Below are 140,043 nucleotides of genomic sequence, written 5' to 3' on the forward strand. Positions count from 1 at the left end.
TTTAGGGGTTGTGGTATTTCAGACCTATATATATATTTTTTTCCTTTGTTTTATGGGGGAGGGCGGGGTACAGGGACCAACCCAGGAGCAAGCTGCCCCGGTCTGCATGCGCGTGTGTGGCTGGTGGGGGGCGGGGGGCAGGGCCGGGGGTCTGTGCTCAGCTGACAACTGCCATGCACTGCACTGCACATGTCCCTAGGGCCTCCTGGGACCCTCGCTTTTCAGGGCATTTCCCCCTTCAGCCAGCCAGGGCCCATCTCACACCTACCTGGGCCAGTCTCTTTTTGGGAATGCCCGGGAGTTATGGGGGGACGGAAGGCAGGGAGTGTGGGGGTCTGGCTGAGCTCCCTACCCCTGCTCCTTGCCTAACCACCCCCATTCCTTTCCTTCCCTACCTGTAGCTGGGGTTGCTGCCCACCCCCCCAGAACGAACTGCGTGTGGGGCCGGCACATCCTAGCAGGTGGCCCCCCGGCACCTGCTGCCTCAGGGATGCTCCAACCACCCTCGTTCTCCCTGCAGCGGCCCTGGCTCTCTGTCCGCCCCCTCCCCCCCCAGCTCCCAGCCTGCCACGGGGCCTGGCAGCCTGGCCCCACCCCACGGAGAACCCAAAGTCTTAGTGTATATAACTCCAGGTGATGTTTCTATATTTATAGCAGTGTTTTACACAGACCACAGCCCCCCTCTGGCTCCCCTCCCTGACCCACCCCACCAAGAGGTTTTCCAAGCCCTTCCAGTTCCCGGGGCAAGTGGAGACAGGCTCATGGCTGGTGTGTGTGTGGTGTATGTGTGTGTGTGGTGTGTGTGTGAGTGTGTGTGTGTGTGTATGTGTCTCCACCTTGGGGACTCCAGTCAGCAACTGCTGGGAGAGGAGGGGGCAAGGGGTGGGAACAACATTTAAACAAACACAAAAAAGTCATTAAAAAACTATTTCTGAAACAATGATTTAGGATGTTTGTGATTTGCCAGCCTTGCTCTAGATGCCGTATTACCAATGATTTCCTGTGGTGGGGGCTTGTCACTGTTTACTGAGTCATTTACCAACTGCTGGCCTAGGCATGACCGCGGGCCCCCCCAGCCCCGGCTGGGCGCAGCGCCTGTGCTCCGTGTTAGAAAGGTTTCTATAATTACATATAGAGATATAAAGATATATGTAATTTGGGGGGGCCTTTTCCTTGCACATTTTACAGTTACCTCATTTTTCCCATGTATGTATTTGAGAAAATGCTAATATATAGAGAAAAAAAATGGTTCTTAAAGCTTAAACGTGTAGTTTTTTCCCATTCCATTGGAGTCACATTGGTTTGTAGCATTTAACATAACTAGTATGTTGTATTATATATATGTGTATACTGATTGAAATTTTTAACAGATTTGTACTTTTTTTAAAATGAAAGTTGCTAGTTCTGCTTGACCAAGTAGTGCAATCATTATTTTTTTTAATATTGTTGCTGATTTCAGAGGGATATTCACTAATAAATGTATGATGTATACCAAGTATGGCTCAAGCTGCCATTGGCTGCCTGTGTTTCTTCGGTGGGAAGCAGAGGGCAGGGAGAAGTGTCAGCTGTGGAGCCTGGGCTGGAGTCCCTGCAGCCTGTTGGCACGACAGGAACATCACTTACCAGAGTCCTGTGGGTTCTGGGGCCCAGTGCAATGGCTCAATGGCCAAATCTTCACCTTGCACGTGCCAGGATCCCATATGGGCGCCAGCTCATGTTCCAGCTGCTCCGCTTCCCATCCAGCTCCCTGCCTCTGGCCTTGGGGACGCAGTCAAGGACGGCCCAAAGCTTTGGGACCCTGCACCCATGTGGGAAACCCAGGAGAAGCTCCTGACTCCGGGCTTCGGATCAGTTCAGTTGTGGATGTTGTGGCCAGTTGGAGATTGAGTCAGCGAATGGGGGAATCTCTTTCAATGTAGGGTCTTTCCTGACTACATTGGGGATCAGGTCTGTCAAAAGGACTTGGGGGTTTGCTTTATCTTATGACTTAGTCCCGTTGCCACCCATTCCCACCGAATATTTGGAAGAAAAGGCAGAGAGAACTTGAAAATACTGGTTCAGTCTTCAGATGCTTGCACACAGCTGAGGTTGGGCCAGGAGTCTGGGTTCCCTACATGGGTGGTGACTGGGATCCATGTGTTTGAGCCATCCTGCACTGCCTTCCCAGTGCACCAGGAGGAGGCGGGACTGGAGGTGGAGCAGGGAGGACTTGAACTGGTGCACAGGAGCCAGTGTAACAGGTCGTGGCGTCAAATGCCATGCCACACTGCTGGGCCATGGCTCTGTGCAGGATGCTTCGTTTTCTTAACTCAGTGTCACCCTGGGGAAGACCATTTTTCCCAAGAATTCCATCAGTATTTCTGGGATTAAGCCTTGTTAAGGTAACTTTGGTTTGATGATCTGTCTGAATCATTTGCTACTCTTGGCAGTAGAATGGTGCCATTAGCAGGGCCCGTGTTACGTATCCCATCTCCCACCCGTGGACACCTCCAATACTTCATGGAGGTGACTCATACCCGGTGGGAGACAGGGTTGCAATCCTCTCGCCTTTCCGACTGCACCTGCGGGAACATTGGCATGAGGGCCCTGTGTCTGGTGCCACCAAACAGCCTTGATCGAACAATTTCAGTCTTGATATCTGCAAATGAGGGGACAAGATCAATCAGGTGGTCCCTTAAGTATGTTGCAGAAAGTATCCAGTGGTGTCTAATAGGGTTTGCACTCTTCGTTTTTAAAAGGTGGAAAGATCCCAGATACATAAAGGGCGTGTTTGAGAAAGTGAATCAAAGGCGAGAGTGGGAAGTGTTTCTGCCTTCCATCTGAAGCCCCGGGAAGAGGGACCGCCCCCTGCGTGTTGCCAGTCTTCATCTGCTGTTGGGAAGGGGCGTGGTTTCATGATCCTGCACCAGGTCCCTAGTGAGGGGAAGTACTTCCTGGGGAGGAGTCACTGGTTGATAGATAGGTGGGTGGGATTAACAAAGAGGATGGGGTTAACCAGCTTCCCACTGGTGATCCTAAGCTTCCAAACTACTTGTCCCACTGTAATTACCCCCTCATGGATTTATGACCCTTAATGTAAGGATTGCTGAAGGGTACAGACTTACATCTTCTGTAGTTACTTCCTGCTGGTTAGGGGCATAGGTTTGGAACTATTTCCTCTAATGGACCCTTCTCATGTGCTGGGCAATTTCTACTCAGTACAAATGATTATGTTTCCTGTATCTTCATCTTTACTCTGAGATGTTGTTGTGTTGACTGTTTAATTGGGCAATGTGTCGGGTTCTGGTGCCTGACATGAGACAAAAAGATGGGCTCCCTGGCAACACCCAAAGCCACTGTTGAGCCTTTCCTACCATGGGTGCTGAAACCCGGGCTGGCCCAGGAGCCCCAGCATGCCTGGACTCTCGGCCCCCTGACTGCCATGGTTCAGCCTCTCCCGCATGCTGGTAGGTGCAGCGACCTGACCCAGGGAAGCTCCTAATTACAGCTCTACCTGCCTCAAAAGCCCTAATTGACCCCAACAGCAAGAAAGTGAGGGCAATTTTCTCACCCCCCACCCCACCGTGTGTAGATCTATCACTAAGTAATAGCGAACCAGGTTCGGATCAGCTCAGCTCTGGCCATTGCAGCTGCTTGGGGAGTGAACCAACAGACAGAAAATCTTCCTCTGTGTCTCCTTCTCTTTGTATATTTGATGTTCCAATAAAAACAAAGCCTTAAAAAATAATAGGGAACTATGGATCCTGGCGCGATAGCCTACTAAAGTCTTCGCATTGCACTGTGATCCTATTGATGGCTACCACGGTGGCCGGAGAAGGGTGGAGTTTGCCTCCAATCAAACCCAGAACGGATGGCAGAATTCTCTGGGTCCCTCAGGCAGTGAGACCACCGCTGCACCAATGAGGGGCACAGACCCACATGCCCCCACCAATAAGGGCCAAGGCAAGCCCCGTTTCATCTTCCGTGTCAAGGAGAGTTTAAAAGAGCCCCTTCCCCGTCTCTTCCGCGCTCTTCTTCCTCTGCAGCTCACTCCTTCACGTCTGTCTTCCTGTTGCACGGGGAAGGGAAGCCATGACCGTGATTCCCTGAAATAAAGGCCATCTACATTCTTTTCATCTATTCGGCTGAGTTATTCTTTCCCTGATGGCCGGCAAATCTAACATTTGGCGAGCGGCAAAGCTAACACCTATATTAGTGCCAGTTCTAATCCCAGCTGCCTCACTCCCCATCCAGCTCCCTGCTTGTGGCCTGGGAAAGCAGTCGAGGACGGCCCAATGCATTGGGACCCTGCACCTGCGTGGGAGACCCAGAAGAATCTCCGGGCTCCTAGCTTTGAATTGGTGTAGCTCCGACTGTTGCGGTCACTTGGGGAGTGAATCATCAGAAGATCTTCCTGTCTCTCCTCCTCTTTGTATGTCTGACTTTCCAATAATAATATAAAACAGACAAAAGTATGATGGCACACTGGTACAGTTAACAAAGAGTTGGCATTAACCAGGCCCAGAATACCAGCCAGCTATTGGCTGCTTTTCTCCCTGAAGTGTAACACTTGCTTAGATACAAGGCAAAGCAGGCTATTGTCTACAGCTTGGGGGGGTTTGTATATTTACAGATTTATCTATTTTTATTAGAAAGATACACAGAGAGGAGGAGAGACAGAGGAAGATCTTCTGTCCGATGATTCACTACCTAAGTGGCAGCAATGGCTGGAGCTGAGCCGATCTGAAGCAAGAAGCCAGGAGCATCTTCCAGGTCTCCCACACGGGTGCAGGGTCCCAAGGCTTTGGGTCGTCCTTGACTGTTTCCCCAGGTCACAAGCAGGAAGCTGGATGGTAAGCAGAGCTGCTAAGATTAGAACTGGCACCCATATGGGATCCCAGCGCGTTCAGAGCGAGGACTTCAGCCGCCACGCTATTGTGCTGGGCACCGTTTTTGTTTTGTTTTGTTTCATCAGAAAGGCAGATTTACAGAGAGAAGGAGAGACAGATAGATCTTCCATCTGCTGGTTCATTCACCAAATGGCCACAATAGCCATAGCTGGAGCTGAGCTGATTTGAAGCCAGGAGCCTCTACTGCATCTCTCATGTGAGTTCAGGGTCCCAAATGTTTGGGCCGCCTTCCACTGCTTCCCAGGCCACAAGCAGGGAGCCAGATGGGAAGTGGAGCAGTCAGGAGAAGAACCGATGATCATATGGGATCCAAGTGCTTGAAGGGAAAGATGAGCTAACTGAGTCATTACGCTAGGCCCCTTATCCATTTAGCTTAAAAAAATAAAAATCAACTATGCTGGCATACCGGTATAGGTAACACAGAATTGGCATTAAGTAGGACCAGAATGTCTGACAAATGCTGGCTACTTTTAATCCAGCAATATGACGTTTGTCCAAGTAGAAGGCAAACTAGGCAGTTGCCTACAGCTAGAGTTCTAGGATTTAAAAAAAGAAGATCTTCCATCCACTGGTTCACTTCCCAAATGGCCGCAACAGCCGAAGCTGAGCCGATCCAAAGCCAGGACCCAGGAGTCTCTTCTGGGTCTCCCACGTGGGTGCAGGGACCCAAGGCTTTGGGCCATCCTCGACTGCTTTCCCAGGCCACAAGCAGGGAGCTGGATGGGAAGTGGAGCTGCTGAGATTAGAACCGGCACCCATATGGGATCCTGGCAGGTGCAAGGTGAGGACTTTATCCTCTAGACTACTGTGCCAGGCCCCAAAATAAACTAAATCTTAAAAAAATTGATAAATCTTGTAAGAAAAGATTTTTCTGTATCATCTCCTTCTCTGACTTTCCAATAAAAAATCAATTTTTTAAAAAGACTACATATATAAATTTAAATTTTTCTTTCATTTAGTTACATTCTATTTCTGATGCTGTTCACGTAGTTAAGACAGATGCGTGTCCATGTGGACCAGTGATTAGGGTGGGAAGGGTTGAGGAATAGAGCAAGGTGGATGAGACCATTGCTTACAATTCCTCTTTCTTCTTCCCGTATCTGGGGAGAGGATGGAGAGAAGGGGAGAGGGCTGCTCCCAGCATCCTAACACATCAGTACCCAGGAACAGGGGACAGCCACTCAGTGTCATCCCAGGGTCACCAATGTGCAGCATGCTCTGGGGGTTCTTAAGTGGTTTCAGTAGTTCTGACATGCTGGTGATTTTGTTGCTCCAAAGATGAGGAAATCCTTCCAAGGTCCATTGGCTGACAATAGTCCACCCTAGAGTCTCCACTTACCCAGATACTTACTGTCGAAGCTCGGCCAAGAGCTTTGTCCATTGTGTTCTGCCCTCCATCCTCTGCCCAGGTACTAGATGCCCTCTGCAGGCCTCAGTGAGCTGTCATGGCCCCCATATGCATCTGCGCATGCCATCTGCTGCACAGGCGCCAGCAACTGAGGAGGCCCATCCTCACACTAAACTCTGTGGTGAGACCACGAATCCTGTGATTTTCTCTGTGGTTGGATTTCTGAGTCTAGTGGTCTAGTTGGAAGAGTCCCCCAAGGAAACCTTGCCAGAGGTGACCCCAGACCTGACTCTGTTCTGTGCCAGCCAGTGTAGAGTCTGGCTCAGTCCATCACTCACATTGTAGTTGCCAGTTAGTTCTATCCCCAGCCCCATCTCATACTTGGACCAGTGGATGCTGTGGCCCAGCCCAGCAGTACCCAACGTGTACTTGGGCCTCGTGCACACCAGCATGAATTGCAGCCTAGTCAAGAAGCTACCATCAGGCCTACCCCCATGGCTCCAACACATCTCAGTATGTGCAGCAAACTGGTCCAGTCTGTCCTGTATCCTATTTGGCTTTTGTACACATCAATGGGTGTTGCAGCCTAGCTCAGCCCAACTGACCCCACTGTCCAGCCCACACCTGTGCTGGCAGGTGCTACTTCCTGTCTAGGCAGGCCCTCCCCCAGCCCTGGTTCTCAGGCTCACCAGTGGGAGCTGCAACCAATCAGAGGGGTGTCCACAGTGTGTCTACGAAGTCCACTCCTAGCCCCAGACCTTGCATTTTCCATGTGGTTCTGTGGTCTAGCTTGACAGGGCTTGCCCTGATTCCCGGCACTTGCCAGCGGATGCATGGTCAATCCAGACCAACCTGCACTTCACCTGGCTCGTGCCTGTGCCAGTGGATGTGGTTACTTAGTCCAGCCTGGATCTTGCCCTAACCCAGCTCACATGCAGGTGCAGGGCTTTGTAACCTTCCCCAGCCTGGTCTGCCCCAGTCCTGGCTCTCCAGATCAGCAGCAGGAGTACTGGTTCAGCAGCAGAGCTCCTGCAGCCCCCTACTGGGCTCACCTCCCTCCTTCCCTGGGGTCTTACACGTGCTAGTGGGTGCTGTGGCCCAGTCTGGCACAGCCTGCCTCATTTCAGCATTTACGGGCAGGTGTTGCAGCCTGGCTCAGCCTGGCCTGCCCTTAGTTTCAGTCCATGGTGATGGGTGCTGCTGCCTAACCCAGCCCAGCCAGGCCACAGTCCAGGCCCTAATGTGAACTGGCTGGTGTTACAGCCGCACTTGGCCTGTCCTGCGCTCCACCCTAGTTCTCATCTCTGCCAGGGGCTGTTATGAACTGGACAGGCCTGGCCCACCCCCAGAACTGACCCACAGGTACACCATGAGTACCGTACCCTGGCCTAGGCTGGGAGCAGCCCAGCCTCAGTTCTTGTGCTCACTTGCAGGGACTGTCTTGACAGGAGTTCCCCAAGCCTCTTTATCACATCACCTCCCACAGATCTTGTGTGCACGAGTGGGTTCTTGGCCTAGCCTGACTCAGCTCACTTCCCGTTCTGACAAGGTCAAGGACAATGAGAGACAGAGAAAGGTCTTCCATCTTCTGGTTCACTCCCCCAAATGGCCACAATGTCCAGAGCTGGGCAGATCTGAAGTAGAGAGCCAGGAGCTTCTTCCAGCCTACCTACCATGTGGGTGCAGGGGCTCAAAGAATTGGGTCATCCTCTGCTAGCTTCCCAAGGTCATAAGCTAGGAGCTGAATCAGAAGCAGAGCAGTCAGGACTGGTGCCCATTCGGGATGCCAATGTCACAAGCAGAGGATGCTATGTCACCACGCCAGCCCCTTCCTTGTTTCCTGGCCCAGCTTTCTGGGAAGGCAGTGTTTGGGTCTCTACCAACCCCTTAGGAGATGCAGGCAGAGTTCCTGGCTCCTGGCTTTGGAGCTAGCTGCTGTGGCCAGTTGGAAGATCTCTGTTTCATTATTTCCAAGTCAATAAATCTTGTGTTTCTAAACCTCTGCTTTCCCAGGTGTATTAGCAGAGAGTCACAAGCGGGGCAGCCCACTCCCATCCAGCTCCCTGCTTGTGGCAGCAGAGGACGGCCCAAAGCCATGGGACCCTGCACCCACACGGGAGATCAGGAAGAAGCCCCTGGTCCTGATCAGCTCAGCTCAAGTCTGGGGACTAAACCAGCACATGGAAGATCTTTCTCTCCTTCTCTCTGTAAACCTTTTTTTTTAATATTTATTTTTATTACAAAGTCAGATATACAGAGAAGAGGAGAGACACAGAGGAAGATCTTCCATCTGACGATTCACTCCCCAAGTGGCCACAGTGGCCGCAATGGCTGGTGCTGTGCCGATCCGAAGCCAAGAGCCAGGAACTTCTTCCAGGTCTCCCATGCAGGTGCAGGGTCCCAAGGCTTTGGGTCATCCTTGACTGCTTTCCCAGGCCACAGGGAGGGAGCTGGATGGGAAGTGGAGCTGCCGGGATTAGAACCGGCGCCCATATGGGATCTCAGTGTTTTCAAGGCGAGGACTTTAGCTGCTAGACCACTGCGCCGGGTCCTCTCTCTGTAAATCTTAAAACAAAACAAAACAAAACAAAACAAAAACTTACAAAAAAAAGTGCAGCAACTCAGACCCGACCTAGAGCATATGTGATGTTAGCATTGCAGGGCAGGGCAGCCTTTCACCCCCTAACTTATTCCCCAGAGAGCCGCAACAGCCAGGTACAGGCCAGGCCAAAGCCAGCCAGGAGCCAGGAACTCCATCTGGGTCTCCTAGGTGCGTGGCAGAAGCCAATGTGTTGGACCCCTATTCCACTGCTTTGCTGGATAAATGAGCAGGAAGCCGATCGGCAGAGCAGGCAGGAGTGGAACGTGCACCCTTGACAAGGGCTGGTGTAACTGGCTGAGCCAATGTCAGCCCCTTCAGTGGTTTCTTCCGACCTCAGGTGAGTAAGTTCTTGCACAGTTGCTAGACTGAGTGGCAGGGGGCTCAGCTTCCATTTTATGCGTACACTGAACACATGAAAGCCCCAGCTCTCTCAGTAAGCAACAGGACGGCCTGCAGATGACAAGAACCTGAGACAGCAAAGAGCTCTTCATACAAGAGCAAGTCAGTGGGGACCAAAAAGGTAGAGAACTAGGCACTATAATCTCCTCTTCCTTACAAATCAACATATGGGGCCCGGCGGTGTGGCCTAGCGGCTAAAGTCCTTGCCTTGAACGCCCAGGGATCCCATATGGGCACCGGTTCTAATCCCGGCAGCTCCACTTCCCATCCAGCTCCCTGTTTGTGGCCTGGGAAAGCAATCGAGGACGGCCCAAAGGTTTGGGACCCTGCACCCGCGTGGGAGATCAGGAAGAGGTTCCTGGTTCCCGGCTTCGGATCGGCGTGTACCAGCCGTTGCGCTCACTTGGGGAGTGACTCATCGATGGAAGGTCTTCCTCTCTGTCTCTCCTCCTCTCTGTATATCTGACTTTGTAATGAAAATAAACAAAAATCTTAAAAAAAAAAAATCAACATATGAACAAACCCCTAAGGGGGATATTCATACAGTGCAAAACCTGGTGCTTTTTTCCAGCCACTTCTTTGCAAGGACACGGTCTAATCTAATACAATTGATCAATACCTCAAAAAAACCAAGTCATTACTATAAGAAAATATTACTTCAAAGTGAGGGAGTCTTCATTAAGCCTCATGGAAAAAGTCATGAAATCATGCAAGCATCTCAAAATCTGGGGCACCAAAGTAAACTTACCTTTGAAATCCGCTGCCCTTGAATTCTCTGCCTCCTGGTACATTCCCGGAGAGAAGGGGAACATTTACTGGGTTTTCAGGCACTCACAGAATCAGGATGTAATCTACAAACCTAGCTCGAGACACACGGTGTTGTGTTTATGTACAGTTGGAGATGTTAAAGCCAAGTTAGAGTTTGCCTGAGGTCACTAGAACGTGCTAAGGTGGCACTTCTCACTTGTTTGACAACTCAACGCCTGGTTCTCTCCCTGCCCAAGGACGGTTTCTAGCCTTTCCTACACATACAGAAAACTCTCTACCACAACAGAAGGACTCACAGCTGCTTATCAAAGTTTTGTTATAAAACATTTAATGTTAACCTACAATACAATGTAAACTTTTATGAAAAAAATTTGAAGTACACTAGATTTTTTTTTTTTCAGTAAGTTATCACGGAACTATTCAGGTGCAGTACAAGCTGGGGCACCGCATCCTTTGTGGATGGATTTCCCATCGCTGCGTTTCTCACAAGTCCTAAGAAACCCAGGTGTCTGGTGTTCGGCGCAGCTCCTCGTTCAGGAACCAGGCACCAACACCCACGATTTTGCATTCTGGGTGTTAGCACACCTTACAGTCATTTTCTGGAACGCTTTCCTTGGCCTTGGCACCATGAGCGATTTTCATAATAACTGCTTGGTTGAAGAACTGAGGTTCCTTGGAAGTTTAGCTTTTGAGAGGGAAAAATATTCTCCTCATGGCCATCTCTTTTCCAAATCTCAAGGTGGTGGCAAGCAAAGAGTAATAAATATTTGTTGCAAGAAATGCTGCAGGAGTGGAGGAAACAAACCGCCAGGGTCCATCCACCAAGGCTGTGAAGATGCAAGCGACCCCGACAGTCTGTGCTTGGTCACCCCAGTGGCTACAGCCTCGGCCTCAGGAGCAGAGTAGCTAACCTGAACCGAATTCCCGTTTCGTTGATGACTTGCCATTTGGAAACAACAGCTCTAAGATCCCAGAAGCGAAGCAGAAAGAGCAAGGGCTTGCGGACAGATGGCTGGCTTCTCAGTACTTTCTCCCAGAGGTCCGTGGGAGCGACAGATTGTCACAAAGTGACAGAATGTGCAGCGCATGTTCTCCTCGGGAGGAAGGGAAATGACACCTAGGCGGCAGGAAGGGGCATGTGCTCCATTCAAGCGAAGCCTCTGCAAGTCCACAGCAAACAGGCAGGCTGACCCTGGAGGTGGACGAGAGCTCGCCCGGCATCCGGCCTCCGTCACTGAGCAAGTAATCAGAAGGCGAGAAGCATAAAGTGCACGTTACAGGACAGGATGACACTGAATTAAGGGGGGGGGGGCAGGGGAAGACCACAACTGTCCCAAAGACTGTGGTTAAGACAGTAACACGACAGACCTAGTCTACCAAGTGGCAGGTGACAGGGAGGCTCGGAGTGAAGCAAACTCCCCTGTGCACAGCTGCTGGCAGGAGGCAGATGTCACGTGAGGCTAGGAGGAGGCCATGGCTTACTGTAAGGTTTGCTTCAGGTTAAATTCTATCACCATGAGGTGGCAACTTCCCTCTCACTTGGCCTAGCACAGCACAGAACAAAGTAGCAGAGAGCTGTGGCAGCCAGCAACACAGCCGGATTCTCCTAGAGACGGAATCTGGACACCTGTGCCAAGGCCACTGGGGCACTCTCAGCTTTTCCAGGTAACACCCAGGAGGTGACACAACTTTCCCTCATGGTGTTTACCTGAGGACAGCAAGGAGAAAAGCGACCACACCTAAGCAGGCGATCCTTAGGTTTTATTGAAGCTGAGAGAGAGAACCTTTGGAGACTACCGTGTACCAAGTGAGGCTTTATTTGACTTGAGGCCCCTGTCCTCATTTTAACTTTAGCAGGTTGCAGTCTTGCGAGCCTACTCCAGTCTAACCTCGAAACACTTTGGAACACTTGTCAGTGCATACCAGCAGCCAACACACATGGCCTGACCCATTCGTTCATTAACCATGAACTCAACTACACACAAAACAAGGATAAGAAAAACAGCCCTATTCCTTCACTACAGCAGGAGAGGATAAAAGATGCTTCCAGCAGATGGCTCCATCACAAAGCAGAATGTGGTTTCCAACAGTTCACACAGCGAGGGGCTGTGTGCTGCATCCAAGGCCTCTGGGTTTTTGCTATCCTCAGAAACCACCAGGACCCTATTTCTACTGAGCCAGGGCACTCTTCGGTGGTTCTGCCAGCTCCTTTGCGACTCCTCTGGAAAGGCATCATGCTTAACTCGGGAAGGTTCTGGGCTAGGGGGGAGGGCGGCGGGAGGCGAGGAAAGCATGCGCAGGCCAGAAGAGGAATGGAGAGCTGCTGTCCTCTGGGTCAGACCCCATAACCACCACCTGGGCCACATGCCAAGGACACTCTGCAGTTGGGTGTGGCCTGTGTGCATAGACATTCACAGCATACACGCGTTTCTGTATGGATGCAGCCACTGTGAGGCTACAAACCAAGGTCTCCTCCCACTGCTCCAATTAGGGCACACTGGTGGCAAGAGGACACAAGAGTTGGACCAAAAAGAATGACCTCCCTGGGACCATGAGAGGGACAAGTGGCAGAAGCATAAACCAACCCAGGGCACCTTTATTACACTATGCATGGGCTTAAGAATTGGCTCTTATTAAATATTAAGGGGAAAAAAAATACACCTATGTTTGCCGTATTCCTTTGGTCATTACAAAGCAAAAGAACCAATGAAAGTTATTCATACATTGTGGGCAGTTCCACAAGACCCCTGCCATGCGCTTCCTCGTCCCCCTCTCCTCCGGATGTCAGAGACACGAGTCCTCAGGAGATGCTGCAGCAGCAGGCAGAGGGAGGCTTTTCACTTTTATTTTCCATAAAAGTAAGAATGAGTAAGAACGAGTGGGAACGTCCCTTCCTCGGGGTTGGAGGTGCACTCTCCGATGGCTGGCAGGTGCGCGGTGCAGAGGCCAGCGGGAAGGGTGGGCTTGTCGAGCAGGGCCGACCACTGCTCACCTCGTGCACACAGAGGTGTTGACTCTCGCAGGCAGCATGGTTTCTGATCCTTCCTTAGGATGCAGCAGTCTTTTAAAAAAAATATTGTATTATAATAATAATAATATGAATCTCTTTTTTGTGTATGTTTTCTGTTTTCGTTTTATCCATTTCTTTCAGGGATAGGGGTGTAAGGGGAGAGCAAGAAAGTGTCATTCGTCTGTCAGGTCCTGAACAAAGAGAACTTCTGTGTGGCTCAGTCCGGCTTCCTGCAGCGTAGGGGGGTTGGGCCACTCTGCTGAAGGGACACAAGGCAGCACCCGCCTGGGAAAATTAGCTTCAATCTGAAACTTTTCAGGGCTTTCCTTCAAGGAGAACAAGAAGTCGTGGATTACCTGCAGAGATCATAGAAACAGGACAATCAGATACACACACACGTACCAACACTCCGCGCCCTCCCCTGCCGTCCAGCTCAAAGCTGCTCATTTCTCCCCAGGTCGATTCTGAGGCAGGAAGTCATCACAGCAGATTCATTGAGATGTTGCTGCTTCCAGGGCAAACATGCAGGGTAATCCTTTGAAAAGAAATTTTTCAGGTGAATGCTATTCCTATTCGGAATGGATTCATGTTTCTTCTTTTGATAACCTGTTTGATATAAAGCTCGATACTTAGAAATAATCACAAAGTTTCAGAAAAGTTGCAAGCATCAAACAGAATTTTTTTCTTTGAATGAACTAAGCGAATTGTTAATCTGATGTCCCAGTAGTCCAGAATAGCTGATAATATTGTTCTGGAAAGTCTTTGTACATAATCTTAGCCCTCAGAATCAACAAAGTTTACTGATCATAAAACAATATTCTTGGGCCCGGTGGCATGGCCTAGCGGCTAAAGTCCTCGCCTTGAATGCCCCGGGATCCCATACAAACGCCGGTTCTAGTCCTGGCAGCTCCACTTCCCATCCAGCTCCCTGCTTGTGGCCTGGGAAAGCAGTTGAGGAGGGCCCAAAGCCTTGGGACCCTGCACCCGTGTGGGAGACCCGGAAGAGGTTCCTGGTTCCCGGCTTCGGATCAGCGCGCACCAGCTGTTGCGGCTCACTTGGGGAGTGAATCATCGGACTGAAGATCTTCCTCTCTGTCTCTCCTCCTCTCTGTATATCTGACTTTGTAATAAAATAAATAAATCTTTAAAACAAACAAACAAACAAAACAATATTCAGTAGTCCACTGGCATCCGGGAGGGATCAACTCGCCTGCCCATCATAGAAACATCTGATGAGGATGTGCGTGACCTACATAAAACGGGGTAGACACACCTATGCTTTCCTCTTGCTAACTTTACCACAGTCTAAAATGCTACCTAAATTAATGTTCCACTGTAGTATACACATTTTTTCATCTGCAAATGATCAGATCTAAGGATGCAGACCCCACGGTGCAGGTGGCTCTGAGTGGATTACACTGTTCAAGTTCTATCCACGTTCTGCCAGCTTTTTAACTTTTAAAAATTTTTATTTTTGCTGGTATTTACACAGTTCGGAAGGATGCATGCCCGTGTGGACCACTGATTAGGGTGGGAACGGTCAAGGAATAGGGGAAAGTGGATGAGATCATGTTTCCAAATTTTTCTTCCTGTATCGGGGGGAAGGGAGACGAGGAGGAGAGAAGCCGCACCCAGTCCCCGGGGATGGGGGATGGCCAGCAGATGTCATCGCAGGGTCCCCGGGTGGAGCATGCTCCAAGGGGACTTCTGCCAGTTATTTTTAGCAGAAGGATCCAGCTGAGACGCATGTGTCACATCTCCTGAGTTTCCTCTTTCGGCCTCACACAGATCGTCCGTGTTTCCATGGCTTGTATAACTTTGCCAGCGCCCAGGTTGTTGGTCACTCGTTTTGTGCAATGTCTGCTGATGTATTCTCTCAGGATTAGATTCACGTTGTGCGTTTCTGGCAGAAATGTTACAGAAAGCCTTCTGTGTGACGCTGTTTGCTACTCGGGCTGAGCACAAGTGCAGTGTAGGGCACCATCTTTGATATCTATCTCACTGAGGTGGTATCTGCCAGGCCTCCCCTCTATTCTGGGTTAACACTATGCAATTATGGACATTCTCTCTTCCTCAAACTTTCCATTTTTTTTTTTTTAATATCAAGGAAGATTCAAGATTTCTGATTAGTCATTACTTATACGAACGTTCCAGCTGTTCCACAGGGAGTCAAACTTGAATGGGCAGGCATCTGCGTCTGAGATGTCCCTATCATTCTCTGAAGAACTCCATTTCCTGACCAAGTTGACCTGGCCCTGGAGGAGCCATGTCTCCCAGGAGCCCTTGCTTTTTTAATAGAATGATGGTGACTACAAGCCAAAATGTAGGTGCTAGGTTTGCCTGCTGCCCCTGGGAGCTCTCCATGGACAGAGAACGTGTCCGTGGGTCCGGCATGGGGGCACAGCTTTGTTGGACTCCCTGCAAGGATGAGCAAGGCCTGTCTCAGCCATCCCGCCCTATTTCGGAGAATCTCATTTCTTTTCACTTGGTTTCTCCACACAATGAGCTCAGCTCAGTGCTGCCCTCCCTGGGATGAAGAAGCACTTCTTTCAGCTAGCTTACCCTGGGACCTTCAGAGAGAGGTTTTTATTTATGAAATTTTTATTTTTAAAAGAAAGATTTTTTGGAACGTTAGAGTTACAGAGAAAAGCAGACAAAGAGAGAGAAAGAGAGAGAGAGAGAGAGAGAGAGATCTCCTATCCTTCAGTTCATTGTCCAGATGGCTGTAATGGTTCTGGATGGGTCAGCCAGAAGGAAGGATTCAGGAGCTGCTTCTGGGTCTCCCACACCGGGAGCAGGAACCCAAATACTTGGCCAGAATCCCACTGCTTTCCTAGGCCATCAGCAGGGATCTGGGTTAGAAATGGAATACCTGGGGCTGCAACGGTAGCCAGGCGGCTAAACTCCTCGCCTTGAACATGCCAGGATCCCACGTGGGCACTGGTTTGGGTCTAAGAGGACCACTTCCCATCCAGCTCCCTGCTTGTAGCCTAGCAAAGCAGTAGAGGACGGCCCAAAGCCTTGGGACCCTGCATCTGCGTGGGAGAACCTGCACCCACGTGGCAGGCTTTGGGCTCCTGGCTTAGCTTTGGCCGCTGCGGTTGCTTGGGGAGTGAATCAATGGACAGAAGATCTTCCTCCCTATCTTTCCTTCTCTCTGTATATCTGCCTTTCCAATTAAAACAAACAAAAAACAAGGAACACCTGGGTTACTAACTGGCACCTATATTGGGGTGCCAACATGCCAGGAAGCAACTTTACCCGCTACATCATAGGACCAAGCTTAGTTCTCAAGTTTTAGTCCACCACTTGCCATTTTGAGATTTCCCCACCCTTTTTAATGACATTTATTTTTAGTGGAAAGGCAGATTCACAGAGAAGGAGAGACAGAGAGAAAGATCTTCCATCAGTGGTTCACCTCCCAAGTGACCACAATGGCCATAGCTGCGCTGATCTGAAGCCAGAAGCCAGGAACTTCGTCCAGGTCTCCCACACAGGTGCAGGCTCCCAAGGCCTTAGGCCGTTCTCGACTGCTTTCCCAGGCCACAAGCAGGGAGCTGGATGGGAAGTGGAGCTGCCGGGACTAGAACCGGCGCCCATAAGGGATACAGTGCATGGAAGGTGAGGATTTTAGCTGCAAGGCTACTGTCCCAGGCCCTCAGTTCCCTCTTCTAGTCTTCAAATGAGTAAAAGACAGACTTTATTTGAAGGTGAAATAATACTTTGTGCTAGTTTTTCATTGCTTAAGAATATGTAACACAGGAACAGAACTAGCATTTTGTGCTTATCAATGATGAAAGAACTGACATCATCAGGACATCGATTACTATCAAAGCTCCTTTGTGGTTAGCAATGGACAAAAAATTAATTATGCTGTAGATGTAGTGTGGATTTCTCACTGATGACTGTTTTTCGTCCTCTTCCTGTGAGCTGGTGGTTTTGATGCAGTTTACACACATTGTCCCCTGAGCCCCTCATCACTGCCCAGACCCAAGCCCTTTCTGCCAAGCAGCTCCTCCAAGAGGCCAGGTTCAAGGCACGTGACACGGCTCTAGAGCACTCCAGCCCGGCAGCCTCATAGCACCGGCTTTGTGAATGCTAACCCAGCACCGTCACACCAAGTTTCTGTGCTTGTCTCCCACTGTTTAATCCCATTTACACTAGCTTCTCCAGCTCACGTGATCATGGCACGTTTTCCCTAAAAATGGCTTTTCAAAGCCTCCAAGGAATAAAGAGTTAATCAATGGCTAGTTCTTTTCTGGTCGCGAAGAGGGACTTTTGTTCCAAATTTCCAACAGACTTTCCCTCCAACACTCTTGAGTCAATTTGTTGGATCTTTCACATTGAACTTTTTGTCTGCCACAATTTTGGGGCTATCCCTTGAAGTCCCACAGAGTTCAGGTGCACAACAAGGAAACTGCTCTGAACGTGTTCCCTAAAATACGCAACGGTCGGTGGGATAGCCTAGTGGCTAAATCCCCGCCTTGCAACTGCTGGAATCCCATGTGGGCACTGGTTCACATCCTGGCTGCTCCACTTCCATCCAGCTCCCTGCTTGTGGCCTGGGAAAGTAGTCAAGGACGGCCCAAAGCCTTGGGACCCTGCACCTGCGTTGGACACCTAGAGGAAGTTCCTGGCTTCAGATTGGCTCAGCTGCGGTCGTTGTGGTCACTTGGGAGGTGAACCAGCAGACAAAAGATCTCTCTCTGCCTCTCCTCTCTGTAAATCTGCCTTTCAAAAATAAATAAATAAATAAATCTTTAAATAATAAAAATGTATATGTAAGCAAACCCCAAGAAGTACAGAGGAGGCTGGGGGAAGGGAGTCAGCATCCAGTAACCACCGCACACATAGCAGCTACTGCATGAGGCACAGGCAGGCACTACAAAGTGAGACACACAACACTCTCCTCAAAGGAAACAAGCGCATTAGCGAAAAGCAAAGAAAAGTGGTACGATTTTTTTGTTTTGAGCATTTCCTTTTTCACCAAATACCTCTTAACTTTTCTTCTACGACAGTTCTTGAGTCTGACTTCCTTATTGGCCAGTAAGCCCAATGAGTCCCAGAAGCACAATCCAGCCATCTCTGAAATCTCCAGGACCTGGTCCGTTCTGTGACACACCAGCAGTCACTGCTGTGGTGGCCCGTAAGGCTGCTGCATGTGACGCCAGAGTCCTGTGTGGGCCCTGCTTAGTTAGCTGCTTTGCTTCAACTCACTGCTAATAGCCCAGAAAAAGCAGTGGAAGATGGCCCAAATAACTGGGCCCCTGCCATCCATTACAGGAGACTGGAGGAGCTCCTAGCTTTGGCTTAGCCCAGTGTTGGCTGTTGTACAGTGTTATTAAGCAGTGGTTTAAGTTCTCCCTGTAACTCCGTTTGAGAATAAATATATGGGTGTATATATACATATAAACACACACCTACAAAAAGATTATCTTACAAAAGAATTTAAAAATAAAGTTATGAGCCTGGCACAGTAGCCTAGTGGCTAAAGTCCTCGCCTTGAAGATGCTGTGGTCCCATGTGGTCACCGGTTCTAATCCCGGCAGCCTCACTTCCCACCCAGCTTTCTGCTTATGGTCTGGGAACGCAGCAGACGATAGCCCAAAGCCTTGGGACCCTGCACCCACGCGGTAGACCCGGAAGAAGCTCCTGGCTTTGGGATGACATAGCTCCAGCCATGGTGGCCGCCTGGGGAGTGAACCAGTGGACCAGGAGCGTCCCGTCTCCCCTCCTTTTTGCATTATCTGACTCTCTAATAAACAAAAACAAAACAAAACAAAAAAGACAAAAAACATTTAACACCCTTCAAAATCTGGCCCTCATTCTGTGAGATTCGGCGTCTACTTTCCTACAGAAATGGCAAACACTATTATACAGGTAACCACCGTATGAAACAGCCGTGAAAAGTGGAGCTTTGCTAATTATGGCTGAAGCCGCACCAAGTGCCAAAGAATGACATAAGAATGCATGTGCAGCTCCTGCAGATGTGCAGCTCCAGGGCTTCCCAGACACAGCCTTCTTTCCACTCTGAAGCTAATGCAAAGACAGCAGGGAAGAGCCTTCTATCTCTAAATGCGCAAGTCTTTTGTGCTACTTCTTTGTAAGACATCTATTTTACTTAGAAGCCAAAAACTTTGTCAAACTAAGAAATCTTAAAAGTTGCTGAGGTGGGGCCCGGCGGCGTGGCCTAGTGGCTAACGTCCTCGCCTTGAACACCCAGGGATCCCATATGAACACCGGTCCGTATTCCAGCTGCTCCACTTCCCATCCAGTTCCCTGCTTGTGCCCAGGGAAAACAGTCAAGGACGGCTCAAAACCTTGCGACCCTGAACCCGTGTGGGAGACCTGGAAGAAGTTCCTGGATCCTGGCTTCGGATCAGCACAGCACTGGCCGTTGCGGCCACTTTGGGGAGTGAATCATCGGACAGAAGATCTTCCTCTCTATCTCTCCTCCTCTCTGTATATCTGACTTTGCAATAAAAAATAAAATAGGGCTCGGGGGCATGGCCTAGCGGCTAAAGTCCTCGTCTTGAATGCCCCAGAATCCCATATGGGCGCCAGTTCTCATCCCGACAGCTCCACTCTGCATCCAGCTTCTGCCTGTGGCCTGGGAAAGCAGTTGAGGACGGCCCAAAGCCTTGGGACCCTGCACCCATGTGGGAGACCCGGAAGAGGTTCTTGGCTCCTGGCTTTGGATCGGCACAGCACCGGCCACTGTGCTCACTTGGGGAGTGAATCATCGGACAGAAGATCTTCCTCTCTGTCTCTCCTCCTCTCTGTATATCTGACTTTGTAATAAAAACAAATAAATCTTTATAAAAAAAAATAGAAATAAAATAAAATAAAACAAATCTTTAAAAAAAAAGTTGCCGAGGTGGCAACTGGAACTGAGGGGACCCATAGCTCACTGTATTCTTCCTGGTTTCCAGCACTTTGTCCCTCCTGCGCCTCCTCTCCAGTTCCTCTAAGCAGCACGTCACTAACAATGCTCTCAAGGACTCACCAACACTTCCCAAGCGCGAGCCCAGACCCTCCATACACATCACACAACTCAGGCAGTCCTTACTGTCAGAGACTGTGAAAAGTGGAATCGTCTCTCCACTCGAGAATCATTGGGTAACTTGAAAATGATCTTGACACTTTCAGGGTCATCTGGAGAAGGCTCCGGAGGGAGGCACTCCAACTTCCTTTCCTTTTCCTCTTGTAAGTTCTGTAGAAACAAAGCAGCGCTGAGACTTTGGCATCAGCAGAAAACTGGGCACAAACATCATGACCACGTGGGCTTGGTGTGCGGTCAAAACAAAAATGACTAACGACGACAGGAAAAACTATTTCCCAAGAGTCAGAAAAAAAACCTAAATCACCGTGCCATTGCATAACGCGTATGACTGAGACTACATTCACACATTTAACTGTTTGAGGAAAAAGAACGGCTCAAAGACGCTAGCTAGGGACACGTGGGGATGCGTGACGAAACAAGGCCATGAATGAAAGGCTACGTCAGCAAACACTGGCTCTGAAAACACACATGTGAATGGCAGGGAACATTCAGTGAGCCACGACCTCAGCGCCTTCCGCGCCTTCCAGTGTCCTACGTCTGCAGCTCTGCAACCCCCAGCTGGGGAGTCCGGGGGGGAGTACCTGCCGCCGCCTCTCCTCCGCCAGCTTCTGCTGCTGCACCTCTTCTTCCTTCTGCCGCTTGCGCTCCCGCTCCTCCTTCTTCTTCCTTTCCTTCTCTTGGTCGGCCCTGAGTGACGCCAAGTAGGCCTCATCCTGCTGCTGCCTCAGTACCTGGGTCTGGTTTCTTTCTTCCCTGTGGACAGATCAAAAACAAAACAGGAATTCCACAAAGCTGTTTCTGATACTGATCCTGGGGGAAATTGCTTGATTAATAATGTTGAGACTGGAAGAGGCTGACAGAATTGGAATGAATTTTCTCTTTTCAATTTAATTTGGGGGGGAAAAAAAGGGCAAATTTTCCTTTCTCTTTTTCCCCCTTTTAACTTGACAATATCCTATTTTAAGGTCAATCTCCTTCTGGGGATATGTTCCACTGTAAAATCCAAAACCATGTATTTATTCATGTTAGAAAATTTATAGGGCCTGGAGCAATGGATCAGTAGCTAAATCCTTGCCTTGCATCCATTGGGATTCCACATGGGTACCAGTTCATGTCTCAGAAGCTCCACTTCCCATCCAGCTCCCTGCTTGTTGCCTGGGAAAGCAGAGGAGGATGACCCAAAGCCTTGGGACCCTGCACTTATGTGGGATCCCAGAAGAAGCTGCTGGGCGTTGCGGTCACTTGGGGAGTGGAAGCAGACTGAAGAGCTTTCTCTCTGTCTCTCTTTCTCTTTGTAAATCTGACTTTCCAATAAAAATAAATAAATCATAAAAAAAGAAAATTAATGAGATGTAGGCCTGATGTGATCTTTCAATTGGCTAATCCTCTGCCTTGCAAGTCTGAGATCCCACATGGATGCTGGTTTGCGTCCCACCTGTTTCACTTCCCATCCAGTTTCCTGCTGATGTCTTAGGAAAGCAGTGGAGATGAGCAAGCCTTGGGACCCTGCACCCACGTGGGAGACCTGGAAGAAGCTCTAGGGTTCAGATCAGCCTAGCTCTGGCCAATGTGGCCATTTGGCAGTGAACCAGCACATGAAAGATCTTTCCCTCTGTCTCTCCTTCTCTCTATAAATCTGCCTTCCTAACAAAATAAGTAAATCTTAAAAAAAAAAAAGAGATGTGTATTTAGTCTAGAGGTGAGCCTCCTGCTCACCTCACGGGTTCTCTTAAGAATAAAAGTGTTGGCATAAAAAAAAAGAAGAAGAAGAAGAAGAAGAAAGAAAAAACAACTACGAGCACTTGGCTGGCTTAACCCGCTGCCCATCTCCTAGTGGTTCTGGCTGCCAACCCAAGCTCCTGCCAATGCACCAGCCGGGAGGCAGGTTAAGGTTCAAGTCACAGGGCCTCTGTCACACGACAGAGACCTACTGGAGCTCTGGTTCTGTCTTAAGCCCAGCCTGGGCCACTGCAGGCACCCAGGCAGTGAAACAGCACGTGGTCTTTTTCTCTTTCAAATAAATTACAAAACAACAACAACACAAAAACCTTTAAAAAGTTTTATCTATTATTAGGCTTGGTGTAATGGCTCAGCGGCTAAATCTTCGCCTTGCACGTGTCAGGATCCCAGACAGGCGCCTGCCTGGGTCCTGTCCATCCTACTTCCCATTCAGCTCCCTGCTTGTGGCCTGGGACAGCAGTCGAGGACGGCCCAAAGCCTTGGGACCCTGTACTCACTTGGGAGACCCGGAAGAAGCTCCTGGCTCCTGGCTTTGGATCGGCTCAGCTCTGGATGTTGCGGCCACTTGGGGAGTGAACCAGCGGATAGAAGAGGTTTCTATCTCTCCTCCTCTCTGTAACTCTGCCTTTCCAATAAAAATAAATAACGCCTTAAAAAATATTTATTTACTTATTTGAAAGGCAAAACAGCAGACAGATTCTTCCAGCTGCTGGTTTCCTCCCTAAAGGGCCTAAACAGCCAGGGCTGAGTAGGCTGAAGCTAGATGGACTGGCCCATCAATCTCCAACATGAGTGCAAGGCCCCAAGCACCTGTTTCTCCAGGTCACTGGCCTGGAAATGAAGTATGAAGTAGCTGGATTCCAACTGCCACTCCCATACGGGATGCTAGCACCACAATGGGTTAACTAGCTGCATAAATAAAGTTACCTTAAAAATTCAGATAAAACTTACATGAACTGAAACAAATAGATCTTAATGTACTATTAGGTTAATTATTAGAAATATAATGAGTAAAGAACATTTCCAACATTCCAGAAAGTCTCCTCTCCCACACAGTCTTACACAGTTAAAACCATACAGGATGTATGGCATTTTTAATAGTCATTTTGTAAAAGATATAACAGTATCTTCCCATGTTACTAAAAGTCCCTAATAAAACTTAAGTTTGTGTGAGTTTCTTGAGAATGTTTGGCATTATAAATCAAGAAACTGAATCACACACATATTGTCACACAAAAATTGCACTTCCGGGAATTTAACTTTTAATCTGAGGGACTCATCATAAATTGTAAAGAAATTATAATTGGGCCCGACGCAATAGCGTAGTAGTTAAAGTCCTCATCTTGTATGTGCTGGGATCCCAAATGGGGACTGGTTCTAATCCTGGCTGCTCCACTTCCCATCCAGCTCCCTGCTTGTGGCCTGGGAAAGCAGTCGAGGACGGCCCAAAGCTTTGGGACCCTGCACCCACAAGGGAGACCCGGAAGAAGCTCCTGGCTCCTGATCAGCACAGCACCATCCATTGCAGTCGCTTGGGGAACGAATCATCGGACGGAGAATCTTCCTCTCTGTCTCTCCTCCTCTCTGTACATCTGCCTTTCCAATAAAAATAAATAACTCTTTAAAAAATTATAATCATGTATGCCATTTATATCAGTTAAAAAAAAAACCAAAAACCAAAAACCAAACAAACAAAAAAACCCCAAAAACCTGAAAATTATCTAGAAATCCAACAACGGACCTGGTTCCATTATGGTGTATTTAGATATGGAGTGCCATGCAGTAATTTTCAGAATGTGGAAAAAAGTATTCTAAGTTCACATTTAAAATAGTTTCCATGTGCCATTTCGCTAATGTGTGTGTTTTCATCCAGGGTTCCTGGCTCATGGAGAGCCATTACACCTTTTCTTCCCCAAGGTAGGTTACATAAACTGTTGAGTTCCCTTACCGTACTATCTTGGGGCTGGTTGTTAGGACATTGTCTGACCACAACCCCCCAGTAGCAGAGACTGTCCCCAAGCCTGAGAGGAAGGCAAGCTGCAGAGAGGCCAGCAAGGGTCTGGATAGACAGGCTTTGCTGGGTTCCTCCACTCGGCCCAGGAACCGCAGCTCAGATCCCTTTTGTCCAATCACATTTCTGAATGGCTGGCTGTGCTTCGATCACGCTTCCCCAAGAGCCTCCATAAAAAGCCCCCTGGGGCTCGGCAGCGTGGCCTAGTGGCTAAGGTCCTCGCCTTGATCCCATATGGCCGTTGGTTCTAATCCCGGCAGCTCCACTTCCTCTCTATCTCTCCTCCTCTCAGTATATCTGACTTTGTAATAAAAATAAAATAAATCTTAGAAAAAAAAAAAAAAAAGAAAAGCCCCCATGGCCTGGCTTCTCAGCACCTTCAAAGTGCCACACACACACGGAGCATCCTCAAGGGTGGTGTGTCTGTGGTGCTAGGATTATGAGGGACTTCTACTACTCGTGTTTTCTGTCTTACAGATCTTCTAAGACTAATGTATTAACATAATGGGAGCGAAGACTTGAAATCCCGTGATTCACACTTGCTGACAGTCACAGATGTGATGTAGAGTAGATCAGGTCAAAGTACTGTTTGTAAACATTCTGACACTAAACAGATTTTAAAAAAGGAAAAAAACACTAAAGGATTTTTAAACTGTTTCAAACACAAGGAAAAAATACTTTCAGAGCCCCAGGTCATTCAACAAATTTATAACTGGCTTCTTCCTTTCAGAAAGAAACTCCCTTCTACCTTTCTAGACGTTCTGACACCAGGTAAGTCTGGTTCGCATCCATTATAAAAGTCAGTTGGTTAATCAGGTCATCGGGTTGAATGAGGCCTTCTAGGCGTCCCACCACCGTCATCCTCCGGTCCTTCAGCATAATCATGGCCAGGAACGGATAGGTGTTCTCTCGTAAAGCCTGTGAGACTGAGAGAAAGACCCAAGAGATCAAGGGCAGGACTTAGGAGAGAAACAGACTACACCTTAGACTTCCACAATGAGTACAAGAGAACTGCTTTCATCCTATTCGGTAAATAAACACAGCGTCCCATCGCCCCACTCCATCTTCCTCATCTTTTTTCTTTTTACTCTTGCTTTCCTACACCGAGATGTTTGATTAGGAAGACATGAGTGTGGGGCTCACTAACCCTTTCATATAGGTGCTGGTTTGTGTCTCAGCTGTTCTACTTCCCATCCAGTTCCCTGCTTGTGGCCTGGGGAAGCAGGATGGTCCATGTCCTTGGAACACTGCCCCCACGTGGAGGAGGAGGAAGGAGCCTCTGGGTCTGGATCATTTCAGCTCTTAACAGTCGTGGTCATTTGGGGGGTGTACCAGTAGATGAACGACCTCTCTCCCCCCCAAAAAAATTTGCCTCTCAAATAAAAATAAATAAAGCTTAAAAAAAGAAAAAGTAACTTTATTAGTGGGAAGCATGATTGTTATTGAAAATGCTAGAGAAGGCTGTCAAGTTCAAGGACGATGCCAACTTGACAACAGACATCTAGAAAACAACACGGAGACTGTTCAGTTTTTCCCACTTGCGTGGTCAAGGCTGCAACTTCAGGCTGATGCTACAGATGGTGATGGTCCTCACCGTTTTCTAACTTCCTTTCCTCTTGCCTAACATATGCCTTAACCCATATGTCTTTTATTGATCCATAAAAATGTTAGTTTTGCACCAAAAACCTTTTTTTTAAAAAAAAACGATTTATTTATTTTTTTTTATTGGAAAATCAGATTTACAGAGAGAAGATGAGACAGAGAGAAAGATTTTCCATCCACTGGTTCACTCCCCAAACAGGCACAATTGGCTGGAACTGTGCCTGGCTCACGTCAGGAACTTGGAGCTGCCTCTATCTCCCATTGGGGTGCAGGGGCACAAGTGCTTGGGCCATCTTCTGCTGGTTTCCCACTTATGGAAGTGGAGCTGGGCCTTGAACTGGTGCCCACGAGATGCTGGTGCCATAGGTCATGGTGTAACCTGCCACACTACAGTGTTTATCTTTAGAGCTCACTTCTATATCATCCACTAACTTCTAAAAATACTTCTCTTTTTCGTTGAGCTGTTATCAACAAAAAATTGAATATTCTGTATCTGTATTAGCACTCCAGGTGCTCAAACAGCTACCTCTCTGTGCAACAAGTACTACCACAGTTCATTGCTAATTGGAGTGGAACTGCAGCACCGTGGCTTAAGTGGCCCTTTGAGACGCCTACGTTCCGTATCTCAGTGCAGGCTCTAGTTCCAGCTGCTTGCTTACGACTCAGCTTCCTGTTGACGTGCATCCTAGGAGGCAGCAGATGGCAGGTCAAGTGCTTGGCCCCGACCTTGCACGTGGAACACCCAGATGGGAGTTTCGGGCTCTGGATTTCCCCCTGGCCCTGATGTAGCAGTGTGCGGGCATGTGGGGACTGAATCAGCAGATGAAACGCTCTGCCTTTAAGTAGATGGGGACAAATGTTTAGATTGCTTAAGAAGAGAATATTCTTTAGTTAAAAATGGGCAACAGCAATCAGATTAAAGAAGAGCTGCTGGGCACAGGACTGAATGTTTTTAAAAGTGAAACAGGCTCTGATACAGCTAAACGTCAAGAAAAAGATACTCCAACAATTTCAGTGAAGCAAAAGAAACCCGACTCACCCCTGTATCCCTCGGGTTTGTTTGTAGAGCATGCCCAGAAGAGCATCCTAGTATTTATTAGTGAAATAACTTCAGGTGCACAGAGTGTATTGCTGTGGAATGGGAGGAAAAGAACATGAGAAAAACGTATGTCCAAGAGGTCAGAAAAGAGACAAAGATCAGTTCACTCACCGACAGAACTCATCAGAGTCCTGGTGATCATCTCCATGAAGGTAAACCAGGAGAAAGCGAAGCTCCCGCTTGGCATCATTAAGGGCCTGTGAGAGACAAAGGACACTAGTTAGCCTGAAGCTCACGCTGTGAACAGTTAGCTAGCCTAAGGGTCCTCACGGACAGAAACACGTTAAGGAACAAAAAAGAAAAACAAGGAAAAAAGGCAATCAAGAAAGCAGAAATCTATAGGGCTCCTGCCTTCCACCCTTGATGTTTCTCTTCCTATGGAAAGTCCATGCTAGCAAGCTTTAACAAAAAGGTTTTAATGATGTTAGCAATCAAATTGTACCAGGCACATCAGACTGGATAGAATGAGAAATACAGGTTCCCAAAAGTGCAGGTTTCCAGTCTAAAGAATCCGACCATGTGAAAACCATGTGAGAATCCTGCACTTCACAGCTATAGTATCTTTGTACATAAAACCTTACTGTGAATATGAGCTCAAGTTTCAGCCATACTGAGAAGAGATGAGGGACTTCCCACGGCATTCTAAAGAGCACAGGATCTCAAAGATCTTCAGAGAGAAGGCTAGGTCTGAGACACCTGTGCATCCGTCTAGACACACTGCACGTTGACCCTCAGGACTGCAGCCGAGAGGGCAGAGGAGCGGTGCTCATGAACTCAGCATGATGACACTAGCACACAACAGGTGCTCCAGGTTTCTGGAGCGGTGTGCAGCAGCCAATTAGGGAACTGTTAGAAAAAAGCAGATGTGGGAAAAAAAATCAAAGCAGGAAACCAAGGTAAGCGTCCAGGGTAAGCCTGTCTCCTCACTATCCAGTCATGAATAGAACCACCTTTGCGGGCCTGGTGCCGTGGTCTAATGGCTAAAGTCCTCACCTTGAATGCCCCAAGATCCCATATGGGCGCCGGTTCTAATCTCAGCAGCTCCACTTCCCATCCAGCTCCTTGCTTGTGGCCTGGGAAAGCAGTCGAGGATGGCCCAAAGCCTTGGGACCCTGCACCCACATGGGACACCTGGCTTCAGGAGATTCCTGACTCCTGGCTTCAGATTGGCGCAGCACCGCATGTTGTGGTCACTTGGGGAATGACTCATCGGACGGAAGATCTTCCTCTCTGTCTCTCCTCCTCTCTGTCTATCTGACTTTGCAATAAAAAAAAATAAATCTTAAAAAAAAAAAAAAAAGAACCACCTTTGCCTACACTCACAATGAATTATCTGCTCTTCTCTAGCAAGTAAGAGATATGCCTACCACGCATACAGCTTTCAGTTTTGGTCCTTTTTCAAAAGGTGGCACTTGGGTCTGTATGATGGGGGCTGAATGCAACATGTCATACTGAATCCACAGTCTATGCCCTAGTTCTGTGAGGCACCAAAGAAGATTTAAGCTTTGTTTTTAAGGGGCTTAAAAGAGGTAAGACACCAAACAAATAACTGTGATGCAAAGTCCTTGAAATTGCTCTAAAGGAATAAATAAATAAAGCCATGAAGAACAAAAGGAATAATACTTTAGATTGCAAGGTAGGGCAGGAGAATGTGCAGAACCAGCAATGGCTCGAGAGGGGACTGACGGGAGTTGGCTGAAGGACAGGTAGGATTCCAATTAGTGAAAATGTGAGGAAGGCATTCCAGTGCAGAAGACAGCAACAGCCCAGGCACAGAGGGAGGCAGGCAGAGGACGTGGTCAGGGAATGTTCTAGGTGGAACCCAGGGGACGGGAAAACAAGTTGGGACAGAAAAGACCTCAAAAGGACGTTGGAACCAGCTGAAAGGTTTGGTCTTTTTTTTTTTTTTTTCCCTCTACAAAAGGTTTTTGAGTGAAAGAATGACACGATCAGTGCTGGGTTATGCTTTCCTTTGGGGACAGAATCATACTGGTAAGTTGCGGCACTGACCTGGCTGTACGTTCCCTGGTAGAAGACAGGGTGAGCCCTCCCATATTTCTCTTCAAATGAGTGCATAAATGAAACAATGTCCCCCACGGGGTCAGTGACCCGGCTGCGAGGGTCAGGCCGTATAAAACGAAGAGCAAACCTGGGGAGGAAGGAATAAATATCACATGAATCCAGCTTAACGAAGGGCATCTGGAGGGGGGGGCCGCTCTGCACTGACTGCTACAACAGAGCCAGAGGCACAGCGCAAGGGAGGCAGACGGTCTGAGGGTCACCATCAAATCTGAGAGCGGAGTGTGGCTCCAAAGCCGCCAGACACCAAGTGTTGTTCCACTGTCTATTTAAGAATGGAACCTACAAGGGTAATAAATTCCAGCACGGCCTCAACAAATTCCGAGTGCTTTTTGCAGAAAGAAAAAAAAAAATTCAGCCTAGAATGATTGAGAAAGAAACACGCAGTGTCTTAAAAGATCACAGGTCAAACTATACATCCAAATTCTCTACAAATAACTGGTACCATGGCCACTACCACATGTGGCTATTCTAAATTTAATTAATTTTTTAAAAAAACTCAGTTCCTTAGTCATACTAGCTACATTTCCAGTATGCAAAGCTGTGTGTGGTCAGGGGCTTCTAGTCTGAACAGTGTGCGTGCACAACACTCCCACCATCACAGACGCTGCTGCTCGGTTACAAGGATTCTTCTGGTTTTCTACTTGGCCTCTCCCTCTTAAGTTCGGGGATTTTAACTGTTTAGTTAATAGTTTCAAACTGTTCAATTTGCAGATCAGGACTACAAATCTGACCTTACGGTCATGGTTTATGACCTTCAAAGGAGCAAGTAAATTTTGCTTGCTGGTTTACTGTTGATGGCATCCATGAAGGAAGACATACACGTGGCCCAGAGCACACAGGCAGCTTTTGAACGTGAAGGCCTGCGCACCGCATGCCTGTCTCCACAGAGGGCTCCTCCTAGGGGGAGCCTCAGAAAGCTTGTGGAAAATGGAATTTAAGGATACGTTTATCCTGCTAAAATTCTGAAAATCCGTTTTCATAATATACATTTCCTAGAACTTTTGGAAGTACCCTTGTTATTTGTATTGCATTTTTAAATTTATCTTCTGGGTTTCTACAGAAGACAATGGGGTTGGGGCCGGCGTGCTGCAGTGCAACAGGTTGCTTGGAGGAAACAGCTGCATTAACATTAGTAACACATGCCATGCATATTTTCCCAAGGAGAGCAAACAATGTTCATTTACCTTAAGAGTTTTTTTTTTATCACAGAAAAGGCAACTAAACTATGACTTTTTCCTTACAAATCTTGAACCAGTTCTTTAGCCCTTCAACAAACTCCCCACATGCACACAATTCCACTTGGAATTTCTCTGGGGTAACCACATTTATTGACACAAACATTCCAGATCAAATCAGAAACAGAAAATGTGAAGTGTGTATGTGGGACAGTGACTGGAAATTCTTCCAAACACTGATGCTTTCACCACTTGCTCTGAAACTGCTTCAGGATTATCACTAATTTCTCAAATTCTGAAGAATGAATAAAGGCTTTTTCTGTTTCCCATTATATTCTACCCACACGTAATGTAAAATACACTTTTAACAAAATGTCTACATGTCAACTGAGTCATTATTATGATCCTGAAGGATTTAATCAGATTATTCTTTTTTTTTTTTTAAACTATTTTTTTTTAATTTTAACAATCTTTACATAGCTAATTAGGGCACAAAGGTTGAAGGGATCATTCTTAAATAAAACAGGGATAAAGAGACTATTTAGTGGGTATCTGGTGACCATTAATAACTTGGTTAAAAGCTAGCAAGTCCTTAAGTGGTCAGCTCCGTAAAATACCAAGAGGCCAAGGCCAAAAGGTATGATCTGACCGCACAGCTGGTGATTCCTGACCTCCAAACTCCTCCACAGAGCAGGACTAACGGACAGAAGTACACGCTACTTGGACGGAAGGCCCTAATCACGTAATTGTAATTACTCATATATACATCCATCCATACATCTCCATTTGCTGCCCTGTGTGGATGCCATAAAGCCTGGTTATGGCTCCAGCTCAAACAACCTGCTCTTGATATGCCAAGAAGCCAAGCTTCACACAACACTTCCCAGCCTTACACTGTGCAGCTTCCAATGCTGAGTTCTTTGAGTGGCGCATAAGGGAAAGTGGAATGGTGAGGGCATGAAGCAAGCGGGTAAATGCGCAAAAGGCTTCCCGTGACAGCAGCCAAGAGGTTGCCAGGCCTGAGTCAAACGCACACAAGGAATATCTGGAGAGGCGCAACGAGGGAAAAGTGGGTAAGTTCAGAATAAGAGAGTTTGTTGAGCTGGTGAGTAGTCACATACAGAGGTGGTTCGGGTAGGGGTGTGAAGCTAAGACACAACGATGGTTAGAAAGGAAAGGGCAGTAGAAATTAACCAGGGGACGCACAGGTGACAAACACGGTGGAGGAGCACAGAGGACACCAGTAAATGTAGGCAGGATGATTCTTGCAAACAACAGGCAAGACACATTTAAAACATTTTCATTTTCTAACACCTGCCACTAGGCTTGAATAATTTAAAATATTTCACACAATTTAAAACATATTGAAAGTTTAGGAAGAGTAGTTAATCTCATGACAAACTATCAGAGCACATAAAACCCCCTTCAGTTCCAAAGTCTATTTTATTTCTTCTAATACATAAATACAGAGGTACGTACCTAAATATATCAAGTATCGTGTAATACGTAAATCGGAATGGAAGCATTATCAAGTAATAACCCCATCCAAGCAGCCCCTGAAATTCAAAAAAACAAAGTCAGAGACCATTCACTTGCTCCTGAATGCTCTACAAAACGGCTATGTCAAGGGTAAGTGATATGGTACTGTGGGTTAAGTTGTCATTTGGGAGCCAAGCATCCCGTATCTCAGTGCTCAGGACTCCGCCCCACTTCCGCTCTCAACTGTGCTTCCGGCCGATGCTCCATGGAGACAGATAACTGGCTGGAAAGACAGACTGGATACTTCTAGGCTCCTGGCTCTGGTCTGGCCTAGCTGTGGATGTTGCAGGTGTGAGGAGACAAGCAGAGAAGATCCTCCTCTCTCATTCTGCCTTTCAAATACACAAGCCAATCTTCACTCTCACCCTTTCATAGGATTTCTTTCTCTGCACTATAGTTTTTGCTTGCTGGATACCTCAAGATCTTAATTCATTTAGTAGTATATTTTTGTTTTTCAAATAACTGCTGTATTAAATCTCCCTCTATACTTTTTCTACAGCTATTCTGTCAAATTCATTTTAAACGTCATCTCCTGGGCCTGGGATAATAGCTCAGTGGCTGAAGTCCTTGCCCTGAATATGCCGGGATCCCATGTGGGCATCAGTTCGAATCCCAGCAGCCCTGCTTCGCATCCAGCTCCCTGCTTGCAGCCTGGGAAAGCAGTCAAGGACAGCCCAAAGCCTTGGGACTCTGCACCCACATGGGAGACCCAGAGGAGCTTCCTGACCCTGGCTTCGGATCAGCTCAGTTCCAGCCATTGCCGCTTGGGGAGTGGATGAGTGGACAAAAGATCTTTCTATCTCTCCTCTCTGTATATCTGCCTTTCCAATCAAAATACATCAATCTTAAAAAAAAAATTGTCAAGTTAAAACAAAGTGTTCTGAACCTGTTAAGATCTATGACCAGAATAAAATGACTGTTCACTAGATTGTAAAGAAGGAAAAAGAAATATACTAATATGGCTACTGTGCTTCAAATTCCAAGTTACAGACATAATGCATGCAAGTGCTTAGTTACGATGGGAAAAGGCAGGGGCCATCACTATTGTGCGTTGGGTTAGACCAACACCTGCAAAGCCAGCATCCCACGTGAGAGTCCTGGTCCAGTTCCCTGCTAATCGTGCCTGGGAAAGCAGCAGAAGATGGTCTAGATGCTTGGGTCCCAGCCACCAGCACAGGAGACCTGCACGGAATCCTGGCTTAGTGCCTTCAGCCTGGCCCAGCCCTAGCTACTGTGGTCATTTGGGGAGTGAACCAGTGGATGGAAGATTTCTCTTTCTCTGCCTTATAAAAAAAGAGATGCAGCCTTTCCAACAAAAATAAATATAAATCTTAAAAAAAAAGAATAGAAAAGGTATTTTATTAGTTTCATAGAATCAGTGGTTTAAAGTATTTTTCAGTAGATGAGGGAACACTGATTCTGTTACTCCATTTCTGAAATATCAAGTATTCCCCAAAAAGTATCATGATAGAGTACATTTATAAATGTTGCAAGATTAAAAGGAGTGCTTTCCTAGGATTCAAAATACAAGCATAGAGGTGAGTTTACCTCTAAGAATAAGAGAATTCCCAAGAAATTTTTTCACAGTTCATTTTCAGTGTATATATATAACTGACTTCTGGAACTAGACTGTGAGAAATTAAACAAAAAGGGGCAAAATTCCCACAAGGAAACACCAGGTTACTGGAGCAAACTTTGTAATTAAGATTATTAATTTATTTTTAAGATTTATTTATTTATTTATTATTTATTATTTATTATTTAGTTACAGAGAGAGAGAGAGAAAGGAGAGACGGAGATGGTCCAAAGCTGGGAGTTGGATCCGAAGTTGAGCGGCTGGCATTTTAACTGACACCCATACATATGGGATACCGGTAGCACAGGTGGTGGAAGATCAGCCTACCAGCTTCCTAGGCCCCTGCACTGGACCCATGATTTATTTACTAACTAAAAAATCATGTATTTTATTTGGAAAGGCTGATTTAAGACAGAGAAAGAAAAGATCTTCAATTTGCTGGTTCACTCCCCAAATGGCCACATTGACCACAGATGAACCAATCAGAAGCCAGGCACCTTTTCCATGTCTCCCACACAGGTGTGTGGTCCTAACGCTTTGAGCTTTCTCCGTTGCTTTTCCAGGAAATAGGCAGGGAGTTGGACTGGAAGCCTCAGGAATCCAAACAGGTGCCCAAGTACCAGCGTCCTTGGAGGGGGAAGATTAGCTGGTTGAGCCATCACATCAACCTAGATTTATTATTACTATTTTTTTTAAGATTTATTTTAATTTTTTGAAAAGCAAAGTTGTAGAGAGAAGAGAAAGAGACTAAGAAAATATCCACCCACTGGTTCACTCCTCAAATGGCTGAGAGGGCGGGAGATGAGGCTGGGCCAAAGCCATGAGCCTAGAACTCTAACCAGACCTCCTACGTGAGTGTAGGGGCCTAAGGATTTGAGCTATCACTCACTGCTCTCTCAGCCACATTAGCCTGGGTCTGAATCAGAAGTGGAGGCACCAGGACTTGAACAGGTGCCCATACAGAATGCCAGCATCGCAGGCAGCAGATTATCCCATTATGTTACAAACTGATCCGTTGGAGTATTCTTAAAAGGCCTCCTGCACGTAAGGGAACCACCTTCTGATACTCAGTCCTTCAAAACTGGTTAGAGATATGGCCAAGACCCCCATAAAAAGCCCAAGCACTTCCTTAACAGCGGGTTTAAAATTAAGTAAACTAAAGGGGAAAAAATTAAGTAAACTGAAGCAACAAATAAGTTGGTGAACAGATCCTATCCTGAAAACAGAACTCTATTAAACACGTAGCAAACATTTTTAGAACTATGAATAGCACTAAAACCAAAACCAACAAAACGGAAAGCATCTTCCAAGTAACTGGGAATAAACAGAAAAAAAAATGATAGTTTCTATACTAACTTCTTAAGCATCCAAAGGAAAGCAATGTATGTACTAAGTCTACCAAGGGCCAAGGTCTAAGTAACATTTCCTTCATACCTACCATACAGAAATCGACAGAACCAAATAAATATACTTATAACATCGAAAAGGGGGAAATTCCAGCTGCAAAACAACTTGCCCTTGGTTGTGGTCTTGAGACAACATAGCTGTAAATCCTGTGGTCAGCTGTATTAACCTGCAGGGGTCGGGATGGAGGTGGGCTGAAGACACTTGGCACGCCCTCCTGTTCATTCAATCTGTCCTGTACGGCAGCCTGAGAAGGAAAACAGAGCAGCAAGGCTGTTAGCGATGCTCACATCAGACAGGAGGCAACAAACACTTGGTGTTTCCTAACAGCATAATCAGTAGCCACAGGACACCAGAGAAGTCCACGGTACGGGGACACAGTGACAAGGCAGGGAACTGGACTGAAAGCCACATTGAGGCAGCAAGCACACTGCACTTTTTTTTTTTAAATGAAAAGTCAGATTTACAGAGAGAAGGAGAGACAGAAAGATCCTCCATCCGCTGGTTTACTCCCCAGGTGGCTGCAATGGCAAGAGCTGAGCCAATCCAAAGCCAGGAGCCCAGAGTCTCTTCCAAGACTCCCATGCAGGTGCAGGGTCCCTAGGCCTTGGGCAATCCTCCATTGTGTTCCCAGGCCACAGGCAGGGAGTGGGATGGGAAATGGAGCAGCTGGGATAGGAAGTGGCGCTCACAGGGAATGCCGGAGTGTTCAAGGTGAGGACTTTGGCCACGAGGCCACCAGTCAGGCCCCAACACACTGCTTTTATTCACATTCAATCTATTATTTAGAAGGTAGAGCTTCACTCTACAAACTCAAGCTGTTTACAGAGAATACAACGTGCTCACTGGAACTCAGTGGATGGGATATTAGAGTAGAGAAAGGTCAGAATATTATTTCCATCACTCAGCTGTTCAACCTACAAACCTTAGGTTCTTGGAATATAAAATAAAGAAAAAATTATTTCTCAGTTACTTTTTTTTTTAAAGATTGATTTTATTTTTATTACAAAGTCAGATAAACTGAGAGGAGGAGAGACAGAGAGGAAGATCTTCCGTCCGATGATTCACTCCTTAAGAGGCCACAACAGCCAGAGCTGAGTTGACATGAAGCCAGGAGCCTGGAGTCTCCTCCGGGTCTCCCACCTGCATGCAGGGTCCCAAGGCTTTGGGCCATCCTTGACTGCTTTCCCAGGCCACAAGCAGGGAGCTGGATGGGAAGCAGGGCTGCCGGGATTAGAACCGGTGCCCATATGGGATCCCAGCACAAGCAAGGTGAGATTTTAACATTAGGCTACTGCACCAGGCCCTCTCTTTTTCTTTTTTAAGATTTATTTATTTTTTATTGGAAAGGCAATCAGATTTATGGAGAGGAGAGACAGAAAGTTTTTCTGTCTGCTAGTCCACTCCCCAAATGGCCACAATAACCGGAGCTGAGCAGATCTGAAGCCAAGAGCCAGGAGATCCCTCTGGGTCTCCCACATGGGTGCAGGGTCCCAAGGCTTTGGGTCGCTCTGCTGTTTTCCCAGGTCACAAGCAGGGAGCTGGATGGGAAGTGGAGCTGCCAGGCTGAGAATCAGGACATAACAATTTTGATTCTTGGCTTTTTTAATGATTATCAGCTCTCAGTAGCAGTGTAGAATAATCTAATTTTGCTGTGCTCCCAGAGGCTGAGCTTTAGAAGAGAACTCTGAGGCAAGGCTTGTAATGCTTCCAGAGCATTACAGGATACAGACGCCTCACACACAGACCACAGTGCATGCCAGCTTAGTGGAAGAGTCGCATATTCCAAGAAGCTGTTCTTTTACTTAAAGTAAATTGTTATTTTGCATAATGTTTATTTTATCTAAGGAGGAGGGTATGTTAGGACCACAGCATGCTTAATTTTGTTACACCTGATAATAATCAGTGAGTCCACGTAAGAGGCTAGGCCTTGACCTCAAACGCATGACAAGTGCAGCACCAGTGAAGGGTAAGGGGTTAAAAATTCCACCCATCCTAGTAGTTTTTTTTTATTGGAAAGTCATATTTACAGAAAGAAGCAGACACAGAAAGTTTTTTTGTCCGATGATTCACTCCCCAAGTGGCCGCAATGGCCAGAGCTAAGATGAGCCGAGGCCAGGAGCCTGGTGCCTCTTCCAGGTCTCCCATGTGGGTGCAGGGTCCCAAGGCTTTGGGCCGTCCTCGACTGCTTTCCCAGGCCACAAGCAGGGAGCTGGATGGGAAGTGTAACAGGAGGGATTACAACTGGCATCCATATGGGATCCTGGCACATGCAAGGCAAGGACTTTAGTCACTACGCTACCGCATCAGACTCTGATCTTAGTTTTAAGTTTTGATTGCTTGTGTTTTTGCTGTTTTAGTTTTGTGGAGCAGGGGCCCAGCGGCGTGGCCTAGTGGCTAAAAGTCCTCGCCCTGAACGCACCAGGAATCTATATGGGCATCGGTTCTAACCCTGGCAGCTCCACTTCCCATCCAGCTCCCTGCTTGTGACCTGGGAAGGCAGTCGAAGATGGCAAAAGGCCTTGGACCCTGCACCCACATGGGAGACCCGGAAAGAAGTTCCTGGTTCCTGGCTTCGGATTAGTGCAGCACCTGCCGTTGCAGCCACTTGGGGAGTGAATCATCAGACGAAGGATCTTCCTCTCTGTCTCTCCTCCTCTGTGTATACCTGACTTTGCAATTTAAAAAAAAAATAAAATAAAAAATAAATCTTTCGTTTTGTGGAGCAGAGATGGTTTCCAATAAGGAAGGTTCTTGCTCGCAGAGCTGGTTCCAGGGGTCTGGAGCCTCCAGATGAGGGGTGAGGTGCAGGGTGCTCCTTGGTTAACCCATCTTTACAAAGGAGCATGATGGGAGATGTGTCAGCGCTCGGTGGGATGGTGGTCTGCTCTCTCTGCTCTGCACGCCTCCATCCTATCCCCACCACATACTGCTGCTCACTCCTGGATCTGGCCTGGATGCCACCAGGTCTTGCTTGGTTCTCCCTTGTGGGTGATGAGCTGTACCTGCTTCTGCGAGTCTCAACGCAACGTATTAGGTGCTAATGGCCAGCGCTGCGGCACGGCGGGCACTGTCTGGGCCTCAGCTGCTCACTCGGCCAGGAAAGCAGCGGAAGATGGCCACGTGCTCGGCCCCTGTACCTCCAGGGAAGAGCCAGTTCCTGTTAATATGTCTAGGAAAGCACCAGAAAACAGTTTAAGTAGCTGCGCACCTGCCTCTCATGTAGGAGACTCATACGGAGTGCCTGGTTCCTGGCTTCGGCAAAGAATAGCCCTAGCTATTGCAGCCATTTGGGGAAGAAACCAGCACACGGAAAACATCTCTCCTGCCAAATAAATATGAATTACTACAAAAACAAGAAGGATAAACTCTGATCCACAACTTCACACTTATTTTAAAAAAAAAAAGTCTAAGCAACTGACCATGTTTTTAGGCAATCATTTTTGTCTAAATTTACTTACGCATCTGACAAGTCAGAGAGGAGAAATTAAATACACAGAGATGTTTTCCACTCATATAGGATCCTGGTGCATGCAAAGCAAGGACTTTACTCATTAGACTGCACAGGGCCCTGGGCGCCGGTTCTAATCCCGGCGTCTCTGCGTCCCAGCCAGCTCCCTGCTTGTGGCCTGGGAAAGCAATAGAGGACGGCCCAGAGCCTTGGGACCCTGCACCTGTGTGGGAGACCCGGAAGAAGCTCCTGGCTCCTGGCTTCAGATCTGCTCAGTTCTGAGCACTGCAGTCACTTGGGGAGTGAATCAGCAGATGGAAGATCCTCCTCTCTGTATATCTGCCTTTCCAATAAATATAAGTAAATCTTTAAAAAAGAAAAAAAGAAATCATTTATTCATTGATCTTCTCCTGCTGCAAACTTCAAAGTGCACCTACATAAACTAAAATGGCAACAATTTCATGAGGGGCAAAATATCTTTGAAAAAATCTTATTCCATTTTACTTATTTAAAAAAATTGCTTTTTAAAACTGGAAAGTCAGATATACAGAGAGGAGGAGAGACAGAGAGGAAGATCTTCTGTCCGGTGATTTACTCCCCAATCACCCACAATGGCTGGAGATGAGTTGACCTGAAGCCAGCAGCAATAGCCAGAGCTGAGCTGATCCAAAGTCAGGAGCCTTCTCTGGATCTCCCACACGGGTGCAGGGTCCCAAGGCTTTGGGCCATTCCCAACTGCTTTCCCAGGGCACAAGCAGGGAGCTGCATGGGAAGTGCAGCAACCAGGATATGAAACAGTGCCCATATGGGATCCCAGCACATGCAAAGGGAGAATTTTCACCATTAGGCTATTGCGTTGAGCCCTATTTTATTTCTGATGTTATTTATATAGATGACAAGAATGAACACCCAGGAGGACCACTGAATAGGGCGGGGTGGGTGGAACAAATCCTTTCCATCTTCCTTTACTTCCCTTTTCTCCTGCAGGAGGTGATGTGAGCTGAGGGAAGGGGTCTGCTCCCAACTGCTAAATCACAGCAGTACCAGGGATGCGGATATCCACTGCATATCCTGATCCGTGTATTTCAAGGTTGAACCAAAAATCGTACGATTCTCCCAACGGCCAGAGTTTTAAGTCTAGTGGTGTAGTTGGGGGATCCCACAAGAAACTTCACCTGGAGTGACCCCAGACCTGACTCTTGCATGAGCCAGCCAGTATCTGTCACCTGCATCAGCCCATGTACACACTGGTCATTCTAACTGCTTGGTCAGTTCCAACCCTAGTCCCATGTCTTATGCAAACCAGTGGGTGCTGCACCCCAACATGCCAGAGACATGGTCCAGGTGCAACTAGTGTGAACTGCAGCCTAGCTGGGGCAACCTCACTATACCCCACCAGGCCCACCCCATCCCAGCTCCTGTGCATGCCAGTAAGTGCAGCAGACTAGTCTGGTCTGTGCCACATCCCATTAGGGTTCTCTTACACACCTACAGGCATTGTGGCTTAGCTCAGCCTACCCCACCCCAAAAGATGAATGTTACCACCTTGTCTAGTTTGGCCTGTTCCCAGCCTTGGCTCTCATGTCCACCAGTGGGAGCTGTAGCCCAGCAGAACAGCACCCACAGTTTTCCCACTAGGCTCATTTCTAGTCCTGGGTTTTGTACTTTCCAGTGGATACTGAGGTCTAGTCTGAGATGACTTGTACCCTGCCCCAGTTTCTGCTAACAGATGCTACGGCAAAGCCCAGCCAGTCCGTACTTATCTTGATCCTTGCATGTGCCAGTAGACACAGTGGCTTCAACTAGCCTGGCCCTCCCCTAAACCCAGCTCACATGTAGGCCAATGGTTGCTGCAGCCCTGCTCAGTCCTGTCTGCACCTAAGTTCTAGCTCTCATACTCACCAGTGAAGAACAGTATCCCAAAAGAGACTCCCCACAGCCCCCAACCAGGTTTGCTCTTGGCCTAGGGTTCTGCGTGTGCTGGTGGGTGCTGTGGCCAAGTGTGGCATTGCGGGTCTCACCTTAGCATTCACTGGCAGGTGCTGCAGCCTCGCTCCAAACAGCGTGCCTCTAGTCCCAGCTTATACTGGGGGTTGCTGCAGCCTAGCCCAGTTTGGCCACTACCCAGTCCTGGCCCTAATGTGAACTGGCAGGTGTTACATCTCAACCCAGCCTGGCGTGTACTCAATCCTGACTACTGCACCTGTGAGCAAATACTGCAGATTGTTCAGCCCAGCCCATGCCTCAGAACTTACCCAAGTACTGTAGCCCGGCCTAGCATGGACTGCCCCCAGCCTTTGTTCCTGCTCTCACCAGCAGGGGCTGTGTCTTAACAAGGGAGTTCCTCAAGCTCTCTCATCAGACAAGTTTCCAGTAATGAGTCGATGGGTGCCTGGCTCAGCCTGACATGGCCCACCTACTCTGCCTCTCGCCAGCACCAGCAGTTGCTGGAGCCTAGTTGGACACACCCCACACCTACCCGACACACAAGCAGAGGGATGATGGAGCCATACTCAGGCCAGACTGCCCCCATTTCTGGCTCTCACATTCACCAGCAGGAACTGCAACCCAGCATGGGCATCCCCTTAGCTGCCCTACCATGCCTGGCCCAGCAACAGATCTTGGGCATGCTGGTGGCTGCTCTGAACCAGCCTGGCATGGACTCCTCCCCATCTTGGTCCTTGCATCAAATGCTGCAGCCTACCTCCACCCCTGGCTCTCACGCTAACCAGTGGGTATGACAGCCTAGCCCAGCATGGCTTGCACCCCATCCCGATTCCTGTGTATGCCAGTGTACCACGGTTTGGCACAGCCTTGCCTGGACCACTCCCCACCCCCTGCAGTCAGCCAACACACCTGCAGACAAGTGAAGAGGGCTTGTTTAGTCTGGCCTACTGGAAGCACAAACTGCTGTGCTCACCAGAGGGAGCTACAGTCCAGTACGAGAGTTCCCCAGGCTCTAGGTGATCAGTTCACTGTGCAAACAGGGAAAGATGGCCCAGTAGCTTGGGCCCTGCAGTGAGCACAAGGGAGACCTGGAAGAAGACTCTGGCTTTGGATGGGCCCAGTGCCAGCCACTGTAGCCACTGGAGGAGTGAACCAGCAGATGGTGAATCTCTGGTCTTGCCCTCTCTTATGTATTCCTTTCAAACAAACAAATCTTTTTTTTTTTAAAAGACATATCTATTTTTTTTTTTTTTAAGATTTTTATTATTATTGGAAAGCCGGATATACATAGAGGAGGAGAGACAGAGAGGAAGATCTTCTGTCCGTTCGATGATTCACTCCCCAAGTGAGCCGCAACGGGCCGGTGCGCGCCGATCCGAAGCCGGGAACCTGGAACCTCTTCCGGGTCTCCCATGCGAGTGCAGGGTCCCAAAGCTTTGGGCCGTCCTCAACTGCTTTCCCAGGCCACAAGCAGGGAGCTGGATGGGAAGTGGAGCTACCGGGATTAGAAGCGGCGCCCATATGGGATCCCGGGGCTTTCAAGGCGAGGACTTTCGCCGCTAGGCCATGCCGCCGGGGCCTACACATTAACATTTAACACTACCCATCCATGAAGTTACTTGTCGGGAGCACTGCACGTGTGCCCTAAGATGGCGCTGAGACCTCTCCTCCCCTCGGAGCTTAGCGATACACAGGTTTCAGGAAGTGTCTTCTGACTGGCCCGTAGCTGCATGCTTAGCGTGCCTGCCGCGTGCATCAGTGACCTTTAAGCTGATTGGACTAGGATTGTATTTAGCGGTGGGGGTTCCAGGAAGAAAGTGGACAGGACAGGAAGACAGAGACGGACGGACGGAATGAGATGGAGGACAGGGTACGACTGGGACGGATGGACGGACAGAAGAAGACTAGGGGCGACAAGGAGACTGGGGAATGAAGCAGAGACAAACGGGAGGAAAAGGGAGAAGTCGAGTTGACTGGCTGGGAAACGGGCTGGTTGGAAAAATAAAGTGCCTCAGGAAATAGAGCCTGGAGTGTCGGGTGAATTCATCTGCGGGACGGAAGACCCCCAACAACTACTTTTTAATAAGGCTAATTGTGAAGTCCCTTCCCTGTGTGGGGGTGCATCCATGATATCAGTGAAATAAAACAGAGCAGAAAAGTAAAAACTCAAACTAAAGTTCTAAGAAAAATTATAATATTAATAAAAGGTATTATAAGAAAGTTCTAACAGCCCGTTTCAAAGACAATAGTCAAGGGCCTGGCGGCGTGGCCTAGCAGCTAAAGTCCTCGCCTTGAATGCCCCGGGATCCCATATGGGTGCCGGTTCTAATCCCAGCAGCTCCACTTCCCATCCAGCTCCCTGCTTGTGGCCTGGGAAAGCAGTCGAGGACGGCCCAATGCTTTGGGACCTTGCACCTGCGTGGGAGACCCAGAAGAGGTTCCTGGTTCCCAGCTTCGGATCGGCGCAGAACCGGTTGTTGCGCTCACTAGGGGAGCGAATCATCGGACGGAAGATCTTCCTCTCTGTCTCTCCTCCTCTATGTATATCTGACTTTGTAATAAAAAATAAACAAATATTTTAAAATAATAATAATAAAATAAGTAAAATATGGGGCCTTCACTATGGCACGGTGTGCTAAGCTTCTGCTTGCGATGCTAGCAACCCATGAGACTACCAGCTGGAGTCCCACCTGTTCTACTTCCAATCCAGTTCCCTGCTAACTTGCCTGGAAAAGTGCCTGCCACCCACTTAGATCAGGACAGAGTTTTTGGCTTCAGACTTCAGGCAGGCCCAGACCTTGCTATTATAGCTATTTGGGAAATACAAACAAAAGAAAGAATGATCTCTCTCTGTTTTCTTTTTTCAAGATTTATTTTTATTGGGAAGGCAGATGTACAGAGAGAAGGAGAGACAGAGAAGGATCTTCCATTCACTGGTTCCCTCCCCAAGTAGCCGCAATCACTGGAGCTGAGCTGATCTGAAGCCAGGAGCCAGCAGCTTCTCCCAGGTCTCCCAGGTAGGTGCAGGGTCCCAAGGCTGTGGGTCATTCCATAGTTTTCCCAAGCCATTAGCAGGGAGCTGCACAGGAAGTGGAACAGCCGGGACACGAACCAATGCCTATTATGGGATCCAGCATGAGCAAGACAGAGATTTAGCCACTGAGCTACCCGGGCCGGGCCCGAAAGATCTCAGCTCTGCCTGCTTCACCCCACATCCCTGCCTGTTGCTCTGCCTTTCAAATTAAATAAATGTGTATTTTTAAATATAGATACAGAATCTGCAAGATTTCAGAGAACGGGCATAAATATGTTCAGGTACTCTCACATATTTACAGGGTAACTCCTATGCTATTTAGGAAGTACCTCAATTCATTTAATCTACCTAGTTACTTTAAAGCTAATAAATGACTGCAAAGAAAGTCTAACAAGGAAGCATAAACAAAAGAGATGGTACATTTATTCCCTCTGCTCAAAATGTATTTCCCCCAAAACGTTCATTCTACCTTGTACTTCAACTCAAATGGAATTTTTGGTATCACATCCTATGTAATTTCCGAGTCCTATTTTAGTATATGTGCTGCCGCAGCAAGCACTAATTTCAGAGTCCTTAACTTGATTATCCTATTTGGAGTAACTGCCCAAATCACTCTACATTTCTTATACTCATGCAACATTTGCTACAAACCGAAATTATTTAGAATCAAGCTCCATGGAAAGTATGGACTGGATTTTGGTTTCTCCTATAATAACATAGCCTAGAATTCCACTGTTCAAAAGCAAATGTTGAATAAGTTAGTACCATTTGCCTTCAGAAACCCAGCTCCCTACTCATACACACCAAAATCAAAGTAGTCATTCCAGAGATCAGAGGAAAATGATAAGATTTAATACTCTCCTTGATATACAATTACTGATATACTAAGAATGAAAAACAGCCAAGAGATTCTCTATTAAGAGTTCAGATGTATCAGGTGTGGTGTTATATGCTGGGAATATAGCAATTAAAAATACAGAAAGGGTACAGTGCTGTAGCCTAGTCGCTAAAGTCCTTGCCTTGCATTCACCAGGATCCCCTATAGGCACCGGTTCTAATCCCGGTGGCCCCACTTCCATCCAGCTCCCTGCTTGTGGCCTGGGAAAGCAGTCGAGGACGGACCAGAGCCCATTTCGGCCACTTGGGGAGTGAATCAGTGGACGGAAGATATTTCTTTCTCTCTCCTTCTGTCTGTAAATCTCACTTTCCAATAAACAAACAAATCTTAAAAACAACACACACACAAAAATAAATCCCTGCTCTCCTGTAACTTATATTCTGTCTCAAGCAATAATCAAAATCAAAGGAATTGTGCTATTATTATTAACTAACACTGTGATAAACTTCCACCTAACTAGTTCAAATGATCAAGTAAAAGAAGTAGAAGATGCAGGTGATGTAACTACCTAGAAGAATCAAAACACACTTTAAGACACATAGTAAGGAGGTTCACATCAAAGCATCGGGTTAAAAACTATACAAGGGCCCAGATGGCAGCCTAGTGGATAAAATCCTCACTCTGCTTGTGCTGGGATCCCATGTGGGAGCAGGTTCATGTCCCTGCTGCTCCACTTCTCTTCCAGCTCCCTGCATGTAGCCTGGGAAAGCAGTGGGCTTTTTTGGAGCCTTCTGATATTACAAATAATATTCTCTAAATTGCCTAGTTCCTACAACTTTCAAATACCCACATGTCTAATGGAAGGTCCTTTCTGCTTCCTCAAGATTTTTTTGAAATAAACTGTTTAATATGTATTGGAAAATTGGCATCGCTTGTGTATGCTAACCTTTTTATGGAAAACTGAATTCTAAAACGAAAACATATATATATATATATATCCCAAAAATAGCTTTTTGAGGAACCTCAAGGAAAAAAAAAGGAAGATGTATTGAAGGATTTGGTTACCATTTTTTTTTAATGATTTTATAAACTTCATACTATTTATCTCTTCTGCACACTCCTTAACTATTCAGGAGTAAGTCTGAAAAAAAAAAGTCTATTGAGGGAATAAGAAATATCCTGCTATGGCAAAACATGTTTTTGATGGTTTATCAGAACAGAGGAAAAAAAAAAAAAAAGAACAAGCCAACTGAGAATAAATCCTATTATACCTCTATGTTCCAGTTATGTTGTTCCAAGGTGTGGCGACACTGATCCATAGATTCTATACCAGTCAGATCCTGTAAAGAATAAACAATAAGTTATTCAGGCATAGACCAACATGAAGGGTGCTCTTCACCCTTCAGGAAATACTTGTAGTAGGAAAATACTCCAAAATGGGTTACTGGCAGATGCTGGAGTACAATGAAACTCCACTGATCCAGTACTTATCCAATTCTCTATTTCAGACTAGTAACAACAACGATAATAAAAATCAAAGATAACTTCTAAAACTTCAAGACTTTTCAATTCAGAGGACTACTAGTTAAAATTAGTATTGTCATAAAAGTCAATGTTGTCACAAATTGAAGTAAAAAATGGAACTGACTAAAGGGATATTCTTTAAGCCATTCTGTTTCTACTACGTAATGCTGCAATGGAGCTTTCCTACAAAACGCCATGCTTTTCATCGACTTAGCTAATTTCATCTGGTTTACAATGTAAACTGCACAACACTTCCACCACCTCCTCTGAGGACGTGAGGTGTCACCTGGACCCTAAGCTCCTTCAGTCCCTGGAAGCGCAGACATTCCCTGCAGAAGCATTCGTAGTTCTCTCCCATCTAACTCCCTGCTGATCCCATCCAATCCCCAGGCCCAACAACCTTCTGTTTTGATCACTGTATTTATTTCTTTGACAGGGAGAAGAGATTGGGGAGAAAGTAGGTGTGTAAACGGTGTCTCATCTGCTGGCTTACTCCCCAGATAACAACAGTTAGGGCTAAAAGCCAGGAGCCTGTAGAAGTCTCAGGAGGGAAAGAAATGAAAATTATTGACAGTTTACTCGGGCTGTTATGAAAACTTTCATTAAAGAGATTCTGGCTATGGGAAGAAAATATGGATAAATAGAAGATAAAATAGAAAAGAAATGGTCAGAACCTGATTACCCAGGAAGTGCCAAGTTTGAGAGATGAAATAGTCAAGGACGAAGGTGCCAGCTTGGATGAACTGGAGGGACCAGGGTCACTTTCAGGTGGACATGTGCTACTCAACCTTCAAGGATCTGGCGGCCCAGAGATGAACTCGAGTCGCCCATCTGGAGAGGGCGGTTGTGGGAAGGCCTGGGCCTGCTGTCTGCCTCTGGCTCCTGACTTCCCACCAATGCCCATCCTGAGAGGCAGCAGTGACAGCCCAGGAACTGCAGTCCCGGGTGGCATGCCTTCTTGTTGGCGTTCTCTGGCAGAGCTCAGCTGCTGCAGGCATTTGGGGAAAGAACCAGCAGCTGGAAGATCTGTTCCATCTCCCTTCCTGTTACTCGTTCAAATACATACATAAATTCTTTAGAGTTCGCTTAGTACACAAACTTGCTAATAAAAGTTTTCAACTTTAAAATCTGTAAAAATTTCAATGGTGAAACTGAAAAACTGTAAAGAATTCTAGCACACTGCAATGCATCACCAGCTGTGGGTGCTGTATGGTAGCCTAGTGGTTAATGTCCTCGTCTTACATGCCACAGGATCCCACGTGGGGGCCAGTTCCTGTTCTGGCAGCCCCACTTTCCATCCAGCTCCCTGCTTGTGGTCTGGGAAAGCAGTTGAGGACGGCCCAAAGCCTTGGGACCCTGTTTCCGGATCCTGGCTTCAGATTGGCTCAGCTCCAGCCATTGCCCCCACTTGGGGAGTGAACCAGCAGACAAATGATCTTCCTCTCTGTCTCCTCCTCTCTGTATATCTGCCTTTCCAATAAAAATGAATAAATCTTTAAAAAAAAAGGGGGAGGGCAGCGGCATGGCCTAGCAGCTTAAGTTCTCGCCTTGAAAGCCCCGGGATCCCATATGGGCATCAGTTCTAATCCCGGCAGCTCCACTTCCCATCCAGCTCCCTGCTTGTGGCTTGGGAAAGCAGTCAAGGACGGCCCAAAGCCTCGGGACCCTGCACCCACATGGGAGATCTGGAAGAGGTTCCAGGTTCCCAGCTTCGGATCAGTGCGCACTGGCCGTTGTGGCTCACTTGGGGAGTGAATCATCGGACGGAAGATCTTCCTCTCTGTCTCTCCTCCTCTCTGTATATCTAACTTTGTAATAAAATAATGTTTAAAAAAAAAAAGAAAGAAAAACAAAAAACCACCAGCTGTGAAAACACTAACAACCTGATGTTAGTCCCTGACCACGGAGGGGTCTCCTTCTGGCCACTGACTTAGTTTCTAACAGCCCCACACCCCTCCTCCCTAGCTTCCAATTCCTACATCACAGTCCACTAGACTTGGACATTCACACCTTCTCACTGCACATTTAAGAACCAGACTCGGGGTGCAGGGGGGAAGGAAAAAAGGTAAAGGGTGGGGACAATGTGAAAATTAGCTCCACTGGTTAATTTTCTATCTGGGTGCTTGCTCATGTCCTGGCTGCTCCACTTCTCATCCCGCTCTCTGCCTACTGCCTGGGAAAGCAATGGAGGACGGCCCAAAGCTTTGAGACCGTGCACCCATGTGGGAGATCGGGAAGATGCTCTCGGATCCCAAATTCAGAGCAGCTCAGCTTGGGCTCTTGTGGCCTTATCTTTCTAAATTTGCCTTTCAAATAAGAATAGATAAATTCTTAAAAAAAGAACTGGACTTGACTCAAACTTTCCTTTGTGGACAAGCAAACACTGTGGACTTTAATGCAAGGATTCTATGTGCTTGCTGGCTCCGGCCTTCTACTGTGACTATATTATTAGTATCCTGCTTTCTCAGAGGATGTGGGTTCCTGGAGAGCAATGTTTATGATTCATTGATAGTATTTCCTAGTTCCTAGGGACGCAGTAAAGAAATTTGTTAGTATAAGCTTCAATAATTATAGCCATAAGCTGAATTCCTGTAAACATTATCACAAGATCTGTGTATTATCACACTGATTTTTTTTTTAATTGGAAAGTCAGATATAGAGAGGAAGATCTCTGTCCGCTGATTCATTCCCCAAGTGGCTGCAATGGCCAGAGCTGTGACGATCCAAAGCCAGGAGCCAGGAGCTTCTCCCAGGTCTCCAAGGGCCAGGAACACATCAAATTTTTTTTTTAAAACTCCTACTGTTTTCATTAAATGTCAGGCTGGTTGTTAAAATAAAAACATGTTGGGACAGGCACAGTAGCCTAGTGGCTAAAGTCCTCGCCTTGTACGTGCCGGGATCCCATATGGGCACTGATTCTAATCCCAGCTGCTCCACTTCCCATCCAGCTCCCTGACTTTCCAATAAAAATAAATAAATCTTAAAAAAAAAAAAAAGGGGGTCAGGTCAATGCTATGGGGTAGTATGCTAAGCTTCCACCTGCGGTGCTGGCTCCCATATGGGCACTAACTCGTGTTCTGGCTACTCCACTTCAATCAGCTTCCTGCCTATACCCTGAGGAAGCAGCAATGGCTCGAGTCCGTGGGTCCCTGGAGGAAGCTCCTGGTTCTTGCCTTCGGTTCAGCGCAGCTCTGGCCAAACCAGTAGGTGAAATATCTCTGTCTGTCCTCTCTGTAACTATGCTTTTCAAATGAAAACAAATCTTCAAAAAAAAAAAATCAAACTTTCACAATTCTCCTGGAAATTAAGTTGGTGAAAGAGCCTAAGGAAGCAGTCTTTAAAAAAAAAATACTGCATTTATTAATTTTTTGACACTGTTTACTTGAAAGGCACACAGACGTCATCTCCTGGTGGACTTCTTTCTTAAAGTGCCTCAATAATTCTAATGTATATTAAGTGGCCTGGGAAACTCACTGCAGTAAAAAAAAAAAAAAATCCTAAATTGTAATGGAATTGAATTGAAAAAAACAAACAAGCAAACAAACAAATAAATTAATAAGGGCTAGCAGGAGAGCCAGCCTGACCTGTGGCCTGGCAAGTTAGGCAGCCTCTGGCAGCGGCAGCACCCCCTACGGTTAAGTGCCAGGTGCTCCACTTCCCATTCAGCTCCCTGCTGATGGCCTGGGAGCACAGTCTGAGGGCTCAGGACACAGCACTCACACAGGAGCCTGGAAGAAGCTTCTGGCTCCAGGCTTCGCTAAAGCTCCGGCCACTGTGGCCATTTTGGGAAGTGACCCAGCGGATAAAGGACCTGTCCCCCAACTCTAACATTGTCTTTCAAATAAAATTTTTTTTTTTAAAGGATATAAATATTGTAGAAGAAAAAACATCAGTAATTACACATCTCCAAGATAATGATACACTTAACTAATCCTTTTGTAAGCTGCGAAGCAGGGTAAACTGGAAGCCCAACTCAACAAACCTGTTTTATTGATCAGTAGCAAAACCACACACTGAAATTAGCATGCTGGTCATGCCCAGGACAGGATTATCCGTCCAAGCATCAACACGCAGTCACTAACGCAGTGTAGGACACACACAGTCCCCCCCTTTCATTGTTTCCTATCCTAGTAGAGGGAGACTGAGGAACAAATCACACAGCTCTAAGCCAGGTGGGTCACCCAAACCAGAGCTTTACACCAAATCAACTTTAATGTATGGAAATTGAAAAAAATAATTTAGGACATCAGAGGCTCTGAATTAAACACACACTGTGACAAAAGACAGAGGGGAAAGTGCTGACCTAAGCGACTTTAGAAATGAGTGACTCTTGGGCCCGGCGGCGTGGCCTAGCAGATAAAGGCCTCGTCTTGAACACGCCAGGATCCCATATGGGCGCCAGTTCTAATCCCAGCAGCTCCACTTCCCATCCAGCTCCCTGCTTGTGGCCTGGGAAAGCAGTTGAGGACGGCCCAATGCTTTGGGACCCTGTACCCATGTGGGAGACCTGGAGGAAGGTCCTGGCTCCTGGCTTTGGAACGGCACAGCACCGGCCGTTGCGCTCACTTGGGGAGTGAATCATGGGACGGAAGATCTTCCTCCCTGTCTCTCCTGTAATAAAAATAAATAAATCTTAAAAAAAAAAAAAAGAAAAGAAATGAGTGACTCTAAGACTGCAGGTAAAGGAACTGCACAGAAATACTTCTCATTGATCAAGTGGTTTTCTTTTTTTTTTTTTAAAGATTTATTTTATTTTTATTACAAAGTCAGATATACTCAGAGGAGGAGAGACAGAGAGGAAGTGGAGCCGCCGGGATTAGAACCAGCGGCCCTATGGGATCAAGGTGAGGACCTTAACCACTAGGCCACGCTGCCGAGCCCGATCAAATGGTTTTCCAAAGGAATGTGATTAATTCTGAAACCACCAAGTCTGTATATGTGTATAGAAACTAGGCAACAGAATAAATAGTTGGTGGGAGCCAATTTCTTCACTCTAAGAACAATTATTTTGGGCACAGCATGGTGGCTCAGCATGCTAAGCCTCTTGCCTTTGGAGCAGGCCTCCCATCTGGGCGCCAGTTTGAGTCCCAGCTGCCCCACTTTTCGATCCAGCTTCCTGTTTATGGCTGAGAGAGCAGCAGAGGGTGGCCCCAACCTCCTAGCTTTGAATTGGCCCAATTCCAGCAGTTGCAGCCATTTGGGGAGTGAACCAGTACATAGATCAGTCCCTCCTCTTTGTAACTCTGTCTTGCCAATAAAAATAAATTCCCAAAGAAAAAAAAAACAAGCAAGCATTATTTGGACAGCAGAATGAGTGAGAGGGAGGGCAAGAGAGCTGCAGAGGCTGATCAGCCATGCAGGACGGCTGCACGCGGGCACTGCAGCCACCCACCTGCTGCTGCCCAGGCACGTCGGCCAAGAGCTGGTCAGAAGCAGAGCACGGACAACCTGAACACGCGCTCCTGGAGGACGTGGTGTCCTAAGCAGAGGCTCAACCCGCTGCACACTTCTCACAAAAAAACACCAAAAAACCAAAAATGACCCTCTACTGAGTTTTATTTATCTGGAAGGCAGAGACAGAGATGGACAGAGCTCACCAAATGTCCACAACAGAAAGGAACGGACTGGGTCCCACTGAAGCCAGAAGCCAGAAGCCAGACATTCAACCCCAGTCTCCCACATGGGCAGAAGGGATCGGGACACTTGAGCCATGACCCTGTAGCCATCTACTATACCCACAGGACAGTAGCAGCAGGTTAAACATAAAAACCCCAGATCGGAGCTCAAAGTCAGTCTCTGCTTCCTATCCAGCTCCCTGCCAACACACCTGGAAAGGCAGCAAGATGACCTGGTCTGACCACTGCAGCCATTTTAAGAGTGAATTAGCAGAGAGAATTCTCCCCTGTAACGCTGCCTTTCAATAAAGAAATAAATAAAATTCTCTAAAAAAGGGAAGCAGAGCTGGGACTCGAGCCCAGGCAACCCCACATGGACGCAGGGCTCATGTAGAGACCCAACTGCCACAACAAATGCCTGCCTGGTTTTCTGGGCAAATGGGAAAGCTACAAACCACCAAGGACAGAAGCCACGACGACCCACAGCAATGGATTTTGAGCTGCAGACCTCAGGGTCGCTTAGCTTAGAATCCTCACAAGCATAGCCCGGATTTTTGAACAGAGGGCACCTCCAAGGGACATGCCACGAGCAAGCACATCTAATGCTCAAATCTTGCTTTCTAACACCATCCTGCAATAAAAGGAACCAGGCCCTGGCTCCTTGGAAAAATGCTTATTCTAGAATCGAGGCAGGAAATATACAAGATGAAGATAGGAAAAAACTGTAGTGCTAAGAAGTGCCCAAAAAACAAAACAAAACAAACCCCCCCCCAAATGACAGAGTATGTCAAAGGGAAAAAGGAACCAACTGAAAAAGATTCCAGTGGCTGAGGCTGAACAATTTTAGCAGAAGAATAATAGTAATGGATTTACAAGCACAAACTCAATATCCATGATATTAGTACATACTAAATAAAAGCTCACAAATGGCGAAGAGGCAAAGATGTGGCAGAGATGCCCCCCAAGGGACAGAACATAACTGCCCACTGCTTCCCACTGCGGGCTATGCTGAGTGACTTCTATCCAGAATACAGCAGAGCAGGGAAGCATGACTTACCTGAGCCAGGTGACTCACAGCCCCAGCCCAGTGCCAGGAAAAACAGACAGGACGTGAGATTCAACTGTGAGGCAGTCTACAAAACACCCTCTACTCTTGAAAACTGTCAAGGTTATTTTTTTTTAAAGATTTATTTATTTTATTACAGCCAGATATACACAGAGGAGGAGAGACAGAGAGGAAGATCTTCCGTCCAATGATTCACTCCCCAAGTGAGCCGCAACGGGCCGGTGCGCGCCGATCCGAAGCCGGGAACCTGGAACCTCTTCCAGGTCTCCCACGCGGGTGAAGGGTCCCAATGCATTGGGCCGTCCTCAACTGCATTCCCAGGCCACAAGCAGGGAGCTGGATGGGAACCAGCGCCGATATGGGATCCCGGGGCTTTCAAGGCAAGGCCTTTATCTGCTAGGCCACGCCGCCGGGCCCAACTGTCAAGGTTATTAAAAACTAGGGAAGTAACTGGAAATGCTAAAGGATCACTGAATAAGAGGTACATGGGAATTCTCTGTACTATTCTCAATCTTCTTTCTTTTTTTTAAAGAAAGGATTTATTTCTCTTCTATTGGAAAGGCAGATTTAGAGAGACAGAGAGACAGAAAGAACGATGTTCCATCCACTGGATCACTCTCCAAATGGCCACAATAGCTGGAGCTGAGCTGAGCTGATCTGAAGCCAGAAACTTCCTCTGGGTCTCCCACGCGGGTACAGGATCCCAACGCTTTGGGCTGTCCTCAACTGCCCTCCGCCTGAAGGGAAGCGGGGCTGCCAGGGCATGAATCGGTACCCATATGGGATCCTGGTGGTTGCAAGGCAAGGATTTAGCCATTAGGCCACCACATCAAGCCTTATTCTCTATTTTCTATAAACTCAAATCTATTCCAAAACAAAAAACTCATTCCAAAAGTAAAACAAGAATTGGCATTGTGAGGGCCCGGCACAATAGCGTAGTGGTTAAAGTCCTCGCCTTGCACGCCCGGAATTCCATATGGTCGCCAGTTCTAATCCTGGAGACCCTGTTTCCCATCCAGCTCCCTGCTTGTGGCCTGGGAAAGCAGTTGAAGATGGCCCAAATCCTTGGGACCCTGCACCCGCGTGGGAGACCCAGAAGAGGTTCTTGGCTCCTGGCTTCAGATTGGCTAAGCTCCAGCCATTGTGCTCACTTGGGGAGTGAACCATCGGACGGAAGATCTTCCTCTCTCTCTCTCTCTCTCTCTCTCTCTCTCTCTCTCTCTCTCTCTTCTCCTCCTCTCTGCATATCTGCCTTTCCAATAAAAATAAATAAATCTTAAAAAAAAAAAAAAAGAATTGGCATTGTGGCACAGCAGGCATCGCTGTACCCTGTGATGGCCGCATCCGTCCTACCTCAGCATCCTCCTCAGGTTCTCCGGGAGGTAAGGAATTGCTACTCACATGGGCGACCTGGAGGGAGGTAAGGAAGTGCCATCCACGGGGGAGACCTGGAAGGAGGGCCTGGCTTCCACCTGGCCCCAGTGGCCATTTGGGGGAATAAACCAGCAACAGAAATGCTTTCTCTTTCTCTGTGAAATAAATACTCTTAAAAAAAAAAAAAAGGAAAATGAAACAAGTCGGAGATTGTGGGTGCGGGGAGCAAAACATGATGTGGGCGAAGGGTGAAACCCGTGAGGCAGAGCATGGCAGCAAGCTGGCACACTGCAGGAAAAGCAAGCAGGGAGCCATGACCCACCTGGGCCACAAACACTGGAGGAGACTTTAACACGCCCCGCAGGTGGACAGGTGTTCAGGCAGGGGTCACAGCACCTGAGTCACCCACACCCCTCGTTGGAGTACCTGCGCTGAAGGATGGCTCCGCTCCTGATTCCAGGGTCCTGCTACTACTGTGTGTCCTGGGAGCAAGCAGCTAATGGCCCTGGATCTTAGGTGCCTGTCACATACATGGAGACTCTGAGGAAGTTTCTAGCCTCTGTTTTCAGCCCGGCCACACCCTAGCTGTGGCAGGCGTCGGAGAAGTGAACCAGCAGAACCAGGTGCCAGAACCCCCATCTCAGCGATCTAATCTGATTCTGTCAAGATAGAGTTTAGGCACACAGAGCAGGGGAACTCCCAGGTGATTTTTAGGTATGTCTACAGTTACCAATCACTAAATCCAGAGCCTTAATTTGAATTTCAGTAGGAGTAACGAGATCCAAGATACACTTAGTAAAAAGTCCCTCGCGTTGCACACGGAGGTTTGTAGGAGGGCATGAAAAAGAATAACACACTAGCAAGAAGACTGTATGAGATCCCAAGGGGGAAGCAGGGTGACAACAGCCAAGAGACCTGTGACCTGCTGACTTGCACAGCAATGGCTCTGGAAGCAGACTGATGCCTATGACTGGGCTGGTGTGGCAATCCCTCCACCTGCCTACTTTACTTCTCTTCCACAGCACCTGGCAAACGTCCCTGGCGAGGAAGGAACTGGTAGGAACGCTGACTGACTGTCTACAGCCCAAACTACACTACCTCCTCCTGAACACGGCACTGCAACACTCATTGGCACTGGAGCGGGAATGAGCGTTGGCTTCAGACATTCAGCTTCTGATTCACATGAAATCAGCCCTGTACATTTCAAAATTAGAATAATTCCTTCAAAACACATTTGACCAAAACCTCCAAAAGTATATGCATGTTTTTCACTCAGAATTTTACTGAAAAAATTCTAAAGAAAAAATCCTAAACCCAAACCGAAACTAATTGAAAATTGTGGTCAATGGTTATATTGTATAATCGTTAAAACAGCTGCAAAAAACAAGCATGGGGAGGCTGGTATGTTGGCTCAATTAGCGATTCCTCTGCCTATAAGCATTCACATTCCATAAGGATGATGGCTCCTATCCTGGCTGCTCCACTTCCCATCCAGCTCCCTGTTTGTGACCTGGGAAAGCAGTACAAGACAGCCCCAAGAACTGGGACCCTGCACCCGTGTGGGAGACCTGGAAGAGGCTCCTGGCTTCAGGTCAACTCAACTCCAGCCATTGTGGCCACTTGGGGAGTGAACCAGCAGATGAAAGATCTGTCTCTCCTCTGTAAATCTGCCTTCCCAATAAAAATAATTGAGTCAGAAAGGACGGAAGGAAGGAGGGTTGGAAGGGGCCAGGCTCAATAGCCTAGTGGCTAAAGTCTTCACCTTGCATGCACCAGGATCCCATATGAGCACCGATCCTAATCCTGGTTGCTCCACTTCCCATTTCCCATCCCGCTCCCTGCTTATGGCCTGGGAAAGCAGTCAAGGATAGCCCAAAGTCTTGGGACCCTGCACCCACATGGGAGACCTGGAAAAGACTCCAAGCTCCTGGCTTTGGATTGGCTCAGCTCTGGCCACTGCGGCTGCTCAGGCACTGAACCAGTAAATGGAAGATCTTTGTCTCTCCTTCTTTCTGAATATCTGACTTTCCAATAAAAATAAACAAATCTTTAAAACAAAGACAGAAAGAAAAACATTAGAAAATACTGACCTAATCAGTGTGTAAAACTGTGCCCATCTATCTGTGCAGGAGCAACCTTCCAGAGCAAACATGAAGGCTTCCCACACCTTGACTGTATGTGGTGACTCGAACGTACGGGTAGAAGAGTTGGTTCCCAAGACAGGGAGAAGAATGCCCCAAGAATTTTGGCAAAAATGCATGACTTTTCTTTTTTTTTTTTTAAGATTTATTATTATTGGAAAGCTGGATATACAGAGAGGAGGAGAGACAGAGAGGAAGATCTTCCATCCGCAACGGCCGATGCTATGCCGATCCGAAGCCGGGAACCAGGAACCTCTTCCAGGTCTCCCATGCGGGTGCAGGGTCCCAAGGCTTTGGGCCGTCCTCGACTGCTTTCCCAGGCCACAAGCAGGGAGCTGGATGGGAAGTGGAGCTGCCGGGATTAGAACCGGCGCCCATAAGGGATCCCGGGGTGTGTTCAAGGCGAGGACTTTAGCCGCTAGGCCACGCCGCCGGGCCCAAAGATGCATGACTTTTCAAGACACTTAAGAGTCTATGAGGAGAAGCAACAAATACCAACCCATTTAATGTTTACTTTCATCGACTTGAAAGGCAGAACAGAGATCCTCCACGGCTGCTGGTTCCCTCCCCACTTTCTGGTGCTGGCCTGGCTCCCCAGCTGCTGCAGGCCTTTGGGGAATGAGTCAGCACGAGGAGGATACCTGTCTCATGACAGAGCAGACCAGACGCTCACACAAGCTACATCCTCTCCTAACCACGTGCTCTTCAATCAGGCTTACTTTCAGACTTATGGACATCTGAGGTGACCTGAGCAGGACAAGTGCAATGAGTAAAGGTCAACTCCAGTGTCTCCTGCGACTCTCAGGACCAAGTGTGGAACGCCACCTGCTGCATGAGCCAACCAAGTCTGTCCTACTGAGAGACATCCCTTGCTCCCTGTCTCCCCCTCCTTCCTCATCACCCTGAGATCATTTTCCTTCCATGGATTATCTTTCAAGGATTTAGGAGTACTGAACTCACAGTAATTGACACAAATGTGAAAAACTGATAGCATTAGTACATAGAGGACAGTATTTACTTTTGGTCCAAAAAATCACTCTAAACCCCACCGGATTTCTAGTAAAATACAGAGATGACATGAGTTAGTGTCCCATACCCCTCATCTACCCCAGCCCTGGTCTAACTTCCTCCTCTCCCAACTCTATCACTTAACAATGGGTTTTTGAAATACACCATGATCTTTATTTATTTCTTGTAAAGCGAGGCTCAAGCAAAGTGCAACAAAATACAGTACAAAGCTTTCAGTTACTCATATAGGGATTGCCTAACTAGGGTATAATCACCTCACTTTCCTAAGAAATGTTTAGCTTTCCATGCTTCGGCTGAAAGGGGTTGGTGTGACATCTCAGGTGATTTTTAAGCACCCTCTAAATTCCAAAGGGCTTGTTGGCTCTAGGTTGTTGAGGATGCAAATGATAAGTTTTGTTACCAGTTATTCTCAAACAGAAACTCAGCCAAAGCTGGGGCATCACTGTTTGCCCCTAACTACCGCACAACCTGGCTTTGCAACAGGCAGTCTGTCCTCCCTGGGAGCAGCGAGACAAATGAATAATGAAGACCATTCAGAAAGTGATCACCAGTAGCTATGTTCTGGAACTCAATGTATACTCATTTAATTACTGACTTTTTAAATTAAGCACCAGCAGTGCCCCTCACTAACCACCTGTCATTATTCTGTAATAGGCACTGTGCTGTACTAAAACCCCTCTTGTAACCACTGAGAAAGCTCGCCTTGGGAGGTTACCCACATCTTGTCTAAGAGAATCTGGATAATGGTAGGTGATAAAGCTGAGACTGAAACCCAGAATAACTACTCCTTCTGAAGTCTAACTTCCCTCCTCTGCCACAACGTGGCTACCTTATCATTGTTAAAAAACAAGAGGTTTTCAATAAATTCTCAAATCTTAAAATTTCAACTTCTTTACTGTACCTACTGTATCAGGCCATAGACAAACATAAATATGACTGCTCTCCTATGTACCCCACGTCAGCGGCCGCACCGACGAGGCAGCGTGGACATACCCTGCGGTGGCCTTCGCCCAGCCACAGGCCCTCACCAGCACGGACATCGCTGACATCTTGTTGGTGTGCTACAATGACTGGCACTATACTGAACACAGAAAATGCAATTTTCTTTGTTGTCAGTTTTCCCGAACAATAAACTATTTACATAGCATTCATACTGTATTATCTAAAGATGATTTCAATAATATAACAGTATCTGCCTTTCAAATAAAAATAAATGAACAAATCTTTTTTAAAAAGGCGCCCCATGAGGGTACCTGTTCAAGTCCTGACTCAGCACCCTGCTCATACACCTGAGAAAGCAATGAACGACGGCCCGTCTTTGGGTCCTGCACCGTGTGGGAGACCTGGGAACTCCTGGCTCCAGATTCTGGCCTGGCCCAGCCCTATCCGTTGTACCCATGTGGAGAACGACCTCTTTGTCTCTAACTCTGCCTTTCAAAAAAAAAAAAAAGAAAGAAAGAAATCTTAAAAACAAATAAGCAATGTCACGTGGAGTGCTGGGTTCAAGTCTCAAATCCACTTGTAATTCTAACTACGCCAGGCCTGGCCTGGCAGGAGTGGATGGTGGCTTGACCTCTGCTGCCCGCACGAGGGGTCTAGACAGAGTTGCGGCTTTCATCTGGTCCAGTTTTAATGGCTGCGGGCAGCTGGGAAGTGAGCTAGCAGACGGAAGACATCTGCCAGGACCCGCCTCTCAGAAACAAAAAACTTACCAAGCCTCCTACTCCCCAAGGAGAAAACCCTGGCAATCATGATTATGTTGAGTAAGCAATGAGCTGGGGGCTGCTGCTGTGACTCAATAAGCCAATCTCCACCTGCTGGCACTGGCATCCCATCTGGGTGCAGTTTCTAGTCCGACACTGCACTTCCAGGGACAGATCAAGTCCTTGGGACCCTGTACCCATGTGGGAGACCTAGAAGAACCCCCCACCCCCGGCTCCTGGCTTCAGATTGGTTCAGCTCCGCTACTGCAGCCATTCTCTCTCTGTGTAAATTAGCCTTTCAAGTAAAAATAAGTAAAACTTAAAAAAAAATGAGTTCAAGTCATAGAGACTCAATTGGATAAAACAAATGCAAATCACTAAGTAAAACAAGCCAATCTAAACAGACTATGTACTGTACAATTTCAACTACATGATATTAAGAGTGGATAAATTACAGTACATCCCTGGGTCGGGGGGAGAGATGGACAGACAGGCAGAGCACTGAGCTTTCGCAACAGTACAAACGACTTTGTATTCACCCATACAACATCAATAGTGAACCCAATGCAAACTACGGACTTTCAGCGATAATGAGGCAACACTGGTTCCTTGACATAATAAACAACACTCCAGTACATGCAGCAAAGCTGTGACTGAGGGCCTGTGAAAATTCTGTACTTTCGGACCTGGCATGGTGACCTAGCGGCTAAAGTCCTCGCCTTGAACGCCCCGGGATCCCATATGGGCACTGCTTCTAATCCTGGCAGCTCCACTTCCCATCCAGCTCCCTGCTTGTGGCCTGGGAAAGCAGTCGAGGACGGCCCAATGCCTTGGGACCTTGCACCCGCATGGGAGACCCGGAAGAGGCTCCGGGCTCCTAGTTCAGATTGGTGCAGCTCCAGCCATTGTGGTCACTTGGGGAGTGACTCATTAGATGGAAGATCTCCCTCTCTGTCCTTCCTCCTCTCTCTATATAAATCTGACTTTGCAATAAAATAAATCTTTAAAATAAAAAAAGAAAATTCTGTACTTTCCTAACATTTTATATATCAAAAACTACCCTAAAAAATAAGTTTATTAATGGGGGCAAAGCTTGTCAAGCTAGACTGTAGAAGCACCTAGAAAGTACAAGATCCAGGGCTGGGAGCAGACCTAAGAGGGACTATGGGCACCTCTCTGATGGGCTGCAGCTCCCAGGAGTGAGCATGAGAACCAGGGCTGAGGGCGGGCCTGACTGGACAGGCGGTAGCACCTGCCAGGGTTAAGTGTGGGCTGGGTAGTAGGGTTGGCTGAACTGAGCTGGGCTGCAGCACCCACTGGTGTGTACAAAAGCTGAGTGGGATGTGGGACAGATCAGACCAGTCTGCAGGACAAACTGGCATGTGCATGAACCAAGGCTGCAGGCAGGCCTACTGGGGGTTATTGGGACTCTCCTCAACTAGGCTGCAGTTTTTTGCTGGTGTATGTGATAGGCAAGGCTGGGCTGAGCCATAGCATCCAATGATTTGTGTAAGAGATGGGGCTGGAGACAGAACTGACCAGCAACTGCAACCACCAGTGTGTATGTAGGCGGATATGGGTGATGGACTGGGCTGGACCCTCCACACACAGGCAGGTCTGGGGTCACCTCAGATGAGGTTTTTTTTTTTTTTTTAAGATTTATTTTTACTGGAAAGTAAGGAATACAGAGATGATGATGTTCCATTCACTGATTCAATCCCTAAGTGGCTGCCACCACTGGAACTGAACCGATCCGAACTGAGGAGCCTGGGGCCTCTTCCAGGTCTCCCTAGCAGGTGCAGGATCCCAAGGCTTTGGGCCATCCTCGACTGCTTTCCCAGGCCACAGGCAGGGAGCTGGATGGGATCAGAAATGGTGTCCATACGGGATCCCGGAGCGTGCAAGGTGAAGACTTTAGCCGCTAGCCTACCGTGCTGGGCCAGATGAGGTTTCTTGGGGATCCCCACCCTCAACTGAGCCACTGAACTAAGAACTCCAACCACGGGGAGAATGGCAGGATATATGATCTGACCATGGAGGGCACGTGTCAGACGGGGCCTCCTCAGCTGCTGAAGATGGTGCAGTGGACGGCATGTCCAGATCCACGCAGCAGATATGGCAGTTCATCAGGGCCTGCAGAGGACATCATGTACCATAGTACTTAAGCGTGGAAAGCAGAACAAATTGGACAATTCTCTCAGGCAAGCATTGACAGCAAGTATCTGGGTGAACAGAGGCTTTGAGATGGCTGTGTCAGCCAACGGACCTTGGAAAGATCTCCTCATCCTTGGAGCAATGAGATCAATAGCATTCCAGAACTAATGACTCCACCTAAGCAGAGCCCTCAGCGCATGCTCTGCAGAGGGGACCTTGGGATGACATCGGGTGGCTGCTCCCCATCCCCGGGTATCGAGGCAGTTGGGATGGTGGCTGCAGCTTCCCCCCTTCTCCTCCACCTTCCTCCAGAAACAGGAAGAAGAAAGTTAGAAACTATACTCTCATCTACTTTGCCCTAATTCTTAACCTTCCCACCCTAATCTGTGTCCACATGGGCATGCATCCTCCTCAACTATATAAGTATCATCAAAAACAAATCAAAAACATTTTAAAAAATAAATAAATTAAAGCAATATTCATCTGTATCTTCCAATATAAGAATACCAATTTAAGTTTTACTGAGAGGAGGTATTTGGGCACTCTATTAGCATCTGACAAAACACATATTTGGAGTGTAGTGTTTGGGACGCCCACATCCATCTGTAAGTGCCAGGGTTCAAGTCCCAGCTCCACTTCTGACTGCAGCACCCGGCTACTGTGAATCCTGGAAGGTAGCCAATCCTGGAAGGCAGCCGGTGCAAGCTCTTGGGTCCCCGCCACCCATGCCAGAGACCTCGACGGAGTTTCCTGCTTATTCTCTAACCTGGCCCAGCCGTGGTCGTCAGGGCTTACGAGCAGTGAACCAGTAGGTGGGCTATCTGTCTCTCTGCCTTTAAGGAAACAATTTCAAAGCAGTTTTGGGGCCCGGCAGCATGACCTAGCAGCTAAAGTCCTCGCCTTGAACGTGCTGAGATCCCATATGGGCGCCGGTTCTAACCCCAGCAGCTCCACTTCCCATCCAGCTCCCTGTTTGTGGCCTGGGAAAGCAGTCGAGGACAGCCCAAAGCTTTGGGACCCTGTACCCACGTGGGAGATCCGGAAGAGGTTCCTGGTTCCTGGCTTCAGATTGGCGCAGCACCGGCCGTTGCGGCCGCTTGGGGAGTGAATCATCGGACAGAAGATCTTCTTCTCTGTATATCTGACTTTGTAATAAAAATAAATAAATCTTAAAAAAAAAACAACCCAGTTTTGTTTGTTTTTGTTTTTTTCACAGAGGTGGCAGCAATCCCTATCAAGACTGCTAAGATCTGGAATCTACAACAATACTTCACACTCAGTAATTACAGAACTTGGAACAATCCGAGTAACTTGGAACTTAAAGCAACTTGAAACAACCTGAGTCTGGAGATGGTATTGTGGCACAGCATGTAAAGCTGCCTCCTGAGGCACTGGCATCCCACAGGCACTGGCACACCCACCTTCCCATGATGCACCTGAGGCTCACTTCTTCACTGTACACAAGAGTGTGGAGCCCCACGGAGATGACCACTGCACCAAAACTTTGCCCATTTGAATATTCAATTACAGCACCGCCTCACACACCATAAAGGGGTATCCCCAATTTCCATGGACTTAGCAACAAATGCCAAGCTTTCCTCAGGAACAGAGAGTGCTCATTCACTTCTAAATGTCTTTTAACAGTTTTGGATAAATGCTGCTGTCTTTGTCCCACTTTATCTTACATTCTACTTCTAACTCCTCTCTAACTCCCAGAAAAGAACTTGGGAGTAAATCGAGCTGGAAACACTATTTCCCACAACATCCTTACAAATGCCAGAGGCTGGCATGGTTGCGTAGCAAGCTAAGCCTCTGCCTGCAGTTGCTGGTGATCCCATATGAACACCGGTTCAAGTCCTGGTTTCTCCAGTTACAATCTAGCTCCCTGGGGTCCCTTCACCATCACCCACATACAGGGCAAAAGGGAAGAAAAGGAAAATGGAAACATCCGTCCAACTCACCTTCCCCAGGTCCCGACCCTCCCCACCCCAATCAGGGGTCCTTACGTGTCATCCCTGTCAAATTTGTAAACATTAAAGCTAAAACTAAATTCTTAAAAATCTAGTTCTCTTCTTATGGCCTGGGAAAGCAGCAGAGGATGGTCCAAGTCTTTGGGCCCCTATATCCATGTCAGAGACTTGAAAAAGGTTCCTGGCTCCCAGCTTTGGACTGGCCCAACCTGGTCTTTGCACCAACGGGGGAGTGTACTGACCGATGGAAAATACCTGTGTCTCTTCTAACTCTGCCTTTCCACTAAAATAAATTATAAAAGCAAGACTTCTCTCCCAAATCCAATTAGTTCATAAAGGGACAACATTTCTGCATGAATCTTCAATCCTACTCTATTATTCAGTATTTCCCAGAAATATAAAAATGAAGACACATGTGCAATTTAAAAATCTCAGAGCTGGTACCATGGTGCACTATGGTAGGCTTCTTACTGGGCCACTGTCAACCCATATGGCTGCCAGTTCATGTCCCAGCCACTCCAGATCCAGCTCCCTGTTTTTGGCCTGGGAAAGCAGCAAAAGATGGCTCAAGTGCTTGGGCCCCTGCAGGTACGTGGGAGATTCAGCCCCTGGCTTCGGATTGGCTCAACTCCGGTTACTGCGACCACTGGGGATGTAAGCCAGCAAATGAATGGGAGCCTCTCATCTTTGGCTGCTTCCCCAGCCACAAGCTGGGAGTTGGATAAGGAGAGGAGCTGGGACTAAAGTGGCACCTGTATGAGTGCTGCAGGCAGAGGATTAGTGTCCATTGAGCCACTGTGCTGGCCCTTGCAGATCTTCCGCTTCTGATGTCTGTGATTGTTAATTTTATTTTCAAATTATTCTGAGTGCACAGGGATATAACTGGTTTTGATACATTGGTCTGCACTTTGCAATCTTGCAGAACTTGTTTATTCTGGTAGATTTTGGGGGGAAGTTTACCAAGAAAGGGGCAGTCTTTGAGATTTTCTTTTTTTTTTAATTTGAAAGGCGGAATTGTAGAGAGAGAGAGAGAGACAATGGTCACAGCTGCCAGGGCTAGGCCAGACGACAGCCAAGAGCCAGAAGCTTCATCCACATCTCTCACGTAGGTGAGGGCCCAAAGCATTTGAGCCACATTCGGCTGCTTTCCTAGGCATATCAGCAGGGAGCTGGACTGGAAGTGGAGAAGCCAGGACTCCAAGAGGTGCCCATACAGGGCGCCAGGATTACAGGTGGCAGCTCAACAGGCTACACCACAATGATGGCCCTAAGGGTCAAGTGGTTTTCTAAAAGATCCTAAGTCATTTAATGGGTAAGAATAATTTTTTTTAAAAAACAAAATTGCTGGGAAAAACATATCCATAAGCAAAAGTCAGGGTCCTTCCGTCACATTCAATAACTGAAAATGGATCAGATACTGTATGAATAAAACTACAAGGGCCCCAGAGAGGTGGTGCGTCAGCATCCCATTGGGGTGCTGGTACGTGTGCCAGCTGCTCCATTCTGATCCAGCTCTCCACTGATGGCCTGGGAAAGCACCACAGAGTGGCCCAGTCCTTGGGCCCCTGCACCCGTGGGGAAGACTGGAAGAAGCTAATAGTTCTCAGCTTCAGATAAGCTCACCTCTGGCCATTGTGGGCATCTGGGGAGTGAATCAACAGTTGGAAGATCTGTCTTTCCTTGTCTTTGAAACTCTGTCTTTCAAATAAAAAAAATAAATCTTCTCTGCTCTAGATGTAAGAGCCCCGCGGGTAGGTATGCTGGGATAAGCGCCAGCATCTGACTGGGATGGTATGCAGTCTGACTGGTGCAGCCTCATTTTCTTGTCTCCCTACTCACCCTCACTGGCACCATTCTTTTCCTCCATCGGCAAAAACACTGTTGTTTCCACCTGGTTTCTAACCAGGGACCTTTCATGTGTGAGGTGAACATGATAACCACCACACTTCAGAAAATCTTAACAACAATTAAAAAAAACCTACAGGACCCAGCACTGATAAGCAGCCACCTGCAATGCCTCAAACAAGGACACTGGTTAGTTTTACTTCTTACTCAGCTTCCTGCTAATAACGGCCTAAGTGCTTGGGCCTCTACCATCACCAACTGCTTGGAGCTCCTGGCTCCTGGATTTGACCTCACCTAGCCCTGGCTGTGACCAGCATTCGGAAATGAACCAGTAGATAGAACATATCCCTATGAATTAGACTTTCAAATAAATAAATATAACTTGCATTTTAACTGCTGTTTAAGATGTTAGCTGGGGGGCCCAGCGGCACGGCCTAGTGGCTGAAGTTCTCGCCTTGAACCCGCCGGGATCCCATATGGGCACCAGTTTTAATCCCGGCAGCCCCACTTCCCATCCAGCTCCCTGCTTGTGGCCTGGGAAAGCAGTCGAGGACGGCCCTAAGCCTTGGGACCCCGCACCCATGTGGGAGACCTGGAAGAGGTTCCTGGCTCCTAGTTCAGATCGGCACAGCACCGGCCATTGCAGTCACTTGGAGAGTGACTCAACAGAGAGATCTTTATCTCTGTCTCCCCTCTTCTCTGTATATCTGTCTTGCAATAAAAATAAATAAATCTTAAAAAAAAAAAGATGTCAGTTGGGACACTGCTATCCCACACAGAGTGCCGAGTCCCACTGTTCCGCCTATGAACAGAAGCAGCAATGATGGTTCAGCTAACTGGGTCCCTCCCACCATGTTACCAACTTAAGTTTCTGCCTAGCCCAGCCCCAGCTGTTCTGGCCTTTGGGAATGAGAGCTCTCTCTGTGGTTTTAGCTCTGTCTCCTTGCCTCTCAAACAAGCAATTTTTTAAAAGACTGGGCAGGGGATTTGAATACGTATTTCTCCAAACATACAGACAGAAATAGTCACAAGCACATAAAAAAATGCTCAACATTTTTCTTTGGGGAAATACAAATCAACACCATGTGAGTCTCCACACTCACTAGGACAGCTACAATCAGAGACAGATAATAAGTGGTGAGCATGTGGAGAAACCCGATCCCTCCCACACTACTGGGGGAAATGAAAAATGCTGCAGCTGCTTTAGCAAATAATTCAGCAATCTCTCATAAAGTTAAACATAGAGCTATGGTGTGAATCAGCAATCTGATTCTCGGTATATATCCAAGAGAAATCAAAATACATCCACACAAAGAGTAGGGCACTACTACTACTACTATTTTTTCTTAAGATTTATTTTTATCGGAAAGGCAGATCAGATTTACAGAGAAAAGAGACAGAAAGATCTTTCATCCGCTGGTCCACTCCCCAAGTGGACACAGTGGAGAAAGCTGAGCCAATCTAAGGCCAAGGAATCTTCTGGGTCTCCGATGTATGTGGGTGCAGGGTCCCAAGGCTTTGGGACTTCCTCTGCTGCTTTCCCAGGCCAGAGGCAGGGAGTTGGATGGGAAGTGGAGCAGCAAGGACATGAACCAGCACCTATACAGGATCCCAGCACATGCACGGCAGGATTTAGCCACCAGGCTATCACAACAGGCCCCCCTGCACTAATAATCTTATCAGTATTGATTGTAGACACAGGAGCTGGCAAATCTGCTGTCCGCAGACGCTGACTCATGTCCTGGCTCCTCCACTTCTGATTCAGTTCCTTGCTTATGGCCTGGGAAAGCAGCCCAGGATGGCTCAAGTCCTGGGCCTCCTATAATCATGTGGGATACTTGGAAGTTGATCCTAGCTCCTGACTTCGGATCAGCTCAGCTCTGGCCATTGCAGCCATTGGAGAGTGAACCAGTGGATGGAAGATCTTTCTCTGTCTCTTATCTCTAAACCTGACTTTTCAATAAAGGGCAGAGGATTTAGCCACTGCGCCATCGCACCTGGCCCATGACGGAAAATCTCTGTCTCTTCTCCATAAATATGATCTGCCTTTCCAAGAAAAATCAGGCTGGATTACAACACCCATTGGCTCACGTGGAAGACAGGGCTGGAAACAGAACTGACCCAGCAATTGCAACCACCAGCATGTGCATAAGCTGATTGGGGTGATGGACTGTGCCGGTCCCTGTACTGGCAGGCACACACAAGAATCGGGTCTGGGATCACCTTAAATGAAGTTTCTTTGGCGATCCCTCCAACTGTACTGCTGATCTCAGAACCCCAACCATGAAGGGACTATGTCAGCCAGTGGATTCTGAATAGATTTCATCGCGCTTGCAGCAGCGAGACTGGAAGCAATTCAGAACTGTTGAGTTATCAAAACTGCTTGCGCAGGACCCTCAGAGCGTGCCTCGCATCGGGGACCTGGAATGGGTGGGAGGCTGGGTGGGGCTTTTTCCTTCATTTCCCCCCTGGTCTATACACAGCGGGAAAAAGTGATGATATTAGTGTGGAAACAATGGTCTTACCCACTTTCCTGTAGCCCTTGACCCTTTGTACCCTAAGTAATTAAGTAAGATTATAAAAAAAGTATATATAAAATAAAATGAAAAAAAAGGGAAGGAACATGTTCCTGAAGTCATTCAGTCTTAAATTTATGTGTGTGTCACTAATACAGCTCCAGTAACCTCACAACTACACAAAAGGGTTTTCAAAAGATTTCATTGATTTAAAAGGCAGAATGAGAGAGGGAGAGACGAGACAGATAGTCTTCTTGCGCCCTGTGGTCCACCACTCCAATGCCTCCAATGGCCAAGGCACTCCCATGGGCAGGTGGGCATCCCAAGCAGCGGCTTAATCCCCTGCACCACACTGCCTGCCCCACAATGCCACCTTTAAATACAAATGAAAAGACCTACAAAAACCATCAGTAATCTCACACGCATCATGAAAAAATCCTGTTTAACTGCCGAAACAAGGAAAAACAAAATTTGGAAGCAATGATCACACCTACTTTCCCCTAACCCTTGATCCATTCCACTCTGATCAACCATGTTCACATCATCTAAAATGGAAAAAAAAAAATCCCATTTTACCAATTATTACAATTCAGCATAAAATTCTTCCGTAATGATACCAACAGACAGGTTAGTGAAACAGAACAAAAGAGGGCTACTCAAGTAAATGGGGGAAAAACCAAAACTGGGATCTCATCACAGATCATACAATAAATAAAATACCATTGATTAAATCCATAGATTAAAGAGTTGATTCTTTTTTTTTTTAAAGATTTATTTTATTTTTATTACAAAGTCAGATATACTCAGAGGAGGAGAGATAGAGAGGAAGTGGAGCTGCCAGGATTAGAACCAGCGGCCATATGGGATCAAGGCAAGGACCTTAGCCACTAGGCCACGCTGCCAAGCCCTAAAGAGTTGATTCTTAAAAAGAAAAAGCAACCTATCTTACCTATCTTAAAGAGAACATTTTACAATTTCAGTAAGAGGGCACTCTTAAAAAAAAAATGGAAAAATCTATTGCCAGAAGGAAAAAAAAAAGTGCTAATTTTATACAATGTACAAATTACACACAAATTCAGGAGCAAAGATGACAAAGTATAAAAAACATCATGGCAGGGCCCGGCACAATAGCGTAGCAGCTAAAGTCCTCACCTTGCATGTGCCGGGATCCCATATGTGTTCATGTCCCAGCAAACCTGCTTTCCATCCAGCTCCCTGCTTGGGGCCTGGGAAAGCAGTAGAGGACGGCCCAAAGCCTTGGGATCCTGCACTGCATGGCAGACATGGAGGAGGCTCCTGGCTTTGGATCAGGTTGGCTCAGCTGCAGCGGTGGTAGCCACTTGGTGTGTGAACCAGTGAACAGAAGATCCTCTCTGTCTTCCCTTCTCTCTGTACATCTGACTTTCCAATAAAAAACAAACAATGGGCCCGGCGGCGTGGCCTAGCGGCTTAAGTGCTCGCCTTGAAAGCCCCGGGATCCCATATGGGCGCCGGTTCTAATCCCGGCAGCTCCACTTCCCATCCAGCTCCCTGCTTGTGGCCTGGGAAAGCAGTTGAGGACGGCCCAAAGCTTTGGGACCCTGCACCCGTGTGGGAGACCCGGAAGAGATTCCTGGTTCCCGGCTTCGGATCGGCACAGCACCGGCCGTTGCGGCTCACTTGAGGAGTGAATCATCGGACGGAAGATCTTCCTCTCTATATATCTGACTTTGTAATAAAAATAAATAAATAAATCTTTAAAACAAAATAAAAAAATAAAAGGCAGATTTACAGAAGTAGAGACACACAGAGAGTTCTTCCATCCTCCGTTGCTTCACTCTCCAGACAGCTGCAATGGCCAAAGCTGAGCCTACAAGGAACCAGGAGGAGCTGCTTCCGGGTCTCTCATGTGGGGTACAAGATCCAAGGACTTGGGGCACCTTCCCTGGTCATAAAAAGGGGGCTGGATCAAAAGTGGAGCAGCAAGGACACAAACTGGCACCCATACAGGATGAAGGATCAGCGTGGATCCCATTAACTGTTCTTGCTTCAATGCCCTTCTCTGCCTGCTGCGCACCTGTACCTCACAGATGAAAGGCTGACTGGTCTTTACTTAAATAAACTGACGGGCCGGTATCGTTCCGCAAACCTGGTGAACGTTCCTAAAACGCGCCGGACCTTCTCCAAAAAGTGTGGCAAGCACCAGCCCCACAAAGTAACACAGTATAAGAAGGGCAAAGACTCCCTCTATGCCCAGGGGAAACGGCGTCACGATAGGAAGCAGAGTGGCTATGGCGGGCAGACCAAGCCTATTTTCCAGAAAAAGGCTAAAACTACAAAGAAGATTGTGCTGAGGCTTGAGTGTGTGGAGCCCAACTGCAGATCCAAGAGAATGCTGGCTATTAAGAGATGTGAACATTCTGAACTGGGAGGAGATAAGAAGAGAAAGGGCCAAGTGATCCAGTTTCAATCTTCATTCTCAGCTTTGTTATGAATTGAATATAAAGTCTTGAGATTATTGTTCGCTTCAGTTGTTTTTTGGGGAAGAAATAAACTGCAGCCATCAATAAAATTCCTCTTGGAAATTTGAAAAAGCAATAATAAAATAAATTTACGACAGAGGCCACTGCCAATGGTGTCTCACGCTAAGCCTCTGCTTGCAGCATCAGCATCCCATACTGGCCCTGGTTTGAGTCCCAGTTATTCCAGTCCTGACCCAGCTCCCTATTAAATGGGTTTGGATCCCTGCTCCCACATATGAGACCCAAAACAAGCTCCTGACTTGCAGCTTTGGATCAGCCCAGCTCTGGGCACTGCAGCCAACAGGGGGTAAGACAGCAACAGAGTATATCTCTCTCTCTCTCTCTCTCTCTCTCCTCTCTCTCTCTCTCTCTCTCTCTCTCTCTCTCTCTCTCTCGCATTCTCGCTTTGTGTGACTCTTCCAAATTACACACACACACACACACACAAACACAGAGCAAGAACAACACAACAAAAACAGAGCAACTCTGGGCTGGTCCCATCCACACCCTCATGGTCAGAAGCGATTACTTACAGCAATTGCTGATGCTCGCCCAATGGGAGTGAAGGGGAACATTTGGAATTGGAAGGACAGAAGGATTTAATTTGCTTTTTCTTTGCTTTCTGTATTTCGCTTGCAGTAGAAAACAGTGAATAGCTGAAGGAATATTTCATGATTAAGTTTAGATAGAGCCTGGGAGCCTGAGAGATAAGGGGCACCTGCAACTAGCCCCCGCCCCTAATTGCATGGCCCCCTCCCTGTTTATCTTTAGGTTTCCCCCTCCCTGTTTATGTTTAGGGTTCCCCCTTCCTGTTCATGGTTATGGTTTTACGGTTTTGTGATTTTAGCCTTGGTTTAGCCTTTAAAAAGGATGCTATACCATGACTCGGGGTCGATGCCTAGCCTCCTGCGTGAGGAACTGGCCCCGGCCCCAGCGCGCTGGTGATCGAACAAAGCCTCTTGCTTTTGCATCAAGCCTCGTCTTCGGTGGTCATCGGAGAAACTCACTCTCTCGAGACAGATGGTAAGGTTTTCCCTGTTGGGGGGCCTTACAGGAGACAGGACTATAGTTTGTTTCTGATGAATCAAACAGCCATTCTCTGCTGAGGTGCCAGAATAGCCAACAGACCACAGAAAGAAAATACTGTAGGCCTCTGCTTGAAACCAACAACTACAGTGCAACTGCTGGTCTTCAGTGAGGGCCACTAAATAATTAAAAATAAATAAAAAGCATTCCTGATCTCTGTAGAGCTCCATCCCAGCTGCCTGCTGCATTCACTGTTCCACTCGCCTGTCAGACCAGAACTTTTCTCCAGAGACCTCCAACATCACCACCTCCCATCCTTATTCCTGGTTCATCATTTCTTTTGTTTTTCCCTATTCCAACAGAGAAAATAGTCACGAGCTCCAAAACAGAACATAAACCACCTACCGACATTTGCATTTGCACATCCGTCTAACCCTTGTGCAATCTGTGTTCCTAGCCCAAGTCGGCTCCCCTTCTGCCGTACCTGCCCCCCTCAAGGATCTCTTTCTAAAACCGAAGGCATGTCCCACCAAAGCACACAGACGCACTGGGACTTGTTTCTTTACAACTTCTGTACAATTCCTCTCCTCTTTAAAGCAGAGCCTAAAGACATTTCCACTTGCTCATTCTCATTCTCTATTAAGCTCACCCCAATTAAGCCTTCATTCTAACATTCCAACAATTGTAAGGTTTTAATTCCTAGTCCAAGTAACCAGTGACTGACACAATGAAAGTTAGTGCACTTGATCCCACCATACCACATGTCACATACCACATGTCCACTTATCACACTTACCACTTAGTTTTTTCCCCACATTCTCATTACACACTCAGAATGCTAAAGATTAACTGCTTTAGAGTTTAGCCCTCTTATCTTTTTTTATTTATACAATCTCCCCCGGTGTTGTTCTAACTGTAAGTATTAGCTACATGCAGATGATGGGCCTGGTGTGGTAGTCTATGGGCGCCAGTTCTAATCCCAGCAGCCCTGCTTCCATCCAGGTCCCTGCTTGTGGCCTGGAAAAACAGTGGAGGATGACCCAAACCTTGGAGCCCTGCACCCACATGGGAGAACCAGAAGAAGTTCCTGGCTCCTAGTTTGGATCGGCTCAGCTCCTGTCACTGCAGCCACTTGGGGAGTGAACCAGTGCATGGAAGATCTTCCTGCCTTTCCTCTCTGTAAATCTGACTTTTCCAATAAAAATAAAGAAATCTTGAGGTCTGATGCAGCAGCCTAGTGGCTAAATTCCTTGCCTTGCAGGATCCCATATGGGCGCCGGTTCTAATCCCGGCAACTCCACTTCCCATCCAGCTCCCTGCTTGTGCCTTGGGAAAGCAGTCAAAGATGGCCCAGAGCCTTGGGACCCCGCACCCGCACGGGAGATGCAGAAGATACTCCGGGCTCCTGATCAGCATAGCTCAGGTCGTTGTGGTCACTTGGAGAGCGAATCAATGGATGGAAGATCTTCTTCTCTGTCCCTCCTCCTCTCTGTATATCTGACTTCACAATAACAATAAAATAAAGCTCCTAAAATAAACAAATAAATCTTTAAAAAAAAAAAGATTCCCAAATATGCATCCCCAATATGTGCCACCTCAGATCATTCTCCTACACTCAAAACTCTAACTACAGGATTACAGTTGATTGGACAATATTTGTATGACAACAACCAAACAGATACCTTTGGTATACCTGATTGGATATCTGTATGAGAACAGCTGAGTGGACAGCATGTGAATGACACCACTTGGTAGAATATACAAAACAAAAGTCTAGAAACAGTTGATGGGCTTTGTTGATAAGCTCAGTACCTCCTCCCTTATCCCATAGGACCCTCAGCCGCCAATAAACTTTGGCTTTTGACCATCAGTCAGAGTCCAGGCCATGGCTGTGGGACAGCGACAATATCCAAGCTCCCAATTTCCCCCAGATGTGTTTTTCCCTTGTCTTCCTTATTAAGTCAGTGACTTTCCCAATCTTCCTCTTAAATCTTATTGATACACTAATTTTTCCCTTCAACAATTCCTCATAATTAGCACTCTTCATCCGGGTCCAAATCTTCCTGAATCACTACAAAAGCCTCCTAATTGGTTTCTACTTGCTCCTTACATTCCTCAGGCCATGCTAAGACAAAGCCAGGGGCCTATTAAATCACATATCAATTAAAGCCTGTCACTGCACAAAACCCTCCCAAGATTATTCACCTTACCTCAAAGATACAATAAAAATCTTAACAATGCCCTCTATGATCTGGTCCAGTCAGCAAGTCTCCCATATCATCATCCACCTTCTGTCTTTGTCTCTCTCTGGGTTCTAAGATTTATTTATTTTTATTGGAAAGGCAGTTCAAATTTACAGAGAGAAGAGACAGAAAGAAAGATTTTCCATCTGCTGGTTCACTCCCCAAATAGTTGAAGCCACAGGGGTCCCAGTTGAATTGATCCAAAGCCAGGAGCCAGGAGCCTGTTCCAGGTCTCCCATGCAGGTGCAGGGTCCCAAGGCTTTGGGCCATCCTGGACTGCTTTCCCAGGCCACAAGCAGGGAGCTGGATGGGAAGTGGAGCAGCCAGTATACAATCTGGTGATCATATGGAATTCTGGTGCTTGCAAGGTGAGGATTTAGCCATTGAACCATCATGCTGGGCCCCCTCTCTTCAGTTCTAAGCCTTTTGCTCATTCTTAGACATCAAGGACAAGCCCTAAATGGGCTTTCGTGTGCCTGATTCTATCTGGAATCCTCTTTTCTTGCCTATCCACATTTTTTACTTCCAAATAAAATTTATTTCCTTCAGGCTCTCACACAAATGACAATTTCTCAATGCAGCTTTTCCTTAGTTGTCCTATTTAAACTCAATTCCTGTTTCCTTTTCCCCACAGCACTACTTTTCCACTATTTGAATATTTTTCTATCTCCTTCCACTAGAATGTGAGCTCCACTAGGGTAGGAAATAGGGTTAACGCACTTTACCAGCATCTAGCACTTCTATTAGTACGTACGTAGGCACTTCAAATTTTGAAGTTTGTGCACACAATTTTTGATAATCTACATTCCCACCAACCTTTTCAAAATCCTGCATATGCTTGGAGAGTACATTTTTACACCAAAATAAACTTACTTTTTAGAAAAATGTTTCAAATGCTTATTTTTTATTTGAGAGGCACAGAGGCAGAAAAAAAGAGTGTTCCATATTCTGGTTCACTGCTCAGATAACCACAAGGTAAAGGACTGGCCAGGCCCAGGGCAGGAGTGCAACCCAGCTGTCCCATGTTGGTGGCAGGAAGCAGGGCCGGTCTGCTTTAGCAGGAGGCTGAACTGAGGAGCTGGTGCTGCCATCATTCTGACGAGGGACAGGCATCTTAACCACCACACCAAACGCATGCCACCAGCATTTTTAACTCAATTTTCCACAAATGTCTTAAAACTCCTGTTGTAGCAGATATCAGAGTTGACCGGGTAAGGCCTGGTGTTGTGGCATCATGGCTTAAGCTGCCATCTGCAATGCTAGCATTCCATGATCCAGCTCCCTGCTAATGCGCTTGGGAAGGCAGCGGCAGATAACTCAGGTGCTGGGGCTCCTGCACCCATGGGAGACACTGATGAGGCGCTGGGCTCCTCACTTCAGCATGGGCCACACTTGGCTGCTAATGGCCATTTGGGGGAATAAACAAGAGGATGACTGCCTAGCAAAGAGAGGAAAATAAAATCTTTTAAAAAAAGTTGATGGGCCCGGCGGCGTGGCCTAGCGGCTAAAGTCCTCGCCTTGAACGCCCGGGATCCCATATGGGCGCCGGTTCTAATCCCAGCAGCTCCACTTCCCATCCAGCTCCCTGCCTGTGGCCTGGGAAAGCAGTCGAGGACGGCCCAAAGCTTTGGGACCCTGCACCCGTGTGGGAGACCTGGAAGAGGTTCCTGGTTCCCGGGCTTCGGATCGGCGCGCACCGGCCCGTTGCAGCTCACTTGGGGAGTGAATCATCGGACGGAAGATCTTCCTCTCTGTCTCTCCTCCTCTCTGTATATCTGACTTTGTAACAAAATAAATAAATCTTTAAAAAAAAAAAAAAGTTGATTAGGAATTGGGATAAATCTGTAATGTACAGGTATGATGCCCAAAAATTTAAAACTTGATTCATCAATGTTTCATAGGATAAGAATAATATTTAACACTCCTGTTCTTGAGTCACCTATGCTTTAATGATATCAACATGCGATCACTGAAGTAGCTAACATTATCAGCTCATAGAGGAAGCAACTCAAGGTAAGTTAAATCATCTCCAAGCAATCTTGAAGACACAGGATTCCAGTCATGATGGCGTGCTGACTTTCCCAAGCATAATCTGATCGTATCAGCAGACAAAGATTGCAGAAATGCTCTTGCCCAATGAAAACGAGACTATTAATTAGTAAATTTACTGAAAGTGAAATAAGAAAAAAAAATTCTACACACTAATTCATAATTCAGGATTGCACTGTTTACATATGTAAATATGCAACAAGCTGGATAAAAGGCTACATCATCCTTAGGAATGAATTTATTGGCAATCCCTGCATGTTTATACCAAAGTCGCAGATCTGATTTCTTTGAGAGGAGTACATAAGCACTTGCCAAGCACTAATGCAGAATCTTTGCTTCCTTCATGCTTTTTCTGAGAGTTGTTTAGGGCTTTTTTTACCCACACTTGAGAAAACAGTAGCCTCCTACCGTCCCACCTGCCCCAGCAACTTGACCTTCTGTGCTCTGCTATATCACCTATTGCGGTTTTCACAAAAACAAAAACTTTCTGCATGTTATTTTATTAGGTTATGGACTATTTAAGTTTAGATGACATCTCCCAGCTGCTCCGGCTGCAGCCAGCTTTCTGCCAAAGCACCTGGGAAAGCAGCAGAGCATGCTCAAATACCTGAGCCCTGTCGGCCACATGGGAGTCTGGGATGTTGTTCCCGACTTCGGCACGGCCTGGCCCTGGCTACTGCAGACCATTCGGGGAGTGAATCTGCAAATCGAGGATTTCTGTCACTCTGCCTTTTACATAAACAATCATTAAAAAAAAAAAAAAAGGTTAGGGACAGTGCTGTGGTCTAGTGAATTAAGCTAGTGTTCCAAAGGGTCACCAGTTCAAGTCCCAGCTGGTCCACTTCACATTAAGTTCCTCACTAACATTCCTAGGAAAGCAGCAGGGGATGGCCCAAGATCCTCTGGCTGCTGCACCCCAGGGAAGACCAGGAGAGAGAGCTCAGGACTACTGGCTTGGGCCTGCCACAGTTCCAAGCCACTTGAGAAATGAACCAGCAGATGGAAGATCTCTCATTCCTTCCCTCCCTTTCTGTCAAATAAACAAGTCTTTAAATCAAAAGCCACGGTCCCTTTTTTCCCACCTGAAATGTAACAAAATTTAGCTGCACAAATCCAACTGGTTCCAAGACAGGAGCACCACAGCACATCTTGGAACAAGCCAAACAGACCGAGAAAGAAGACAAACAAGCACCAGAGAACTTCGACCAAATCACACATCCACCCCCCTACCCTGCAAAAAAGGGAGCTGAAACCTGAGGTCTCTAAAATATTTTGCCTTCCTTACCTTAAACCTGTTAGATGAAGAAGCAACTGGAGCTCGGGCGCCGAGCAGTGTCACCCTGCTCTGCCTTGACCTGCCAACTCCAGGCGCGTGCTCCAGACTGCCAGGGACACGAGCCTGAAGCCTAGCGCCAAGTCTGACACCTCGCCGTGCCTACGGAGGAGCCTGTGCATATGTCTGAAAAGCCTCCCAAATCTGTCTCTAATTTATCTTTCTAGTCTCATTTTCTCCTCCTAATTCTCTAAATCTGTCACAACAAACACATTTCACACTTCCTCATCTCTGTACCGGGACCAAGGCTGTCCCCTGGGATCTGAACACCCTCCTACCCACCACCAGCTGATACTCTTTCCCGCCTGACGAGTAGGAAGACACAGATTTCTACCACTTACCAGCTTAATGACTGTAAGCAACCGTATCAATAAATCTGCTGCTGCTTTACACACAGGCCTACTATCATGGAAGCCTACGGGGCACTGCGAGGATCGATCGGAGAATGGTTACAAACGACCCAACACCATGGCTAAGGCACAGTGCTTCATGAATAGGCCGTAGGCACTCAGCCATCCTCCCTCTACCTACAGTACCCCCCTCCTCCCTAAACTGCGGGCAGGGTAACCACAGCACACTGAGTGACATCCCACAAGGCACTCGTTCTCCATGCTCACACCGAGCCTCCCCCCGAGCTGCACAGACATGGATTATAAGCTGCTACGCTAGGAAGTAACTTGTGCAGACAATGCGACTTCTCAGAATCTGTTTCTTCATTAATAAAACAAACAGCAACTAAGCATTGACAGTCTTCTTAAGAGGTTTCAAAAAGGAGGGTGATTTAGGAGTGAGTCTGTGGTACACCAGGTCAAGCTGCCGTGTGGGGCAGCGCATCCCGCACCGTGTCCGGCATCAAGCTCTGACCTCGCTGCTGCTGCTCCGGCTTCCTGTGAAGGAACCTGAGGAGGCAGAAGACGATGGAGCAAAGGCTTGGTGAGACACCTGCCACCTATGGGTGGCACAAGGGAAGTTCAAGGCTCCCAGCTTTGTCCCGGCGCAGGCACCACTAAGGTGGTTACTTGGGGAGTGAACCAGAGGATGGGACGGCTGACTCCACTTTTCTAAAAGACAAATCCTTATTAAAAAGGTACTGTACATCAACTGCCACAGCAACGCTGGACATCCAGCAAGTCTCAGCACATTTAACAGCACTCTACAATATCTGATCCAGCAACGTCTTACGGAATACATACGTTAAATGCATTTTCCTCATTAAATCCAATCTAAATAAAACTCAAGATAGAAGCAATGTAAATATAACTGAACCTGCCTACTTACCTCTTAAAGGCACAGAAAATGCGAACGCCTGCACATTCAACCTCACAAAGACACTAGCACGCTCATATCTTTCCAGCACCATACCATACCAAGTACATCACAATTTACAACTCGTATCACTTACATAATACAATACACTGCAAACACACGGGCCCTGCCCCTGAAGAATCTCTAAAACATAGTCCGTTAAAATCAAACAAAGCTGGGCCCCGTGTAGTAGCCTAGCGGCTAAAGTCCTCGCCTTGAACGTGCTAAAATCCCATATGAGCGCCGGTTCTAATCCCGGCAGCTCCACTTCCCATCCAGCTCCCTGTTTGGGGCCTGGGAGGGCAGCAGAGGACGGCCCAAAGCCTTGGGACCCTGCACCCGCGTGGGAGACCTGGAAGGGCTCCTGGCTCCTGGCTTCGGATTGGCTCAGCTCCAGCCATTGCGGCTACTAGGGGAGTAAATCAGTGGATGGAAGATCTTTCTCTGTCTCTTCTTCTCTTTGCATATCGCCATTCCAATAAAAAAATAAAATAAATATTAAAAAAAATTTCATTGGACCCGGCACAATGGCGTAGTGGTTAAGGGCCTCGCCTTGCACTGGGATCCCATATGGACACCAGTTCTAATCCCGGCAGCCCCATTTCCCATCCAGCTCCCTGCTTGTCGCCTGGGAAAGCAGTTGAGGACGGCCCAAAGCCTTGGGACTCTGCACCTGTGTGGGAGACCTGGAAGAAATTCCTGGATCCCGGCTTCGGATCGGCATAACATCGGCCATTGCGGCTCACTTGGGGAGTGAATCATCGGACGGAAGATCTTTCTCTCTGTCTCTCCTCCTCTCTGTATATCTGACTTTGCAATAAAAATGAAATAAATCTTTAAAAAAAAATTTATTCATTTTATTTGAAAGGCAGAGACAGACATTGAGAGGGAGAGCTCCACCATCCACTGTTTTACTCCCCATACGTATGCAATCCTCAGGGCTAGGCCAGCCTTAACTCAGTGGCCTGCAATGCAATACAGGTTCGCTTGCTTAGGTGGCAGGGACCCAAGCGCTTGAGTCACCATCTGCAGCATCCCAACACACCCATCAGCAACAAGCTGGACCAAAAGCACAGTAGTGGGCCCAGCGCAGTAGCCTAGCGGCTAAAGTCATCACCTATGGGTACCGGTTCTAATCCCAGCAGCCCCACTTCCCATCCTGCTCACTGCTTGAGGCCTGGGACAGCAGTCGAGGATGGCCCAAAGCCTTGGAACCCTGCACCCGCGTGGGAGACCCGGAAGAAGCTCCTGGCTTCAGACCAGCTCAGCTCTAGCCGTTGTGTCCACTGGGCAGTGAACCAGCAGATGGAAGATCTTTCTTTCGGTCTCTCCTCTCCAATGAGTCTGACCTACCTTTCCAATAAAAAAATAAATAAATCTTGGGACTCAAACCAGACAGTTTCCCATGGGTTGACAGGGTGCCAAGCGGCAACATCATAAACCACTCCACTCCTCTTTATTTATCCTTAATCTCAAACTTTGATATCATCAATTTCTCTAGTAAAAACTCCAAGTGCCAACAATGTCAGAATTTTTCATTTATACGTTTTTCAACTCATCGCTCTATGTAAGGGAGAGCAAAAAGTTTTTCAAAATTAACCACCTTGAAATTTACCCAAGGAAATCACCAAAAAAAAAAAAAAAACCCTCGAGAACTTGCAAAAACAAACTTAACACTGCAGCATTTGCATTCCACTCTGCACTGAACATATACCCGTACACGCGGCACAGCAGAAAAAGGAAGCCCTGGAAAGAACGACCTGGTTCTCACTCTAACATTGCCACTCTCCTGGCATGTAACCAAAAGACACTACTTTCTCTGGTTTTCTTTTTTCTCTTTTTAAAATTATCTATTACTTGTCTGAAAGGCAGAACAACAGATGAAGAGATGTTCCTTTCGCTGGCTCACTCCCCTAAAGCTCCCTCAAGTGCTGGGGCTGGCACAGGCCGAAGCCAGGACCCCTGAGCTGGGATGCTCACCTGCCACTGTTCCAAGCGCACTGGTGGCAGCGATGTGGCAGTACCAGAACCCGCACTCCAGCACGGGGTGCTGAAAGAGGGGCCGCCTGTGAAGCATGCTACTTCTTACACCTCATCTCCTGCATCCGCAAAGTAGGCATCCTAACAGTAAAGATCCTCACAGATAACTGGGAGTCAGTGATAAACGTACGCTAAAAGTTGAGCAAAGTACTTACAGCAGTCATACTCAGTAAATGAGACGCAACCTAGCAGGGCCTGGAGCATTAAAGTTCTTCCTAAATATTTGCTGAATACATGAAGATTCAGCAACCTTTATATTGAGAAATCGGGGCATTGCTAGAATTAGTCTGAGCCTAAGTTAAATAATGATTAACAGCAGGACACTGCGCACAATTCACAGGTCACCAAGGCCCTCTGACGTCTATGAGCTCACTGGGTCTCCACAACGTCCAAGGGGGCGATGCGGGGGGTGCCCATGGGGGCTGTGGGGTTAGCGGGCGGTGGAAATGCACGTAGAGACCAGAGGCCAACGTTCCGCACCCTCGTGGTCCTCGCCCACTACAGCACGCAGCTCGGAGGTGGGTTCAAGTGCTCAGTGTACACAGCCATCCCCGGCCAGGCAGGGACCACGTCGGTCGGACACGAGGAGGGCAGGACGCACGCCCAAGCTGGGGAGCCCTGTCCGAAGCCCAGGGAGTTTGCAATGTGGCCTGGCCAGGGGTCCTCCCGCACACGTCCCTCCCCCACCGGGCCCCACACAAGTCCTCGGGGCGCGGGATGCCAGCAGAAGGCTGTCCTGACAGCTCCGCGGCCGCTGTTAGACGTCGCTGGGCGGAGAGGACCTCAGCGGGAATCGAACCGGGGGAAGGACGGCTGGGAACTGACTGGCACCCGCCAAAGGGACCACGAGGGCGCTGACCCGCTGAGGGTGGAGTGCCGGGCACGGTAGCGGCGGCTGAGGGGTGGGGGACATATGGACGGACGGACGGGCACTCGGGGGGCTGAGGGAACCTAGGCAGTTGGCGTCTAGGGAAGAGGGAGCCGCCCGCTGGTCAGAGAAGGATCCCGGACCCAGTGCGAGGAAAGTACTGAACTCCTGCAAGGGCCCACTCCCCATCCCGCGGCGGAATTGGCTGCACCGAGTACTCGCTGCTACCTGAAACTGCAGCAGTTTCTCTGTCTGCTCCTGGGTTAGATCCCGCTCCTCAGGCGCCGCCATTTTGCCGCCGCCTCTACGCTCCTGACCCGTCCGCACCGTCACCCGCCGGAACTGATATCAGCCGCAACCGCTTCCGGTCTGAACGGCCGCAGCTGCTCCACTGCGTCTGCGTGAGCGGCCGCTCGCTGCCAGAGGGAGCCACTCTCATCCCGAATACTTCCGGAACCTGCCGAGGGACGATCGGCACAGCTCGCTCTTCGGATTCGGGTGACGAAACGGATGGAAAGCCGACAGGGCCGGAATGTGCTTCGAAGCTCTCCGGAAAGTCCCGAAGGGCACTCGGCTGATTTCGGCCGCTCCCTCGCTGTTTTCCGACCATCTCTTACGTTCCTGAATTTCTCTCTGGAATTGGGAACAGTTTCGATGTTTGGCCCCAAAGCTCCTGATGCTCTCTGGAGCTTCCGAAAGTTCCCGAATATTGGCGGGGCATTTCCAACACTGCCTTTAGACCAGGAAGCGAAGAAAAGGTTGAGGTTGTGGAGGCGTTTGCAATCGCGGCTCCGCGGTAGCTTGCTGAGGGGTGGTTTGAAAGCAGCTTCCTGGGTGTTTGACGGGAAGCACGTGGGCCGGCTCGGAGAAGAGCTCTCCATAAACCCAGCAGGCGAGGGTGCGGAGGAGCCTCGGCCCCTCCTCTGTCCCCCGCCCCGTGACAGACTGGAGAAAGACTCCCAGAATGAGAGCATTTCTAATTCCCGCCTTGCGAAGTCCTGGGGCAAACCGGTGCAGGCTCCGTTCTTACCGTGGTCAGCCCTGGACCTGCCACTTCTGCCGATTCTGCTAGGACTTTCTTGGCCCTGACTCCTGCTCGGTGCTGTTTCCGCTGCCTTATCTCCAACCCCTCCGTCTCCACCATCCTCCTCACCTCCCTTGCCCCTTCCTGTCGCCACCTCGCTTTGGATCTTTGCTTTTCATCCCCAAGCCCTTTCTTCTAACATCTGTCACCTCTGCCTGACCCCAAAAAGTTTGAGTGTGGTAACCTGCTTTCCCTCTCGCCCCGCAAGGCACTTGACCGCCTGGGCCCCACCTGTGGCGTTCCACCACTGTCCACCTGCTAAGCTTGAATAGGTGACAAGACCAGAAGTCACCTGACACTGAGCTTGTGTTGAAGACTACGGTAAAGACTGTAGAACAGGGACCCGGCGGCGTGGCCTCCCCTTGAACGCCCCTGGATCCCATATGGGCGCCGGTTCTAATCCCAGCAGCTCCACTTCCCATCCAGCTCCCTGCTTGTGGCCTGGGAAAGCAGTCGAGGACGGCCCAATGCATTGGGACCCTGCACCCGCGTGGGAGACCCAGAGGAGGTTCCAGGTTCCCAGCTTCGGATCGGCACAGCACCGGCCGTTGCAGCTCACTTGAGGAGTGAATCATCGGACAGAAGATCTTCCTCTCTGTCTCTCCTCCTCTCTGTATATCTGACTTTGTAATAAAATAAAAATAAATCTTAAAAAAAAAAATACTGTAGAATAGTAGTGCAGTATGGTAGACTATAGTATGGACAGACTTAAATTTTGTCTTGATTTCTCTCAGGCTTTTAGCAAGTTTTGCCAGTCAACTCAAACTTCTTAGCAATCTCCTAGTGGTTATATATATGTATCTTTTCAGTAACTTTACCTTTCAAACTAAAAACTTTTGAAAAAAGGCTGTGAAAAATCAAATATATATTTATTTTGGTACAAAGACTTTTTGGGGCCCGGCAGCGTGGCCTAGCGGCTAAAGTCCTCACCTTGAACGCACAGGGATCCCATATGGTCGCCGGTTCTAGTCCTGGCAGCTCCACTTCCCATCCAGCTCCCTGCTTGTGGCCTGGGAAAGCAGTTGAGGACGGCCCAAAGCTTTGGGACCCTGCACCCACGAGGGAGATCAGGAAGAGGTTCCTGGTTCCCGGCTTCGGATCGGCACAGCACTGGCCGTTACAGCTCACTTGGGGAGTGAAACAATGGATGGAAGATCTTCCTCTCTGTCTCTCCTCCTCTCTGTATATCCAGCTTTCCAATAATAATAAATCTTAAAAAAAAAAAAAAGACTTTTTGAAGGCGGTGTTTAACAGGGTGTGTAGCATGTCAACATCCTGTATCAGAAAGCCTGGGTGCGAGTTCTGGGTCTGGGCCAGGCGTGGTAGCCTAGTGGTTAAAATCCGGACCTTGCACACTTCGGGATCACATATGGGCACTGATTCCAATCCCAGCTGCTGCACTTTGTATCCCGCTCCCTGCTTGTGTCCTGGAAAAGCGGTCGAGGACAGCCCAAAGCCTTGGGACCCTGCACTTGCTTGGAAGACCAAGAGGAAGCTCCTGGCTTTGGATCAGCTGAACTTTGGCCATTGCGACCACTTGGGGGTGAATTGGTAGACGGAAGATCTTTCTGTTTCTCCTCTGTATTTCTTACTTTGCAATAAAAATAAATAAATCTTAAAAAAAAAAAAAAGATTCACCTTCCCTGTATTGCACAGCTGGGAGGCAGCAGATTTCCAAACCCAGGACATTCCCCTAAATCAGCTGGAAGTAACTACAGAAGATAAAGAGGACTCTCCATCCCACAGCAACCCTTAAGATTAAGGGTTCCTAAAGAGGGAACCATATGGGACTGGCAGGTAGCAAGCTTAGAGTCACAGGTTGGAAGTCAAACCTCTGCAAGCCCTATGTAATACTCTGTATACCTGTTAATCAAATGACCCCTTCACCCCCGGGCTGTACTCCCCCTCACCTGGGACTTGGGGATGGTATCATGTAACCACTCCCCTTTTCAGGCTCATAGCAAGCCAAGCAATGGGGAAGGGCGCTCTCTTCCTGCAGGCACAAGATGAAAGTAGAAATAGCTCTTCCACCTTTCCTCTCCTTGCCCACTCTATCCTTGAATATGGTTTATGTGTGTCTATGATTTCATCACCTTTTTTTTTAAAGATTTATTTTTATTACAAAGTCAGATATACAGAGAGGAAGAGAGACACAGAGGAAGATCTTCTGTCCAATGATTGACTCCCCAAGTGAGCCGCAACGGGTTGGTGCGCGCCCGATCCGAAGCCAGGAACCAGGAACCTCTTCCGGGTCTCCCACACAGGTGCAGGGTCCCAATGCATTGGGCCGTCCTCAGCCACCTTCCCAGGCCACAAGCAGGGAGCTGGATGGGAAGTGGAGTTGCCAGGACTAGAACCGGCGCCCATATGGGATCCCGGGGCTTTCAAGGTGAGGACCTTAGCCGCTAGGCCACGCCGCCGGGCCCCTGATTTCATCACCTTTTAGTCTTAAAAAAAAAAAAAAAAATTACCCTTGTCCATTAACCATTCCGGCAAGCTACATTTCAGCTCGTGAGCTGCTGGTCTGCTCCGTCTGACCAAGGCAGCATCCTCATGACTTCTGTTTGGCAAAGAGAAGCAGTATTGGAGCTACATGGATATCATTTGTATGAGAACAGCTGAGTGGACAGCGTGTGAATGAGAACACTTGGTAGAATATACAAAACAAAAGGCGTTACAAACAAAAGTCTAGAAACAGTTGATGGGCTTTGTTGATAAGCTCAACGCCTCCTCCCTTATCCTATATGTGTAAAGTCTGATGCCACTAATAAACCTCGGCTATCAAGCATCAGAGTCCAAGCGTGTTACTATTGTCTCCAGGCACCAAGTCCATCACTGCGGGACAGTGATATAGGGCGAGCACTTTAGGCACTAAACCACTGCACCGAACCCTTAAAAAGTTTTTTGAAGCAGACATTTAGCCTAGCAGGTAAGATGCCTGCTGACCCCTATCAGTGCTTGCATTTGAGTCCCAGTTCCAACTTCTACCTTTCATTTTCCACCAGTGCATACCCTGAGATAAAGCCGGGAGGCAGTGGGGATGGGTGAAGTGATTGGCTTCCTACTACTCACTTAGGAGACTTGGGTTGAGCTACTGGGCCTTGGCTCTGATTCTGGCCCAGTCCTGGCTACTGAAGATGTTGGGGACTCGCAGCTAGGACGTCTCCCTACCTCTCAATAAATTCAATTTTCTTTTTAAAAATGTATTTAATTTACTTTTTCTTTTTTACTTGAAAGGCAGGAGGAGAGAAAGAAAAAAGTCATCCATGCATTGGCTCACTCTCCAGATAGGCAGCAAGGGCCAGAGCTGAGTCCATAGCACCATAATGGGTGCTGGCTCCGCACATGGAAGCTTAGCGGGCCATGTCATGGTGCTGACCCTTCAAAAAATAAAATTTTCAAACTCTGTTAAGCAAATTTTTCTGACTTATATTGTCTGCTAAAAAAGGTGTTTTTTTTCCAGTTTTTTTTTTCCAGTTTTTACTTTTGAATTTTTTTTTAAATGTATCACGGTCTTTATATAAAATGAAACCAAAAAGCTGAAAAACCAAAAGCTGAAAAAGCAGTTACAATTCCTACTTGAGTGGACAGTTACAACAATTAATCATTTTTTGCAATGACCATTATACTTTCAATTTATGATGAACTACTCTGAACTTATGATGAGACGTAGTCAAAGCCAAAAGAGAAGACGTAGGAAGAATATTCCTTTGTTGGAGGAGAATTAACCCTCCAGAATCAGCATGGGAAAAAATTAATGTAGTCAATTTCAACTCACACTGAGCTGACGCAATTTTTTCATTGATTTGCTTGGTGTCATTCTTCTAAATCAAGTGTATTTAATTCTTCTTCTAGTTCATCCAAATCTTCCCCAGTAAAAAGATTTTCATCAACAGGAACGGCATGAATAGCTCCATTTTCCTGAGCTGCCCCTTCTTTGTCTTCTTCCAGATCACTTCTTATACCATTTTCAGCCCTGCTTCCAGAAGCTTCGCTTAATTTGTTTTCATCTTTATCCAAAGCATATGTGCTGAATCTTTCAAGGCTGGCTACAGTAATACCTGTCTCATCCACATCTCTTGGGACATACAGACTTAAATAAATGTCATTTACATCCACTGAATCATCAACCTCATCGCCACCTGTTCCCTGGGTGTAACGGATAGCATCTGCCTCCTCATCATCATCACTGACCAACTCAGGATGAAATTCAAACACCTCACGACCACTGATCACGAGTGCTTTGCCTGCTTTGAACTCTGCTTTTCTTCTTTCCATATCTTGCTCAAATTTATCGATCTTTTCTTGTCTTTTCCTTTTTTTCCATGCAAGAAAAGATTCTAGAGTGATTTTGGTAACATTTGGGTCTAGGGCAGAACGCTCTCTTTCAATTAGATCTTCTAATGAAATCTCATCTTCTTTCTCTTCTTTCTTTTTGTCTTTTTTCAACACGAATCCAGGAGGAAGTACATGCCGATACATGCAATTATCACCAACTCCAGGGCAAACCCCAAACCAGCCATACTTGTTTTCAATGGCTTCAAGGAAATGCTTGCACACCATTTGAGTTTTTGGCTTTTTCTTTTCTGCCTCACCATGCTTCTTGTTCACTACTTCTTCCAGCTTTTTCTCATCCCAATTGTCCATAGTATCTTATTCTTTTTTTTTTAAAGATTTATTTTTTTTTTTATTACAAAGTCAGATATACACAGAGGAGGAGAGACACAGAGGAAGATCTTCCGTCCTATGATTCACTTCCCAAGTGAGCGCAATGGGCCGGTGCTGTGCTGATCCGATGCCGGGAACCAGGAACCTCTTCTTCCAGGTCTCCCACATGGGTGCAGGGTCCCAAGGCTTTGGGCCGTCCTCCACTGCTTTCCCAGGCCACAAGCAGGGAGCTGGATGGGAAGTGGAGCTGCCGGGATTAGAACCAGCGCCCATATGGGATCCCGGGGCGTTCAAGGTGAGGACTTTAGCCGCTAGGCCACGCCGCCAGGCCTGAGTTCTTCATCTCTTGCATCAATGTAAACACTTCGTTTTTCACATTTTCTCTCCAGAGTCAAGTCATGAGAGAACTTATCTCCTTTAGTACACTGTCCTTGCTTGAAGGATGCACATACCACGGACTTGGGATCGGCACCTTTACTAATTTTTTGAGCAGCAGCTACTGGCTTGAAGAGCTCATTTAATTCCTGCAATTCTTTCTTCTTGTCATCTTTCTTCAATTTCTTCTCAGCTTCACTTTGTGCTACCTGTCGTGGATTTTGTTGACCAAATTTAACCTGATGAGTCACAGCTTTGATCAACTTTTGTTGCTTTGCTCCTTTGTTATTCTTTAAACCAAAAGTTTTGTCCTCGATCTTCTTCTGCTCCGCCTTCTTGCTGCCCCCGGCTTGAGCCTGTAACTTGGGGGGCATGGCGGAGGAGGCAGGGAGCACCGGCCAGGCAGGGACAAGGCTGGAGACCCTACTTTTGAAATTTATTGTACAATTCTGTATGGTCTGGGATTCCCCGCCCCCTAATTTCCACTGCCTGATTGATTTTTCCCATGTCACACACTTCACAAGCAGATACAATTCCATCAATCAGCTAGTGAAGTGTGCCCCAACATTGCTGGTGCAGACAATGTCAGACAGTCCAGCATCCCATTGTTTAGATAGATCAACACTTTCACTGGGAGTCCATCTTTTGTTTGGAAGCAGAGCTGCGTGTTGCATTGTGTCTTGGCTTCTGGATATGGTAGTTTCCATTACTCCACCACTATACACTCCAATTTGCAGGATGGATTCCTTATAATAGAGAAAACATATGGTATTTCCCTTTTTGTGATTGACTTCCTTCACTGAGTATAATGGGATCACAGCACGTTTCAAGGCGAGGACTTGAACTGTTATGCTGTCGCGCTGGGTCCTGTTTTGTCCTTTTTTCATTTGTCATTATATTTTTGGATTGTTTTCTATAACTCCTTCTCTCTGTAAATCGGCCTTTTCAAGAAAAATAAATCTCCAAAATAAATAAGTATTATTTTTGCATATTTATGTATGTATATATACTGTAGGGCCCACGGTGATGTCTCAGTGGCTAAATTGTCCCTTGCACACGCCAGAATCCCATATGGGCACCAGATAATGTCCCAGCAGCTCCACTTCCCATCCAGCTCTCTACTTGTGCCCTGGGAAAGCAGTAGAGGGTCACCCAAGCCGTGGAACCCTGCACCCATGTGGAAGACGCAGAAGAAGCTCTGGCTTCTGCCTTTGGTGCAGCTCAGTTCCAGCCGTTGCAGCCACCTGAGCGGTGAACCAGTAGAAAGAATATCTTTCTCTATATCTCTCCTTCTCTCTTTAAATCTGTCTTTCCAATAAAATACAAATGAATATTTTTGAAACGCTGTAATGTGGGGGCCTGGCACAGTAGCCTAGCAGAAAAAGTCCTCACCATGCATGTGCCGGTATCCCGTTTGGGCGCCGGTTCTAATACTGGCAGTCCCGCTTCCCATCCAGCTCCCTGCTTGTGGCCTAGAAAAGCAATCAAGGATGGCCCAAGCCTTGGGGTCCTGCACCTGCGTGTGAGACCTGGAAGAGGCTCCTGAGTGCTAACTTCGAATCAGTTCAGCTCTGGCTGTTGTGGCCAATTGGGGAGTTAACCAGAAGAAAGAAGAATCTTCCTCTTTTTCTTCTTCCAATAGAAATAAATAAATCTTTTTAAAATGCATTGTCGGTCCCAGTGCGGTGGCCTAGAGGCTAAAGTCCTTGCCTTGAAACCGCCAGGATCCCATATGGGTGCCAATTCTAATCCTGGCTGCTCCACTTCCCATCTAGCTCCCTGCTTGTGGCCTGGGAAAGCAGTCAAGGACGGCCCAAAGCCTTAGAATCCTGTGCCTGAGTGGGAGACTCGGAGGAGGTTCCTGGCTTCTGGCTTCAGATCAGCTCAGCTCCAGCCTTGTGGTCACTTGGGGAGTAAATCATCGGGCAAAAGATCCTCCTCTCTGTCTCTCCTCCTCTCTGTAGATATGACTCTGCAATAAAAAAAAAAATATTTTAATAAGTAAAAAAAAAAAGGCAATGTAAACAGCATGCAATTTTAAATTTCCTGTTAGCCATACTTAGGTAAAATTAATTTTACTAATATATTAAACGCAGTATATCCAAACTGGTAGCATTTATGTTTCTCATCCCGAGTGTTTAAAAATATCTTGATTTGGACTAGCTACTTTTCAACTCTATGATTATCACATGTGGATAAAGGCTACTGTGTTAGCTCCGTGTTAGATCATCATAAAGATTTATTAATATCTTGAATTCCATGCATTGACAGATTTGAGGAATTCAGTCAACAGATATTTACCAAGCGCTTACTTAGATTCAGGTCCTGAGTCTAGATGTTGCTAAGGCAGACACCGTTTGGGTCTAGCAGTGCGGCCTAACAGGTAAAATTAGCACCTGTAGGGGCACGGCACGATAGTGTAGTGATTTAAGTCCTCGCCTTGAACGCGCCAGGATCCCATATGGGCGCCAGTTCTAATCCCAGCAGCCCCACTTCTCATCCAGCTCACTGCTTGTGACCTGGGAAAGCAGTCGAGGACGGCCCAAAGCTTTGGGACCCTGCACCCGCGTGTAGGAAACCTGGATGAAGCTTCTGACTTCAGATTGGCTCAATTCCAGCAGTTGTGGCTGCTTTGGGAGTGAACTATCGGGCGGAAGATCTTCCTCTCTGTCTCTCCTCCTCTCTGTACATCTGGCTTTCCGATAAAAATAAATAAATCTAAAAAAAAAAAGCTAGGACTTGTGATGCCATCATCCCACCTGGGCAGTGCTTCATTTCCCTGCTGCTCCAATTCTTATCCTGCTCCTTACTAATGTGCCTGGAGAAGCAGCTGAGGACGGCCCAAGTCCTTGTGCTCCTGTACCCAAGTGGAGACCCAGAAGAAGTTCCTGGCTCCTGGTTTCTGCCTGGTGCAACTCCGGCTTTGTGGCTGTTTGAGAATTGAATCAGTGGAAGGAAGATCTCGCCTTCTATCTCTCCCTGTCACTTTAAGTCGGCCTCTCAAATAAATCTTTTTAAAAATAAAAAAAAAGTTAAACTCTTTCTATAAAATCGAACATGCGCAATGTAACGTAAAATTAACTAGATTTCATCACTTCTCTAAGAGGACTTTTGTCAGTGTTGGATGGAATTTGCATTCCAGTCTTTGCGCTTGTGTTGCTAATTGCTGAATGTTGTTTTCTCTAATCCTTGAAATAGTCTCGCTGATGCCTTACTGTTTTGTTTCTGATAAAGAACAGATTTCTGCTGAGTCATGGAATTCCTGTCAGCTAGGAACATATCACCTTGATCGCTGAGTAAAGCAGAACATTGAGATGCCAGCCATAGCATGTGGGTGGGTATTTGTTTCTAGCCTTCTCTCCCAGCAAATTATTCATTATAGATTCAGCGGAGCCAATAGAAATGAAGGCAATTCAACTAGATTCAGACAAATATCAGAGAAGAAATGAGAAAGGTAGTATGGGCACTCAGTAGTCTCTTGCAGATCTTTAAGCTTTCTGCAGAGGGCAGATGCATGCTAGGCGTAAAGGCAAAGTTGCACTTTCTTTGTTTTTTATTGCAGGGAGCTGGATGGGAAGTGGGGCTGCCGGGACACGAACTGGTACCCAGATGGGATCCCGGCGCATTCAAGGCGAGGACTTCTGGCTGCTAGGCCTCCGTGCCGGGCCCAAAGTTGCACTTTCTACAAACCACAGCTCATGCTCTTCCTAAGAGCTGAGCATCAATGCTGAAGCCACCTCTACTTCTGGGATTTCGGCAAGTGAGATAACTAAGACCCCATTACCTCATCTTTCTGCTTTGAATGCACTAATTCTCAACCTCCCCTAAGGGGTTGTAGCAAGGATTAGGAGAGAATACAAGTCCATGTCGTGATCAAAGTCATCTTATGAACTTACTAAGAGGATCACATTCTTGCAATGGTTAGGATGCTGCTTGGGGCACCCAAATTGCTAGTCAGAGTGCTTGGGCTTTACTCCAGCTCTGCCTTTGATTCTGTCTTGTAAATGGGCATCCTGGAAAGCCACCAATGATGGCCCAAATACCTGGGTCACCATCATTCCCCTGGGAGACCTGGACTGAATTTTGGGGTCCTGATTTCTGCCTCCCAAGCACTGGTTATTCTGGACCTTTGGGTAGTGAATTATTGGATGGAAGATCTCTGTACATGGATGAATAAATATATACTTTTTTAAAAGAAAGGTAAGATTCTCATTTATTAAGACTTCATTTTTATTGCAAAATCAGATCTATAGAGAGGAGGAGAGATAGAGAGGAAGATCTTCTGCCCGATAATTCACTCCCCATGTGGCCGCAATGGCCAGAGCTGAGCCAATCTGATGCCAGGAGCTTCTTCCGGGTCTGCCACGTGTGTGCAGGGGCCCAAGGCTTTGGGCAGTCCTCCACTGCTTTCCCAGGCCACCATCAAGGAGTTGGATAGGAAGCAGAGCTGCCAGGATTAGAATCGGTGCCCATATGGGATCCCAGCACGTGTAAGGCCAGGACTCCAGCTATTAGGCTACCACGCCAGGCCCCGAGGGTAGGTTTTATGGCACAGAGGGCAAATCCACCAGCAGGAATAGCTGCATCTCATATTGGAGTGCCTGGTTTTTGTCCTAGCTATTCTACTTCTAAACTAGCTTCCTGGGAGATATCAGATTGTGGCTCAAATTCTTGACCCCCTGCCAACCATGTAAGAGTCCTGATTGGAGCTTCAGGCTCCCAGCTTTAACCTTGCCCAACCCCAAAGGCCTCCCATTGTCCTTAAGAGTAGAGTTCTTTGGGCACAGTGGAGTAGCCTAGTGGCTAAGTCCTCACCTAGCATGCACTGGGATCCCATATGGGCACCAGTTCATTTTTTTTTTTTTTATTAATTACATTGCATTATGTGATACTGCTCCATAGGCTCTGGGATTCCCCCAACTCCTTCCCATACCCCCCCCCATGGTGAATTCCTCCACCTTGGTGCAGTATTACAGTTCAAATTCAGTCAAGATTCTTTCATTCAAGCATAGAGTCCAGCATCTTTTTGTCCGGATAAATTCAACGATTTCTTGGGGAGACCATCTCTGGTCTGAAGACAGAGTTGGCAGAGTATCATCCCGATCAATTAAAATCCACAACATAACATCAACAACAATTTACAACATTATGGATTTAATTGACATGGTATCGAGTAACAAATATGTTAAAAAATGCAAGTTCTTGACCACATCCTGTGATTAACCTCATTGACATTTCAGTTTTAGTTTATACACAGAACCGGCTGCTATACACCTTAAAATGGCTATAGGGTACTATTCAGCTGTCTCGTGTCTATTTTCATTTTAGGCTTTAGCAGTTTATAGTGTTGAAGCATAATTTTGCTGAACGTGGCAGATTTTAGGTTAGTCTAAACTGGTTTATAACTCTAACGAGGCATGTGTCAACACTTGAAGTGCGGAACAGTTTTAGGAGGGGTGTGCAGAAAAATTTTCAATACCTTAGTGAGGAGTAATTAATCTTTGTGTCCTGCCTAGTAAGGTATATGGGGGTCCACGCTGACCATTTCCTGTCTTGCTCTAAGCTTTCCCTGTTGTTCTCTATCTATTCTATTGTGTGTGTGTATGTGTGTGTGTGTGTGTGTGTGTGTGTGTGTGTGTGTGTTTTGGGAGCTCCGGAGCGACCCTGATGGTCATTGCAAGAGAGGGTGGGCATCCAAATTTGGAAGTAAGTAAGGAACAGAAAAAGCTCCTCTCCCTAGCCCCAAAGGAAGCTTACTGTTCTCCTGTTTCTGCAGATCACTCAGGGCTCCTGGCTGTTGTTCCGATGACCTTGCATCCTGCCAAGAAGGATATGGGCTTCTTCCATCCCATGTGGTAGATCCAATTGGGGGTGGATGACTTCAGAGTTCTCGGCCTCTGAAGGCACTCCAGTTCCTCGTGGTCTCCTTGGCAGTTGGGATGGGCACCAGTTCTAATCCCAGTAGCCCCACTTCCCATCCAGCTCCCTGCTTGTGGCCTGGGAAAGCAGTTGAGAAAGGCCCAAAACCTTGGGACCCTGCACCCACATGGGAGACCAGGAAGAGGCTCCTAGCTCCTGGCTTTGGATCGACTCAGCTCTGTCTGTTGCGGACACTTGGGCAGTGAAACATCAGACGGAAGATCTTCCTCTCTGTCTCTCCTCCTCTCTGTAGATCTGACTTTCCAATAAAAAAATAAATCTTTTTTTTTTTTTTTTTTAAAGAGAAGACTCCATTATGACATGGCCTAAAAAAGTCCCATGTGATCTGACTCTTAATCCTCTGATTTGCATTGGTGCTAACTCACTTCTGTTGGGATTTTCTCTCTCGCTCCTCAAGAACTTTCTATCTACAGTACTTGCTACCTAGAACATTCTTTCCTTGAGTCCTCTCATGGCTGACCTTTTTCTGACATTCTGATGTCAACACAAAACTGACAAATTCTGAACATATTGTGCCTTCTGTAAAGCTCCTTGCCACTATACGACATTGTATCTTCCCTATCTCTCTCTCTGCGACTCATGAACGTTGCCAAGGAAACCAGCCTGGGTCTGGCCACTGCCTGAAGCCCCACTGCCTAGCACTGTGTGGGCACAGAGCATCAGCATCAGGACTATAAATACAGTTGGCCAGATTGGCCGGGCTAGAGGGTTAGTGGCAGGGCCCAGTGTCCAAAAGCTTGGACACTGAATCAGAAAGCAAAGCTACGGCCTGTGGGCTATACAATGTTATGGGCTTTCAAAAAGTAGATGAAAGAACCACTTTGGTTTGGATAATGGGTGAGGAATACTGATAACAAGGGACCTTAAAGACAAGGGCATTTTATTGCTCTCTCTCTTTTTTTTTTTTTTTACAACCTTTTCATTAAAAAAATTTTTGCATTATGTGTGAGCTGTGAACAAGTTCCAGCAACACCTTAAGTGGCAGAATGGGAAGTGAAGAAAAAGCAGGGAACCTATTTAGAGATAGTTCAAATAGCCCATTTTTAAGGGTGTTTTTTCAAGTGTTCATGTGATTGAGAAGGATGTATGCCCATATGGGCCACTGACTAGGGTGGGGAGGGTTGACATATGGAGAAAGGAGGGAAGAAAAAATGTTTTCTGATTTTTTTTTCTTTTTGTCTTGACCTGCAGGGGGTGGGGAGGGGAGAGAGGCTGCTCTTTGTTGTCAAACTACCTCAGCACTCAGGAGTAGGAAATGTTTGCTGACAAGGTAGCATAAACTAAAATGCAAAATACAGAACTATCAAACATATAGGAAAAAATATGCAAAAAAGGGTGACCTTGGATTATGCTATGTTGGATATGATATAAAACAGAGGTCCGTTAAACAAAGAAAGTGGGGGTGTCTCTCCCTCTCTCTTTTCTTTTTTTTTTTTTTAAGATTTATTTATTTTTATTGCAAAGTCAGATATACTGAGAGGAGAGACAGAAAGATCTTCCATCCAATGGTTCACTCCCCAAGTGACCGCAACAGATAGTGCTGCACCAATCCGAAGCCAGAAGCCAGAAACTTCCTCCAGGTCTCCCACACTGGTTCAGGGTGCCAAGGCTTTGGGCCGTCCTCGACTGCTTTCCCAGGCCACAAGCAGGAAGCTGGATGGGAAGTGGAGCTGCTTGAACATAAACCGGCACCCATATGGAATATTGGCGCGTTCAAGGTGAGGACTTCTAGCCACTAGGCCACGCCGCCGGAACCCCCTCTCTCTTTTCCGGAGGCACCCACCTCCCAGCCCCCTCCTGGGAGGTGCTTTCTTCTTCTGTCTTCTTTCCACATTCACCTGGTCACTTCACAAATAAAACTTTTCTGTCTGTAACAGAAAAAAAAAATTTTTTTTAAGTGGTAAATATTCTTCATCAATATTTAAAGCTTCTATTCTTGAGACCAGTATGCATCACAGTAGGCTAATGCTCCTGCCACAGCGTCATCAGCCCTTGTGGGCTCTGATTCATCCCGGCTATTCCACTTACAATCCAGCTCTCTACTTGTGGTCTGGGAAAGCAACACAGGTTGGTCTAGGTGCTGGGGACCCTGCGCCCACGTGGGAGACTGGAAGAAGCTCCTAATTTTGAATCAGCTCAGTTCTGCCTGTTGTGGCCACTTGGGGAGTGAACCAGCAGATAGAAGACCTATCTCTGCTGCTCTCTCAAAAAATCTGCCTTTCAAGGGCCCAGCGCCGTGGCCTAGCGGCTTAAGTCCTCATCTTAAACGCCCCGGGATCCCATATGGGCGCCGGTTCTAATCCCGGCAGCTCCACTTCCCATCCAGCTCCCTTCCTGTGGCCTGGGAATGCAGTCGAGGACGGCCCAAAGCCTTGGGACCCTGCACCCACATGGGAGACCAGGAAGAGGTTCCAGGTTCCCGGCTTCGGATCAGCACAGCACCGGCCCGTTGTGGTCACTTGGGGAGTGAATCATTGGAGGCAAGATCTTCCTCTCTGTATATCTGACTTTGTAATAAAATAAATAAATCTTAACAAAAAAAAAAAAAACAAAACCCTACTCTCCCAGGGGCACTTTGGGGAGGGTGATTACTGGAGGTGCAGACATGTGTATTCTGCATCAGTGTCCTGAGGGGTCTAAGCAGCTCCGCTTCCTGACGCTGCAGACCCTGGCAGGCAGTGAAGACGGACAAACTACTGGGGTGTCTGTCTGAGACCTGGGGAACATTCCTGTCTCTCTGAGTCTCTAAAACATAAAAATGGAGGGAGGAACTAAAAAATTGCAAATTCTATGTCGTGAATCACTTTAGTCAGAAAACATACTCAGAACCCAGTAAGAACAGCAATAATTTAATTTTTCAAACTGTAAAAATGTAAGGGGCCAACATTTTGGCACAGGGCATGAAGCCACTACTTGCAATGCTGGCATCTCATATCATAGTACTGGCTTCAGTCCCTGCTGCTATGCTTCAATTCAGCTTCCTGGTAATTCAGCTGCAAAAGCAATATCCAAGGGTATGGCCCTGCTAAACACATGGGAGACCTGAGTGGAGTTCGTGGCTCCTGATCTCAGACCCGGCAGATGGAACGTGTCTCTCTCTCTCTGTCTCTCTCTCTCTCTCTCCCAGTCTGTATTACAAACAAATAAGCAATTTTTTAAAAGACAGACATATTACCTATCAAGATATAGTATAGGGCCCGGCATGATACCGTAGTAGTTAAAGTCCTCGCCTTGAACGCCCGGGGAACCCACATGGGTGCCGGTTCTAATCCCGGCAGCCCAGCTTCCCATCCAGCTCTCTGCTTATAGCCTGGGAATGCAGTCGAGGACAGCCCAAAGCCTTGGGACCCTGCATCCACATGGGAGACCTGGAGGAAGCTCCTGGCACCTGGCTTCAGATTGGCTTAGCTCCAGCTGATGCAGCCTCTTGGGGAGTGAATCATCGGATGGAAGATCTTCCTCTCTGTCTCTCCTCCCCTCTGTAGATCTGCCTTTCCAGTAAAAATAAATAAATCTTTTTTTAAAAAGATACAGCATAATAACATTGCATCTTTAGTTAGTAATTTATAAATATTGACTTGTTAATTGTTATAAATAGGGCCTGGTGTGATGACCTAGTGTCTAAAGTCCCGAACCCCATATGGTCTCCGGTTCTAATCCCAGCAGCCCTGCTTCCCATCCAGCTCCCTGCTTGTTGCCTGGGAAGGCAGTCGAGGACGGCCCAGAGCCTTGGAACCCTGCATCTAAGTGGAAGATCAGGAAGAAACTCTGGGCTCCTGGCGTTGTTTTGGCTCAGCTCTGGCTGTTGCAGTTGCTTGGGGAGTGAACCGGTGAATGGAATATCTTCCTGTCTCTCCTCCTCTCTGTGTATCTGCCTTTCCAATAAAAATAAATAAATCTTTTAAAAATCATTATAAATATATCAAACTAGCATAAGATAAGATATTAATAGGAGAAATGAGATGTGAGTGAGATATATGGAAACTGACTGTACCATCTACACATTTTTTCTATGTATGTAACTCTTCTAAATGTTCTTTTTTTTTTTTTTTTTAAAGATTTATTATTATTGGAAAGCCGGATATACAGAGAGGAGGAGAGACAGAGAGGAAGATCTTCCATCCGATGATTCATTCCCCAAGTGAGCCGCAACGGGCCAGTGCTGCGCCGATCCGAAGCCGGGAACCTGGAATCTCTTCCGGGTCTCCCACGCGGGTGCGGGGTCCCAAGGCATCGGGCCGTCCATCCTCGACTGCTTTCCCAGGCCACAAGCAGGGAGCTGGATGGGAAGTGGAGCTGCTGGGATTAGAACCGGTGCCCATATGGGATCCCGGGGCATTCAAGGTGAGAACTTTAGCCACTAGGCCACGCCACCGGGCCCACAATTTCACTTTTTGTCCAACCAGCTTTACTCAGCATAATCAATTTGAGATTCATCTAAGTTGCTAAAAAATGTTAATAATTCATTGCTGTTTCCCTGCTGAGAAGCACAGTGTGTTCATTCAGTCATCTGCAGACTGGAGTTGTTTCCAGTTTCTGGATAGCACAAGCAAAGCTGTTTTGGGCATTTGCATACAACTCTGTCAACAGAAAGCCTTTTTTCTTTCTTACCAAAACTTAGAAGTTGAATTATTAGATCATAGAACAGTCAGTTGAATTTTTATTTTTATCATCCATTTTAGAAAGAACATTTTTGGGCCCGGCAGCGTGGCCTAGCGGCTAAAGTCCTCACCTTGAAAGCCCCGGGATCCCATATGGGCGCCGGTTCTAATCCCGGCAGCTCCACTTCCCATCCAGCTCCCTGCTTGTGGCCTGGGAAAGCAGTCGAGGACGGCCCAAAGCCTTGGGACCCTGCACCCGCGTGGGAGACCTGGAAGAGCTTCCTGGTTCCCGGCTTCGTATCGGCACAGCACCGGCCCGTTGCGGCTCACTTGGGGAGTGAATCATCGGACGGAGGATCTTCCTCTCTGTCTCTCCTCCTCTGTGTATATCTGGCTGTAATAAAATGAATAAATCTTAAAAAAAAAAAAAGTGAAACTTAATGCCTGTTCTCTACACTCGAGACAGTGTAGACAGTAGGTCAGGGTTGCCTGGGGAGTCAATAGAAGCAGACAGGTGAAGAGAATGTTCCAGGCTTCGGATAGATTCCGGTTTTGTATTGTGGTATGGGTTCCTGTGCGCACCTATCAACATTGATCATGTGAAGGACATAGCAAGTCAAGCTGCCACTTGCAGCTGCAACAAGCCATGGCCGCCTGCCAGTCCAGGAGCTGGCTGCCCCACTTCCCATCCAGCTTTGTGCTCTTGTGTTGGGGATGTAGCAATTGATGGCTCAAGTACAAGACCCTGTCAGCCATTGCTTGTCACTCTATTTCTCCCGCTTTCTCTGTTACTCCGTCAAATATTTCTCAACATCTGATCAAGTTGTAAACTCTGAACATGTTGTAGTCCAGTTTTGTGCATGTCAGTTTTACTTAACTAAAGATCCATTAGGAAATGATGACTTCAGGTAACTGAAACACCTCAAATCCGCGGAACTGCATGAGCTCTCTGTGGCACAGAAGAGAAGACAAACCCAGGAACAAGTAGCTTAGTACTTACTCTGAAGAAACCCAGCTCCTGAATGCACTCTTCCAAACGCTGTTATTGAAGAGAAACAGACATTTCTCTTCCTTTTCCTTTGTGACTCTCCTCGTCTTCTGAGTAATCAGGCAGGAAGTATGTAAAAGTTCTTAAAGGATGTGCAGCTTAGGCAGATATAGCCAAGCAATTACACTCATCACAATTTAATACGACCACATTACTATCTCTTAAAATCTGAGTAATGCCTAGCTTGATGGTTCAAGTGGCTAATCCTTGCATGAGTCAGGATTCCATATCTGCATTGGTTCCTGTACTGGCAGCTCCACTTCCCATCCAGCTCCCTGCTTCTGCCTGAGAAAGCAGTCGAGGACAGCCCAAAGCCTTAGAAACCTGCACCTGCGTGGGAGACCCTGAAGAAGCTCCTGGCTTCGGATTGGCTCAGTTCCAGCCATTGTGGCCTTTTGGGGAATGGACCAACTAATGGGTAAAATATCTTTCTCTTTTCTATCCTTCTCTGTGTAACAAAAAACAAAACAAAAAAACAAAAAAAACAAAAAAAAACCTTACCTTTTCAATAAAAATAAATAAATCTTAAAAAAAAATAACAACGAACAAATAGGGCCCGGCGCAGTAGGGCTGGTTCTAATCCCGGCTGCCATCCAGCTCCCTGCCTGTGGCCTGGGAAAGCGGTAGAGAACGGCCCAATGCCTTGGGACCCTACTCCCGCATTGGAGACTCAGAGGAAACTCCTGGCTCCTGGCTTCAGATTGGTTCAGCTCCAACTGTTGCGCTCGCTTGGGGAGTGAATCATCGGACAGAAAATCTTCCTTTCGGTCTCTCCTTCTCTCTGTATATCTGCTTTTCCAATAAAAATAAATAAATCTTTTAAAAAAAAGCCTGAAATAAAAGGCTGATCTGGAACTTGTATATATAATGGATCAGGCAGTAAAACCTACTCCGAGATCAATGTTAATGTCACTAACAGCCCTGTGATGGAGTACTTTGTGTAGTTCAGTTAGAATTGCCAAATTACTGTATGAAAAAGAATATGCACACACACACATATATACATATATATAATTTTTTTTTTTTACTGAAAAGTTAGATTTACTGAGAGAACGAGACACAGAGAGAAAGCTTTCATTCATTGGTTTATTCACCAAGTGGCTGCAAAGGCCAGAGCTGAGGCTGAGCCGATCCAAAGCCAGCATCCCGGAGCCTCTTCTGGGTCTCCCACTCAGGTACAGGGGCCCAAGGCCCCACTGCTCCCAGGCCACAAGCAGGGAGCTAGAAGGGAAGTGGAGCAGCTGGGACATGAACCAGTGCCCAAATGGGATTCCAGTGTGTGCATGGTAAGGATGTTATCCACTATGCTACTGCGCCAGACCCTGTATGAAATATATCTGGAAGAATGAAGATGGTGGAATAGCTTAAGGACACAATTAAACAAATACAGAGAATCATTAGCCAGGGTGAAGCAGACATGGTGCATTCCAGCAGATAGGATAGGACAGACCAAAGAGAAAGAGGCACCTGGAGAGTGATGGCCATGGGAAAGCAGTGGAGACAATTGTATGGTGTTGCAGTGACCAGATACCCCGGTAGCATCAGCGAGTGGCATCTGGGCTCCACCAGAATCCAGGTGGAAAATAGAGCTCACCGGGAGCTCAGCAAGTGAACTCAGGAAAAGAACTTCCAGTCCTGCTGATTCGTTTGATTCGGCCAGGAGCAAAGAGAAGCAGACCCTAAACAGGCAGTGTGGGAACAGAGTGGATTTCACAGCCCAGACCTCCACCAGAGCCTCATCAGTCACTGTTTAGTGTAGGAAGGCAAAGCTTTGGGACGGGACTGTGCATGCACTAGGCCGGGAGCAAACTCGTTTCTGGCTCACTGCTTTGCACTGATGGGACATCCGACAGTTTCCACCCAAAATAGGTCTGGGTAGGCCCCAGACTCTACCAGCCAGCAGATCCAGAACTCTGCCCGTGGCACACCAATCATTATTTTGTACAGTGTGGCCAAGGCTGAGATTGGAGGGACAACAGTGAGCTGTGCATGCGCGGAGCTAGGAGTGAACTAACTTCTAGCTTAGTGCATCACACTGGTTCCAGAGGGAAAATCATACTGACTTTGGCATCCTTTCAGTCAAGATAGGTCTGAGTGTCTCTCAGACCTAATGGTCAGTAGGTTCCAGCAAGATGAGCACCACTAACAACCTAGTTATTTAGGATACCTGGTGTCTCCCTAGTCCTAGAAACTGCTTGAAATGGAAGTGGGAGAAATCTTATACAGACAATGGTGCAACAACAGCATGGAATCACAGGAGGTGGAGAGTGGTGAGCCAGGAGCTGGGGCTGTGGCGACCAGGGTAGAAGTCTAACACAACAGCCTAGATCTGAGGCTTGCTGGAGGGAGTGACACAAGTTATTGCAAACAAAGAACTTGGTACCAATTGCAATAAGTAAAGTCAAACTTTAGACCTGTGGATGACAGAGCTTAGAAACCTGCCCAAAGGAGAAGACTCTGCTAACCAGAAGTACAATGACCAAGAACAAAAGAAGAGACAAAGGCACAATGAATATTATCGAAAACTCCCCTGCAAAGGAGCAAAAGCCTTTGCCAACCTCGGAGTTCACTGTGGAATATATCAAGAAAATGGGGGATTCAGAATTCAGAAAATTTGTTATAAAGTTTCTTATGAACAATGAGAAGCACATGCAGGAGTTCAAAGAATTTAAGGAATATGTCACACAGAATATAGAAACACTGAAACAAAATCAAGCAAATTATTGGAAATGAAAGATACAATAGAGCATATTAAAAATTCTGTGTGACGTCTCCATAATAGAATGAATGAGGCAGAAGAAAGAATCTCAGAAATGGAAGATATTTCCTGTCACCAGGGGAAACAATCACAAAGCTGGAGGCAGAGCTGGGTCAAACTAAAAAAAAAAAAAAAAAATGTATTCAAGAATCTCTTAATTCAAATATAAGAGTTATGGGAGCTCTAGAAGGCGCAGAAAGAGAAGCTGGGTTTAAAAATATATTTAATGAAATGATGAAGGACAATCTTCCTAGTCTGGAGAATGGATTGGGAAACAGAATACAGGACGGAAGCAGAACTCCCAACAGGGTTGATCAAAAGAGATCTTCATCACGACACATGCTAATCAAGCTCTCTTCAACCAAACATAAGGAAAAATCCTTAAATCTGCATGTAAAAAAATATCAATTCATGGGCTTGGCAGCGTGGCCTAGTGGCTAAGGTCCTCGCCTTGATCCCACATGGCTGCTGGTTCTAATCCCGGCAGCTCCACTTCCTCTCTGTCTCTCCTCCTCTCAGTATATCTGACTTTGTAATAAAAATAAAATAAATCTTTAAAAAAAAATATCAATTCATGTATAGAGGAATGGCAATCAGACTCGCAGCTGACCTTTCTCAGGAAACTCTACAGGCCAGAAGAGAATGGAGTGACATATTCTAGATTCTAAAGGGAAAAAAATTCAGCCCAGAATAACGTACCCAGCAAAGCTTTCCTTTGTCTTTTAAAATGTTTTAAAATTCTTGTTTATTTTTTCTTTTTGTTTATTTTAAATTTTATTTATTTTTTCTTTGTCTTTGAAAATGAAATAAAAATCTTCCGCAACAAAGAAAAATTCAAAGAATATGCCTCTTCCACACCTGCCCTGCAAGTGATGTCGTACCCTGCAAGACAACTTAAAGATGTTCTCTTGACAGAGAAAAGGAGCAGTGCCCACCAAAACCAAAGGCAAATGTGAAGGACATCACAGTGAAATAACAACAGAAAACTAAATCAATGAACAACCCATTGCTAAAATGACAGGGACAAATTACCACGTATTCATGTCAACTCTGAATGTAAAAGGCTTAAACGCATCAATCAAACACCATGGATTAGTGGACTGGATTAAAAAATAAAACCCATGTATCTGTTGCCTACAGGAGATACATGTCACCGACAAAGATCAGCAGAAACTGTATCTCATGGATTTTGATGTTTTTATTTCCTTTCTTCAAAACCAGTTTTTATCTCATTAAATTCTCTACTGACCTATAGGTCATACTGTAACATCATTTTCTTCAACGTTCTTTAAATTTTGTTTTGATTTATTTTTATTTCAAAGTCAGATATATATAGAGGAGGAGAGATAGAGACAAATATCTTCCGTCCGATGATTGATTTACTCCCCAAGTGAACGCAATGGCCTGAGCTGGGCCGATCCTAAGCCAGGAGTCTAGAGCTTTTCCTGGTCTCCCTTGAGGGTGAAAGGTCCCAAGGCCTTGGGCCGTCTTCGACTGCTCTCCCAGGCCACAAGCAGGGAGCTGGATGGGAATTGGAGCTGCCGGGATTAGAACTGGCGCCCAATACAATAAAATAGATTAAAAGAAAAAAAAAAAAGAATCGGCACCCATATGGGATCCTTGTGTGTTCAAGGTGAGGACTTATAGCCGCTGGGCCACTGCGCTGGGATCCAAGAAGGTTCTTGATTTTCATTTCTATATTAACACTTTAGTCATTCAGTAGCATGTTCTTTAACTTCACTGCATTGCAAATTTCTATTTTTCTTCCTGTTGTTGGTTTTGTTTTGTGGCTTTTCATTTAAGGATGTATAGGATCTGTGTAAAGGAGACTATCATATCCAGATGTGAGGATACAATGCAGTATGTATCTTTACTTCCAAATCAAAGATGGACTCCCAGTGAAACTGTTAACTATATCTTGACAGTAGGATGCTGGACTCTCTGCCATTGTCCATGCCCACAATGATGAATTTATGACTGTTTATGAAGAACTATACTATTGTAATAATATAGGAGAAGTCAGTATGCGTGTGGGGAGGAGGGTCAGGGAAATTCCAGAGTATATAGGACTGTGTCATAAAATCACAATAATTTTTAAAATGGGAGACTCTGATCAAACTACTGGATCAGAGCTTCTTAAGCTGGGTGGGATTTTGATTTTTTAATCAGGGATTGTCCTGTGCGCTGTGAGCTATTGAGCATTCTTGGCTTCTCTCCCCAGTGGAGGGCAGTAGCACCCCAGTTGGTGTGACAGTCAAATGATCCTACAGATACTGACAGCTGGCCCATGGGTGGCAGAGCTGACTACCACCGTACAGCAAACTCAGGGTTCCAAAGGACACATCAGAAGTCACCACGGCAAGGCAAGCAGAAAAAAAAATCGGGTCCCAGCTCTACTCTGGCCCCAGCTGCCCTGCCAGCTGCCTGGACTAGGTTTCCCTCCTCCTGGGTGCTACCTGGCCCAGACCCACTGGAACATATGGAAAGTGAACCAGCTGAGGAGTGATTCCTCCCTCCGTCTTTCAATGAAATAATAATAATAATAAAAACAAATGGAGGGCCCGGCGGCATGGCCTAGCGGCTAAAGTCCTCTCCTTGAAAGCCCCGGGATCCCATATGGGCGCCGGTTCTAATCCCGGCAGCTCCACTTCCCATCCAGCTCCCTGCTTGTGGCCTGGGAAAGCAGTGGAGGACGGCCCAAAGCTTTGGGACCCTGCACCCGCGTGGGAGACCCGGAAGAGGTTCCTGGTTCCCGGCTTCGGATTGGCGCGCACCGGCCCGTTGCGGCTCACTTGGGGAGTGAAACATCGGATGGAAGATCTTCCTCTCTGTCTTTCCTCCTCTCTGTATATCCGGCTTTCCAATAACAATAAAAATCTTAAAAAAAAAAAAAAAAACAAATGGAAAAAAACAACCAAATCCCAAGGTGATTCTCTGGGTCTCCCAGAACCTGAGCGTGCGGTTCTATCAAGTGGGTTCGTCCACCTGACTCCACTGCCGTTGTCCCACTATCAAGTGCCATGTTTTATTCAGTGTTGTTGCCCTGGTGCCTGGCAGAGCACGGACAGACACCAGTCGTGTTCAAGGTGACTGTGCGGGCAAGCATCTCGTACCTCGGGGCACTGAGGGGAACGCGCGCGCTGAGTCGAAGACTCCCCCGAGGCAGAGCCACGCACGGCAAGTGCACGAAAGCCACACGACCTAGCAGCAAAGGCCACGGCCGCGCGGGGTCAGACGGCGACACAGCCTCTCCCAGCCCCCTCCAGGCGCAGGTGCCGGGATATCCAACACCGACCCCGGCCGGAGTCCCCAGCGACGTCCAACCCCGAGGCTGCGGGGTCGGGGCCCCAGTGCGCCCTGCCGCGCGCGCGGGCCGAGGGAGCGCTCCGACGCCGTCCTGCGCCGTCCTGCTGCCGCCCTCCCGTGGCCATCGCGAGCCGACCTCCCGGCCGTCCCGGGCCCCCTCCCTCGGCCGCGGTGACATCACCGCATTCCCCGCTCCCGGCTCCTCCCGCCGCCGCGCCAGCAGCCGCAGTGAGAGGCGCGCTGGGCCCGGTGGTGGCGGAGAGGAAGTGGCCGAGCCGCCGCCGCGCCGACCCGTCCGCGCCGAGGCCGGTCCCGCGGCGGCTCGGGTGACAGCGCCAGGCACGGTCGCAGCAGACAGCGGCGAAGATGGCTGATGATTTCGGCTTCTTCTCGTCGTCCGAGAGCGGGGCTGCCGAGGAGGACCCGGCGGCTGCCTTCCTGGCCCAGCAGGAGAGCGAGATCGCGGGCATAGAGAATGACGAGGGCTTCTCCGCACCTGCCGCCGGCCTGGGGGCCTCGGCACCGCCGGCGCCCGCGAGTGGCGGTGAGTCAGCGCCCCGGCCTAGGGGTGCCGGGGGCTCGGGACCGGCACACCGAGGGGATAGGGCGGGCCTAGGGAGCCTGCCGCGGAGTGGAGTGGGCCTGCGTGGGCAGCGAGCGGGCCCTGCGGGAAGTGGGCAGGAATGTTCTTGGAGATTCCCCAGGTAGGACTCAGGACTGGGGCAGCAGCTGAGCGCTTCTCCGCCACGGGCCTGTGAGTCTAGTGGCTGTCGGTCTCCGACTGGCTTGGCATTTCACCTCCCAGGCCAGCTCCTGCCACCAGGCCCTGGCTCTGGTATTCAATGCCAGTCCAGTGCCCCCCTCTCCGGGCCTTCTACTGGCCATGCTCCCCCGGTGAGAGGTGCAGATGTGGGCAAAACTCGGGCACCTTGTGGTTCTCCCGCATAGCCCTCCTCCCACGGCTGGAAAAGCCGGGGACAGCAAGGACTCCTTGGACTCTCCAGGCCACCCTGCAGGCAGGCACTTGGACTGGACATGTTAGTCACCGTGGAGTAATTTCACAGGCAGCATGGAGCCCGTTTCCCAGCCAGCAAAACTGAGGTTCACTGAAATAATTAGCTACTACCAGGTCGAGGATTTCAATCTGTTTGTGTCGAACTCCAAGGGCCTCTGCAGCTGACCGCGCTGGCCTGGATGTACCTGGCACTGTACACCCCAAATTCCCGATGTGTGTGTGCTGTGGGGGAGGGGGAGGCTCCCTCCACCTACTCATGTCCTTCAGGAATCAGTAGCTGGTGACTTAATACTTTCCCAAAGGTGGTCCAGGGCTGCTAGAATCAGTTTCAGCCCTCTGGGTTTCGGATCTGGACCCTGTGGCTTCTTGTTTACTAAGGATGTCCTGGCTTGAGAAAAGAAAAAAAAAAAAATCTCAAATTACTGTGTAAGAGAGATTTCATCCTTGTGGGTCTGTCCCAAACGTAGCTGATTTGGCTCCTGCTGCCACGCAGGAGGACTTTACGGGAAGTGCTGCCGTGGTGTTGATATACGTGTATGTACAAGTGTTCTTCAAAAAGTTTGTTGTAAAATGGAATGGAAAGATTTGTTTGTTTTAGGTGCAAAAATTTTGAAGCTTACCCATCGTATTGTCATTTGCATTTTCCACCAACTTTTTGAGGACTCCCCATATGTATGGATTTTGATTTTTTTTTCTTGCAAAAATTCCATGTTTCTACCCACATGTTGTAGTACTTTCGTGTATGGTCTTTGCAGAGCTCTTCACAGTTTGCTGAGCACCTGGTGCCAACCAGGCTCCTCCCCTTCCCCCTTAACCCCGGGATCTAGAACAAGACAGTTCCTGTGACCCAGGAATTAGAAACAACTCCTACGCCTTGAGATACGAAACGTAACGTATAAGAAGCTGAAAGTCCTGGGAGCCTGCCTGTGCTGGCACAGCCACACAGCCAGGAGTGGCAGCTCTGTCCATGAGCCTGGACCTCCTGCTTTCTCTTTAAGACATTATTGATTTGAAAAGCAGGATTACAGAAGGAGAGAAAGACGGAGAGCTCTTTCATCTGTTGGTTCACTCTGAATAGCTGGAGCTTGGCCAGGCCAGGAGGTTCATCTGGGTTTCCCCTATGGGAGCAGGGCCCAAGGAGTGGGGGGGGGGGGGCATCTTCCACTGCCTTCCCAGGCACATTAGTAAGGGAGCTGGATGGAAGTGGAGCAGCCAGGATTGGCACCCAGAAAGGATGCCTGAGCCACAGGGAACAGCTTTGCCTGCTAAGCCACCGGCCTGGTCCCTGAGGTCCATGGTTTTTCAAATGCTGTAGCAGCCTCCTTGGGAGATGGCGCGATATCCCAGGCAGGAATTTTCTTCCCTGACCTAGCCAGAACTGGAGCTCTCCTAAGGCAGCAGCTACCAGCACCTCAGATGTTTCTAGGAGGTACCTGCCCAAGTTCATGTGCTCAGCCCAGGCAGGCCCCATTGGGAGGGGCGGTTGTCTGAGAGAGAAGGGCAGGTGGGATTCAGACAGCCAAAGGTAGGGGAGAGCTGAGCAAGTTGTGGCCTTGTAGGGGACACAGAGTGGCTCCAGGCCCAAGGTGACAGGGAGCTGCTGGGGACACAGTCCCCCAGGGTCTCCCTTGAGGCTGCACTGGCTCCACCACCCTCCTTAGTGGTGCCGGCTGTGAGGGTGGCAGGATGGTGCTGCAGGTGGTGGCTCAGTGGGCAGCTTCAGCAAGGGGAGGAGCCGATGTGGCTCCTCTTAGCCTGGGCAGCTGAACAGGCAAGAAGAGGCCAGCAGCCTGGGTGGGGCAGGGAAGGGCCTGGGCCTCCTGGGAGCTAGGCGGAAGCTGAGTCCAGACAGCAGTGGCCGCCTTCCCTTAGCCCATGGTGTTTAGCCCATGGGGGGTTGCGTGTCTGTGCCAACTGCTCAGACGTTGGGCTTCCAGGAGACCCCAAGGACAGAGGTGTTTCTGAGCAGGCCTTGCCAGGCTATATCTGTGGCTTGCCTGGAAATGGAAACACTGTGTTTCCATTCATCCGCTTGGGGAGGTCCCAAGAGGTTTACACTTTCACACTTTTTTTTTTTTTTTTTTTTTTTTTTTTTTTGCTGAGCACACCATGTCTGGCCAGGACATGCTAATCATTTCTGGGCAAGCTCGTTTTCCCTGCTGGGCCTGGATAAGCTTGCAGGAATGTTCTGGTCCTTCTCTGTCCTTGTTCCAAAATGGGTCAGGCATCTGGGAGAAACAACACACCCAGGGGCTTATCCCCAGGACGCGTACCTGCCGCTCTCTGGTTCTGCGGGTCTCCGAATGTGGACATTCAAGTATAGACACGGCAGTAGACTGGTCACATAGCCCTGCGGGAACTCACTCTAGTAACGCTGTGTGTGAGTGTCGGGGGGGGGGGGTCCCCACAAGGCCAACACCTTGTCTCTGGAGCAACAAGACACCAGAGCAGACTGGGGTAGAGTTTTACCCCCAGGCAAGGCTGAGCTTGGAGCAGCACCTGAGATGGGAGTGGTCAGGGCGGAGTGGCTGGTGCACCTGGGCCCAGAAGGCCAAGTGCACAGACCAGCACCATGGTGAGTGGATCCTGATAGGAGCAAAGTCTGGGGGAGAAGTAATCGCTTTGCAGAGGATACCACTGAAATGCCACCCTGACTTAGGGACCAGGCCACTTTGCGGAACAAGTGCTGTCTGCGTGCGTGGGCTGACAGCTGGTCTTATGGGTCAGCATCAGTCCCTGCTCCACTGGGAAAATAAAGTCCGTTTTAGTTGATATCCACCAGGAAGGGAGTCTATGCCCGAGATGAAGTCTCCCTACCTTCTGTTGACAGGCAGCAAAACCCTGTTGCTGCGGCTCGTAACCCTCTCTGGCTGGGAATGGGATAGTGGTCCATTGGTGATCGTGGAGGAGAGGGGAGGGTTGGGCTGTAGCTAGGAGACATTGCAGTTTCTGCCAGACCTTACAGGTATGAGTGGGCCAAAAGAGAGATTCTGTTTTGTCAAGTCTAGAGCTGTGGTTACCATGTACATGTCCACAGGCACTAAAGTGGATGCAAAGCCTGCTAAGGGAGTGCCTGGACCCTGGTGGGTGGGGAGGAGGGGCAGGCAGGTAATGACGTACCCTGCTGCACGAGGCCTCCTGTACCACCTTTAGGGGACCTCCCTGCCCTGCCGGCCGGCTCAGTACCCAGGGAAGACGCCTTGGGAACCAGTCCGCAAAGAATGAACGAGTCCCGCCAAGCATGCTTTAGGGAGGGAAGCGGGAAGCAAGGCATGGGGCAGGGCAGGGTGGGGACTGTAGGTAATAGAGAGGGCTGAGTTTGGGGAAGAAGGAAGAGGGAATATAGGGTTTGCGGGAGGGACTGGTGGAAGTGAGTCAGGCCAAGTGGGCCGGGCCAGAGGCTGCGGAGCCTTAGGTTCCGCCCTCCAGCCTGGGCACACTCACCTGGCAGTTCTTTGAGTTCCTGATATGTACCTGGCACAGTTCTGCCTGTGCTGAGCCTCCCTGTGGATGAAACCAACTTCGTCTCCTCTCGGAGGGCCCGTTCAGGTGGGGAAGACAGATAACCAGCCAGTGCCCAAGGAAACAGATGAGGCTGTAGCAGGTGCGGCCAAGAGAGGACCACTAGAGGAGAACATTAGCTGGGGTGTGGACTGATGGGGTCAGGGTGGGGAAACCTCCAACAAAGCCAGGTTTGGGCAGAGGCTGGAGCGAGTAAGAGAGCATGGGTACCTGGTAGGTCTCCAAGGCAGGACCAGCCTGGAGACCGGAGTGGTCCCGTGCAGTGGGCTTCTTTTTGCTGTGTTTTTGCTATGCTTTTAATCAAAGAGTCACAAAGGCAAGTGTACGTTGGGCAAAATGTTAACCCTGATCTGAAAGAGGTTGAATTAGGTGAAGGAAGAGGAGTTGAATGGGTTTGTTTACTCCCTGAGTGACCACAATAGCCAGAGCTGAGCTAATCCAAAGCCAGGAGCTAGGACCTTCCTCTGAGTTTCCCAACTGGGAGCAGGGACCCAAGGACTTGAACCATCCTCTGTTGCTCTCTCCCAGGCCATTGGCGGGGAGCTGAATTGGAAATGGAGCAGCCAGGACTCAAACCGGTGTTCATATGGGATGCCAGTGCGCAGGCAGAGAATTAACCTGTAAGCCACTGCATCGGCCTCTCATGTTCATAATGATTTCGTTGTTCCACAAGTGGTTATTGAGTTCTTGGCGCATCACAGGTGCCATGGTGGATGGACAGAACTGGTGGAGCCGGGGCAGGGACTGGGCAGCAGGGAGAGTGGAGGGCAACTTGGAGAGTCACTATCGCAGCTGAAGTCGCAGGTGTCAAGAAAGGGGAGCAGGAGGAGTCAGTGTTACAGGTAGAAGAAAATAGTGATGGGAGGGGCACAAAGAGGAAAGTAGGGCAGTTGCTGTGTGTGTGTGTGGGGGGGGCTGATTCCTGTTCTTCCAGGTGGAGCAGTCGCTCCAAGGTGGCCCTGGGGCAGGTGGAGGCGTAAGGTCGCCTCTCATTCTGACCCCTGCCCTAAGCCTGCGCCCCAGCCACAGGCTCTACGGAGAATTCAGCCATTCCCAGGTGCAGCCCTGTGAGGCCAGCTGATTTCCAGAGGTGAAGAGCTGTCACCGCGGGGGTGGGTGGGGAGGATCTTGGGCAGTCAGGTCCCCACTCTGAGCCTCAGCTTGAGAAGGCATATAATGGGTTCATACCAACTTCCTCCTGGGGCTGCGATGAAAAATTCAAGGGTGCTAAGGGTTGCGAGAGGCATGTGGACAGTGAAGGGCTGGGCTCAAATTCGTGCACCCAGGATGTCTGTTGGGGGAAGGGGCAACAGATGGGTGCAAAAGGGAAGGACAAATGGCGCTCTTCAAAAAGTTGGTGGAAAATGTGTTTCTGGAAAAACACCTCCTGGAGAACAAACTTGGTGGCAGCCAAACAAACTTTATCTTTTCATGCCCTTTTCCGCGATCTTTTTGAAATTCCTTTGTACAGAGGCTGGGCTGCAGCCATCCCATGTTTGCGTCAAACTGAACAATTCATAACACTGTCTCCTTGTTCTCCTAGCTGGTCCTGAGGACATGGGGGCCACAGTCAATGGCGATGTGTTTCAGGTAAGTAAGAACTGTGGCGGAGCCCTGGAGGGGACTGAGCCTGTGTCCTCACCAGTAAGAGGAGCGGTTCCGCTGTGTCTGATGCATCGAGATGGGGACTGGGTGAGGGCTTTAGCAACTTTTCTTGTCCTGGAGGAGGCAGCAGAGAGGGAGAAGGATCACCAGGAATGTAGGGGGATGGGGAGCGGCTTCACATTGCCCAGGTCTTGTCCAGCTTTCTGAGGCAGAGATGAAGTGGCCCACAGTAGGCTGGAATGTGAGGAAGGACAGCACCCTGTCTGAGCATGCTCCATGGAGAGCGAACTGAACAGCCATCTCCAGCAGGTGCGAGCTCTTTAACCGGGCAGGCCCTGTGGTCCAGAGGTTGTATTTCTGAGAATGCTCATTAAGGAAGAAATTGGACAAGGCCACCCAGATTGCCTGCAGCATTGTTTTCAATAGAAGACAAGTAGAAGCGCCCTAAGTGTTCCACTTCCCTGAACTGGGTAGCTGGAATAGAAATCATGGTTACAGGGCCCGGCGGCGTGGCCTAGCGGCTAAAGTCCTCGCCTTGGAAGCCCCGGGATCCCATATGGGCGCCGGTTCTAATCCCGGCAGCTCCGCTTCCCATCCAGCTCCCTGCTTGTGGCCTGGGAAAGCAGTTGAGGACGGCCCAATGCATTGGGACACTGCACCCGCGTGGGAGACCCGGAAGAGGTTCCAGGTTCCCGGCATCGGATCGGCGCGCATCGGCCCGTTGCGGCTCACTTGGGGAGTGAATCATCGGACGGAGGATCTTCCTCTCTGTCTCTCCTCCTCTCTGTATATCTGTCTGTAATAAAATGAATAAATCTTTAAAAAAAAAAAAAAAAAAAAAAAAAAAAAAAGAAATCATGGTTACAAAGGGCGGCCGGAGCTTCTGGCATGGCCGTGCAGGATGCCCACCACACGGTAAGTGGGAAAGCAGCTTGTGGAATAATGTGCACAGTATGGTTGTGTTTTTCATTTTAAAAATAGGTTCACACATCTGAGTGTGTACCAGCTGCTGACAATGGTGAGCCTAGACAGTGTAGGAGGTGGTGGGGGTGGGACTAGGCAAAGGATTGTCACTGGATGAAAAAAATATTCCTTTTGTGTCAAAGAGCTACTTATTTCTTTGTGTGGCTTTTTTTTTTAAAGGCTTATTTTTATTGGAAAGGTAGATTTTTTTTTTCTTTTTACGGAGAACAGGAGAAACAGAAAGGAAGATCTTCTGTCCACTGATTCACTCCCCTTCTTCCGGGTCTCCCACACAGGTGCAGGGTCCCAAGGCTTTGGGCCATCCATCACTGCTTTCCCAAGCCATAAATAAGGAGCTGGATTGGAAAAAAATTTGTTGGGACATGAACTAGTGCCAATATGGGATGTTGGTGCTAGGAGGTGGAGGATGAGCCAGTTGAGTCATTGCACCAACCCCTGTTTGTGCAGTTTAAAAAAAATTATTTTAACAAAAAATAAATAAATCTTAAAAAAAAGAAAAGAAAAAAAGGGCCCAGCGGCATGACCGAGTGGCTAAAGTCCTCACCTTGAACGCGCCAGGATCTCATATGGGCGCCAGTTCTAATCCCGGCAGCTCCACTTCCCATCCAGCTCCCTGCTTGTGGCCTGGGAAAGCAGTCGACTACGGCCCAATGCATTGGGATCCTGCACCTGTGTGGGAGACCTGGAAGAGGTTCCTGATTCCCGGCTTCGGATTGACGCAGCACTGGCTGTTGCGGTCACCTGGGGTGTGAATCATCGGACGGAAGATCTTCCTCTCTGTCTCTCCTCCTCTCTATATAACTGACTTTGTAATAAAAAATAAATAAATTTTTTTTAAGATTTATTCATTTTTTATTACAGCCAGATATACACAGAGGAGGGACTCCCGCTGGTTCAGGTCTTGCCTGCTGTGCCCGGCTCTTGCCTGGGTCGGGCAGGGCCACCCCTGGATGAGTAATGAACCTTGGTCCCTGTGGATGTGGGATGGGGCATGAGCCTCCTGCCTCCTGCATCCCCCTGGGGAGAACAAACAATGCCTGATTATGTAAGCTGGATGGGTTGGTACTTTATGTAGGGAAATTGACCAATTCCTGGTACTGGAAAATTACTCAACCGTCAGCAAGCTGGAAAAGCCTGTCTCCAGGACTTTGGCCGCTTCCTGTCTAGCTGAGCCTGACAGCCTTAAAGAAGGAGTGTTTGCTCCTGGGCTGAGTCTGAAACTCGTTGCCTGCCAGACCTGTCAGGCCTTGGGCCCTGGGGATCCCAACATGGTCCTGAAGCTGCAGGGATACCTGGGCCACAGAAGCACCTAGAACATTCTAGGCAGGCGGCTCCTGCCAAGCCCCAGGGCATGTGGGCCTGTTACCCTGGGTGATTAGCCCCCTGCCTTCCCCCTCATCCCAACCCTGCAGTCCTGCCTGGCATCTGGAGCATCTGAGAAAATCTGGGCTTCTTCTCAACGTTGGAATTTTTAAAAAAAGATTTATTTATTTTTTAAAGATGTATTTATTTTTATTGCAAAGACAGATATACAGTGAGGAGAGGAGAGACAGAGAGGAAGAGATCTTCCATCGATGATTCACTCCCCAAGTGGCTGCGCCAATCCGAAGCCAGGAGCCAGGAGCTCTTACAGGTCTCCCATGTGGGTACAGGGTCCCACGGCTTTGGGTCGTCGTCCACTGCTTTCCCAGACCACAAGCAGGGAGCTGGATGGGAAGCAGGGCTGCCGGGATTAGAACTGGCGCCCATATGGGATCCCAATTTATTTATTTTTATTTGAAAGAAAAAGTTATGAGGTTGGTATGATGTCTCAACTTCATAATTCCTCACCTGCAAGCACCTTCTCTCTGTAAATCTGCCTTTCCAATAAAAATAAAGTTTCGGCCCGGCATGATAGCCTAGTAGCTAAAGTCCTTGCTTTGCATGCTTGGATCCCATATGGGCACCGGTTCTAATCCCGGCAGCTCTGCTTCCCGTCCAGCTCTCTGCTTGTGGCCTGGGAAAGCAGTAGAGGACAGCAGAACCTTGGGACCCTGCACCCATGTGGGAAGCCTGGAAGAAGCTCCTGGCTCCTGGCTTCAGACCAGTTCAGCTCCAACCATCACAGCCACTTGGGAGAGAGGGCCCAGCATGGTAGTCTAGTAGCTAAAGTCCTTGCCTTGCATGCTTGGATCCCATATGGGTGCTGGTTCATATCTTTGCTGCTCCGCTTCCCATCCAGCTCCCTGCTTGTGGCTTGGGAAAACAGTAGAGGACAACCCTATGCCTTGGGTCCCTGTACCCACATGGGATATCCAGAGGAAGCTCCTGGCTCCTGGCTTCGGATTGGCACAGCTCTGACTGTTGTGACTACTTGGTTAGTGACCCAGCAGATTGAGGATCTTTCTGTCTCTCCTTTACTCTGTAAACCTGACTTTCCAATAAATAAATAAATAAATAAATAAATAAATAAATAAATAAATAAATAAAAGAGAGTTGCTGAGAGAGAAGGAAAGACAGGCCACAGAGAAGTCTCTGTTGGTTCACTCCCCAAATGGTGGGAGCCAGGCCAGACCGAAGCCAGGAGCTTTTTCCAGGCCACCGCGTGGATGCAGGGGCTCAACTGCTTGGCCCATCCTCCACTGCTTTTCCGGACCATTTTCCATGCAGCAGGGAGCTGGATCAGAAGTGGAGCAGCTGCCCAAATGGGATGCTGGTGGTTCAGGCTGAGACTTAGCGAGCTATGCCATGTACTGGCCCCTCAACATTAGCAGTTCTTACTCGTCACTGTGATTTACAGCCCCAGCCACGCTATTTGTACATCAGTTCCTACTGATGCCCCTTCCATGTGGGGAGGGCTCCCTCAGGAGCTTGGCGGCGAAGCCCCTGCTTAGCTCCCTGCTCTGTTCCTGGGTCCCTTGATCCCTGCTACGCTTGGAGCCTCCCCCCCACCTACTGCAGCTGCGGCTGGGTGTGGGTGGAAAGCCTGGCAGGCTCTCTCAGGACTGAGTAAAGCAGGCTCTGCCCTGTGCTTGCACGGGGGTGGAGAGGTGGGGTAGGAGAGGAGCAGCCTTGGCATCAGGCTCTGAAGGCTTTCCAGGGCCTGGGCGGGGCGTCCATGGACTACTGCGTCTGTCTTTCCTTCCTGCCTTGTTCTTCATCTTTCTCCCACTCTTCCTCTCCTCCCCCTCCCCACCGATTTATTTGTTTATTTGACAAGCAGAGTTACAGAGAGAGAGAGATTTATTTGCTGATTCACTCTCCAAAGGGTCACAGTGGCCTGGGCTAGGCTGAAGCAGGAAGCTAGGGGCTGTGTTTGCGTTTGCTGCCATAGGGAAGCACTCGGGCCGTCCTCTCCTCCTTTCCCAGGCACATCAGCAGGGAGCTGGATTGAATATGGGGCAGCCAGGACTTGAAACTGGCATCCACGTGGGATGCCAGCATTGCAGGTGGCAGCTCAACCTGGAGTGCCGTTCCACCAGCCCCAATATTGTACTTTCTACTCTTTACTGCAGCATGCAGGCCACTGCGGGATGTGTGTGTGTGTCCGCTTACACACCTGATCATCCCAGGGAAGCCCATGTAGTCTAGGCCCTCTTGGCACTGCCAGGGGCAGGCACAGAAGCCTGCCGGACTTTCTCCTCTCCCTCGTTATGCCCCACACAGCTTCCCTCTCTGCCTTCCCCTGCCATGCTCCCATCATCCCCTTTGAGCCACTTAAAGGGATCAACAGTTCAGCTCGGTTTAGCCTTAGCCGCTCAGCCCCAAAGACGGATAGGCCTTGTCCTCTCGGAGTTGGCACACGCACAGCCGGCTTAGCCCATGATCGCATGGTAGTCCCTGGCAGAGGGGCCCCTCAGGACAGGAGTGCCAGGAAGAGCTGTGGCTGTGGCATCCTGCCTCCCGGTACCACCCACTCCTAATCCCTTCCCTCTTGGGAGGGTGGTCTGGGACCTTCCCTCTGCTCCCACAGGACTGGGATCACAGATCACCCTGGTGCTGCTACCAGGACGGGTGGGTCCAGGGGGAGGGAGCTGAGCATTGAGCAGCCAAGGGAAGGCGAGCCAGGAAATCCACCCCTGTGCCTGGCCTTCTCCGCCCAATTCTGGGCCACAAGGTGTTCCTACCTGCAACTGATACCGTTCTCATTTCTCAGGTCAGAAACCCATCGAGGGCCTCGTGCTGTGTCTGGTGCTCACCCTGCGTTTTTCTTATCCTCTGTCATCAGTCGCTCAGCCATGGTTCTCACTGTGCTCAGGGCGGCGGAGTGGCTGTGCTCCAGGAGGCTACTTCCGGTGAAGGGCAGAGGCCCTGGAAGGTGGCCAGGGTGGAAGGGTTTAGTGGTCAGCACAGCAGTTAGAGTTGATGGTCTGAGCTCCTCCCGCGTGTCTTGCATCACTCAAGAGCTTTACAAAGGGAGTTACTACCTTTAATCCCTGACACCACGTGGGGTAGCTTCTGCCATTCTATTTTTTTTTTTTAAGATTTAATCTTATTTGAAATATTTTTTTTTAAGATTTATTTATTTTATTACAAAGTCAGATATACAGAGAGGAGAGACAGAGAGGAAGATCTTCCGTCCGATGTTTCACTCCCCAAGTGAGCCGCAACGGGCTGGTGCTGTGCCGATCCGAAGCCAGAAGCCAGAAACCCCCTCCAGGTCTCCCACGCGGGTGCAGTGTCCCAAGGCTTTGGGCCGTCCTCGACTGCTTTCCCAGGCCACAAGCAGGGAGCTGGATGGGAAGTGGAGCTGCCGGGACTAGAACCGGCGTTCATATGGGATCCTGGCGCGCCCAAGGCGAGGACCCTAGCCGCTAGGCCACGTCGCCGGACCCTTATTTGAAATATTTAACAGAGAGAAGGAGAGAGAGAGAGAGAGAGAGAGAGAGAGAGAGAGAGATTTTCCATCTGCTGGTTCATTCTTCAAATGGCCACAACTGCCAGAGTTGGACTGATCTGAAACCAGGAGCTTCTCCCAAGTCTCTCACGTGGGTGTAGGGGCCCAAGTTTGGGCCATGCTCCACTGCTCTTCCAGAACCACAGGCAGGGAGCTGGATTGGAAGTAGAGCAGCCAGGATTAGAACCAGTACCCAATGAGATGGTGGAGGATTAGCCTGATGAGCCAACACTCTGGCTGCAGTTTTGCCTGTTTAAAGGCTTGCTCAGGACTTGAATCCAAAAGTGGGTGCTTGGTGTATGTGTGGATTCAGGGAGAGGCTTCAGGAAGTGGTTTTAGAGTCTGCCCGGGGCAAAAAGTGAGTGGTCGTCGTTGTTGAGGGCACCGCATGTGCAGAGGCACGGAGAGCAGGACGCTCCATCTGGGGCTCACCCGCAGCTGGGACCTGCTGCCCATAGGCTTGTGGCAGTGCCAGGCTGGAGGGGCTGAAGCTGCCAGAGCTGGTGTCTTCAGGGTGGGTGGGAAGCCCTGTGTGTCTGTAGAGACAGGGCATTTAGGGCGCACGTGGTAGAAGGTGCAGGATCTGCACCCTGAGCCTGGGGTGGGGCCGCCAGAACTCCAGATGTTCAAGGCAGCTGCTCCAGGGGAGAGCGGCCCTGCGTCCAGGCTGCAGGGGAAGCCTGGCTGGAGACAGAAGGCCTGGGCTTCCTTTCCTGGGTCTCCCTAACCGGGCGGGGCTCTTGAACCTGTCACGCAACCACCCTGAGCCTTAGGCTTCTGCTTTGCAGACTGGAAATTGGAGGCCTTACCTGCTGGCCCCTCTGGACTGTTGGGAAAAGAAGTTTATAGTTCCCTGAATTTCTTGTTAACCTTGACCTAGCCACACTGTGGGTAAGAGGGAGACCGTGGCAAGAGGGGCACACACTGGAGGCCCCCGAATCCCTAGATACAGCTGTGACTTTGGTCGAGGCTGTTCCCACCCAGTAAATTCCATTTGAACCCTGGCTCTGCCACTTCCTAAGGTGGGTGACCTTTGCCCGTCAGGGCTAGAGTCCCACTCCCTGTAAACCGAGGATAATAAAAACCTGCCACATGGTGTTGTAAAGATCAAAGCTGACTGTTGAAGTGCTAGTTCTCTGGGGTTGTCTAAGTTTAGGGTAGGCTTTGTGGGGAGGGTGACCCCTTCCTCAGTGCCCCTGAATCACCTCGTTGCCTCTCAAAGCTGTGGCATCCGTGCACCCATTCAGAACCTCCCCAAAGGTACAGGCCCGCGTGCCCCACTGCGCATGCGGCCTCTTGACCAAATGCTCCTTGTCCTTCCACCGCTCTCCCTTGCCACCTGCTGTGCTCTGTGCCCAAGCCTGAATGATCATGCTGTCCCTTGTCCCTCGCTCACTCTGGCCTGTGCTGTGTCCCCAGCCGCAGTCTGTGCTTGGGAAGGATGCCCTCCACCAAGATCCCAGAGGATAGGCTGTTCTGCCCCTCCCCAAGCCTGCCATCTCTGACACCATTCAGTGAACATTCCTGAATGCCCCTGGGCTCCTGCCCCAGGCCCTCCTTGTCCAGACCCTGAGGAAAACGGGGTGAAGATTCCAGAGACCCTGCTGGACAGGCAGGAGCCCTGAGTTTTCATGCAGTTGCAACGGATGGCCCGAGGACATGCTTGGGCTTGTCCTGGTGTGATGTGCCATGGGCTGTGGCATTGTGTCCGGGAAGGGGGTGGCAGGTGATACACAGCAGGTGGCTGCTGGACAGAGGCAGCAGGGCCTGGATGGGGAGAAGAGAGGAAATGATTCCAACAGCCAATGCTGCTAGGTGGAATGTGAGCTGGGAGGGAAGAGGGGCTGGAGGTGGAGACTAGGAGAGCAGTGAACCTGGGAGGGAAGGAGAGAGTGAAGCTGGAGATGCCGTCAGAGCTGCATATAGGCCAGCAGGGAGCACGCCCTTCTGACCTGTTGTTGGCTCAAGGCGTAGCAGTTGGAATGGCAGGCAGGCAGGTGCATTTTATTGTTCTCTTCAGTTCGGACTTTTCTGATCTCTTGGTGGGTGGCTTTCCTGGAAGGGGGTCCTGAGATGCGGGTAGAACACTGCACTGGAACAAACCCCCACACACAGTCACTGTGGGGTCTCTATAGAGGGAGGGTCCTTGGAGGGAAGCCCAGGAGCCAGGCCTCAGGGCAGGACCTTTTCCAGATGGCAATGAGGTAGGCATAAGTCCTGCTCAACTCAACTTGTGAGAAGCTCCCAGGGGTCGTCTGGGGACGTCCTGCTGTGCAAGAAAGAGTGAGGGTGTATTCCAGTGTCTCACCCAAGGGCTGGGCCTAATCAGAGACTCTCTGCCCTGGACCCTCGCCCTTTCCTGGCTCCCCAGACTGTAGGGACGGAACCTAACGCTCCCTGTGTCCCTGCGACCCGGACACACCCCTTGGACAAACACTCTGGAGCTCCCCCTCTGAGCCAGCACCTGCTGCCTCTGCAGGTTTCCACTCAATCTGCTGTTGCTAATTAAATACCTGCTGTGAGCTAAGGACAGAGGACCTGGCAGCCATTGCCACCAGGAGCCCCTGGGCCAGTCTGGAAAACTCAGAATAGAAGCTGGGAAAGGCTGACCCGTTCAGCGAAGTGTGGAGAGGAAGGAGCCTGGCCCGTGCTTGGCCGCTGGGACACAGCCCCCGACTGGTGCCCCTGCAGCCCATGAGTGCAGCTGAATACGTCAGCAGACACGGCCCCGAGTGAGTGTGTAGGATGCGTGCAGACTGGAATGTGGGCTGTGCTGGTGCCAGAGCGGGTGTGCTGGAACCTAGGACCCTGACCTTTGGAAAGGAATGCTGGTTTGGGGGCGACCTATCCTAGCTGGACTGAGCCCACGGCCCCCTAGGCTTTGTGTCCCCATCTCTATAGAGCAGTGGGAGCCTGGGGCAGCCTACAAGCTGGAGGACTGGGTACTGGCTCTGCCACACTACTACTTTATCCCATCTCTCCTGGCCTCAGCTTTCTTTCTTTCTTTTTTTTTTTTAAGATTTATTTATTTTATTACAAAGTCAGATATACAGAGAGGAGGAGAGACAGAGAGGAAGATCCTCCGTCTGATGATTCACTCCCCAAGTGAGCCAAAACGGCCACTGCTGTGCTGATCCGAAGCCGGGAACCTGGAACCTCTTCCAGATCTCCCATGTGGGTGCAGGGTCCCAAGGCTTTGGGCCATCCTCAACTGCATTCCCAGGCCACAAGCAGGGAGCTGGATGGGAAGTGGAGCTGCCGGGATTAGAACCGGCGCCCATATGGGATCCCGGGGCGTTCAAGGAAAGAACCTCAACCATTACACTATTGTGCTGGGCCCAAGATTTATTTATTTATTTTTTTGAAATATTTATTTGTGGGTCCAGCGGCGTGGCCTAGCAGCTAAAGTCTTCGCCTTGAACACGCCCGGATCCCATATGGGCGCCGGTGGGAGGGAAAGGATAACTTGGTGGCCGGGCTGGACACGAGGCTCAGGCACAGAGAAGGCAAGCAGCTTGCCCACGATCACGCTGGGGCCAGAGTGTTGCTGGCAGAATAGCAAGTGCAAAGGTGAGGGACAGTGGGTCTGAGGCTTTTGAGGCTGTCCAGCTGTGTAGAGAAGCCCTTGAATGCCCGGGGTTGGCAGTGGGCTGTGCAGAGACGGAGGGCAGCTGTGCAGAGCTGGACACAGCTGTGTGTTTGTATCCTAGGAGGCTAATGGACCTGCTGATGGCTATGCTGCCATTGCCCAGGCTGACAGGCTGACCCAGGAGCCTGAGAGCATTCGCAAGTGGAGGGAGGAGCAGAAGAAACGGCTGCAAGAGCTGGGTGAGGAATGAGCTGGGGCGAGCTGGGGCGGGGTGGGGTGGGGTAGGCGTGGAGGGGAGGGGACTGCGTGGGGCCTCGGAGTGGGAGCTGGCAGAGTGTCAGGGTCCTGCGGATGCCTGCGAGGGGTGTAGGGAGCGGCAGCCGGGGCAGCTGGAAGACCTGCTACTCCTTCCCCCGCAGATGCCGCCTCCAAGGTGACGGAACAGGAGTGGCGGGAGAAGGCCAAGAAGGACCTGGAAGAGTGGAACCAGCGCCAGAGCGAACAAGTGGAGAAGAACAAGATCAACAACCGGTGAGGGGTCAGGGTGCAGCTGGGGACGTGAGCGGGGCTCAGGGACACCGGGGAACCATGGGGACGTCAGGGGAGCTCTCGACGCTTGAGGGAGACCCGAGGGGTGGTGGGGATGTGGCGAAGCTATGAGGGCAGGGATGGCTCGGGTCACATGAGGGCGGGCTGGGGGCATGAGGGGAGCCCTGGGATGTCTGTCCTGAGGGAGGGGGCATTTGGTGGCCAGAGCAGAGGGCGAGGAGAAGTCAACTCCCCAGGGCAGCTTCCCTTGGATGAGCCCTGCATGGGGACATGTGGGCCCCCAAGGAGCAGAAAAGGACCTGTCTACTGGGGGGCCCAGCAGCCAACAGTTATCCTTGTCTCTATGTCCTCAGCCCAGAGAAGAGGGAATTAGTGGCCGATGTAACTGGACACGCAGGGGATGGTCGGCAGGCACAATGGCTGCAGGGGCTGGAGTTCAATCCACACCCACTCTTGCTGGCTCTCTGACTACTTCCGTTTGTCTTGGCTTCCGTCTTGGGCACACACCTGTGCATTGGCAGGAAAGGGGGGACAGAGACAGCCTCCAGCAGTTCCAGGTTTCTGTTGGAAGGCCCCAGGGGACAACTGAACCTGGCTTCAGAGAACTCCTGCTCAGATCCTTGCACCTGACTCAGACCGGTAGCAGCTAGAGGACACGGGGGATGCTCCGACAGGCCACATGTGGGTGATAATCCCATTCCTTAGCTAAGAAATCAGTTCTGCCCAAGTCACAGTGGGGGCCGCCTGACCCTGCCTGAGGACAACAGGTGCCCTTCCTAGGGGAAGGGGTTTTGGGTGCTGTGAGCACCCTGGGGATACCCTCGGGCACACACTGCCAGTGAGGCTGGGTCCCTCTAGGAAGGGAAAGCCTCGCTCTAGGGGGCTGCCTCACTGTGTTCATGAAACCGCCACATGCATGACAGGTGTGCAGCTAGTTATGGGGGCACATAGGCCACCACGAGGCTCTGTGTGCGCTCACAGAGTTCAGAGGGGGAGAGCCAGGCATGGACAGCTGGCCTGGCATGCAGGAGGACCTTCTGTGGGGTGGCTACCAAGCAGAGGAAACCAGAACCCCTGGAGGCAGGATCTCAGGGTCTGGGGCCTTGGACTTTGCAATGTGCCTAGGAGTTCATCGGGGGCTACGGGCCGGTGTTCTAGACCTGGCAACAGCATGGCACCACGGACAGGATGTGGTGACTTGGGGGGCGGCAGGGACCCCTTTGGGAGGGCATTGGATGACAGGGTCTGATGGGGACTGGAGTAGGAGGCATCCACAGGATTAGGGCTGAGCTGTGGGAAAGCCATTGTGGTCACAGCAGACTGGGCTGGAGCTGTGCTTCCTAACACCTGTGCCTGCTGTCGGTACTAACGCTGTCTCTCTTTTTAACCCTCTGCCTGCCTGCCTGTCCCTGTGGGCCGTTCTTCTCTCTGACCTTCCCCTAACCTCTTCCTTCAAGGATCGCCGACAAAGCGTTCTACCAGCAGCCGGATGCTGACGTCATTGGCTATGTGTAGGTGCCACTGCAGCTCCTGGGTGGGGTGCAGCAGAGTGTGTGTGGACCACTGCCAAGGCCACCGCTGGTGACTGGCATGAGACTCTTCTTCAGTCACCCTGCTCATAGGGTATCCAGACCTGGGGCAATGATCAGCTCTGGGGCTGATGCGGGTACCCGATGCTGCCTTGGTGCCCACAGCCAGTTGACATTTTACTGAAGCACAACCTTGCAGGGTGGGGACGGTACCAAGGGGGCAGGGCAAAGGGCAAGCTGCAGCAGGTTGGCCACATGTGTGTTTGCCCGGGACTCGTGGCTCCTGACATGGCTGGGTGTGCCCTTGGCTGGCCCTGGTGCAGTCTGGGCCAAGCCTCTCCCCGCAGCACAGGGCAAGGGAGGCTCCCTCCTTCCGCCCACGGTGCCAGTATCGGCTCCACTAGCAGTAAGGCACACACAAGCCACCCTCACAAGTTGTTTCCTAGTCTGCAGTGTTGTTCCAGCTGCATACAGGAGAATTCTGGGGCTCTGGGAGACACCCCCATGCTAGGGCAACCGGGGTGGGTGCAGGGCTAGGCAGACCTTCTGCTGGGGCCCTCAAGTGGGGAGAGTGGAGGGAGAAGGGTGTCTGGGTGGGAGACAGGAAGCAAACCCAGCCCTGCAATGGTTCACTGTGGGGGCTGGGACGGATGGAGAGGTACAATGTGCCAGGCTAAGCTGGGGAGAGGGAACCTGCAGAGGTTTGGTGCTCCTGCGCAGTGTGAAGAAATAGCTCACACAGCATCCAAGAGAGCCTGTGGAGAGCAGGGGTGCTTGGACCCCTGGGTGCAGATCTTGTGCAAATGCAGCTTGTGATCTGGGGGACTGAGATGAGGCCCCCAAGGTTCCACATTCCAAGCTCCAGGGCAGGGCTGTGGGCCCCAGGAGTGTCTCCTGGGGCAGCTGTCCTCCCCAGCAGTCACACTGCCCCTCTGCCCCTCTGCTTGCTGCCTCGTTGGGTTCCCCGGAGGGTGAGACTGGGGCTGCAGTTCACGCTAGGGAAGGTTCACGCTGCGGCATGGCGAGGAAGAGGCCCCATCACCCAGTCCTGGGCTGTGGGAGACCACCTGGAGAGCTGCCAGCTGTCAGCCATACCTGGTCTTGCTTCCCACACTGGGGGTGACTTCAAGGAGCAAAGGGGCTTTCCAGAAATGCTTGTTGCCAAACATGGACCAGATCCAGCTTCCCTCACCTGCGAGTCTTCCATTGTCTTTTTCTGAATGACCTCTGTTTGCTTAACTGGGTCTGCCACACTATGTGCCCTCCCTGTCCCTCACTCAGTGGTTCCTGTGACTTCCTAGCCAAATCTGAGAGCAGTGCCCAGGCAGGTACTCCACAGGGGACGGTTGGTCATTCCAGGCTGGTGGGGTCGGGTGGTCACAGAGACGAGGAGGTGGATGCTGCACCTGCCACATGCGCTTCACTTTGGAGGTTCCCAGTGCACGTGGGCACACTCGAGCCTTGGCCAGACTTACCCTTAATCCTGTTGGCAGAGTTTCCCATTGAGGTGCTACTGTGGCTTCTTCCCAAGGGCCTTTGGGAATTCCTTAGATTGGGGCAATGATCGGGGAGTGAGTGCCCAGGCGGGAAAGACCTTCCTGAGGCAGTGAGGACTGTACCGGGAATCTAGTCCCAGGAAATGGCAAGTCCTGAGCAGGGGTGAGGGAGAAGGATTCCAGGAAGGAGGGACAGCAGGGCACAGGGCCGTGGAAGGGGACTTCAGGACAAGGTACAGCCTGGAGTAGGCGAGGAAAAAGCAGTTTCGGGCTCAGCAAGCACAGGGTTGGGGAGAAGAGTGGACAGCCATGACACCTCTGCCTTCTCTCCACCCGCAGGGCATCCGAGGAAGCTTTTGTGAAGGAATCCAAGGAAGAGACTCCAGGCACGGAGTGGGAGAAGGTGGCCCAGCTGTGCGATTTCAACCCCAAGAGCAGCAAGCAGTGCAAGGACGTGTCCCGCCTGCGTTCGGTGCTTATGTCCTTGAAGCAGACCCCGCTGTCCCGCTAGGTGCCTGCCGTCCGCATGGCCACGCAGCATGGGCTGGGCTCGGGCAGAGGGGCAGCAGCTGCTCCGGCCAGGAAGGAGGCGTTCTCCAGCGGCTGCCACACAGCCTATCCTGTCCCTCCCCATCTGCGGGGGGCACGGGCTGGGAAGGAAGCCCCTCACTCCTTGTGCCCCCCTCTCCCTCCTGGCCCCCCGGTCCAGTCCCTCACACCTCCTCTCGGTCTGCTCAGTTGTGACTGTCCCACCTGATGTATTTTTTTTTTCTTGGCTTAAAGGGTGTGTTGTTAACTCTTTTTACACTTATTTATTATCATCCTCATTTCTCTGGAAGCTGCAACTGGTGTCAGGGCTCGGTTTGTGCTTAGTACCGTCCCAGGTTCGTAGCCTTGAGAGGGGAGCCCCTAGCCAAAAGCTGGGAGCCCTCATCCCCCAGGAGACAAGCTCACTTCTCGGAGCACTATGTCTCCAGCCTTTCTAACAAGCTGGTAGTGGGGAGGGATTCTACTACTCATCAGATGGTCAAGGTCATAGAGCTTCCAGAGGTCAGGCAGTTTGCACGGAGAGCCAAGAGACAAGAGCAGTGGCCCAGACCCCCTTCCTCACAGTTGGCCATGACTCCCTGGATGTAGGGGTCCCACCGCTTGGCCTATTGTTGTCCCCTCCTCCAGCTGTGGATTGGGGATATATGACCAGTGACCCAAACCTTTGCCTTCTCCAGTGCAGGCTACAAACAGGACGTACAAGCCATCATGGTGACCCACTTGGTTTTGCAAAGAACTTGGAATGATTGCACACAACAGTTGTTTCTTAGTGTCATGTAGCAAAGCATCACAAACTCGCTGGCTCGGAACAACAGAAACGTATTGTCTCTCAGGTCAGGAGGCTACGATGGAGGTGTTTGCAGGGCCAGGCTTGCTCCCAGCTCTCGAGTAGCCCCAGGTGTCCCATGACCAATCCTGCGGGACTGGGAGTGCCGTCATAGCCTCATCTGACCTGCCTCCACGGAGAGTCCGTTTGCAAAGAAGGCCATGTTGTGAGGAACTAGGTGGAGCTTGGGACGTCCACATACATTTCCAGGTGACAGTACCATGGGCCTACTGTTCACAGGTGCCAGGTGCTCGCCACTCCAGAGCCGTTCCTCGTGTCCTCAGGCCAAGCGTCATCACAACGCCCTGTTTCACAGTTGTGATCTATGCTTGGCAGTTCAAGAGATCTCAGTGGGGGCAGAAACCCAGCCTACCACAGTCACGCACTCCCCGTCCCTCTTCAGAAATCACGCTTCGGGGAAGGGGGTGTCTTCTTTATGTTCTCTTTTGTCTTCATGTGCCTTCTGTCTGACACAGAGCGGAGAGCACAGGCCCCTCCCTCCCGTGGGACCTGCTGGGCCTCAGCAGAGGGGGGTCCCCAGGGGACTTTCCTAACAAATACTGCTACTATAAACCTAAAGAGCTAGAATCATGAGAAGATAAAACTGAGGATTATACATATAACATACTTACATATGATAATGTACATTGTTATATATATTATATGATGTGTATATAATATACTATACACATATATAGTTGGAAGGCAGAGTTAGAAGGAGAGAGACGGTGAGCAAGATTCCCCATTTACTGGTTACTCCCTAAATGACTGCAATACCAGGTTTGGGTCAGGCGGAGCCAGGAGCTTCATCCAGGTCTCCCAAGTGGGTGCAGGGGCCCAAGCACTTGGGCCATTCCCTGCTGCTTTCCCAGAAGTGGCGCAGCTGGGACTTGAACCAGCACCCATATGGGGTGGCTTAATCTGCAATGCCACAATGCCACCCTGAGAATCTATTGGTAATAAGTTTGGGAATTACTATCTTGCATGATTTCTACGGGGTCACTCCAATCTGAAGTCGGTGTCCTCCTCAAGTCAGAGACCTCAGACGCTCGGGATGAGCCGGAGAATGAATTCATCGACCGGCAAGTGGGTTCGAGTTTATTGAGAGTGAAAGGCGCATGGCACGGTTAGAAGTACGCAACACCTTAGTCGAATGGGATTCCTGAAAAATCCGTTACACAATGGGCCACATCCTCCTCCCCCAAGGACACCGGGACCTGACGAGGCAAGAGGAGGGAATTGTCCCGTGGCAAGGCTGATGGTGGCGTCTGTGTTTTTGGAAGGACCTCTGCGGAGCTTTCCCGGCCGCCGAGAGCTCAGGCCCGGGACTTCATCGCAGATGCTGCCAGTCCCATGAGGATGGCAGCCACCGTCAAGCCCTGCGCGGCGATCCTGGTGCGCATCATCAGCTGGGAGCGCTGGCTCTGGCCCCGGTGGAAGCAGTAGAGGCCGTAGCAGAGGGCGGCCGCCGTGCCCAGGCAACCTGCGGACGGGACGCACAGGTGGGAGCTGCAGCAGGAGGGCACCCCCGGGCTGCAGGCTCCCTTCCAGGAGGGCACCCCCGGGCTGCAGGCTCCCTTCCAGGAGGGCACCCCCGGGCTGCAGGCTCCCTTCCCGGAGCCCAAGCCTGGGGGCTCCCGCCAGCCTCCTCCAATCAGCTTCCACCATGGCCCCCCATGGCGTCCCTGGTCCTGCAACCCAGGTCTCCACGCCCCGACCTCACGTCCTCCCCAGGTGCAGCTCCTAGGTACCCCCACTTACCTAGGGGGACCATCGGGTTCTCACGCGTCTTGCGAAGGAACTTTTCCTTGAAGCTTTCTGGATTCCTGTAGACACTGGGGCTGAACCCCTCAATGACAGGAGGCTGCGACGCTTCAAAGGGGCCCTGGGGAGTCACAGGGTCGGGAGCCGCCATTGCTGGAGCCGAGGGTAGGAGAAAACCGGGACGCTGAGCTCCGCCTCCTGATGAGGTCACGAAACGGACGGGCTAGTCTGAGTGCTGGTTGTACGCAGGCGCTGGCGCCCGTGGCCTTCTGGGGGTTGTAGTTCTCTTCAGGAGAGCGCTACTGAGAGCGGACTACATTTCCCAGAAAGCCTTGCGCCGCCCGCCGGAAGGAGTGTGTTCCCACGCGGTTCTGAGTGTGAGCCTGGTGTGGTGGTCAGCGAGCGCGATGCCTAAGGCCAAGGGCAAGACCAGGAGGCAGAAGTTCGGTTACAACGTCAACCGAAAACGTCTGAACCGGAATGCTCGTCGGAAAGCGGCGCCACGGATCGAGTGGTGAGGGGCCGGGCGTTCGGGAGCCGGCTGGGCTGGGACAGCCCGCGGGAGGACTGCGCCGCCACCTCTGTTCTCTTGTCTCCCTCTGCCCGTAGCTCCCACATCCGACATGCCTGGGACCATACCAAGTCGGTGCGGCAGAACCTGGCCGAGATGGGCTTGGCCATGGACCCCAACAAGGCGGTGCCCTTCCGCAAGAGACAGGTAGTGGCCATTCTGCGCGCTGCAGCCCTTGCCTGGTCCCTCGCTCCCCGCCCCGGGCTGGGGACCTGCTCCTCCTCGGGGGTCCCTTCCTGGACTGGGGACCTGCTCCTCTCCAGCCGCCTCGGGGGTGTCTTCCCGGGCTGGGGACCTGCTCCTCCTTGGCTGGTCCCTCCCCCTGCCATCGCCCTGTTTGTCCTCGGGGGTCTCTCCCCTTGCCATGGCCCTGCTCCTCCTCTGGGTCCCTCCCTCCCCCTGCCATCACCCTCCACACCCCTGCACGGCACAGGGCCTGGGCAGGAATGGCCCCTTTATGCTCCTGAAGTGAACCTGTGTAAGTCCCTTGCCATCTCTGTTACCTTCCAGCGTTTGCTCTTTCCTTAACTTAGCTTTCCTAGGAAGGACCCTTTGGGGTTTAGGCTCTTTGCTGACTTCATTTTGGTGTGAGCCTTTCCTAGCGCTACATTTTCTGAGCAGTCTTTTTCCTCTGGACCATCCTTCCGAAGTTTAAGAAATCTGACCCTTTCTCATTTAGAATCCTTTGCCTACTCTGAATCCTAGCACTTGTTAACACCTGACGGTGTATTATAGCACACATTTCCTTGTGTTTATTTATGTATTTTTCAAGACTTATTCATTTTTATTGCAAAGTCAGATATACAGAGAGGAAGAGAGACCCAGAGGAAGATCTTCTGTTCATTGATTCACTCTCTAAGCAGCCACAATGGCTAGAGCTGCACAGATCCAAAGCCAGGAGCCCGGAGCCTTTTCCAGGTTTCCCACGCTGATGCAGGGTCTCAAAGCTTTGGGCTGTCCATGACTGTTTTCCCAGGCCACGATCTTGGAGCTGGATGGAAGTGGAGCAGTCGGGACAAGAGCCAGTGCCCATATGGGATTCCAGAGTGTAATCTCCTTGGTGACAAGAAGTTTTTGCTTTCTGCCAAATCTCCCAGAGTGTTCAGGATGTGACAATGCTCAATAAATAATCTAATAAATGGGCTTGCTGAATGAATTTTTTTTTCTTTTTAAGGGTTATTTGTTTTTGAAAGGCAAAGTTCGAAGCAGAGAGAGAGATGTTCCACTTGCTGGTTCACTCCCTAAATGGCCCCCATGTCTCGCGAGGCCAGGCTGAAGCCAGGAGCCCAACACTCCATCTGGGACTCCCACGTGGGTGGCCCCGGGTTAAAGTCCTTGGACAGTCTCCTGCCGCTCTCAGGCACGCATTGGCAGGGAACTGGATTGGAAGCAGAGCAGTCAGGACTTGAATCAGTTTCCACGTGGGGAGATGGTGCTGCAGGTAGAGGCTCGACCTCAGCACCACAGTGCAGGAAGCCCAGTCCTGCCTAACCTGGGCAGGGATTCTTGTGGGTGATGTGGTTGTGTTAGAATACAGGAGTCTTTAAAACTTGGTCTTTGGGCCCTGCACAATAGCTTAGTGACTCGGGTCCTCACCTTGCCTGAGCTGGGATCCCATCTGCATGCCGGTTCCTGTCCCAACTGCTCCACTTACCTAGGTTTGTGGCCTAGGAAAGCAGCAGAGGATAGCCCAGGGCCTTGGAATCCTGCACCTGCGTAGGAAACCTAGAAGATGCTCCTGGCTCCTGGCTTTAATAAGATTTATTTATTTATTTATTTTTATTGAAAGGCGGGTATACAGAGAGGAGGAGAGACAGAGAGGAAGATCTTCTGTCCGATGGTTCACTCCCCAAGTGACCGCAACGGCCAGTGCTGCGCCAATCTGAAGCCAGGAGCCAGGAGCTTCTTCCGGGTCTCCCACGCAGGCGCAGGGTCCCAAGGCTTTGAGGCATCCTCGACTGCTTTCCCAGGCCACAAGCAGGGAGCTGGATGGGAAGCAAGGCCGCCAGGATTAGAACCAGCAACCATATGGCATCCTGGGCATGCAAGGCGAGAACTTTAACCACTAGGCTATTGCGCCAGGCCCTGTTGTGACTACTTGGGGAGTGAATCAGTGGATAGAGGATCTTTCTGTCTTTCCTCCTCTATAAATCTGACTTTCCAATAAAAATATATATATTTAAGAGCTTGGTCTTGTTTGATCTTCTCTGTCTTCTGCCCTTACGTGCTCTGTTCTCCGCAGATGAAGGCCATGGAGGTGGATGGCGAGACAAGGCCCCAGGAGCTTGTGCGGAAGCCGTACGTGCTGAACGGTAGGTGTGGGTCACCATTCTGTCCTGCCAGAGCTGGAATTAGCCCTTGGATGTCCTTACTTACACATAGATGCCCAGGCTCCTAGGGGAAGGAAAGCTGGGGTTGTGGCCATGGTCTAGCCATGCTTGCCTTCCACATTGGAGTGCCCACTCAAGTCCTGGATGCTCCACTTCCAGTCCAGGTTCCTGCACAGGTGCCTAGGAAGGCAGCAGGTGGTGGTCCAAGTGCGTGGACCCCTGTCAGCTGTGTGGGAGACCCAGACGGAGTCCTTGGCTGCTGGCTGTCGTCAGGCCCAGATGTGGCTGTTTAGGGAATGAACCAGTATGTGGAAGGTGGCACTCCCATCTCTCCCCACCTCTCTGTTCTGCCTTTCAGATAGCAAAACATTGTTGGCCAAAAACAAACTAAAATCAGAACCCCAAAACCCCTGTGTCCGTGACTGTCTTGGCCAGGCCATTTTCAGTGAACTGATGGAATTGGAGAACGTGACCTGACGTCAGGTGTTTAGAGGTAGTGAAGCCAGGGGCCCGCAGTGTTAAACAGGAGCCATGAAATCTCACATACGTATCCTGTTCAGGGCTGAACTGCTTTGTAGACAACACTACCTCACTTAGTTTTCCCAGTGACAAATCAATTTCATCTCTATTTACCCATTATGTCTTATATATAGGGCTCCTATAAAATTCAAGTTGAGCAATACATACCACTTTTGGTAAAACTTTGAAGTAAATACATTGCTGACTTAATAAGAACGTTAAGAACTTAACATGAAGTTCTACATGGGTAGAACTTAACAATGTTAGAAGAGTAAACCTTTCAGGAAGGCAGGAGGAATACTCCAGAGGTTTTCACACCCCCTTCCTCTGACTTTCTGGTGACGGAATTTGCATAACCATACACCTGACGTGAGGTTGTTGAGTTACTGTCTTTAGTCCATGTCGGTTCTCGCAAGAACAGAACCATGTGTAAATATTATATGGTCAAGGAGAATTCAATTGTGGTTAAAAATGTACATACAATTTGCCATCTTAACCACAAGAACTTGAAAACATCTTGTTTCTTTTTTCCTTCTGTTTCATTTCTCAAATGCCCACAACAGTGCTGGTCTGAGGCCTGGCACCTGGAGCACACGCTGGCTCTCCCACCTGGGTGGCAGGGCTCCGACTCCTTGAGCTATCTGTTGGTGCCTGCTGGGATGCGCGTCAGCAGGAACTTGGTCGGCAGTGGACTGGCCAGCACTCAATCTGGAAGTCTCGGGCTGAGGTGGTATGTGTTTTCCTCCTGTGCCACGTGCCTTCACCTGCCTAACCATTTCATCTATTTACTCAATTCCAAAGGATTTCTTGACTTGAAAGGCAGAGAGAGTGAGAGGTTGACATCTTCCACCTGCTGGTTCACACCCCAGCAGTCACAACGGCTGGGACTGAGCCAGGCTGCAAAGTAAGGGCTGGCATTGTGGCGTAGCACGTAAGGCCACTGGCTGCTCCTCTTCCCATCCAGTTCCCTGCCTGTGGCCTGGGACAGCAGTAGAGGATGATCCAAGTATTTGGCCCCTGCTGTTCCCATGGGAGACCTAAATGAGGCTTGAGGCTCCTGGTTCCCCGCTGTTTGGGGAGTGAGCCAGGGAATGGAAGATCTGCCTGTCTGTCCCCTGTGCGGCTGACTTTGAAGTATAAAGTAAATCTTTATTTAAAGTGGACCACTTTTGGCCCCACAACCTGAGTTGTTCCTTCACTTGAAGGGGAAGGTGCCTGGGTCCAGCTTCATTCCCCATGCCTCTCAAGGTTCACATTTGCTGTGTTGGAATCCTGAAGGCAGAGGGGCTCTCTGAGCGGCTCGGCATCTGGAACGGGTCCCTGGCAGGTGTCTCCTCTCTGGCTCCAGGGCTTGACACTGAGGAGGGATTCTAACTTGGGCATCTTCTTTGAAATTCCTCTGAGGCTGGGAGCCAGGTGACTCACTCTAAAGGTACTTAACTACATGGAGAGGTGGTTGAGTCATAAGAGAGACAGTTCCTGGGATCCCAGGGGCTGCTATGGAAGGTTCCAGCAACAGCTTCAAAGAGTGAGGAGGCCTAAGACCCCTGGCTGGTTGGGTGAAGGGTGATTGGCCATGCAAAGCTTCATTCTCTAACCCTGGCTTCTCTCCCACCCAAAGAGCTGGAGGCAGAAGCCAGCCTCCCAGAGAAAAAGGGAAATACGCTCTCTCGGGACCTCATAGACTATGTGCGCTACATGGTGGAGAACCATGGGGAGGACTACAAGGTGAGTGGCCGGGTGGGAAGATCCCGGGGAGCTGGCTGGTTAGGCGCACGCTTGCCTTCTCCCTGTTTGCTGAGACTAAAGTTGAATGAGAAGGAGTCTAGGACCTGGATCTCAGTGTGCTTAACAGCAGGGACGGGCAGGGCAGCACGGCCTGTATCCAGATGCCCACCCAGATGCGACGGATTCGCATGCTGTCGTGCAGCTGCTTACCGTTTTTATTCTGGAAGGCTCAAATGAGAGGCCATTATTTTGGCTGCTTTTAAAAATGGAAAGCTCTGGCCTTAGTAGCTTCCCTGGGCACGGTTGGTCAGCTTTGGGTGGGGTACATGCTCTTCAGCTGGGCCCGCTCCCACCTGGCCCTCTGGACTGGCAGGCCTGCTGACCCCTAAGAGTGTCTTTGCCCATTTCCCTGGCCCCTCGGTGCCGAAGGACTCCACACAAACCCTGCCTTTGGAAGTGAGGCATTGGAACCGCGGGGATAGGAAATGGCTCGTGTGGCTCAGGGCGGGGCTGGGATTTGCACCCTGGCCTGTGTAGCCCTTCGTCATTGGTGCCATCCTGTCCCTCCGCAGGCCATGGCCCGGGATGAGAAGAATTACTATCAGGACACCCCAAAGCAGATTCGGAACAAGATCAACGTCTATAAACGTTTTTACCCAGAGGAGTGGCAAGCCTTCACTGATTCCTTGCCGAAGAAGATGGACACTGAGTGACTGCCTTACACCTGCCCCTGGGCCGAGGTCTCCTGCTGGCCCAGTGATGCAGGAGCCAGAGTGCAAGACCATCGGGGAGCGGTGTGCAGGTTCGGATGCGGCTGCCACAGCCCATGGAATCTGAGCGTCTCTCTCACACACACACACACACACACACACACACACACACACACACACACACACACACACACCCTCCTTCCTCTGGGAAAGGAGCTCTTCTCAAAGGCTCCTGTTTGTTCTGGTACTCACAGGAAAGCCAGGAGAGCTGCTTTCAGAGAGTGGGTGGTTTGAGTGCAATCTTTCTATCATAATAAAACAAGGACCTTGACTTTGCTGCTGGCTTTCTGCTTGTCCCTGCCAGCCAAGCCCTGCGGCTCCCCTGCATGGCAGAGGCCATCTAGTCACGCCAGCAGGTGTCGCATCGACACGTCCTTATAGGCACAGCCTCCCTTTGTGTCCACATGGCATTCCCATTGGCTTTTCTACAAAGCGTGCCAGGGCCTGGCCGCTGGCCAGGGGACTGCCAGAGGGTGAGGAGGGTGACCCACTGTGTGCTCTCCATGCAGCCTGCCACTTCTGCTTTGTGCAGCCTGAGGTGGGGCTGAGGCCCTCCTTGCCTCCTTCCTCTGGGACTCGTGAGCTGCCGGGTGTCACCCTGGTGTGTCCTGAGCCCTGAGCTCACATGGCATGGCTGTCCTTCTGGGGAGCAATATTACAGGCAGGGTGCACAATGGGCATTTTATCCCTGAAACAGTTACATGAAAACACTGTTCTGGGGCCAGCACTACAGCTCAACAAGTGCCGCCTATCACACCAACATCCTGTATGGGTGCCTGTTGAAGTCTTGGCTGCTCCACTCCACTTCTGATACAGCTCTCTGCTAATGGCCTGGGAAAGCAGCAGAGAATGACCCAAGCACCTGAGCCATGTGCCTGCATAGGAAACCCAGGAAAAGCTCTTTGTTCCTGGCTCCGTTTTGATCTGATCTTGGCCATTATGGTCAACTGGGAAGTGAGCCAGCAAATGGAAGATCTTTTTATTTCCTGTAGCTCTTTCAAATAAATAAAGTCTTTACGTAAAAATAAGCAAAGACTCATTCACAAAGTTTCTCTCCTAAGCACCTGTATTCTGTCCCTTCGCATTGAAAAGGAGGGCTTGTGTTTGGTGTGAAACCCTGTGAGACGTGAGGTTTTACCTTTTCACAGGGAAGAAGCCAGGCTAGGGTGATGCCTCTGGGGTTTGTGGCCGAGGCTGTTGTCCAGCAAAGTGAGGCCTTCTTGCTGTCCTCTCTTGAGGCCCCCGCAAGCAGCTCACTGCCCACAGTCAGGGCAGGCTGCCAGAACCCAGTGGTTCTGGCTGGTCCCCATCTCTGTTCTGTGTCCTTGCACAGAAGTCCACTCTCATGACCTGAACTGGGCTGTCCCTTGTTTACCCAGCTCAGGTGCTGAGTGTAGGACATTCCTTGCCCCCAGTGGTGGTCTGCAGTTGCCATGGAACTCACCCCACTCCATGCATTCCTGTAGCAGTACTGTCGCTACTGCAAAAATTCCTGTTAATATGCTTGCTGTTTGCTAGACTAAGCTTGAGCACAGAGCTCTTGTCTGGAATGCAGAGACTAGGCCAAGGCCTGTGCTGGGCCAAGGCATGTGGAATGACTATAGTTAGCAATTCCATCAGTGGCCATCACAGTGGCATAGTAGGCCAAACCTCTCTCCTGCAGTGTTGACACTCCATGTAGGCACTGGTTTGAATCCCAGCTGCTCCACTTCAGTCCAGCTCCCTGCTTGTGGCCTGGGAGAGCAGCAGAGGACAGCCCAAAGCCTTGGGACTCTGCACCCAGGTGGGACACCTAGAAAGACGCTCCAGGCTCCTGACTTAGGTTGACTCGGCTCTGATCATTGAAGCTGTTTAGGGAGTAAACCAGCAGATGGAAGACTTTGCTCAGTGTAAAATCTGCCTTTCAAATAAAAATAAATCTTTGTATATATATTTTCAATTATTTTCCATAATACAATTTTGTAGGTATGGGGGTTCTCCCTCCATTTCCTCTCCAAGGGCTGAGGTATCTGGGTCACCCACATTGACTGCAAGGGGCCCAAGTGCTTGATCCATTCTCTACTTCTTTTTTAAAGATTTTATTTATTTTTGTTGCAAAGTCAGATATACAGAGAGGAGGAGAGACAGGAAGATCTTCCGTCTGATGATTCACTCCCATTTGACTGCAACAGCTGGAGCTGAGCCGATCTGAAGCCAGGAACCAGGAACTTCTTCCAGCTCTCCCATGCGGGTACAGGGTCCCAAGGCTTTGGGCCATCCTCGACTGCTTTTCTAGGTCACAAGCAGGGAGCTGGATGGGAAGTAGAGCAGCTGGGATTAGAACTGGAGCTCATATGGGATCCAGGCACGTTCAAGGCGAGGACTTTAGTCGTTAGGGTCCCATTCTCCACTTCTTAGGTGCATCAGCAGGGAGCTGGATCCAAAATGGAGCAGCCAGGACTCAAACCAGCATCCAAATGGGATGTACACTGCATGCTGTGGCTTAGCCAGCTACACCACAGTGCCGGCCTGAAAACCCGTACTCCTGAAGCTGTGTGAATGGACAGCAGTTGCAAGGGCACCACGTCAGAGAACTGCGGGCCAGGTGTGGGAGGATGGGCACCACCGGCCAGAATCGGCAGCTGGGACAGAGCAGGAGCGCAATAGAATGCTCCCCAAGGCGAGAGGAAAAGGTTTTGGGGAGTCTGATGTTTGACTCGGGCAGAGTGGCATCAGATTTTCATCTGCAGCCCAGCAGGGAAACTGCGCTGTGACAGACTGACTTCACCCTCCCGGGCCTTACAGATGAGCAATACTTTGTCAGACAAGCGGCAGAGGCGCAGTCCCAGGTGCCAGGAGTTCCCTGGGGTGGCTTCTTGGTTTGGTTTGTTTTATTTGTTGGAGGGAGGGGTGGCTTCCTGGGAGTCTTCCGCGCCAGGCTTCCCCAGTGCCTTAACACTGTGCTAGAGCGGCCTCTTCTCAAAGGGATGGCCGCAGGTCAGAGAGCAGGAGACTGACAGCCATGCTTGGTTCTTGGTAGGTAGCCCTGCAGAACAGAAGCCCCGGGGACCATGTAGCGGGGATGGGCTAAGGTGCCCATCTGGCAATGGAGTGGACACTAGCCGGTGCTGCCTGCTCTCAGAACTGCCACCTTCCCTCCAGTGATCTCAGGACTTGACAGCTGCCCAGCCCAAAGTGTCCCAGGCTTAGCTAGGCTGGCAGCTGCTGTGCTGGCGTGGGGAGGTCAGATCAGGGACTTCCTTTGAGGTGAGCAGCTCTAGGAAGCTGGGCTGGTTGCCAAGAGCAGGTGAGAGCAGCACAGCGCCAGGCACTTAGATGGGGCTTTGCTCAGTCTGGTGGCAGAAGGCAGAGCGGCTGGGTGGACAGCTGGCTTGTCACTATGGAGGGACAACCCAGCCTTGCAGTTCCACCCCCACCGCAGACTCAGGGAGGCCCCGTGCCTCCAGTGTGCCACCAGCCCTGAGGCTTGAGAGTCATTTTAACAAAAGCAGCTCAGGTAGACAGTGAAACTTTTTATTCTTCCAAGTTTACCTCCCCTTGTTGGGGACTTAGAAAATTGTACAACATAATGGCGTTCATTAGACAAAGGCAGGTTTCCATTAGGAAAAAGGGTCCCGTTCCATAACGAATGCTGGTTCCCAAGGTGACCCTCGGACACAGGAGAAGTCACCCAACAAGGCTGCCCACCCTTTGGAGGACACAAGGAAAAGCTGACAGCGAAAAAGTCTCACTACTCTAAAACCCAAGGCATTCTCTTAAACATGTCATAGAAAAGCAGAATACCCACTTCTGGCTGCGGATAGTGAACTGGCAAGAGTCATGCCATTGTGCTGTACCGGCAGCCCACTCCCAGGGGCACACTCCCTGTCTGCATTTCACAGCTGCCCACCCCACCCACCCCTGCACCTCCCAACGCTGGCCGCAGTATGGAACAGAGGCACGCCGTCTACCCTCAGAAAGCAATGCAGTGGGCCAGCTTGTCCTCGAGAAACATCCTTGCTGTGCCTGATTTACTCAGGCACCACAGAAGGCCCTTTCTGCCTGCGCCCACGAGAACCGTCACCGCTAGACTGGCCTTCCCCTGAGTGCAGGAGTGATGGGATGTGCATGGAGCCCCAGGAATTCAGTCCAACTCGGCCTTTGATGGGGGGTTGTGCACGGGTCCAAAGCAGCTCGTCCACCCTGCTGGTGGCCTGCTACCTGTGGAGTGGAGTCACAGGATTGGAGCAGCATTTGCACGTTTTGGGACATAATGGCAGTTTTCTCTCCCAAGGTCATTGCTGATCCAACAAGCATACCTCTTAGTCAGGACTGTTCATGTGAACAGGTGTGAGATAGTGTGGGATCAATCCAAGCCTAGAAGGCCAGGGGTTTTGGGCAGGCAGCTGGCACTTGGCTCTGTCTCTATTGGCTTCTGTCGGTTAGCTTATTACCATTCGTGCTTGCAAATAATGGTCCTCCAAGTCCCACGTTTTCTGTGTCATCTGGGGCTTGGATAAAAGAGCACCTAGAAACAGCACCTAGAATGGCAGCCCGTTTCCTCTTATAAATAAATAAAGAAGACATGGCCCCGAGGCCCAACCCAGCTGAGCCCACACTCCTGCCTCTGCCCTGGACTCTGTAAACATGGAACTGGCACAGTTAGTACAAAAGCAGCAGCTTGTCTCCAGGGTGGGGGGGGGTACAAAGGCAGGGTGGCCTTCCCTCACTCCTGTAGCCGGGGAGGCTGGCAGGCCAGGCTTTGGCTCAAGGAGAAGCAGCGGAGTTCTCCCAAAAGCTCCCAGCTGGGGCCTTCGGGTTCTCCCTTAGCATTGCTGGGAAATACAGTTCTTCCAAGTTAAGGGAAAATGGGAATTCCCTTCCTTGACCGATGACGGCCCTAGGGCCAGAGAGGCAGAGATGGCAAGAGGAAGGCCACAAGCCACTTAGGCAGCGCAGGGCAGGACTGTGGTACAGGACTGGCAGCAAGAGCTCATTGCACGGCGGATGACCAGAGCCTGCCGGCGGGTGGGAGAGAGGGAAGGCAGGAAGTCAGCAGGAGGGCACGGGAGGCTGAGCTGTGTTGGCAACTAGAACGAGCCAGGCACTGTGCTCTCCCAACGCTGTCCTTATTCATCTTCCTACTTCAGCCTCGGGGTCCCAGGAGGGCTTCTCTGGGCGATTCTTGACCTTGCTTTTGGCGGAGGGAAAAAAGTAGGCAAAGTGTCCTGGGTTCCCAGACTCCCGGCCCGAGCTGGTGATGAAGAAGCAGAAACAGCAGCAGCCGACGTGTGGTCCCCAGGGCTGGGCGGTGAGCAGGTGGGTGGGCTCCGGCCTAGGAGAGAAGCTCTAGGAGCAGTTTCCAGATGTGCACAGTGCCAGGATTTTCGAAGCTAGGGTCTGCCGGAGCTACGCTAGCTGCCAAGAGGAAAACTTCCCGCTGCGTATCGACAGCCTGCAGGCCCAGCTCCTGCTGCAGCTCCACCACACTCATGGCCTCGCTCAGGTCCTGGAGTGAAACACAGCAGCTGGTGTAGAGTTGTAACAGCCCACAGCATGCTCCTCCCAGCCCGTCCCGGCAAGAAAAAACGTCTTTGGCTGTCTCAGAAACCCTATTCAGAGGCTGCCTCAGGACGGTCCGTCCAGGCTCCAGACCCTCCTCATCTCTGACTTTCACCTCTTTTCGTGCCATCCTCAGTGTCTATGATGAGAAACAGCACTTCCTTCCTGCCAGCCATCGTGACAGGCACGTGTAAACCCAGGCTCATTTCATGCTCGCTGTCTGCATTTCAACGTGGGACCCGGGAGGTGAGCTCGCGTAGCCACAGTGGCGGCAAGCAAATGGCAGGACCGGGGGGCCAGACCTCAGAGCACCGAGCTTCTGTCCCTACAGGCCCCAGCTCGCTCTCCTACACCCGGCGTGGAGCTTAGCCGTCCAGCAGAGATCTGCAGGAATCAGCTGGAGGAGATGGGGGCCCACCGCACAGCAGGGCTGTCCACGGTACCCGTCGTTTTTAACCGCGGCCCAGGACTGAAATGATTCATCTTGGAGCAAGTCCTAGAACACGGGGACCTTAGCATTGACTCCTCTGGGCTGCAAACCATTATCAATGATTTATCAGCCAGTCTGGGATCCTCCTGAGGCTTAAAGTGGATGCTACTAATAGACCAGAAAAACAGTCAACAGTGGGGACTGTCGCAGGAAGATGGAACACATGGGCCCTGCGTGCATCAGTCATGACCAGTGTGTCCTGAGGTCAGCGAGTACAGCTGTCCTTACTCCTGTAAACATGGCAGTGGCACAAAGGGGAAGAGGAACCACGTGCCAAGACTCTCAGAGACACGTGGGCACGGGCCACGGGAGACCCGGCAGCGTGGGGAGTGTCACAGCAGTCCTGTCTGGTTTAGGAACGCACCTAAGGTTTCTGGTACTGAGGGCTGCTGGGCCCTGGCTGCTCCCCAGCTCAGATACGGAGCGTGGTGATTAAAAGTGGGAACCTGGAGGAAGGACTGAGTTCAAGTCTTAGCTTTGCTACACATGTACCCAGTGTTAAGAGATTTTTTTTTTATGGGACCTAAGGTCGTGAATGTCACAGGCTTAGCACAGCGCCTCGTGTACTGTAAGCACATATTAATGCTATAATTGTCTAACCTGTTCTGCTTTTTGTGCCTTCCCAGAAATTGCTCTCAGAACTAGTACCAGAAGTGGCCAGGGTGTAGCAGGATGGAAAAGGGGCAGGTGTTGGTCAGAACACCCAAGCTCACCACTCCCAAGGTAGAGGAAGTTGGGGATGTTATGACACCTCCCGGAGCTTCAGATTCTCATCTACAAAATGGGGATGGTTCCCCTTGTAGGACATTGTAGGGTCAACAGAAGCCCAACAAGAAATGCTAGTCAAAACCACATCTAGGGCCCGATGCGTGGCCTCGCAACTAAAGTCCTCGCCTTGAACGCGCCGGGATCCCATATGGGCACTTGTTCGAATCCCAGCAGCTCCACTTCCCATCCAGCTCCCTGCTTGTGGCCTGGGAAAGCAGGAGAGGACGGCCCAAAGCCGTGGGACCCTGCACCCGCGTGGGAGACCTGGAGGAAGTTCCTGGTTCCTGGCTTCGGATCGGGGCAGCACTGGCCGTTGCACTCACTTGGGGAGTGAGTCATCGGATGGAAGATCTTCCTCTCTGTCTCTCCTCCTCTGTGTATATCTGACTTTGTAATAAAAATAATGAATAACTCTTAAACACACACACACACACACCTGACATATAGCTGATACCTTCTCTCTGCAGAGGAGGCAATGAGGAAGGCAGGCAGAGGGACGGGAAAGAGCACAGGTGGACAAGGTGGACCTTAACCGAACTCCCAAGGCCCACACCCCGACCTCTGCGAGTGGCCGTCCAACTCGGCCTGGGCTAGGCTCCTGTGACACTCACCTGCTTGTTAGCCACGACAACGACAGGCAGGTCAGGGTCCTTGTCCAGCAGCTTGTGCAGTTCCTGGCGGGCCCAGGGCAGCCGCGGTCGGTCCGCCGAGTCCACCATGAACACCAGCACGTCCACCTCGTTCACAAACTCCTTCCAGTAGAAGCGCAGGTTTTGGTTGCCACCGACTGAGGAGAGGCCAGGGCCGGCTCAGGGCTCTGCTGCACCCTGGCTGTCGACCCACAGCCCCAACCACAACCAGCTGCCAGCTTCCCAACGTCCCTCAGCCAGGGGGCAAAGAAAGGACTGCAGGTTCTATGGCCCAGGAGACCAGGTTTATCTGGGTGTCTTAGAGTGAACTGCTATCTTCCAATGGTATCCTACCTCCTCACCCAACAGGTGCCACACCTCAGGTTCCATAAGCAGGGACCCTTTCAGAGGAATGACATACAGCTGGGTGAGGGGGCACCCTCAGTTCTGTCTCTTGGGCTGCCTCACTTCTTGCCAAGGCCCTAGCTTTCTCTACTCAGCAATGACCGTGGTCTGAGGACGCCTGGCCTATTGATGATAGCCAGCCCTGCTTCAATCCATCCCTCCTATCCTTCTGGTGTCTTGCACAGGCCACTTGATCCTCCCAACATGTGGCTGCCCACAAGAGTCAGCCTGGAGCTCAGGCTTGTGGTCACCCTGACACATGTGGACTCGGAGTTAGACCTACCCTCCTCTCTGAACCCCCCAAATGGCCGGCACTCAGCAGACGCTCA

General features: G+C 49.3%; 7 protein-coding genes and 1 non-coding gene across 9 annotated transcripts in view; 3 read left to right on the plus strand and 5 right to left on the minus strand.

Annotated features, from left to right (window-relative positions):
• Positions 1-12,584: 12,584 nt before the first annotated feature.
• FAF2 (Fas associated factor family member 2) lies at positions 12,585-80,250 on the minus strand. Of its 2 annotated transcripts, none has more exons than XM_004587398.3 (11): positions 80,108-80,250; positions 44,849-44,917; positions 34,477-34,554; positions 31,268-31,344; positions 28,542-28,680; positions 26,643-26,728; positions 26,472-26,563; positions 24,579-24,756; positions 20,661-20,832; positions 20,086-20,229; positions 12,585-13,372 (listed from the first exon to the last, which is right to left on the minus strand). In XM_004587398.3, exons 1-11 carry the CDS (start codon positions 80,168-80,170, stop codon positions 13,190-13,192), a joined length of 1,281 nt encoding a protein of 426 aa, XP_004587455.1. In that variant the 5' UTR covers positions 80,171-80,250; the 3' UTR covers positions 12,585-13,189. The 2 variants fall into 2 exon arrangements, with proteins under 2 accessions (XP_004587455.1, XP_004587454.1); XM_004587397.2 differs by having other exon boundaries at positions 34,420-34,554.
• LOC105941952 (large ribosomal subunit protein eL42-like) lies at positions 62,599-68,989 on the plus strand. Its single transcript, XM_058677866.1, has 2 exons — positions 62,599-62,611; positions 68,584-68,989. The coding sequence occupies exons 1-2, from the start codon at positions 62,599-62,601 to the stop codon at positions 68,985-68,987; spliced, it is 417 nt and encodes a 138-aa protein (XP_058533849.1). The 3' UTR covers positions 68,988-68,989.
• On the minus strand, positions 70,084-70,220 carry LOC118760136 (small nucleolar RNA SNORA2/SNORA34 family). The gene has a single exon (XR_004996605.1). It is a non-coding gene; the product is annotated as a small nucleolar RNA SNORA2/SNORA34 family (small nucleolar RNA).
• A 4,463-nt stretch (positions 80,251-84,713) lies between the features above and the next one.
• LOC101523100 (zinc finger CCCH domain-containing protein 15-like) lies at positions 84,714-86,398 on the minus strand. The gene is made up of 2 exons (XM_058677365.1): positions 85,957-86,398; positions 84,714-85,615 (listed from the first exon to the last, which is right to left on the minus strand). Exons 1-2 carry the CDS (start codon positions 86,378-86,380, stop codon positions 84,780-84,782), a joined length of 1,260 nt encoding a protein of 419 aa, XP_058533348.1. The 5' UTR covers positions 86,381-86,398; the 3' UTR covers positions 84,714-84,779.
• A 17,423-nt stretch (positions 86,399-103,821) lies between these two features.
• Positions 103,822-123,664, plus strand: CLTB (clathrin light chain B). The gene is made up of 5 exons (XM_004587400.2): positions 103,822-104,203; positions 109,740-109,786; positions 119,372-119,489; positions 119,670-119,781; positions 123,164-123,664. Exons 1-5 carry the CDS (start codon positions 104,026-104,028, stop codon positions 123,333-123,335), a joined length of 627 nt encoding a protein of 208 aa, XP_004587457.2. The 5' UTR covers positions 103,822-104,025; the 3' UTR covers positions 123,336-123,664.
• Positions 123,665-125,283: 1,619 nt separating this feature from the next.
• Positions 125,284-126,194, minus strand: HIGD2A (HIG1 hypoxia inducible domain family member 2A). The gene is made up of 2 exons (XM_004587401.3): positions 125,961-126,194; positions 125,284-125,682 (listed from the first exon to the last, which is right to left on the minus strand). The coding sequence occupies exons 1-2, from the start codon at positions 126,112-126,114 to the stop codon at positions 125,516-125,518; spliced, it is 321 nt and encodes a 106-aa protein (XP_004587458.2). The 5' UTR covers positions 126,115-126,194; the 3' UTR covers positions 125,284-125,515.
• A 26-nt stretch (positions 126,195-126,220) lies between these two features.
• On the plus strand, positions 126,221-131,916 carry NOP16 (NOP16 nucleolar protein). Its single transcript, XM_004587402.3, has 5 exons — positions 126,221-126,477; positions 126,573-126,681; positions 128,777-128,846; positions 131,005-131,111; positions 131,684-131,916. The coding sequence occupies exons 1-5, from the start codon at positions 126,371-126,373 to the stop codon at positions 131,822-131,824; spliced, it is 534 nt and encodes a 177-aa protein (XP_004587459.1). The 5' UTR covers positions 126,221-126,370; the 3' UTR covers positions 131,825-131,916.
• A 5,167-nt stretch (positions 131,917-137,083) lies between these two features.
• ARL10 (ADP ribosylation factor like GTPase 10) overlaps positions 137,084-140,043 on the minus strand; it is a 5,586-nt gene continuing 2,626 nt past the window's right edge. The window contains exons 3-4 of the mRNA XM_004587403.2: positions 139,292-139,467; positions 137,084-137,369 (exon numbers count right to left, since the gene is read on the minus strand). Coding sequence (XP_004587460.1) covers positions 137,196-137,369; positions 139,292-139,467 — 350 coding nt within the window. The 3' untranslated portion in view covers positions 137,084-137,195. The remainder of the gene's footprint in view (positions 137,370-139,291; positions 139,468-140,043) is intronic.

This window comes from Ochotona princeps, chromosome 19 (genome assembly GCF_030435755.1).
Source record: "Ochotona princeps isolate mOchPri1 chromosome 19, mOchPri1.hap1, whole genome shotgun sequence".
NCBI lineage: Eukaryota > Metazoa > Chordata > Mammalia > Lagomorpha > Ochotonidae > Ochotona > Ochotona princeps.

Excerpts from the sequence above, each read along its gene's own strand:
- FAF2 (XM_004587397.2), bottom strand. The coding sequence starts at position 80,170 with ATGGCGGCGCCTGAGGAGCGGGATCTAACCCAGGAGCAGACAGAGAAA. Across the intron at positions 44,918-80,107 it reads AGAAACTGCTGCAGTTTCAG|GATCTGACTGGTATAGAATC; the intron begins GTAGCAGCGAGT and ends TATTCTTTACAG. Across the intron at positions 34,555-44,848 it reads AACATAACTGGAACATAGAG|GCTGCCGTACAGGACAGATT; the intron begins GTATAATAGGAT and ends TTTCCTTCTCAG.
- LOC101523100 (XM_058677365.1), bottom strand. The coding sequence starts at position 86,380 with ATGCCCCCCAAGTTACAGGCTCAAGCCGGGGGCAGCAAGAAGGCGGAG. Across the intron at positions 85,616-85,956 it reads AGATGAAGAACTCAGGCCTG|ATACTATGGACAATTGGGAT; the intron begins GCGGCGTGGCCT and ends AAAAAGAATAAG.
- CLTB (XM_004587400.2), top strand. The coding sequence starts at position 104,026 with ATGGCTGATGATTTCGGCTTCTTCTCGTCGTCCGAGAGCGGGGCTGCC. Across the intron at positions 104,204-109,739 it reads GCCGGCGCCCGCGAGTGGCG|CTGGTCCTGAGGACATGGGG; the intron begins GTGAGTCAGCGC and ends TTGTTCTCCTAG. Across the intron at positions 109,787-119,371 it reads TCAATGGCGATGTGTTTCAG|GAGGCTAATGGACCTGCTGA; the intron begins GTAAGTAAGAAC and ends TTTGTATCCTAG.
- HIGD2A (XM_004587401.3), bottom strand. The coding sequence starts at position 126,114 with ATGGCGGCTCCCGACCCTGTGACTCCCCAGGGCCCCTTTGAAGCGTCG. Across the intron at positions 125,683-125,960 it reads GAACCCGATGGTCCCCCTAG|GTTGCCTGGGCACGGCGGCC; the intron begins GTAAGTGGGGGT and ends TCCCGTCCGCAG.
- NOP16 (XM_004587402.3), top strand. The coding sequence starts at position 126,371 with ATGCCTAAGGCCAAGGGCAAGACCAGGAGGCAGAAGTTCGGTTACAAC. Across the intron at positions 126,478-126,572 it reads GCGGCGCCACGGATCGAGTG|CTCCCACATCCGACATGCCT; the intron begins GTGAGGGGCCGG and ends CTCTGCCCGTAG. Across the intron at positions 128,847-131,004 it reads GAAGCCGTACGTGCTGAACG|AGCTGGAGGCAGAAGCCAGC; the intron begins GTAGGTGTGGGT and ends TCCCACCCAAAG.